This window comes from Hibiscus syriacus, unplaced genomic scaffold (assembly GCF_006381635.1).
Source record: "Hibiscus syriacus cultivar Baekdansim isolate YM2019G1 unplaced genomic scaffold, ASM638163v2 tig00111708_pilon, whole genome shotgun sequence".
NCBI classification, from domain to species: domain Eukaryota; kingdom Viridiplantae; phylum Streptophyta; class Magnoliopsida; order Malvales; family Malvaceae; genus Hibiscus; species Hibiscus syriacus.
In genome coordinates, this window is record NW_024063159.1 from 1,653,052 (window position 1) to 1,776,967 (window position 123,916).

The 123,916-nt window shown below is 33.3% G+C and overlaps 3 protein-coding genes and 2 pseudogenes across 6 annotated transcripts; 3 read left to right on the forward strand and 2 right to left on the reverse strand.

The window, feature by feature from the left end:
* Nucleotides 1–17,083: 17,083 nt before the first annotated feature.
* Nucleotides 17,084–17,983, forward strand: LOC120167929 (LOB domain-containing protein 1-like). The gene is made up of 2 exons (XM_039176821.1): nucleotides 17,084–17,360; nucleotides 17,539–17,983. The coding sequence occupies exons 1-2, from the start codon at nucleotides 17,106–17,108 to the stop codon at nucleotides 17,866–17,868; spliced, it is 585 nt and encodes a 194-aa protein (XP_039032752.1). The 5' UTR covers nucleotides 17,084–17,105; the 3' UTR covers nucleotides 17,869–17,983.
* An 8,962-nt stretch (nucleotides 17,984–26,945) lies between these two features.
* Nucleotides 26,946–42,495, forward strand: LOC120168056 (annotated as a pseudogene).
* Nucleotides 35,414–90,861, reverse strand: LOC120168014 (annotated as a pseudogene).
* LOC120168015 (general transcription factor IIH subunit 2-like) lies at nucleotides 43,600–46,897 on the reverse strand. 4 transcript variants are annotated; one of them, XM_039176883.1, is made up of 5 exons: nucleotides 46,779–46,897; nucleotides 45,926–46,230; nucleotides 44,965–45,426; nucleotides 44,201–44,576; nucleotides 43,600–44,005 (listed from the first exon to the last, which is right to left on the reverse strand). In XM_039176883.1, the coding sequence occupies exons 2-5, from the start codon at nucleotides 46,202–46,204 to the stop codon at nucleotides 43,857–43,859; spliced, it is 1,266 nt and encodes a 421-aa protein (XP_039032814.1). In that variant the 5' UTR covers nucleotides 46,205–46,230; nucleotides 46,779–46,897; the 3' UTR covers nucleotides 43,600–43,856. The 4 variants fall into 4 exon arrangements, with proteins under 4 accessions (XP_039032814.1, XP_039032813.1, XP_039032812.1 ...); XM_039176882.1 differs by having other exon boundaries at nucleotides 45,926–46,240; XM_039176881.1 differs by having other exon boundaries at nucleotides 45,926–46,271.
* On the forward strand, nucleotides 49,583–53,885 carry LOC120168016 (isovaleryl-CoA dehydrogenase, mitochondrial). Its single transcript, XM_039176884.1, has 15 exons — nucleotides 49,583–49,738; nucleotides 49,852–49,935; nucleotides 50,027–50,084; nucleotides 50,260–50,384; nucleotides 50,477–50,521; nucleotides 50,761–50,809; nucleotides 50,912–51,021; nucleotides 51,741–51,817; nucleotides 52,297–52,347; nucleotides 52,440–52,504; nucleotides 52,813–52,967; nucleotides 53,049–53,089; nucleotides 53,170–53,224; nucleotides 53,559–53,615; nucleotides 53,717–53,885. Exons 1-15 carry the CDS (start codon nucleotides 49,628–49,630, stop codon nucleotides 53,861–53,863), a joined length of 1,230 nt encoding a protein of 409 aa, XP_039032815.1. The 5' UTR covers nucleotides 49,583–49,627; the 3' UTR covers nucleotides 53,864–53,885.
* Nucleotides 90,862–123,916: the final 33,055 nt, after the last annotated feature.

Consider the following 123,916-nt stretch of genomic DNA (forward strand, 5'->3'; position numbering starts at 1 on the left):
TAAATAAATATTATTTATTATACATATATTTACATGAGTAAATAATATAATAATAATAATAATCAAATATACATATAAAATTTAAAATATAAATAAACAAGAATAAATTTAACATTAAATATAAAAGTAATAAGACTTATAATTAAATAAAGGTATTAAATGGCTAAATTTATAACATTTTAAATTAGATACCTATTTATAATAATTATTTAATATTTCAGTGACTAAACATGCATTTTTTATTATTATTTAGGGACTAAAATAAATATTATCAAATTCAGATCAAATTAATTAAATTCAAAACTGATATTCGTGATTAAAATATTAATTATTAAAAGTAGAGGACTAAATCTGATATTTTATCTTAAATATATAATTACGGTTAATGGTTAAAATGTAAATGAATAAAATTTAGAGACCAAATTCAAATATTCAAAAATATAATTTAGTGACTATTTTGTAAAGATCACAAAATTAGAGGGGCTGCAGAAAGGGTTTAACCTATGCGTGAAATTACACGGGTATCCCTCACCAAAACGGCGTCGTTTTGGTGAGGGTATTTTACCCCCTAAAACCGGCCCAAGGCCATTTATCCTCATTTTTCATTCTGGGTTTTCTCTCTAAAGACAGAATCCTCTCGCCTCTCTCTAAACTCTCTCAACGGAGAGAGAGCCGGCCGCCGACAACCACCGACAATAGTCACCGCCGGCCACCGTTTGCGGTGGCCGAAACTTGTAAAATAGCCTAAATCGAAGCTTAGCTTCCCCTAAAGCCGAAGCCAAGAGTTGTTTACCTTAAAAACCCTCTGATCGTCCTAGATATGAGGTCGTATTTTAGACAGTTCAACTCTCGAAAATTGAGATTCTGATGGTTGGGGTATGTTTGCTCTTTTGTTTCTTCTTTCCCTTTTTTCTTGTTTGTTGTTGTGGTTGTTCTTCGTGGCTGTTGGTTTTGTTATGCTCTCTATTTTCTCTTGGTTTCTGGTTGTTGTCGTCTTTCTTTTATGGTTGCTCTCGGGTTTTTTTTTTTCTTTATGGTTGCTCGTGGTCTCTCTTATTTGCAGGTGTGTTGAGGCTTTATAGCCACCCCGGTGATGGCTTTGGACCAGTCCAAAAGGGGCTCCTCGGTGAGTCATCGGACTATGGTAGTGACTCACCATATAGCTTTAACGTGGACGGGGCAGCTGGTTCTTCTGGAGCCTTTATTGGAGGCGTGGAAGCAACAGAGCGTCGGCAGCGGATGATTGGGTCACTTGGCAGTGGAGTGGCATCGGCAGCAACGTCTGGAAACTTGGAGGTAGCTGAGGCGGCGGCGGCGACGCTAGGGTTAGAAACCCTAGCAGGAATGATACAAACCCTAGAGGGTTTGGATCGTCTATTGGGCTATCCGGGTTGGGTTCTTGTAACTGGGCCAGTCGGTTTAGGCCTGTAATGTAATAATAATAATTTAATAATAATAATAATAAAACAATATAAATAATAATCAAATGGAAAAAACTAATGTCTTCAGTGCTCATCATTAGTGGTGCTCATCGCTGCTCGTTGAGTATAGAAGAATCATCCTTTTTAATATAAGGAAATGTTTTATTTTTCATTTAATTAATGCATTTTATAGATTTGAGGGTTTAATTAATTTAAATTATTGAGTGGAAAATGATGATTTAATTATTTTTTAAAAGTTTGATTGTTTGAGAGTTTCATGCTTCTGTAGCGTCTGAATATAAGAATATTTATTACTTTATAATCAGTTAGATTGATAAAAAAAATTAAAAAAATTAAAAAATATATATATAATAACATTAAAGTTTAAATGCACTAAAGGTCCCTATACTAATTTAAAATTTAATTCCTATACTATAACTTTTTTATAAAATTGAGTCAATATTATTTTTTATTTGAAAAGCTTGGTGTCATCCCTAACTAATGATCATTTTAATCATGGCTTAATATAGAAATAAGTGCCTAAACTATGCTAAAAATTAACTTTTGGTGCCTAAAGAATTTTTTGTTAAAAATAAATGTCTGAAATTTTCTCCTTTACACTTTTAGGTGACTACCGTTAAAAAAACCCGATTAAGTGATATATGTCATGTCTAGATTTTTTTTTAAAATAATATTTTATTTTTTTAAATATAAACGTGACATGTGTCAATTATTTTTTAATGGTAGGAACCTCAAAATATAACGGATAAAACTTTATGCACATATTTTTAACTAAAATTTCTTTAAGCACTAAAATATTTTTTGAGGCATTATTTAGACACTTATTTTTTTATTAAGCCTTTAATCATTAATTGTTGACTTAACAGCTATAAAAAAAAGCAAAATATTTTTTAATCTTCTGTATTTACATTTTTCTTTTATCAATTTAACCCTTTTAAAAGTAGTAAACTAGATGGTTAAACATTATATTACTCAATAAATTATTAAAAAAATAAGGGTCAAATTGATACAAATGTAAACATAGGAGATTAAATTTACTTTTTCTTTCCATTATAGTAAACTTGAATAAAAAATAATAGTAAACCATTATAGCAGAGATGTCAATAATTAATAGTAAACTTGAATAAAAATTAATGGAGGGGCCAATATTTTCAAACCCAAATTAATGGAGGGGCCAATATTTCAAACCCAAATTAATACAAGGACTCAATTTCAAAAAAAAATATATAAAAACTAAATTTTAAATTTTAGCATATCTAAACCTAACGTTAATTATGAACCAAACGAACTTAGTGGTAAAGTAATTGTTGTTAATCCTTAAGGTCTCGGGTTTGAGCACTAAGAATGTCAGGGGTGTAAACGTTCAATGTCAAATTGTTGAGAGTTATCTTTAAATAGATACCGCCTTGTACTTACCCTAGATTAATTAAAAAAAAATTAATGTTAATTACAAAAGCATCGATTTGTTTTTAATGGGGTGAATTGGTTATTTGCCGGTCCATTAGATCCCTGGTTGAATTAGAAACTAATTGACGTAGAAAGAACGATCCTTCACAATTAATGTATGATCAAAATTGATCGAAGTTTGGATTTTCAGATGTTCTGAAGAAACAATATTCACATTACATGATACAACTTCATGCTAAGCAAAGAATATGAATGAAAACAGACTATATCTCTCATCTAAAGCTTTTTGGAAACAATGGCAATTTCAATTATAGTGTCATTACAAATGCAAGAACCCCAGTTTTGTGGATTTTGAATATGTTTCTCCCATTAATCTTGTCAATATGTAGAGTTGTAAACACCATTTTGTTGTCAAAATGTAGAGTTGTAAATACTAAGGGTGAGCAAAGCTCGACTCGAAAAATCATTTTTTTTTCAATTTCATGTTATTCGAGACAACACGAATTATAAATTTGATTTTCGAGTTAAGTTGAAATTTTGAATTTTTCGAGTTACTCGAAAAATAAAAAAATTGACTAAGTATTTTGACAGTTTTACGATTTAGTCTCTGATTTCATTATTTCTTCAATTTCTCCTTCATTTTAATTCTATTTTTTTACTAAATTTGAACCACATGCTCCCAAACCATATTAGAATACAAGTGTACTTTCAATTTTATTTTTGATAACAAAATTTTTATTTTTCAATTTAGACCTTCAATTTTTCATAATTTCCTTATTTCTTCAATTCGTCATTTATTTGAAGTCAGCTTTTCATCAAATCTGAGCCACATGCTCCTAAATCATAGTAGAGTACATATGCACTTTCAATTCTTCTTTTTCATAATAAATTTTTTTATTTTTCAATTTAGTCATTCAATTTTTTATAATCTCCTTATTCGTTCAATTTGTGATTTATTTTAAGTCAATTTTTCACCAAATTTGAACCACATGCTCATATACCACAATAGAATACCTATGTAACTTCAATTATTATTTTTTACTAAAGATGTACTCTCTTTTTTTATTTAGTCCCTTAACTTTGCATTTTATTCAGTTTGGTCTTTTGACTACAATTGTTTGCAAATTCTTTCTTCTCATCAATTCATTGACTCATTTATACTCTCATAAATATTTTACCCTCAAAATACTTTCTTTAAAATATAATATTATAAACATATTTCATAATTTTAGATTATATTTGATATATTAAATAATATTATAATATGAAAGAATATATATGTATGTATATTATGGTTACTTGGTTAGATAAAGTAAAAAAATTGGAATAAATCATTGTCTTAATACTATAAATAATTATAATAAAATTAGTACAAAAACTCGAATAACTCAACTCGAATAAAACGACTCGAATTTCTTAAACTCTACTCGACTCGAAAAAAATTTCAAGTTAAGTTCGAGTTGTAAAATACGACTCGTCAACTCGACTAACTCAATTTTTTGACTTGACTCGAATCGATTTGATCGAATACTTACCCCTAGTAAATACCATTTTGATTAGAAATCATGTATTGATCACTTGCCGGACCTGTACTTTGCAGTTGCGGTAAAACTTGGCTCGCAATCCGTTGCATCTGCCGGTGTAATCGGCATGCTGATCTTATGTCAATGCAAAGGATACCAGTTAAACCAGTGGAACTTAATTACAAGAGTACCTCAAACAGTGGCGGATCGATTCATGACTCAAGGTGGGCACGTGACCATCTGAAATTCGAATTTTCTTCGATTAGTCACTTATTTTATTAATGGTATATATCCTGAAATTTTATTGTATCCACACTGAAATTTAAATTTTCTTCTATTAGTCACATATTTTATTGATGGTTCTTACCCTCAAATTTTATTTATGCTCAACCATTCATAAATTTTATATTGTTAACACATATATATCTACCCTTAAAATTATTTCTGGATCCACTACTAACCACAAAAAAGAAGAGTCTCGCCTCATTTAATAAGCAACCACCCTCCTGTTTGAGTTCATGTATTTGTTGCATCGTCATTTCAAACCATTCATCGATCCAATCGAAACAATTCTGGTGATTTTTAATGGAAAGTATTGAAAAAATAGACAGCTGTGAAACGAGACGTTAGCATTGACTGAAAAATATTAAATAAAATAAGAAAAATGGACGATAACCTTGTCGTGGTAATCCACTGCCTTAGAAGCGAATTCGCCCCGATGTGTGTAATCACTACAATGGACGAATGACCCTCGAGATTAGCACGGCTCTCCAAATTTCATATACCCGAAAAGTGAAGTAGACTTTAGTGGTACTATTCTTTTCTCGAAACTCATATTAGAACTCGGAAACATCATGAAAACACTATGAAGAAGGATAGTGTTTCAAAACAAATATTTACTTGGGACGGTCCAAAATGAGAAGACTTGGCCACTATTTATAAGCTAAATAGTGAGCCAAAAAAGACATTTCATTCAACAACATTAAAATGCTATTTAAACCAAGTTCAATAACATTAAAATGCTATTTAAACCAAGTTCAATAACATTAAAAATGCTATTAATTTTTATCATTAACAACATTCTCCCACTAATGCGAAAGAATTCTTTCAGAAAAATGAAAGCATTGAAGTTAAAACATGAGCAAAGTAATAGTGAGATTAGTTGCTTAAGCTCTAGTGAACACATATTGAACAAGTACATAGTGATGATGAGTAATATTTCTCTTAGATAAGTGAACGAATCTTGAACTTTCTATGATTAGGGTGAACTCATACCACACAACTAACCCCTTTATCCACCAAAGTCGTCAATGTGTCTACAAAGTATATATACAAATGTATGTATATAGTCATCTTTCCTTAGGATTCTAGTAAGTGTACTAGAAAAATAACCCAACGTTTCTCATAGACGGTGGCTAATCCTTCTCACTTATGTATGTTTTTTCATCAGGTTTATCTCAATATAAACCACCCGAAATAGGGCTATGAAATAATTACGAGTTCTTTACAATAGTTCAACCTCACAATAGATAAGGTGAATTTTTTCAAGTTTAACTTAAATGAATCATCCAAACTATGGGATAAGAAATCATTAAGAATAAATATTCAACCTAATTAATCGGTGAACTCAATATGTCTTCTCATAAGGATCACACAAATTCTTGGGTTTGAATTCGTTAAGAGTTTTAAGAAACTCATCCTCTCTAGCAGTAAGTTCGCTTAGTCTTTCGCGATTAGGACTACCCACTCAACACTAAATTATGAACTTATTAAGAATACATATTTAACCAAAATCGGTAAATTCATCAACCTTTTCTCACTAAGACCACCCAAAGTCTGAGCTATGAATTTATTAAGAGCAATTAAGCTTATCCTAATCATGTACATTATTCGTCATAGGGATAGAAAAATCAAAATGTACACTATGAGTCTTTCAATGACTTCGTTTGACCACATTGAACTTAGATAACTAAGTTGGATATCCACCATGAATTTCTGAACCATCCCCTCGACAAATCAAGAACCATTTCCAACTTTAACATTTGGTAAGCGGATCAACTAGGTTCCTCTCACACTTTGATCATCATTTAAGACACCCAATATTTCTAACATTTTAGGATAGAAATAAATCCATAAGTGTCTTGAATAATGTGTAAACAAATTCTCTTACACATACTCAAATTATAATAGAGTAAAATTTGTTATGAGCTTTAACCATAAAACTATGCTTTAACAAACTCAAATTTTGTTTACACATGATTATATTCTCAAAATTTTGAGAAGTTAGTAATCATTAAGATTAGTATTCATAATATCAAACGATTATGAAATTTCTTATATTCTATTTTAGTCCTCTACAACTTTATTCATTCAAAAAGAATTTTAATTTTTCCTAGTTCTTCATAAGAAATATTTAGGAAATTATGAATATTATGAGGAGTTTTCAACTTTTCCTAACAATAGGAAAATTCTCTCAAGTATCTCATAAAAAGATTTCAACACAATTCCTTAAGATAGACAACTTCTTTCATTTCCTCTATTTAAGAGTATACTCAATGGCTACAAACCATCTTTTTATTAATACTAGAGTCTATCACCTTTTCATTCATAATATTCAACATATTAGCCTTAAAGAGACCATCACATATTTTATTTATTATGAATAAATTTGGTATTTTACTCTACCAATTTAATCTCTACTCTTTTAACTTCTGCACTAAGTTTAAAGAGTTCTTATCTTGTCATGGTATTTTATAATTTTGAATAGTGAGCATAGTAATAAACATTGCACTAGGTAGGTTTCTAAGAAAGAGAAGTGGTGTACCAAGCACGCTTAAGTACCAGGTCTTCATAGAACCAATCCTAGGCATGTACTTTCATACTTATCACACTACTTTCCAATAATTATTTATGAATTTTCTCTTTTTTTAAGGTTTCTTAAAGAATTATGCTTAGTACTTTTACTAACAATAATATCTTATTAAGAATATATATTTTGGGCTCATTACTGCCTTAGCCTGAATAGTTTTTCACAATCTTAGTCATTACTAGTGGTTTATCCCATTTCATAATATTTTCACTAAGTTTAAAAGACTAACTTAAAGGCTCATTTAAACTAATTCATGTATCATTCTAAGCATGACTTAATATGCAACAAGTCTAAATAATCTAATCTCGTAGGTAGAATTATAACTTTTAAACATATTTGTTTGTTCTCGCCATGCATGCAGCTTCAGTCTTTGCATCATCATTTTTAAAAAAGGCCCAAAATCTAACATGACAGTTAGTTCATTCTAATTAACATCTCTATTGAATTTGTTAATTCTACACTTAAATGAAGATTTTACAATGTTAGTCTAAAAAATGATTTACTAACATTTATAAATAATTGACAATAATAATTTACTAACAGTAATAAATAATTTAATAACCATAAAACCACTTCAAATGTTATAATTTAATAGCGTATTTAATAATTTTTAAAAAAAAATCAAATCCCTTCCTTTATCATTAAAAAAAACCCATTGCGTCTAAAAATAAATAAATCAATTGCATTTTTATGCATTTTATAACATAAAAATGCTTTACTAATCATTTTAAAAGTTTTGATTGATTTTTTAATTTTAAAACATTTTGCATAGTCATTAAATTTTTAAACACATTCAACCTATTAAAAGCAAGCTTTCAAGAAGCAAATGCTTCATCATCTCTTATTGAAACATTTAATAGCTAATATAATAAGTGTACCGTTGAATTTATATACTTTCAATAGACATTGAAAAATTATTAAACAAATATATAGACCCTCAAGCTCTCATCTTTGAAAACCAAAGATTTATTTTGCCAAGTATTTTTATTTTAAAAAATATAATAATCAACGGTTAGCAATAAAATGAGTTTATTGAGTTTGCTGCTTTAAACCTCATAGAAATTAAAACTGAAACAATCCTTTTAATTTCTTACGTTTTGCAATTTAAAAAGAATCATTTATTTCTCACGAATCATTTCATTATCCCATTAAACATCACATAATATATTCAATGGAAAGTTTTCATTTGAAACGAATTATTCTTACCAATTATCTTCTTCCACTATCAGATTGGAACTCCAGATAGCTTAGAAAGCGTAGGGCAATTTCCAACCGCGATGGATCCAATAACGAGTATGAAGCCAATGTCCCATAGTTTTAAAGCTTGTATCACCATTGAAATTTTACTTCCAATTTTCTCGTTCCATATACAAATAACAAGTTAAGCAGCAACAAGGAAGTCGCTCTTCTAAACGGCTACAAAATGAGGTGTTAGCACTGACTGAAAAATATTAAATAAAATATGTAAAATTGACGTTAATTGTGCCGTGATAATCCATTACATTAGAAACAAATTAATCGCGATCTGTATAATCGCTACAATGGACAAATGTCCCCGTGATTAGTATGGCTCTCCAAATTTCGTACCCCGAAAAATGGATTAGACTTTGATGGTACTACTCTTCTCTCGAAACTCAAAATTAGAACTCATAAACATCATGAAAACACTACGAAGAATGATAGTGTTTCAAAGCAAATATTTACTTTAGATGATCCAAAATGATAAGACTTGCCCACTATTTATAAGCTAAATAGTAAAGGTAAAATTTGTCATTTCACTCAACAATATTAAAATACTATTTAAACCAAAATTAATAGTATTAAAAATACTATTAATTCTTAGCATTAACAACAAAATGAACCCTTTCACCCAGTGCGGAACTCCCTTAGGGCCCAAGGGGATGGCCTGTAAAATTATTTTATGTTCGATAGATTTTGATCTAATAGTTTTTTTGTTAAGACAAAATTAAGTATTTAAATTAAGAAATATAATAATTTATTAGATATTTAATCAAGTAATGGGCGAATTAAAGAATGATAATCCAATACCAACAACCAGTTGGTCTAACGGGATGATGCACTAGATCTCTTAAGCAATATAGGAGTTTGAATCTTGGCGATTGCAAATGGAGCAAACTGGGTTGGGAGGGTCGCCCTCGCCTCTGCAGTACCTGATCCGAATTAGTTGACCAATAGATTGAAAACCGATAGTTATTCAAAAAAAGGAATGATAATTCAATGTTCACAATTTTTTGATCTAATAACAATTTAAATTATTATAAATTTAATTATTGGACAAATTAGACATTGTTTTTTTGAATTGTACGTTTAAATACTTAATAAGTAATTGTATTTTTTTTTTTTAATTTAATATTCTGGCCCCTATCTAATCCTAGCTACGCACCTGCTTTCATCCTACGTTAGAGAAAAATGATGTATTGTTGCTTTTATTTTGCATATAAACAAGGCACCGGAACTTTGCTGAACTCTCTACAGTTTAAAGTGACGTCCGAAAATCGAAGTCCAACAAGTTTTACCGATAGCAAAGCTTGTTCAAGTTGATAACCAAAACCCCAGTATGGTGCATCTATTGTCACCAATTTATATGCAGTCTGTACCGGACTGCAATTCTCCTTATGTACATATGAACAACCGCGTGTAACCATCGACAAACTAAATTCGGTTGAAGATTGTACATGTAGCACAAGAAAGATGAGGTCATTTCCATCTATTTTCCTGCAAATACGACACAAAAGTTACTGTCTTATGACAATTCGATCACTCAGTGGTTAACAACTGTTATCAGTCACATAAGTTTGATGCGATACATTTGAACGGCTGAGTTGGCATCGTATGGACACATTTACAGCCTTTGACCTGCCATTTTAACTTCAACTTAAAAAATATATAAAACTTTTGTCCGTAGAAGCTGTTGTTCACACGTTAGCAACGTTTCGTTAATTTTGTCCTTTCAGTACGGTGAGATTCCTTTGCTTTCCCTTTTCTCACCTCTAAATTCGCTCTGCATTACACAATTTTCCTTTAAAAAACAGTCTTACACTATATAACATTCGTTCATTCCTCTGAAACCATATATTTTGCTTTTGGTGCATCTTTTCTATCTTTGTTTAAACAAATTAATATTAAAGTACGAGGATTAACCCAAATTTGACTAAAGGGCTAAAACCATAATTTGACCCAAAATAGAGAAAGCAGTAGGAGTAGCATAGAGAGAAGTAGTTTTGGTTATCGGCGCCTGGTCAAACGGTACCAACTCAGTTATGCTAATGTGACACATCAGATTTTTGTAACGGTAATAATGAACGTTAACTGTTAACTGGTCGATTTATTATAAAATGACAATGTTAATGATCATTTTGTTATTTTTAAAACTTTAATATTAAAATAAAAAAAATTTACATATGCTTTAGTGACCATTTATGTAGCTCTCTCTCTCTATATATTAAACACAGTCACAATTATTTAGAATATTAGGCCTCCTCAGATTTTATTTTGAAAAAATATGGCATTTATTATAGCGTACCAACATTTATTATAGTGTAACAAGGACTTGTCACATCGAAGTGACGAATTTTTTCGACAATTATTTTTAAACGGTCCCCGAGTAGTGGGCTCTACGTGAGTCATCATTTTATTGTCATTAATATGACTCATCACGCTGAGATGACGAGTCTATTTAATTTTTTAAAATTATAAAAAAATTAAAATTTATTAATTTCAGACGAGGTGACGAGTTCCTTCAAATTCAGAAAACTAATCGTTTTGTAGCCCTTGGTCAACGAGCAGACGGGCAACGGTCAGCAACGATCACTTGGAACTCGTCACCTCGAGGTGACGAGTTTGGCTGGATAAAATTAAAAAAATAATAATTTAAAAGAAATTTATCTAAATTTTCTAAGTTCTTCACGATGCTAAGGAGTTGTCGAATGATAATGGAGCAGGACTCTTCGAGTACGCCGGAGTCGTTGACCTTGATCGTCGCCGTCGTTTCGCCAAGGAGGTGCACTTAACACACTCTGAGATCCACCTTTGAAATACGTTGATGGGTTTATGGTATTTGACGTCATCATTGTCGTAACTGATTCGACTTGACGGCTACTTTGTTGACCATATATGATATGGTCCCACTCACTCGTAACTGCATGTTCGGTCGAAGATGCTTGAGTGTATTGCAGTGCTTCCTATGAACCTCTAACCCAATTCGGTCGAGTCTTGGTTGAAGTATGAAATGGAGGATATAAATCGAAACTAGTCTGAGATACATAATAGTACTCTTCAACTGCAAATGCTGAAGCAGAAGATGACGACGACGACGACGATGCTTTCTTCTTGGACTTAGACTTGGACTTGGCGCATGTGGCCTGATAATGTTGCCATTCTCCCCTCTCTTCCGATGTCGTGAGATATGGTTTCCCATTTGCTTCGTAATTTCAGAGATAGGGAGAATAATCGAAACCTAGGTCCAACGGAGTAATGTCGTGATGTGGGGAGAGCGATAGTTCACGTTGATTCCATAGGTCAATGTAGTAACCGTGCCTCACCGGCCAATTTTTTTTTGTTTCCCACGCGTATCGATTGTATGGAGCGCGTCCATAGCAACCATTTGTGTAGGAATCAACTGGTGGGACGCAAATTATCGCATCACTCTATCAACTGCGTGCCACTCAATAATCGTATAATGCAATAACGGCGCCACAACATACCATAAGTGGGTCCCCTCAAAAAATCACCCTAGCAATAACTTGTTGATCTCCTCGTCGACATACATAAGCTAAGAAAGCTGTAAATATTAAATATCAAAGTTAATATATATAAAGTTAAAAAATTCAAAATAACAATAAAATAACAAATGCATACCGTATATGGACTGGCGACATTGATGCTCATCTGTATATCTCGTGCAGTGGCACATGCCAACTTTGTCTTGAATATTTTATGACTCAATCTAAAATATTTAAAAATAGGAAATATTATAAACAAATAAAATAATTAAATTTATGAAATTCAAAAAAATGTTAAATAAATGAAGTTAAACAATTACCTTGCAACCGGCAGAAACTCGATCGAGGCTATTGTAATTGGTGTAAAAAATGGGAATCGATACCAAGCCCACGACTATAGTAGTATCAGGCAGCCTACTACATCGGCTTTTCGACCCTATTGGATAATTACAACCTTGCAAAGCTCCCGGTCCAGAAAGGCCAAAATCGTCGAGCCCCAACTAGTATTACGGCACAGGCGAAGTCTTCCAAATATTGCAGATACTGAGTGTACACCAAATTATCGGATTTATTCGGTAATAATACCCCTCCGATTAGTTGGAGAAGATATGCCTAGAACGCGAAAATAACATCTTCCTTGAAAGAGTCGATAGTCACTTGGAATTCAGACTCCAACCACGTTATTAGTACCCGATAGCCCTTGATGGCGTCAGATGGTGGTCATTTTCCCAAGACTTGGTAGACCAACGTCGCAGGGTTGTAAACGTTCTGACTCACCACGAGGGCTCCATTCACAGGAACACCGAGTTGGTAAGCGACATATTCCAAAGTAATCATCGCTTCACCACTGGGAAATCGAACGTGTATATCTCGGCCGCCAATGTTTGATCAGAGCCTCAATCAACGCTAGGTACAACTTGAAGCCACATACAAATATGGTCGGAAATAGATCGGATTGCGGTAGATATATCAACATCCGCTGATGTGGCTCTCCATATGTCATCTGATACTTATGAATATTCCATTCATCTTCCGACCCGAGTTGGATCGACGAAACATAGACGTTATCTAGGCACAACATATATTCTCAGTTTACCATTTTTTGATATTTTGACAGAACACATGATTTTTTTGGAATTTTTTGGATTTAGGGTTTGGAAAAAACCAAAACCCCAAACCCATATTTATAACATTCCTCCAACAGCTATAAACGACTAGTTTTTTCAAATTTTTGGACGAACTCGTCACCTCGAGGTGATGAGTTCCAAGTGACTGTTGCCTATGTGACTGTTGTCCATTTGCCCATTGACCAACTACTAGTTTTTTTTTTTAATTTGAAAGAACTCATCATCTCGAGGTGATGAGTTCCGTCTAATTATTTTTTGAAATTTATAGATTTTAGTTTTATTTTATAATTTTTTTTAAAAAAATAATTTTTAAATAAACTCGTCATATCAACGTAACGAGTCATATTAATGACAATAAAAATAATGACTCACGTGGGACCTACTACTCATGGACCATTTAAAAATAATATTCGAGTGAACTCGTCACTTCAACGTGACGAGTCCTAATGCATTATAGCAAATGTCGTATTTTCCAAAATAAAATATGGGGAGTTCCAATACTCTAAATAATTGACCCGCTTGGGTATCGGAAAAAAACCGAGTTTTCTGCACTTTGCTTCCAAAGTTCAACTTGGTTCACTACACACTTGGCCTATTGTGAGTTCAACGCATTTCATTGCCATCACTTAATATAAATACGACGCTACCGAAAACATATTCATGACCGTATTTTAAATTTCGATACTTTTTCAGACTTTGGGTCTTCAACTGATGTGAATTTACCGTGCTTTGCACAAACTGCTGTGGTTTCAGTCAGTGTTCCCGGTGGACAAATACTGCAAGCGGTCTGAATCATGGTTTTCAGAACCGGATCGGTTAGCGAACCGGTCATGTTATCGGTTCACTGATGATATCATAATTATTTAAAAAATTAAATAAAAATACCAAAAATATTTAATAAAAAATAATTTTTTATATCACAATTCATATTCAAAGCAAGTCATAACATATATATAAGTTAAAAATCATAAAATCAAGTAAAACAAAATGATTCAAATTAACTACAACATAATATTTAAAGTAAAACATATTAAATAATAAATATAATTATATAACTATAATTAAAAAATAAATTTGGGGCTAAAAAAAATCATAACAAAATGATATTGTTTGGTTTAATTTTTTTTAAACAATCCCACATGGCTAAGAAACATAGAAGATCATCCCAACTAACTTCTATAAATAATAGAGGTAATTTGACATTCAAAATCATGGAGCCTTTTGGTAAGCATTGAGTGAACTATTTTTTCACTTCAATCAAGCTCGAATTTTAGGCTTCAATCGAGCTTCTAATTTTTTTTTGAGTTCAAGCCTTTTCGAGTTCAAGTTTCAATATTATATTTCGAGTTCGAGTTAAACTTCATAATTTTTAGCTCGTGAGTTTGAATCGAGTTGAGCTTACTTTTAAATTTTTCAAGTTCGAGTCGAGCTCAGCAATACTCGAGTTCGACTTGGCTCGTTTAACAAACAACGTCGTTTGGTTTAATTTTTAAAAAAAAAACAAAATTGACGGTTTTTTCCGGTTTTCAGCCGGTCCAGTTTGAACGGTTCAGCGGTTCTGGCTGGTTCACTAGTAGCGGTTCAACCGATCTAAATTGAACCGGACTAGGCAACGGTTCCCGGTTGAACCGGCCGATCCAGTCCGATTTTCAAAACAATGGTCTGAATGGGTCAAATGTAACAAGTATACACTTGGAGTGACTATTTTGTAAAAGTATAAAACTTCTCGAAGATGGGTGTACTTTAAAAAAGGTAAAGTATATAAATGGTCTCCTGATTATAGGGTATTGATTTATTAAGTTCCTATATTATTACAAGTTACAAAATAATCCTTTTGACTATAGAGTGTTGCTTTGTTGAATGTCTCGACTATTAAAAGTTATAAAATGGTCACCCGACTATTCATTCTATTCCAAACTCATTTTTTTTCATTAAAAATTTGACAGTCGTCTAAACTGGACGATAACATGATGATTGAAATATAATATCGTTAATTTTTTAACGAAAAATGACGAGTTTGAAACATAATTAATAGTCGAATAACCATTTTTTAATTTTTAATAATAAAAAAATTTAATAAAATAACATTATATAATCAAATGATCATTTTATAATTTTCAATGGTAGAGGAACTCCATAAATCACATTTGTGTACTTCACCCTAGAAAAAATACGTATAAGAAGGTGAACATTCTTGGTTTGGTTCAACTTCCACTAGTATTTTGTAGGTCATTAAGACCATTTATTTGGTGGCTCAAATCTTAGGTTGATAATCATGTGTAAAGGGATAGTTGGTCAAGCCTAAAGCAATGGACTTGTTTAGCATTAATAATTACGCAAGTCTCGGGGCATCCCTCGGGAGCCACACGTAGCCAAAATTTATGGATAAGGATTGGGATTCAATTCAAGAGGCTGCTATATATACTTATACAGATATTCGATTTATTAATTGACTAATCTGAATTAAGTATTACAGAAGCAATTATGACTTTTCTAATTCAGTTTTCTCCATTTATAATCGTCAGGATTCAAACTATTAACCTTACTTAAGGGATCTAGTGTTAAAAATGGATCTAGTGTAAAAAAGCTGCTCTATTTAACTATGCATCAACGTTGTTTCAATGAAGCTCCAATGCCGTATAACATAAGTGCACTACTTAGTCACAACGAATTAATACTTCATTCCTCTCTGATTGCGATGCTTTGTTTTTTTCTTTTTCTTTTTCCTTTTTTAGCTAAGGGCTACTACTTAATGTATTTATATTTTGGGGCTGTAAAACTAGGGTATGTCCTTGTACAATTCATCAACCAAAAGTTTAATTGTTTCTCCAAATAACTATTTATAATTAAAAATGTTTTGAAATCTATTTGATTTTACTTTAATGTTGTGCGGTCATTTTATTCATTAATAATATAAGAAAACTATATATTATTAATGCGATAAACATAAATCCCTTGATTAAACAATTATTTGAATGTTTTAGATTTTTTATTTAGATTTTTTTATTGATAATCTTTTTCGTTTCTTAAAATTTTATAACTTTGTTATTTCTTAAAATTTTAGAAATTCATAAGCTTAACGTAAACTATGCATACGCTCTTGGTTAAAACGTAAAATGGAACCTTTAACAATATGCAGAAAAATAAATAGAACATTGTGCTTAGGGTTTTTTTTCCATTAATTAGCTTTGAAATTCCATTTTTTGATTTTTTTTTGTTTTAAATACTGATAAAAATGATTGAAAATCGAGTTTATTAACATAATTTGACAACGTTGTTTTGAAAATCGATGTACTTTATTTTCTTTAATAAAAACGGAAATAAACATTTTCCAACATATATGTGATTTCGAAATGACCTTTTTTTCTTCTTCTTTGTGTTTGGTTTGAAATTAATGAATGACTCCAGGAAAATAGGATAGGAACTTAGAAATTTTATTTTCTTTCTAGAAAAAAACCGTTTACTCTTGAGTTAGGCGGGTCGGTATAGAAATTTTATACCCAGAAAACAACAAAATTTTCATTAATTTTAATTTTGTGGAATACAAGGAATGAGAAATAATATTTTATATATAATTTTAAGCTATTTTTTAACGCTACATATTAATCAAAAGAAATATAATTAGTAAAGCAACAATTACATTTTGTAATTACAAGGGATTATAAATTTATATGTATATATATATATATATTATATTAGTAGCGAAAATAGGAAAGAGACAATAAATTAGTGACTAATGCTGTAATTTGCCCTTTGTTATTTAGATCTACAAAAATAAAATAAAAAAACAATATTTTTAACGAGTCTAATTAAAATACGGCAAAGCGGCCAGACAGACAGCAATCTTAAATTACGTCATGTTCCCTTTAACATGACATCATCTCTTTGCCTAATTTCCACTATAAATAATACCCTTCCTATCCGAGAATAAATCCTCCAAAAGCTCCCAATAATATTACTAGTAATTGATATCCCCCAAGTCTTTTCATTACCCAATGTTTAAGATGGAATATGAACCAAGTCCTACATCACCTCCTGGATCACTGTCTCCGGTTTCACCGTCATCATCTCCGTCGCCTCCTCCTCTTCCGCCGCAGGTTGTTATCAGCCCCTGCGCCGCTTGCAAGATTTTGAGGAGAAGGTGTGCTGATAAGTGTGTGTTGGCACCTTATTTTCCTCCCACTGAGCCAGCCAAATTCACCATTGTTCATCGTGTGTTCGGCGCTAGCAACGTTATCAAGTTATTGCAGGTACTTTCTTCGTTTCCTTTTCACATAGTGTGAAAGAGGCTATCTTTTGGTTAATGCGTGCGACAAAAGATATACCAAGTTGCATGTGGAGATGACCCTACCCTCGGAGCATAGTCAGTATAATTCATTCTGTTCAAATATGCTAAACGAACGGTCTTGGTTTCGGAAAAAATTTCAGGAAATTCCAGAGTCTCAGAGAGCCGATGCAGTAAGCAGCATGGTATACGAGGCGAACGCGAGGATCCGGGACCCGGTTTACGGTTGCGCGGGGGTGATTTGCCAACTGCAGAAGCAAATCAACGAGCTCCAAGCACAGCTAGCCAAAGCTCAGGCCCAAGTAACCAACATGCAATTGCAACAAGCAAACCTCGCCGCCATGCTCTGCATGGAGATGGCACAATCCACGTCTCCTCAACCGAGTTCCCAGCAATCGATGGACATTTTGATCAACCCCAGCCTCACTGAAGACAACAACTTTGGGTCAATATGGGAACCACTTTGGGCATGATTTGCTGCTTCAATACTAAGGTCCCGTCAAAACTCTCCCAAGGAGAAGTTGAAGGATTAATAATTTAACTTAGTATTAGGGTTAAATGAAGATATAATTATGGGGAAATTAATGTAAGTTTAGGGATCTAAATACGAAGTAGAGATAGGAGGTGACTTTATGTACTTCAATTTTATTTTTCATTATAAATTGAGAATCGTACTTTATCAATTAATTAATAAAAATTTAAATAAATCTATGCTATAATCACTCTAAATTATTAAAAATATTTATATATATTTCAATGCATTTCTTTATTGTTGTTAATTTTCAATATTTATTTTAAATGACTAAAAACAGGGATAGAAAATGTGCGAATTAAATTGATTGATTAACGTTAAATTAGGAGCAATATTAGTAATATTCTACTACCATTTTGGCCCTTCCAATACTATTATAAGACTAAAGAATGGAATTGTCGTGGTCAAGATTTCGTGTTGCTCTTCCATACTTCTAAGCACCTTTTTTTTCCCCAAATATTTGAATTGGAAATCGACCTTGGCTGCTATTAAATTATTTTATTTAATTGTAGGAATATATGATAAGTGATTATATAAATATAATAATTCATTCTCTGAATCCCTATCAATTATAAGTTAAATGAACTTATCATTCTCTAAAAAATGATATAATCTATGTATATCTTAAAAGTGAAATTTTTTTATCATTAGACCATTTTAACATGAACCAAGTGGACTCGTTGTTATTATTATGGGCATTCGGTTCGAGGACAGTTATAGGATTGTTTGAACGTTCATTGTCAAATATTTGAGAGATTCATATTAACTAATTATCCCAAACTAATAAAAACATTATAAATGAATATATATACATGAACAATGGCAACTGGATCTTATTAATAATGGAAAAAATCAAAATTACAACGCATCAGAATAAAGAGATAAATTTGGAGATAATAGTCACCAATATACTCAAACAAAAGTAAATAATAAACCTAAAAATACGAAGAAAATTAAAATCTTCCATTGAAAATGACGACCAATATCAAAACTCAATAACCTTCATACAAATTCTTTGTCTCTCTCGAATGAGAAGCTTGACAAAGTGATAAAGGAGTGAAGAGCGAACCAAACAATCTGGCAGGTTGCTTCGCTATACAATTCTAATTACATCGACAAACAACCTTTTACCAAAATAAGGGATCTGACTATACGCAACCACTGACTAACCAATCAGAAAATATATGCCGTGATGGTTTTTGTACGAGAACCAAAACGACTGCAAATGTATGCGAAAAAACGTAATGAAAAATATGAGGATCGTGCCACAAGAGCAGAGGAATCACGTGCGACAAGAGCAGAGAAAAATCATGTCACAAGGACAGAGATGCTTATTCAAAATAAAAAAGACTCAAAAAAATACATAATATAAAAAAATAAGAGAATTAATATTAACTGATGATCGGCAACCAACACTAAAGATTAGTGTCGTCGCCGGCTAAACAAAGATCAAAGAGACAAAAAAGGCGACACAAAAATATTGAAAGAAAACTAGGTTGAGAGAAAAGGGAGGGGCTAGGGTTTAGAAATATCGACTATAATGAAAATATGTGTTGGGATTTCGGAAGCTCGAATCGACAACCGGAATGGTTTGCAAAGAGGGGTCGGAACGGTTTTGTGCTTAGGGAGTAAGGAGATTGAAAGATAGAGAATTGTACAGTGATTTATAGTGGTTCGACTTTCTCAACCAAAGTCTACGTCCACTACCTTAGCTCCTCACCAAGAATTTTCCAACAAATTCACTAATTTGTTCTTTCTTTTGAGGACAAAGAGATAACCTTACAACTCCCTAGTTTTTCCGGGCTAAACTAGAACCTTTCCCTAGCTTTTACACGGGATAAGCTAGAACATTTCCTCTTTACAAAAGGATAAAATAAGTAAACAAGAAAACCTCTCTTGTGTTTACAAGAGAGAATGAAAATAAGAATGAAAAACTCTTCTCTTGTGTTTGATTGCTTGGATAGTTGTTCTCTTACTTCTTCAAGTGTCCTTAGCTTGTATTTATAGCCTGGAATGTGTTTGATGTTGTATAATAACTGTTGGGGATGTTTTGGAGCCGTTTGGGGATGATTTTTCTACTCAAAAAGGCTGCCCATAACATGGTGCATCGGTGCACTATCAAGGTGCATCGATACCCCTTCATTAAATTCAAATAAACTAGCTGTTACTAGCTGTTGCAGCCTTGGTGCATGGATGCACAGCAGGATGAATCGATGCACAGCAGGATGAATCGATGCACAGCAGGATGCATCGATGCACTAATTGCATTCGAAATGGAGTGCATGGATGCACTACATGGTGCATCGATGCACTAGTGGCAGGTGCATAGATGCACTGCAGGGGTGCATGGATTCACTTTGACACCCTTTAGCATTTTTGCTCAAATCCAAATTTAATGGACTTTGAATTATTTTTGAAACATTTTTTAAAACTTTGAATAAATTCAAGTCAAAAAACATTCTGCCTTTAAATTTGCTATATCGAAACATAATTCAACAATATGTTTTTTAAAACATAAAAGATTTAAACAAATTATTGATGTAGTACAAGAACAATTAATAGACGTTAACATGAGATTACCCTATTTAAAAGTTTTTTATTAGTATGAGATGATTACAATATAATATATAGGGATGGATGCGAGAATTTAAGTTAGGGGACAAACTTGAACTTATAAAATTTCAGGGGAGCGAACTTGAACTTATAAAATTTTAGGGGGCGAAAAATAGATTTTCAATAGAAAATACATAGAAAAAATCTAAAATATATAGTAAATTTAAATTTTTAGGGGGTGATCTGCCTAAGTCTATCTCTGATAGTATATGATTATAATATTTCGTAATCATTGAAAACATGCATACATCTTACAAAACATATGCTCAAACCCAAAACTTAAAAAAAAAACATTCCCTTAAATTACTGATATCTTTTAGTAGTTTCATATTTAAACTCTTAAGTATCTACATTAAATATGCAGCTTCAAAAACCATTCCATACAAAAGAAGTCGTTAATATTAATAGCGCGTTTTAATCATGATTCGATGTGCATTATGTTTTTAAACCATTTTTAACCTTTATAAAGGGAAAATGGACAAAGAAACACATAGCAATTCACGTGCTAATGCTTTTGATTTTGCATTGTTCTCCTATATATGTACAAAGAAATACATAACGACACACGTGCTAATGTTTTATCCTTGATTCTCTGTTTCAAAATTAATACTTGTTTTTCAAATAACACTAAAGACCTACACTTAATTTTAAATTTTAACTCAATTAAATTATACGAATAATTCTTAAAAAAGTTTATGTTCCAACTCCCTATTGTTTATATACATTTAAAATTGTCATTTTACATTTCAGATTTAACAATACAAATTCAAAGTCAATACCCTTAATTTTTTTTTGTTAAATTCAGATTCATTTACACATCATCTTTTTTTTAGGTTACATGATTATCAAGTTCATATTTTTATTTCAAAATAATAGAAGTATTCCAACAATAGTATCATTTGGGTTTAAATCTTTAAATATAAAAAGTAGAGAACCTAAATTAGCTAATGTACGAAGTAAAAGAATCTAAAACATATTTTATCCTTAATTAATGTACATTTAATGCTAAAAAGTACTTCCTTGTCAATGAAAATAAAATAAAATAACCCAAAATTTCCATTTAAAAAGGGATAGTAATTGACCCTGGCTTCCCCCCCTAAACGCGTTTTTGGAATGATAACACAAAACCAAATGATGTGGTTCCCACATGGATCGAACATTTTGTGTGCAACAAAGGGGGAAATATAGAGCTTTATTTTTCACCCCCAACATGCCATTATTTCAAGTAAGCATAAGGTGTTCCTTTTGACTAAAAATCTCCCCTTTTGTTTCAATATCTAACACTTTTCTTTTCAAACAAGATGGGGGTTTATGTCAAGGCATGACCAACAAATTCCATGACGACAACTCTTCAAGATGACAAGTCGTTTTTGTTTGTATACCAACTAATTCAACAAGATTACAAGGAGGAAAAATACAAAGGTATTTTGACCTTTTGTGCTTCTTGGACCCTTTTTACAATAAGCATGTGCTTGTGCTTCCCAATCTTTTGTTAAATGACTTGAATCCAATGCTAGATTATGGACGTATTCGATTTTTTTTAAAGAAAAATCTTACCTGCGGAGATTTATACACTTGTATTTATATTCGAAACATAATTTCGAGACGATTAATGTTTAAAGGAGAAGGTCAAATTATGGTGTAATACCTTAATCTTACTCAATTTTGGAATATAGTTCCATACTTTAATTTGACATAATACAATGACAGTGTAATAATTCTGGCTTCTTAATAAATAAATAAATAAAGAGAGAGAATAGAGTAGGGAAGCAGAGTCAATCCACAGGGACTTTGGTGTTTCTGATGAAGTGAACTTTCTGATTTAAATAAAGATGAGATAAGATAGAGTTTTGGATGAAATTAAATAGGGGTTTAAGAATTGTTTTTAAAATAAAATATTATAATAAAATAAAAGATAAAGATAAAATAAATAAATAATTAAATAAAAGATAAGGATAAAATAAAATAAAATATAAAGATAAAATAAATAAATAAATTTAAAGTAATTGAGATAGAGAGAAACTTATAGTGAAATTAACCTCAAGCTTCAGCTTTTGCCTCAAAAGCCAGTTGATCATCGGAATATATTTTTGCTTCGATTATTTGCCGGTTACAGTCTACAAGGCCCAACTACTGTAATTTGCTTTTTTCTCTTGTGAATCGATAATCCAAAATCTATTTTGGATATCAGTCCTTTACGGAGACTAACTACGACTATCGTCGTTAGCACTAACCTATTTTATAGATCTGAAAAAACCCCGCTAAGTGTGTTCACAGGAAGTCAAACTTGCTACCAACCGATTCTTCCTCTCAACTGTAAATCAGAATAACTTCCAAACCAACGTCGACTTTTTGATTAAAAAGTGTTTTGATTTTAAAAAGATAGGTCGATTACCAACCTTATTCCTCTAGAAAATTGAGAAAATAACTTGAAGTTAGTTTAGTGATTTTCAATCCTCACAATAGGAATTGAGTCATCGCTTCAGCCCTTGGCTATGAAAAAATTAGCTAAGGAGAAATTAACTAAGTATGATAATCATACTTAGCATATTTGAAAATAAAAATTAAAATAAAACAAAGAATAAATTTAAAAAAGAAAAGAAAAACTTTTATTAAAAACAAGAGAAATAAGAAGAATGATTTCTGAATGTGTTTTTAGCCTTACCCTAAGATAATATTTATAGCCTTTAAAATCCTAAAAGTAAGGAAAATATAATTCTTAAAATAAAGAGATAATTCCTAATGAAAATACTTAAAATTATTTAAATTAAAATACTAAAAACAAATATAATATAATATAATATAATATAATATAATATAATATAATATAATATAATATAATATAATATAATATAATATAATATAATATAATATAATATAATATAATATAATATAATATAATATAATATAATATAATATAATATAATATAATATAATATAATATAATATAATATCCTAAAAACACGACTTTAACTCAAATTCGAATTGCAGAAACGTGCGATTGATCCATTCGTTCTTCTAAAAGCGCTGACTGGACCTTCTTGAAGGTATTGACTCATCGTCTTGTCAGATGTGTCATGCCCAGAGTCATGCCCACTAATCCAGCATTGATTCCGAAAATAAAAAAAATGCATAATTCTATTCTTTTAGTGCAATTTCTAGAATCTATTGTCTTACACAAAAAATGAATCAAAACAAACAAATCAAAAACAAAAATCAACGATTAAGGAGCAATTTAAAAACAAAATAATAACCAAATAAAACACCTATCATACAATCCCTTTATTTATTTTTAGGATAAACTACTTTTTTTGGTCACTCACTTATTATTTAATTTTAGTTTGATTTGATTTTATCCCCATTTTTTATGGTTAATTATACTTTATCACATTTTCTGCGGTTAATTATATTTTGATAACATGGTATCGTTGTTGTAAAGACACGGTCTATGATTTGAGTATAGTAAAGGGACCAAATCCATAAATTAACTAAAGAAGAAGGCGGTGAGACAAGTTGAATCTTGTTTTTCATATATGTGATGGAATTTTGAGATTAATTATAGGATGAATGGTCTGCCGAATCTAAGGGCACTTATGCCATGTGATGGATAGCATATTATTGAGGTTGGTAATGAGTCATTAGGTTAGTTCAATGGGATAATGCCATGTGTATTTTGACAAGCTTCATATATAGTTTTATCGGCTGTTGGTGAACTACACCCGGCACCAGCACCAGCACCGGCAAAGCATATGTTTCGGCTATATAGCCGAGCCTTGCTATGTAATACGACAAAACGTAGGTTAGTTATGGGGGCGCGCAGCATGAGCACTGCTGTGCCTGCAAAAAGGACCAATTTGAATTTTTATTGGTCCTAAAGTTAATCTTTAGGCTACTTCAAAGAAACCTTTTTCTTAGAATCATATATAACTTTTGACTTTTTGAGACAACTACCCCTAGACACCAACATAAATGAAATGATCGGAGTATGTTCAAATTAAACTTTAAATTCAAATGAAAAAAAAAATTAAAATCATAATTAATCTTTAGAGTAAAGTATACAGATGGTCGCTTCACTACAGTACATTACTTTGTTGAGTTAATCGATTATTAAAATATATAAAATATTCCTTCCGACTATAAGATACTATTTTATTGAGTCTATTAATTATTAAAAGTTATGAAATAGTCACTCGACTATTTATATGTTTCAAAATCGTCATTTTCTATTAAAAAATTGGTATTCGACTAAGTTGGGCGTTAACTTCTTGACTAGAATTTGATAAAATATGATCTATTAACTATTTGAGCTATATTTAATGAGCCAATTATTCGTTTATATTATACCTCGAGTTAGAATTTGAAAGCAACGATAGTACTCGTAGACATTATTAAAATATGATTTCATCATATCTTAATCAGTAATTTAACATCCAACTCAAACGACCATCATATTTTAACAGAAGAGGACGAGCTTGAAATATATGAACAGTCAAATAGTACCACCGTATCTATAGTCGAATGACCATTTGTATATTTTACCCTAATCATTATTATATATTTGAAAAAATGAAAAATGAAAATAGGATGGACCCACACAGCGCGTTTTAGATTTTGACCTTTCAACGCGGAAAAGAAAAATGAATCATTAAATCATCTCAATCACATTTAATTAGCAAGAATTATTGGCCAAATATTATCTCTATTTTTCTTCAATGTATAAACCTTATAAGAAACTAATGAAACTATGTGGAAAGGTGAATTAAAATGGCGAATATACAATGATTTTTCTGGAAGAGATTTAATTATTTTTCAATTAGTTTGACCCTTCAACTTTCAGTCCATTATCATTTTAGTACTTGGACAAATTCTTTATTTAGAAAATGATGACACAATCCAATCAAGTTCTATCGCGTATACATTTTTAAAAAAATATTTATTAAAAAAAGTAATTGAAAAAACTAAAAGTTGAAGAATCAAACTAATTGAAAAATGGTAAAGAAGTAAAAATGAGAATTTGACTAAAGGGATAGTTTTAAGTATTAACCCAAAGTAAAATTTAAAGATTAATTTTTTAGAAAAAATTTCTGACTACAAGATATTATATGTTCATAATATTTCTTATTTATTGACAACACATATATACACTACAAATACAACTACTATTAGGAGTGAACAAAACTCGACTCGAAAAATCGATTTTTTTTTTTTCAATTTTAAGTTATTCGAGTCAATTGGAATTATAAATTTGGTTTTCGAGTTAGAGTTGAGTTGAAATTTTGAATTTTAGAATTACTCGAAAAACCAAAAATTCGGCTATATATTTTGATAATTTTACGATTTAGTCCCTGATTTCATTATTTCTTCAACTCCTCCATTTTAAGTTCATTTTTTACCAAATTTGAACCACATGTTCCTAAATCATAGTAGAATACACGTGTACTTTTAAATTCTCTTTTTGATAACAAAATTTTATTTTTCAATTTAGTCTTTCAATTTTTCGTAATCTTCTTATTTTTTCAATTCGTCATTTATTTTAAGTCCGTTTTTTACTAAATTTGAATCATATGCTCCTAAACCATAGTAGAATACATGTGTACTTTCAATACCTCTTTTTGATAACAAAATTTTTATTTTTCGATTTAGTTATTCAATTTTTCATAATCTTTTTATTTCTTCAATTTGTCATTTATTTTAAGTTATTTTTTTAACCAAATTCAAGTCACATGCTCCTCAACCATTGTAGGATACATGCGCACTGTACTTCCAATTCATCTTTTTTATAACAAATTTTGTATTTTACAATTTTGTCCTTCAATTTTTCATTATCTCCTTATTCCTTCAATTTGTTATTTATTTTAAGTCCTTTTTTTTACTAAATTTGAACCACATGCCCATATACCACAATAGAATTGCTATTTTTTTTTACTAAAGATGAACTTTCTTTTTATTTAGTCCCTTAACTTTGTATTTTATTCAATTTGGTCTTTTGACTACAATTGTTTGCAAATTCTTTCTTCTCATCAATTCCTTGACTCATTTATACACTCATAAATATTTTACCCTCAAAATAATTTATTTAAAATATAATATTATGAATATATTTCATAATTTTAGATTTTATTTGATATTAAATATCATTATAATATGAAAGAATGATTTATATATATACATTATATAATTAGATAAAGTCAAAAAATTAGAACAAATAACTGCCATAATACTATAAATAATTATAATAAAATTAGTATAGAAACTCGAATAACTCGACTCAAAAAAATTTCAATTTAAGTTCGAATTGTAAAATATGACTCGTCAACTCGAATAACTCGAAATTGTTTTACTCGACTCGATCGAATATTCACCTCTAAATGCTATTGTGGAAAGGGAAACTGAACTACCAGAGCTATGGATTATTACACCTCAGCAAGAAGCGGTAGTAGAGAATATGGAGGACCAGGAAATAGCAGCAGTAGTTATCATTTATCAAAGATCAACGCAGAAGCTCGTGAGAGAGGAAGGCCCCACACGCTTTTTGTTTGTTATTAAAGCTGGAAAGGCCATCAAAACTTTGCAGAAAAAGTGGGGTAGTCATGAGCAGCTATTGTAGTCACTTCAGGCTACTGTCGAGGAACAGAAGAAATTGAATGAGAACAACGAACGAACCCTTCAAGACGTGGTGCGACAATTGGCAGTAATTTCTTCACAATTGGGAACGACAACTACCATTTCCCATGCAGGAATAGGCGAAACTTTGGCTCATCGAGGAAAAACAAAGGTAAAAGACGAATATGAGGATATTTTTCCATTCCCCCAAACCAGTGTATGCATTTATTCATAAGTAAAGATCCAGAGGAATGGCTAGCTTCTACACAAGATTTTTTTTTTAATTTTATGGGACTGACAGCGACGAAGAAAATTGGTAAGCTGGAATCACTTGGTCGTCGTTATATGAAGAATGTTTACAGTGACAGAAATAGAATCGGTAGAAGGATAATTAACCAAATTATGCTAAACAGCAACGGTGGAGGACTACCAAACCCGTTTTAAGGATATGGCCAATCTATCTGATGGGTTCTTAACCCAATGTTTTATATCCGGGCTGCGAATGGATATAAAAAATGAGGTGTTGGCCCAACGCCCAACAATGATGAATGAGATGCTCGACCTTGCTCGATTCTATGAAGCGAGGTTTATCAAAGTCAAAAAGACGCTTAGTTGAGGAATGGGTTCTAAACTACCTCTACTACTGCCCACACCTACTATGTTTTCAAATGGACCCAAAAGATTACCCGGACGACCTCCACCATCCGATACCTCCTTGAATCAACCTATAAGGATCTCAGCTGTTGAAGCTCAGGTGTGACGAGAAAAGGGGTTGTGTTACTATTGTGACGTGGAGTTTATTTCGGGGCACAAATACAAGGACTCCCTAACTATTTCTACTCGATGATGAAGATTGTGAGGAGAAACATATACATAAGGACGGTACAAATTGGAAAATTTAGGCATAGGGGTTCAAGAGTAACCAATGGTGTCCTTCAATGCATTAGCCGATAGTTTTACACCCACTACTCTGTGGGTGAAAGGGGAGCTTCATGGACGCGCGGTGCAGATTTTGATTGATGGGGGCAGTACACAATTTCATACAAACAATGGTAGTGAAATATTTGGGTTTGAGTGTAAAAACAACACCAAAATTGAGGGTACTCATGGGTGATGAAGAGAAGTTACAGAATGGTGTGTAAAAAAGCCTTATATTAAATATTCAAGGTATTGAATTGACTATCGACTTCTTCGTTCTACCTCTCGAGAAAACCGAAATGGTTTTTGGGGTTGCATGAATAACCACTTTGGGACCATTTACCATGGATTTTTTCAAAAATGATTTTTCAATTCCAGCTTGGAGGACTCGAACATCGATGACAACGGGAAATGGAGGTTGAACCTTAACCAATATGATTCCAATCGTTGCATCGAATGAAAAAGACTAATGTAGTTACTGAATGTTACTGTTTACAAGTATAGAAGAGTTCTGAGACAACAATTGGGAATTATAATAGGGAAATGATAGAAGTGCTTGAGGAATTTGAAGACGTGTTCATGGCACCAAATGGGCTACAGCTGGAGAGAGAAACCAACCATGCCATTAACTTAGAACCATCAAGCAAGCCTGCAAATGTTAGACCATATATACACTCGAATTTCTATAAAGAAGAGACCGAACAACAAATTAAACAGATATTGGAGCATCAACTCGTACGAAAAAGTAATAGTCAATTCTCCTCTTCGGTATTGCTGGTGAAAAAAAGATGGGGCGTGGAGATTTTGTGTGGACTATCGTGCTTTGAATGCCATCACCGTTAAGGACAAGTTCTCAATACCCACCATCGACGAGCTATTTGATGAATTGGGTGATTCACAATTTTTTTTCTAAGCTTGATTTGCTAGTAGACTACTATCAAAGACAAAATGAGAACGTATCTAAGATAACATTTTGAGCTCATGAGGGGAATTACGAATTCCTTGTAATGTCGTTCGTCTTAACCAATGCACCATCTACATCACAAGCTACGATGGGCGATCTATTTCGACTATTTTACGTAAATTTATGCTTATCTTCTTGGATGAGATATTGGTCTTCAGTAAGGATTGGCCAAAACACTTGTAACACTGAGGCAAATGTTGTATCTACCGCGGACAGTGGGATTTGTAGTTAAACGAAGCAAATGCTCCTTTGGTTAAGAGGAGGTGGAGTACCTTAGTCATATAGTATCTCGGATGGGTTTAACTGTAGACCCAACAAAATTTATGTTGAAAAAAGCCAAGTTGGACACATGGCCAAAAACAACTTTCGGTGGTTTAAATTAATGCATCGATTTTTTTGTTGAAATTTGGAAAATGGTAAAATCATTTTTAGTCATTATAATTTAGGGTATTTATAAATTAGTCCTTAAGTTTCAACTATAAATACCCTAGCTCATTTAGCTTCAAAACCATCCCAAAACATTATAGCTTTCTTCCAATACTAGAGAGAATTTAGAGAGTTTCTTGAGAGTTATTTTCTCTTTTTTATCAAGAGAGAATTGTCATTGTTTTCTCCTTGGTCGATCGAGAGAAGTTGTAATTCCTATTTTCTCATAGTGAAATTCTTCTACCGTTGCCCGTGGTTTTTACCATATATTATTTAGGGGTTTTCCACGTAAATTTTGTGCCTCTTTTATCTTCATTTTTTATTTTCTCAAATTATCAGTTGTGATTTTGCTCTATCCGATAGCCGTCTTCTGCAATAATTGGTATCCGAGCCAGATTAGAGTGTGTAATATCTGCTTATTGTCTTTGTGGTTGCCACCAAAAGGTGGATCCTCCAACATAAGAAAGTAAGAAGTTATTACCCATTCTTTGAAGGTTCCAGAGAACTATTCACGATAGTGAAATAGTGGGAGCTATCCGTAAAAGAAGCTATGGCAACGAAATTTGATATTGAAAAATTCAATGGGAGAAATTTCTCATTGTGGAAATTGAAGATGAAGGCTATCCCGAGGAAAAACAGTTGTCTAGCAGCTATCAGTGAAAGGCCAGTGAATTTCATAGATGACAACAAATGGATCGAAATGAACGGGAATGCTATGGCAAACTTTCATCTAGCATTAGGAGATATGGGATCATCTCACCAAATTGTACGAGGCCACATCGCTGCACAATAAAATTTTCCTTAAGAGAAAATTGTACACTCTCCGTATGCCAGAATCTACTTCAGTGACGGAGCACTTAAATACACTGAACACTTTATTTTCTCAGCTTACATCCTTAAGCTGTAAAATAGGAGAACAAGAACGTGCTGAACTTCTACTTAAAAGTCTACCAGATACATATGATCAACTCATCATCAACTTGACAAACAGTAATGTCACTAGTCTAGTCTTCGATGACATTGCAGCTGCTGTTCTACAAGAAGAAAATAGGCACAAAAACAAGAAAGACAAACAAGTAAATCTACAACTAGCAGAAGCATTGACAACGATGACAACGATGAGAGGAAGATCAACAGAATGTGGCCAAAGCAGCAGTCACAAATATGGTAGATCGAAGTCGAGGAGCAAGAAGAATTTAAAGTGCTACAACTGTGGAAAGAAAGGTCACTTGAAGAAGGATTGTTGGAGTCTAAATAAAAACTCAAATCCACAAGGTAATACCGCAAACACTTCATATGATGGAGATGTTCTATGCTGTGAAGCGTCAACCACCGTGGAAGGTAGAAAAAGATATGCAGACATATGGCTCATTAATTCGGGAGCAACATATCACATGACCTCAAGAAGAGAATGGTTCCATCATTATGAACATGTCTCAGGAGGATCTGTGTATAGTTGCAATGATCATGCCTTAGAGATCATTGGCGTGGGAACCATCAAATTGAAGATGTATGATGGAACAATTAAAGTTGTTCGAGATGTGCGGCACGTGAAAGGCCTGAAGAAAAATTTATTATCCTACGGATTGTTGGATAATAATGCAAGCAAGATTGAAACACGTAAAGCAATCATGAAGGTGTTCCGTGAAGCGCTTGTGGTGCTGAAAGGCGAAAAGATAGCAGCAAACTTGTACATGCTGAAATGAGAGACTTTGCTAGAAGCAGAAGCCTCTGTTGCCTTATATAGTTCAGATTCTGTAATGCTATGACATCCGAAACTTGGACACATGTCAGAACAAGGAATGAAAGTCCTTGTGGAGAAAAAGCTACTTCCAGGCTTAACAAATGTAACACTTCCTTTGTGTGAGCATTGCATAACAAGTAAGCAGCACCGGTTGAAATTTAACACGTCAAATTCTAGAGACAAAAGTGTTCTAGAATTGGTTCATTCTGACGTATGGCAAGCACCAGTTACATCCCTAGGTGGAGCAAAATATTTTGTCTCATTTATTGATGACTACTCCAGGAGATGTTGGGTGTACCCTATTAAGAAGAAGTCAAATGTGTTTTCCACTTTAAAAAACTTCAAAGCGCGGGTGGAACTTGATTCTGGAAATAAGATCAAGTGTTTCAGAACAGATAATGGAGGAGAATACACAAGCGAAGAATTTGATGACTTTTGCAGGAAAGAAGGCATCAAAAGATAGTTCACAGTGGCGAACACTCCTCAACAAAATGGAGTAGCAGAGCGGATGAACAGAACCTTGTTAGAAAGAACAAGAGCAATGTTGAGGGATGCAAACCTAGAAAAATCATTCTGGGCAGAAGCAGTCAATACCGCCTGTTATTTGGTGAATCGAGCTCCATCAACTGCAATAGAGCTGAAGACACCAATGGAGATGTGGACTGGTAAACCAGCTGATTATTCAAGCCTCCATGTATTTGGAAGTATTGTATACGTGATGTACAACTCCCAAGAAATTTCAAAGCTGGATCCAAAATCCAGGAAATGCAAATTCTTGGGGTATGTTGATTGTGTAAAGGGGTATCGCTTGTGGGATCACACTGTCCGCAAAGTGATCATTAGTAGGGATGTTATCTTTGTAGAAGATAAGCTACAAAGAAAAGAAGAAGATGGTAGCGCTGAAAAGTCAGAGACTACACAGATACATGTGGAAAAGGAGTTTGAGCAAGGAGATTCTTTTGAAGCAGAACCAACACATGATGAACAAGAACCTGAGAGTTCTGAAGCTCCAACAACTCGTCAATCAGATCGTGTGAAAAGACGTCCCAATTGGCACTCAGATTATGTTATAGAAGGTAATATTGCATACTGCCTTTTAACAGATGACAGTGAGCCATCAACATACCAGGAGGCAATAAACAGCTCAGATGCTTCACTATGAATGATAACGATGCAAGAGGAAATTGAAGCCCTTCATAAAAATAATACATGAGACCTTGTGCCACTAACACAAGGAAGAAAGCCAATTGGTAACAAATGGGTCTTCAAAATCAAGCGAAATAGTGACGATCAAGTTGAGAGGTATCGTACAAGACTGGTGGTCAAAGGATATGCTCAAAAGGAATGTATTGATTTCAATGAAATATTTTCTCCTGTGGTTCGACTAACAACAGTTCGAGTAGTTTTAGCAATGTGTGCTACATTGGACTTACATCTAGAGCAGCTAGATGTTAAAACAACTTTTCTTCATGGAAATATTGAAGAAGAAATTTATATGCTCCAGCCTGAAGGTTTTGAAGAAAAAGAAAAAGAAGAACTTGGTTTGCAGGTTGAACAAATCTCTATACGGTCTAAAGCAGGCGCTGAGGTGTTGGTATAAGAGATTTGATTTCTTCATTATGTGCCTTGGATACAACAGACTTAATGCTGACCCTTGTGCTTATTTCAAGAGGTCTGGTGATAACGATTTTGTTATATTGCTGTTGTATGTGGATGATATGTTGGCTGCAGGACCCAACAAAGATCATATTGAAGAATTGAAGGCACAACTAGCTAGGGAATTTGAAATGAAGGACTTGGGATCGGCAAACAAGATTCTAGGGATGCAAATTCACCGAGACAGAAGTAATAGGAAGATTTGGCTTTCACAAAAGAATTATTTGAAGAAGATCTTGTCACGATTCAACATGCAAGATTGTAAGCCAATTTCTACCCCTCTTCCTATTAACTTCAAATTATCCTCTAGTATGAGTCCTAGCAGTGAAGAAGAGAGGATGAAGATGTCTTGAGTACCGTATGCATCAGCAGTGGGAAGTTTAATGTTCGCTATAATATGCACAAGACCAGACATTGCACAAGCAGTGAGAGTGGTTAGTCGGTACATGGCGAATCCAGGCAAAGAGCATTGGAATACAGTAAAAAGGGTCTTGAGATACATCAAAGGGACCTCAAATGTTGCATTATGTTATGGAGAATCAAATTTACTAATAAATGAGTATGTAGATTCTGACTATGCAGGGGATTTGGATAAAAGCAAATCTACTACAGAATATGTGTTTAAAGTTGCTGGTGGAGCTGTAAGCTAGGTTTCAAAATTGCAGTCAGTTGTGGCTACATCCACAACAGAAGCAGAATATGTAGCAGCTACACAAGCCAGTAAAGAAGCAATTTGGTTGAAGATGTTATTGGAGGAACTTGGGCACAATCAAGAGTATGTCTCTATATTTTGTGACAGTCAAAGCGCCTTGCATCTAGCAAGGAATCCAACATTTCATTCAAGGACAAAGCACATACGAGTTCAATACCATTTCATTCGTGAAAAGGTGGAAGAAGGGACGGCAGATATGCAGAAGATCCATACCAAAGACAACATAGTAGATTTCATGACGAAGGCGATCAACGCTGATAAATTTACCCGGTGTCGATCCTCCTGTGGGCTGTCAGAGACGTAAGCAATATGATGGTTCAAGGTAGAAAGAATGGTGTGAAGATATGATTGTTCCAATCAAATCTTCAAGTGGGAGATTGTTGAAAAAAACCAAGTTGGCCACATGGCCAAAAACAACTTTCGGTGGTTTAAATTAATGCACCGATTTTTTGGATGAAATTTGGAAAATGGTAAAATTATTTTTAGTCATTATAATTTAGGGTATTTATAAATTAGTCCTTAAGTTTCAACTATAAATACTCTAGCTCATTTAGCTTCAAAACCATCCCAAAGCATTCTAGCTTTCTTCCAATACTAGAGAGAATTTAGAGAGTTTCTTGAGAGTTGTTTTCTCTTTTTTATCAAGAGAGAATTATCATTCTTTTCTCCTTGGTCGATCGAGAGAAGTTGTAATTCCTATTTTCTCATAGTGAAATTCTTCTACCATTGCCCGTGGTTTTTACCCTATATTATTTAGGGGTTTTCCACGTAAATTTTGTATCTCTTTTATCTTCATTTTTTATTTTCTCAAATTATCAGTTGTGATTTTGCTCTATCTTATAGCCGTCTTCCGCAACAGTTTACTACCATACGAGAATGACCAATCTCTACTACAGTTAAAGAAGTAAAGGGATTCTTGGGTATCACATGATATTATCGTCGATTTATTAGAGGATTTGCAACCATAGCAGCCCATTATTGGATTTACTTTATAAAGGAGAGTTATTTGAGTGGACACCAAAGGCTCAGAGAACGTTTGAACAACTCAAATAGTGTCCTTGTTCGACACTAGTCCTGAGATTGTTCAATTTTAATAAGACTTTTTTTTGTCAAAACTGATGCATCGGGAATTAGAATAAGGGCAGTACTAATGCAGGAAAATAACTTGTTAGCATACTTTAGCCAGAAACTAAGTCCACATAAGAAGGACTCATATTGGTTAAGGGTGAATCATTATACCGAATAAAATTGAGTTGTAGTTTCTGGCTAAAGTATGTTAACAATTTGTGTCCTTTGAACCAAGATGAATCCATATAGGGAGTCGGGTCATCACAAAACATTAGAGGTAACAAAATTCGGTTCCATGTCGGGAGTCAGGTCAGAATTCTAAAAAATAAGTAACTCTCACGTTACTCACGAGACACTTTACAAAATCTAAAAGAATGTTGATGATATTCTTTTTTTTGCACAGGTCCAACCCTAACGAATAAATTACTTAGAAATACTTGTTACAGATTAAGGACTCGACATCGGAGTTCTACCTAATAAGAGTAGGGTTATAATGTAAGGGCATGTACTAACCAGACATCCTAAGATAGTCAACAATCAGTCTACTCAGAAGGATTCGACTCAACCTAAGCTCTGATACCACTAAATGTAACACCCCAGACCGATATGGGTAACTCGATTCGATCCAAGGTGTCACATTAGGACCGTTGGACCGATCCACCACAAAATTAGGAAAAATAAAATTTTCTTAAACCATTTCAAAGCATAAATAATTTATAAATAAAATAAAAATTCTAGAATCATTATGACGATAAAACATAATTCAATAATATACAATATCTAAACAAATTTCATACTCAGATATGAAAACATATTATGCCCCACATGCCCCTTAATTATACAAATATTGTACTCTACAAGCAAATACAGAAGGAACTCTAATTACTGATGTCGATAGCTGCACTAGATCGATTATTTTAACCTAAAATAGTGAATAATAAAGTGAGCTTTGGGAAAGCTACGTAATACAAAATTATCAGATGAATGCTAAAGGAAAGTAGATATGGCAAAGCAGAAAATTTCCTTATCTACAGGTTTTCGTAATGAGCCGAGGTTCTATTGATATTACTTCAGGTAACAAATAGAAAGCTTATAGTTCAGAGGAAATATTCTGATGACCATTTTTAGGAGTTTGAAACAGACGTCTAGTGTGTTCCCATAAAATAAAAAATAGTTTAAAAATAGTAGTTTATTTTAGGAAACATTTTTTTAAATCATTGTAATACCTCCACCGGTACACCATATGAAATACCCCAAAACATGCATCCATAAGGACTTACCCTAGACCCTTATGATCTAGGAGTCCAATATGGAAGATAATTCACCCATAAGAACTTAGCCTAGACCTCTAGGATCTAGGAGTCCAATATAGAAGATACAAACATCCATAAGGACTTACCCTAGACCACTAGGATCTAGGTGTCCAATATGAAAGATACATACATTCATAAGGACTTACCCTACACAAAATCTAAGAGTCCAATATGAAATATCATAACAAGCAGAAATTACCAGCTAGTTGAACCTCAAAGTCTCCAAACATCTACCCAAATAGTACCATAGTAAAACAAATCAGATAACAAACAATAATATCAGAAATCAGGAACTAGAGATCAGATATCAAAAATCATACTTTATATAAATCAGAGAAAACATTTTTGTCTATGGGAACACACTAGATGACCCAGGTATTTTTCGAAGGCACTTGGAAATTATCAGGAAGGGAAACATGAAGCTTCCGTAAATTAATTGAATTCCGGAAACAATATCCATATTAAAAGGGTTTGACTATTAACAGATCAAATCAGACATGTAGAAATTTTATACTTTAGAACCATTTATGATTTCGGGTGCATCAAAAAGGTATTCAGGAACCTTACATCGGAATTATTTCAAATTCAGATATAACATGAGTAATTCTATTATTCAGGCTTTCAGGGTATTTTGACATTCTGCTTTCCTGAAAAATTCTTAAAATTTTAACCCAATAAAGAGTAAAATGGTAATTTGTATTATTTTGAATTTATATCAAATTATCAGGTTTCCGGGTCAAATCAGGTTGAAAAGATATCAACACTGCAATACTCATTAATCTTACATACTGATATCCTTCAGAATATTCACTTTTCAATACTAATTGTACTAGATGAGCTAATCACCATTAGAACGGATCTTAAGGGGACAAACATGTATTTCAATTATATTATTTATTTATGTATTACAATCGTATTCAGAGAGACCGACGAGCTTGGTTCATGCTCTAAGACCTTTAGAGGCAGTTCATTGCTTAGGTTTATAGGTATTTTTAGGGTTTATCTAAAGTCATTCACTTATTCCAAGTCACAATGGTATTTAGGTCATTTCAATACTCGAGGTTTTTCTGGTCATTTTTACCTCTTAAGGGTATTTTTAAAAAAAATTTAACCTCGTATTTTCGAAATTAAAACTATTTAACGAGTATTATTGAAATCTAAGAATTCTTGGGTTAATTTATTTATCAAATAACCACTGAACTTGAATTATTCCTTATCAGTTTTCTAGTCAATTATTCAAGATATATATGTTTTTTTCCATACATATTAGGAACTTAAACAATTGGTTCAGGGGTTATATTAGGTCCAATAAAATTTTCCATGTCATTTCGACTATCAGAGGTAAATCATGTCATATTTGTATCTTAAGAGAATTTTTTTTATTTTACTGGGATCAGTATAGGTTAAAAATAATTAATATTTAGTCCCAACCCAATCATATTTATTTATGCATCAACCATTTACCTAACTTGTACCATATAGCATGCAATATGTAGTAAAGTATTACCTTAGTTATTGATCTATGTTGGTTAACCAATTAAACTCCATTCGATTTCTCTCACACTTGAGTTCCATGTCTCATAATATCTCAAATACATAGCAAAAGGATTTACGTCATAAACGAAACTTAATCGGGAAAACTATTCGAATAAAAAATTAAAAAGCTAAAAAATAGCTTATCGTGTTTGAATTTGGAAAAACGGACTTCAGATTCGGACACAGGACTTCGAATAACATAAAATATGACTTTTTGAAAATTTTACTTTTTGGTCAAAGTTAATCCTGGTAAAAGTCAATGGTCCAGAGGGTCAACGGTTCAGTTTGTCAGTTTGGATGAACTAACCAGTTCACTAATTCAGGAAAAACTAATTCTGGTCGGTTTGGGCTAGTCCTATTTAAACAGATCAGTTTCTAAAACTCTCCCCGGGTTGCCGAGGAGCCCCACGCGCAGGGACAACGCGTAACCGTTGACAGGGCAGGTTAAGGAAAGTCGTTTATTCCTGTTTCATTTCCACACCACAAACAACCAGTTCCAAATCAAATGAGCAATCAAAATCACAAGAAATAACCAAAAAATGTAACCGTACACTTACCCACGACGGACGACAAAAGAATCGCGATAAGGAGGCACGACCGATTGAGTTTTAGTCAGAACAACACGAGGTTTTCAAAGGTGGCAATGTGAGGCGAACGGACGGTGGACGAGGCCTGAAATCACCAAAATAACGATGATGATGGGGTTATAAAAAACTTGAAATGATTCTCCACCACAAACGGCTGGGTATCACGACGAGCTCTCAACAGGGTTTTAGTCGCGACGACAAGGTACTCTCAACGATATATGCAATGATGACCATGGTTGACGATGATTGGTGACCGGAGATGGGGTTTTTGAATGATTTTCTACGATTTTGCGATGATCGATGGGGTATTCAGAGTAGTTGGCGATCGAGGTTTGACCGGAGAATGACACTGATCATGATGGTGGCGATGGTGCACACCACTGACAGCGGAGGGGTGCTCGACAACAATCGAGGGTTAAGAGACGGTTGCTTGAAACTTGGGGAATTTAATTTAAAAGTTTGGTTCGACTGGGGAAGTAAAATTTAGGGGTGTTGGATCTCATCCAACTAAAATATAAGAGTTAAGTTTTATAAAATAAAACTCAACAATGTCTTAGCCTAAATGGTAGGGCCATTGGACATCACTGTAGCAATATGTGGATTCAAAACCTCATGGCTGAAAACTCACCAAATTACCTATTTTTTTCTTTGCAGACCATTGATGGGTAAACCTAGGGATTAGTCTTTGCATTGTTTTAAAATTAGAAAACTGGCCATAACTTTTAGAAAATTTCAATTTAACACCTAAAATATAATTAAATCAATAAATTAAAACTAGGGGTGTGACAACCATTGAAGAAAATTGGATCGTTAAAATAGTTTCAGGGTATAAAGTGTTAAAACTCTTACAAAAGTTTCAAAACTCTTTATAAAAGTTTCCACACTCGTACAAGTTTCCAAACTATGAACAATATCCATGTATAAATAGTGTCAAATAGTGAGTGAATAGTTTGCCATATTTTAGAACCTTTAAATACATTTTAAACACTTTAAACATGTTTTAATTAACTTAAAACATTTCACCTATATAAAACAATTTAGAAAAAAATATTTCAAGATATTTTGGACTTTGAATTATTTTTGAAATATTTGATTAAGTCCAAAATCAATTTTACAAATATTTGTTATATCAAAATATAAGTTCAACAATCTCTCCCTTTTTGATATAACATAACTTCTTTGAAAAATTAGTTTTTGAAAAAGGCTAAAAACCACCCTTTAGAAAAATATATTTTGATAAAGAGACTTTATTAAATATATATATATATATATATATTAAGCCCCATTTTTCTTTGATAAATTAATTTTTTCACTTACTTACCCCTTTTTGTAATATCACAAATAATTCAACAATATAGAATAAGTTAAATAAAAAAATAAAGAGTTCAAGCATATAAATCATTTAAAAAACAAAGCTTCCCTAAATAACAACATTCATGAAAAGTTATGGCACAAAAAAACAGTTATGCACTTCATAAGGATATTGAATTTCAATAAGATGAGAAAACATGTTAGTAACACATAAAATTCAATAAATCCCAATGTTTTTAAAATCGGACCGGACCTTAAACCGGTGAAGGTACTGGTTCACTGGTTCAACCGTGGTTAAACCGTGATTGAACCGGTTTATATAAAAAAAATTTACATAATATTTATTAATATATATATATATATATATATATATATATATATATATATAACACTATAGTTCATGATATTAAAAGGTATAAAAATATCACAAATCATAAATATATAAGTTAAATATCATAATATCAAGTGAAACAAAATGATTCAAATCAACTACAACATAATATTTAATGTCAATACCTAATGAAATTCATCAACAACTAAATAAAAAAGTATATAATTGATACAAGTATCAATCATCATAATATTCATTGAAATTGATTCCCTCAAATTCCAAAATATTGGGAAAAGCTTCGTCATTAGTTGAACTATCACCGCCATCACCACTTTGAACTTGAAACTCCATAACATCACTTTGAACTTGAAAGTCCACAGCATCAAGATTTTCATCACCTAGCAATATGATAAATAAATACAAAGTTAAATTTAAATTCACAAACAATACTTAACAATTAAAAGTAAAAGTGTAAAACATATTAAATAATAAATATAATTATATAACTAAAATAAACAAGCAAAGATTAACCTTCATTGTTTTTTGATTTTTTGGGGCTGAAAAAAATCATAACAAACGACGTCGTTTGATTTACTTTTAAAAAAATAGAATCGTGTGAACTGCTTGAACCGCCGGTTCCCAACCGGTTCTTTAGCGGTTCATTACAAAACTGGTTTTGGAGGCTGATTAGACCGGACAAGCAACCGGTTCCCGGTTCAACCGGTCGAATCGGCCGGGCCGGTCCGGTTTTTGATAACATTGATAAATCCAAGACTTTGTTATACTTTATGCAATAATTAAAAATGACATATTAAATCTCATATGCATAAAGCACTACACAATGTCATGCATTTAATATGGATACCAATGGTTAGAGAGATATCATTTGCAAATAATAACATATGCATGAATATCCAAAAAGACACCAATTGAAAAAGATTTTAAAACCTTATTAAATTTGGCATCATAAGCTTAAAGTGATTCCAAATGTTAAAAATATTCAATAAATTAAGGACATCACTTGTTTTGAAAATAGTTTTCAATAGAAGCACCAATTAAGGTAAAAGTATTTTAAAAGAATCGTTTAAAACATAAAAATACATTTTGACCAAAAAAAACATTATGATGAACTAAAAATTAAAAAAAAAAACATTCAATTTTAAAACCGTATCAGGTATAGCTTTGGTATATCACTTGTTGCATTGCTTATATCGTATGGGTCCTGATACGGTATAGCTTTGGTATATCACTTGTTGCATTGCTTTTATCATATAGGTCCTAATACGGTACAGCTTTGGTATATCACTTGTTGCACTGCTTTTATCGTTTTGGTCTTAATACGGTATAGCTTTGGTGTATCACTTGTTGCACTGCTTTTGTTGTATGGATCCTTATACAGTATAGCTTTGATATATCACTTGTTGCATTGCTTTTATCGTATGAGTCATGATTCGGTATAGCTTTGGTATATCACCTGTTGCATTGCTTTTATCTTATGGGTCCTGATATGGTTTAGCTTTGATATATCACTTGTTCCATTGCTCTTATCGTATGGGTCCTGAATCGGTATAGCTTTTTGATATATCACTTGTTGCATTGCTTTTTATCGTATGGGTCCTGATATGGGATTATTGTTGTGATCATGACTTCGCTTCAACTGAGTTTATTTTCAAACTGTTGCTTGTAGGCTTGTTTAATTCTCCCATTATTTTCTCCGCCTTTCCCTTTCATGATTAAATTGATTTACCTTTGACGGATGCTAAGTAATGGTAACACGTAGTTTGTATTGGCTAGACTAAATATTAACAGTGTCATCACTGGCTTTTCCATTGGGAAATGGTTGTTGCTGATAAGCAGTAGTGTTCGCGAAGTTTTGGGAATTAAGATCCAATGCCATGCATATTGCACTTATATTTTTGAATTTTATAAATCTCTAAATAGTGACGGTTTGCGCCATGAATTCCTGAATATAGATTACAGGCAGATTGCAACCGGGACAGAGCAAGATGGGGACAAAAGTCAATGAGGTTGCTCTTCTACAAAAGCGGTTTACTTATTTCCAACCATCACTTGTGGCACGTAACGATATGAAATTTGAGGTCTCACTAGCAAGAGATGCTATAGTCTCTCACATTACTTGGCCTGCAGAAAGTAGCAATGGAAAAGGTTTGAAGGAGACTTGTGTGATATGTTTTGAAGATGTCAATGCTACTCAGATGTTTTCAGTCGATGGTTGCTTTCACCGATATTGCTTTTCTTGCATGAAGCAGCATGTAGAAGTCAAATTGCTTAATGCAATGGTGGCTAGTTGCCCACATGAAGGCTGTAATTCCGAGGTGACCATTGATAGCTGTGGGAAATTCTTTGGATCCTAAATTAGTTGGAATCATGAGCAACCGCAAGAAGGAAGCTTCCATTCCTGATTCAGAGAAAGTTTATTGTGCATTTCCGAGGTGTTCCACACTAATGTCAAAAAGTGAGGTCTTACAATATACTAGTACTGTAATTCTTGGTGCTGAAAAATCTGGGGCCCGAAAATGTGTTAAATGCGATCTCGCTTTTTTTGCATCAATTGCAAGGTTCCCTGGCACTATAGTATGACTTGCTTTGATTACAAAAGACGGAACCCTTATCCTGCAACAGAAGATGCAATGTTCAACTCTCTCGCAAATAAAAAACGATGGCGCGAGTGTATAAAGTGCAAGAATGTGGTTGAACTTTCTGAAGGGTGTTATCACATCACTTGTAGGTATGTAACTTTTCTTCTTTTCCATGGAAAGATTTAGCAACACGAAACTAAACACGATTCAAGGAAAAAAGAAAAAAGAAACCATTTGTGTCCAAAATAGTATAAACTAGTTATGCCTGATATCATAAATGTCAGAAAGCAAGGGGTTGATATTTTCTTGATGGAAGCAAGATCATGTTATACATTTAATTTACCATTTCTTTCCATGCCACCAATTTCATATATCCATTTGCAAATGCGGATATGAGTTTTGCTACACCTGTGGAGCTCCGTGTTCTTTAAAAAAATTAGTTGCTGGTTTAGCTCACCAAAATTTTTACCTTTTTTTTAACAATAGGTAAAATCTATTAATACTATATAAACCTTAATATAAACATAAATTAATAAATTAAACAAAAAATTATCAAAAGAGTGTAAAAAGCAATTCAAAGTCTAAACCGTAAAGTAGCAATCATCAAATGCATTAAAATAATACTTAAGAGTTTATTTTTGGGTTTAGTAAAATAATAATTATTAATTAATAATTTAGTATTTAGTATTTTTTGTTATTTATTAGAAAATTAATCTTTTTATAGCTATTAGTAAATTAGTATGAATGAAATAATTTTTTAAGATAATTATTAAAAAGTTACTGAAAAAATTAATGAACTGCTCGTGAACTTATTAAGTCGAGTTCAACTCAACTCGTTAAGGGAGCTCGAGTCGAGTTGTTAAGGTCTCAAATTGAGCTCGAGTTCAAGTCCAATCAACTCAAGTTGTACTTTTACCTAGTTCTGATCGAGTTGAGTTCGAGTAGCTTAACTCATTAAGCACCTATATAAGACTCATAACACCTATAAGAAATTAACTTACAATTTCTATAATAATTAATGATTGGTGACTATACACCTAATTAACAAACATATGTACTTGAATGAGGAAAAAACACACAATAGCCTGATACGAAACGATTATGCTTGGTTGTATACGACGGTAATTTCTTGTTCAATAACTCTTACACGTGCACTTCCATCACTAACCCAAACCTGGTTGCCGGAAGAGGAATATTCGGATGACGGTGATCCAGAAGTGGCGGTGAAAGCCATAGTTTCCGGCTTTATCAGAGTAACATTCACTTGGAAGGGTTGGCAACATAGGGAGCTGTTTCAAAAAGGGTTGATTTCATGGGACCAAAGGAGCAAAATAAATATTAGCATTCTATTAAAAAGATGAGAAAAATACTGAATTTTCAGCAAATGAAACCATGTCCCAAAGTTCTCTATATAATATATGGTGTCACAAAATATTAAATCCAATCGTCGAAGTTGGGAAATTCCCAGAAAATGTTCCAAGAGAAAGTAGCATATGACACGGGAATGGGAGCCACAAAACTATGAATTTCCGCTGCAAAAGTAATTGCTAATCTTCATTTGCAGTGGCTGCCTTGGAATGCCTGAAGCTATCACAACCAGGGCAATTGTGCAGACTCTCGTGAATGTAAATGTCACAGTCCAGGCAGAAGTACCGTTTGCACTTCGGGCACACGACGGCGAGCCCGGCTTTGTTTACTGAGACAAAAGCCAGCAAGCATCAGCCAGGAGAACTATCGAGGAGGAAAGAAGAATGACAGATTACAATGTAACTGCATAATCCGAGTTTAGTTCAGTTGGTTCATGCAGTCAGCCTTAAAACGTAACATATTGTATCACAAGTAAATTCAATCAATATTAGCAGCACTTAATACATTCCTTATCACCACTCACCTGAATCGAGGAGGTTTTGTTGGCACCCGAAACAATTCCTTTGCTGTTTGCGGATTGGATCATTTAGACGAGATGAGGACACCTCGTCGAATGGTGCTATAGGAAAGAGATGATGATATGATCTAGCCAAATGGGGTGAAGACACGAGTGTCAACCCGCAGACACGGCATTCGGTAGGGAGTTCACATGCACGGGCTTTGCACCTGGGACAAGTGTAACCTGCACCTACCTTGGCTTCTTTATGACATGAACAAATTGATATAGAACCCTCAGCTGCTCTTTGTGGGAATCCCATCTTGATCAAATTAGCAACTGCAAATTCTGCTATGGCTGGTGGCGGCGGTGCATGCTCCAATATTAGCTCTTTAAAATGGGACTGCACAAAAACAACACATGAGGAAAAAAATCATTTTTCCACTTCATCTATGGATAAGAAACACATTACATGTCGATTGAAAATGCATAAAAAGAACCAACAACTCCATTTCCCCATGTTCCCAAAACAAAACAAAAAACAACAAATGCAAGGGGGAAAAGAAATTCTCGAGAACAACGTTCAATATATAACATCTACAGACATAGAAAGTCGGAGATCAATGACTAGTCAATGAAATTTCCTTTGGTTTTTCCAAGACAAAGGTCCATTGGATACTTCAAAAAATAGACTTTACCATTCCTTTAAAGTTAGCCTGTCAATTTCAAATCGCCTAGTTTAAGTCAGTTGAGTTTAATATGGTCAATCGTGTGTTTCCTTTTTTTCTTACCTCATCGAGTGCAACAGAGTATGTTCCTCCGGTTTCTTGGCAGAGATGTTTGCATATAAACATTTCTGCAGCGAGGCCAATAACTGAACATCTTATTTTAGATTTCCTGCATTTCTGAATGGTCTCCATTATATCTCCAGGATCACAAGTACTGAGAGCAGAATACAGTAAAAGAACTTCACGATGGCCATATGACGGAATTTGATTCAGATAGCCATCTACGAGATCCAATGCATTCTGCAAGGAGGAATCACCTGAACATTCCAACTTCTTCATCAAAGCGTTGATATGAGACTCAGGACTACCACCGAGATCTGTTAAGCAGCTAGCAACCCCATCTTTTATAGTCACAATGCCAACTTGACTAAGAGGATTCTGGTAAAAGAACTCCCGGATAAAAGCCTCAACATGTTTTGCAATGACAGCAATTCGACTTGGTCGAAAATCCATCTCCGAAGCTGCCTAAATATAGTAAAAAATAATCAGTTGTTCGTATATAGAACCAATAAATTTCAACTATTTTTAACTTCAAGATGATTGAAACAAATAACCAATTTTCAGACAAATCGCTTAACTCATGCAAGGCATATATCAACGAGAAACTTCAATGAAAATTCCACAAAAATGCTTCTTGGCCTTTTCTCTAGGCGAGCAAAGACGGATGGATAAGTTATGGGATCCAGGACTCTATTAAACACAAGCTTGTGATTGACAATATCGTAAACTAGTGTGAGTTGAGATCACTTAAAACTACAAACTGCTCATCATGATTATGAAACTCAATTCCTAGAAGTAACCAAATCAAAATCTAGATAATAATGCTAATCAAACTTGATTGTTATGCTACAAAATTTACGCACTCTAAAACAAAATTTCGATTCTCTTTATTTGAAAAACAACATATTTAGTCAAAACAAGCAAAATCTTAAACTAGAGTGACAATGAGGGTGAAAAATGGTACCTTGGAAAGATCGATAACAATGTAAAGATAACGAATGAGACCCTTTTGTATCCGAGCAGCAGTGGATGAAAGCGAACGAAGGCGCCGACGATACTGTGAATGATAAAGTGCCTGGTTGTCAATGGGGCGAAGCATCCCCGATTCATCCTCTTGCAAAGATTCCCACGATCTCTCATCGGTGTAAGTTCTCTCCCATGCATCAAGATCCCCATTCACATCATCTTCCTCATCATCCTCTTCAACTCCACCATTGATCCGTTTTCCCGCTCCGTTGTTCATTCTTCCTTAAACCAACAATGTTAACCCTTCTTACAACTTAGATTAGGTTAGGCTCTACCAATGCGTCCTAAAAATCACAAAATTTTAGCATCAAATCTTCTAATAAAATGGGCGAATTAAACAAAAAAATCTATTTAGCAAACTAAAAACGTCAACACCAATTTTTTAAAACAACTACACATACCATAAAATCAACCCCCTCTGTAATAACAATAATAATAATGTTTAAATCTTCAAAAATATTAGTTGTTTGCCGATATAATTCCAAAGGCAATATTTTTGTTTTCAATTTTGCTCCCAAAAGCAACAAAAAGGGAAATTTAAAGTTTCATGAGAGTGCAAGGGAACTGTTCGAGGAAATGAGTGAACTAACAAAAAAAAGTTTGCCAGATTTTGATTAAAGACTGGGATTTGAGACGACCCATTATATAGAATAAGCTAAAAATCAAATCAAAGGGAGAAAAATCAAATACTTTGTAAGAACAAGGTTACAATTAGAAAACAGAAACCAAAACATATAAAAGAAAGTTAAAGCTTTTCTTTTCTCTTAAAGAGAGGGAGAGTAAATAATCACCTGGAATTTCCAGAAAACCTGAAAAATAGATGCTAAACTGAATCAAAACCAGACTATTGAGTGCCAATGCTTGTGCTTGATTACTTATATCTTGAAATTTTCAGCCTTTTTTTCTATTCATTTCACTACCAAAAACGAAAAGAAAAAGGCTACGCCCGATTACTGCTTAACCTTTTGGTTCCCAAAGCTATAATTTTGGCTTATTTCTTGAAAAGTCCCTTAAACTATTGTAACTTATTTTAACAAACCCTTATAGTTTTTTTAATCTAAATAACCCCATATCCTTAAATGCATACTCTTAAAATCCATTAATTTTAATTTTTTGTTTTAAAATATATTACAAATTTATTAGATGTAAAAGATTTATATAAACGTTTAACCATACACTTCATAGCAGTATATATAAATACTTTTAATAAAATAACTAATTAATAGTTAACTAGATAATAACACATCATATTTTACAATAAGATCTTTAGTCATTGACTAAAGATAATTCATTGACTGAAGCACTCTAATCTTTCACAATTTTACCTTTTTTTTTAATTGAAACGACACTGAATTTTGTTGAAATAAAAAAAGATACAACCTTAATAATGCCCTCAATTAAAGATAGAATTTTTAGGGACTAAATCCACCAAAAAAAATTGAAACATAAATTGAAATAAAAAAGAAAATTCAAAAGTACAATATTAGTCGAAACTTTCTTTTGAATATGATGTCCATCATCTATAGCAACATGATAATCATCAATAGTGCTCCTTTATCTCTATCCAACTGCACGTTTTAGAGATCATGAAGCAGTGATGAGCGAATCAAAGTAAACTTACATGTTGTTTTGTAAACTATATTTAAATACATCACCAAACCACAACAAAAGAGAATATAACAATTAAAGGACAACCGACAATCGCAAATCAAACACGAACAACGTGAGAATCTCTACAGAATCGCATATCTACCACAAAGATATGCGAACAACTTCCTATAAATTATGGTGACATGTGATAGATGGATGAATTCAAATCTTGACCTTCTTAAGTGAGGGTTAAACGCTTAGTCCTTGAACTAAGCATAAATATTGATTTCATCGGAAATATTGATTACTTTTTTAAGGAAAAACAACGTTCCCTCTATTTATGAAAACACTTGATGAATTCATATTGTTTGAGATGAAAAAAAGAACATAATATTTATTAGAATTTATAATAAAATGAGGACCCTAAAATATTTTTTGTTAGACATTATGATTTTAGTGAGGTTTTAGGAAGAAATTATTACAATTCATTTATTGTAGATTTTTTTATAAAAAAATTATTACAATTCATTTATTAAGATAATAAAGGAGAAAACTAAAAGATTTTTTTTAATCTGATCATAAAAATTATTAAATGAATGATAGCAATTTTTTTGAGAAAATAATTTTTTATTAACAGATTTTTAAAAAATGTGAGGCCCCTACATTTCACATAATACATGTGCAAAAGAATGGGCCATGACATAATATTATATTGATTTCATCTGAAATATATATTAATTAGTCATTTTCTTAATTAATTGATAATATAAATAGAGAAAATAATTTTTTCTTTTATTTAGGAGATCATTTGATGAGTTCATATTGTTATAATTTTTGATAAATTTTAAATTTAATTCTAATCTTAAGTGGACTGAGGACTCTAGGAAAAAGAAGAGAAGTGCTCGTAGTAAATTTAAAAATCATTACCTAAAATAATATAAAATAATAAAAATAACAGTTTGACCAATAAACGAAATGTGTTTATTCTCGTATTGTTATAATTAAAAAAACATAATTAAGATGATACTATTAATAATTTAATACTAATTTAAACTTTAAATACAATTTAATGTCACAATAAAAGTAAACGTAATTTGTTGTCGTGTGGAGTCTTCCGTCCGATAAAACTTTCGAGATAATGTTCTGGAAAAAATTAATTCACGAGATAATGTACTCCCCAGATTAATTGTTCAAATAAGGTGAAATCTACAGTGTTGGCCGTAGGTCGCCATGCCTTCTGGGCAACCTACTAGGTCGCCATGTCTTCCCGGCGAGCTACAAGAGATTGTATGTGTCATGCACGTCCCAACACGCTGGGCATCCGAGGCCATCCGACCGAGCTATACGAGGCCATCCGAGGCCATCCGACCGATGCCATCCGAACGAGCTATTCGAAGGCATCTGAGGGCAGCCGAGCGAGCTATGCGAGGGAACCCAAGGACATCCGAGCAAGCTATACGAGGGCATCCGAGCGACCGAGCAAGAGTAGGTCGCCCGGAGGGCATGGCGACCTATGTGTTGGGACGTGCATGTTCTATGCAACACGTTCATTCTCTCTGTTTGAGAAAGGGTAGGTCGCCCGGAGTGCATGTCGACCTACAAGGTCGCCCGGAGTGCATGTCGACCTACAAGGTCACCCGGAAGGCATGACGACCTACGACCAACACTATGAATTTCACCCTATTTGAACAATTAATCTTGAGAGTGCATTAACTCGTGAATTAATTTCTTCCAAAACATTATCTCGAAAATTTTACCCTAATGTCCTGTATCCTAATCTACAATATAAAAAGACTTTCTTCAAATAATAATAATAATAATAATATACAGAAAGAATAAGACTAAAAGAATAAACCCACGCCTAATTATCTCCTTTCACCAATCAAAACGAACCACGTGTCTGTCACATATTCAGTCCAGCGCACTACACATATCCCCATGCTATATATATATATATATATATATAACGTTTCTTGCTTGTCATCCTCGTCTTCTTCTTCTTCCCTTAATAACAAAAATTAAAGTTTTCAAATAATAAAAAAGAACAAATATGCAGAGGATAATTGCAGCAAGTTCTTTTTGCGGCAAATTTTTGAGAAAAGAAAGACAACGTGCTTTCTTCTCTTCATCATCCTTACTCTTCGATGACACTCAATTACAGGTTATTCTCTTTTTCTAGTAAAAACGAGTGAATTTTTACTTTTAAAATATTATTGGGTTTCATTAGTTTTTCCCCCCAAGTTTCTTTGACTTTTTATGTGTTAATGATGACAGTTTAAAGAGAGTGTTAGGCAATTTGCGCTTGAAAATATTGCGCCTCATGCTTCCAAAATTGATCAATCTAATTCTTTCCCCAAGGTCCGAATTAAGTTAATCTCTCTCTTTTTAGATTTTTTTAAAAAAAATTCATTTATTTGAATATTGTTTTCCACTTCATTCATTTATGCAGGAAGTTAATTTATGGAAGCTCATGGGGGATTTTAATCTCCATGGAATAACTGCGCCAGGTAAATATTATGTTCTATTATTATCAATTCAACCTCATTTTCACCCTTTTACTTTAAGTGTGAGATTCAAATGGATTCAATGGAATTTTTGCCGATAACATGTTCATTTGATCGGTACTTCATTAATGAAGAAAAGCACTTTTTCGTTCCATTTTTTTTTCTTATTCCCTTGTAGAGGAGTATGGAGGACTTGGTCTTGGTTACTTGTATCACTGCATAGCAATGGAAGAAATCAGCCGTGCTTCTGGGTCGGTCGGTCTTTCGTACGGTGCTCATTCTAATCTGTGCATCAACCAGTTGGTAAACCAAGTTGCTGACTCTATGCTGGTGTTCAATTACAATCTGCTTCTTCTAGCAGGCTTAAGGTGATTTTCGTTTTTATGGTTTTGCAGGTGAGGAATGGAACTCCTGCCCAGAAAGAGAAATACTTACCCAAGGTTCTATTTTGATCATCCCACTTTTATTAATTCCCTATATATTGTCTTATTTCTGATAAATTCTTTCAAATGACTAGTTTTTTTTTTCTGTATCCGACATCATTGTTTTTTCATAATCATGTGATGTTTTATGGACAAGTTATACATAAATAAAAACATTGGCACTCTGCTAACTTGTATTATTTGTTATTTTGGATTCTCTCTCGCTTATGAGATAACCAGTATCTCGCTTTTTGTAGCTCATCAGTGGAGAGCATGTAGGAGCCCTTGCTATGAGTGAACCCAATGGTAACTTACAAAAACTTTTTCTTATGTCTTACATTTATTAACATTCATAAGGCTGAACAATTTTTAATTATTTGAACCAGCTTGTTTTTGCAATCTCTACAGCTGGATCAGATGTTGTTAGCATGAAGTGCAAAGCTGATCGGGTTGATGGGGGTTATCTTCTCAATGGGAACAAGATGTGGTGCACTAATGGTCCAGTTGCCCAAACATTGGTATACCTATTGAGAATTCCTTTACATTATTTGGCATGGCTATGGTTAACTTTCTGTTTCCTAGTTTTACTTATTTTTGCTACATATATATTCCTTGAGAAATGTGTGTGTCTATATCTGTTTTACTTTTAGCTTCCTTTAAGCTAAATTAAAAGGCTCTAATTGTATTCTATAGATGCAACAGAGGCTGCCCAAGTTGACTTTGTAGTAGAAACTGTTCTGTCAATGATTTTTTTTGTTGGTCTGTTCTTGATTCTTCCAAGCACCAAATATACCATTGTGCTAAAGTTTTTATTTTTCTCTGTTAAAACTTTCAAACAGTTGGAGAGGTTTCAAGTCCACCAGTTTAGGATTTAGCAAAATGTCGTTTTACTCATATGTGGTGATTGTTGAATTTCTTCGAACAATTTTTTCATGATATATCGAATACAAGGTTTTATGGTATAATGTTTTTGTGTAAAATGTTGTTTTACTTATATGTGGTTACCTGTGAATCAAGTGCTTTCTGCTCGTTTTAAGCTGCATGCAGTAGCATTCAGCAGATAAACCATTTGATTGAGTAGAAAACAGTTTCTACACAGTCCTTCGGTGGAAAATTTCTTTTCAAGAGGATCTGGTCGTAAAAGCTATGCCTGATATAGATAAAGTTATCCTTTCTGCTTCACTATACAACTTCTGCAATAATTTCTTGTTTTATACTTATTCATCGACTCTTTTAGGTTGTTTATGCAAAGACAGATGTCACAGCTGGCTCAAAAGGAATCACAGCATTTATTATTGATAAGGGGATACCTGGGTATGTGAATCACAGTTATCTAATTATTTTATATTCTAGAAGATGGGAAAGTTGAACATTTCGTATGCAGATAAAAGATATCGGGTTATAGTCGAGACATGAACTCTTTACTAGGGTCCTGCATGACAGAAATAAACAATTCTGATTACGATAACATGTATTAGGCAAGGCATTATACCTATTGCCTTTCTGGAATTCCAATGCAACTTATTTTTTCTCATATAAATATTTCTAGACATAAAAGGTATCTAGACATAAGGACCCATGTTACCCCTTTCTAAATTGCCAATAGATTGCTGGTATTAATGAACTTTAAATATATAAAATCTCTCTCGTGCTCATCCCGTCACTTTTTAGATATACCTTTCCTTGAGTATCTTTTTATTTGGTAAAATAAGACCTATATATAGAACTGTAATTTGATAGCAAAATGAGATACTGAATTTGTTCATTAATTTTTCGATTTTGCCACTATGCAGATACTCCACTGCTCAGAAATTGGACAAACTTGGGATGCGAGGAAGTGATACGTATGTTTGCATTGCTGTAAATGAAGTTGTATATTTTTTAACTCCAATTCTGCCCCTATCTTTCATACTAACAATGGTGATAATCTGAGCAGATGTGAGCTTGTCTTTGAGAATTGCTTTGTTCCAGAGGAAAATGTTCTTGGAAAAGAAGGAAAAGGTTTTGCATCTCTGAAAGTTTTTCCCTCTTCTTCATGGAATAGGAAGGAAATATTGACCAATAGTAGATAGTTTAGGATGGTGACAATATGCTGCATTCCTAATCAGATGACATCATGGACTTTTTATATTATCCATCTGCTTTAAAATCTAATAATATTTATTCAAAAACTGCAAGAGGAGTCTTAGTTTGTATTCTTAATTACGCCAGTACTATGTAAAGTAGTTGTTCATGTTTCTGATACAGTTGTGAGGAAATATTATATTTTCTTGTATTATATTATAATTGAAGGTGTTTGTTTGTTTCAGGGGTTTATGTACTAATGTCAGGACTAGATTTGGAGAGACTTGTTTTGTCTGCTGGGCCGGTTGGTATAATGCAGGCATGTCTTGATGTTGTCCTTCCTTACATACAAGAGAGGTCACAGTTTGGCCGTCCGATTGGGGAATTTCAGTTTATACAGGTTTGTAATAGAAGTTATCCTGATCATGTTTTGTGGTTGCTTGTCTTATAATATTGGATTGAATTGTTATTGCGATTACAGGGAAAAGTTGCAGACATGTATACTTCTCTGCAATCATCACGGTATAGTTTCGTGATATAAATTTCTAGTCTTTCTAAAGTCGATTCTTGTATGGCAGAAGTTGACAATGTTCGTTTTTCAGGTCCTACGTCTATTCTGTTGCAAGGGACTGTGACAACGGGAGAGTTGACCCTAAGGTTCCTTTTATTTTCCCTCCTGTTCCTGGTCCAAAAAAATTTCTCGATATTTTTCTTTCTTCTTTCGTAAAAAAACAGAAGTTTTACTTATTCTTGTATGAACATTTCCCAACCAGTTCTTTCAAATATATTGGTTGGTGAAAAAAGGGTGCTAAAGCTATGGTTTCCATGGTCTTTCAAATAGTCACAGTTATTATTATTATTATTTTTTTGATGATAAGTCAGTTATTATGAATTCTTGATAACTTTCATATGGCCTGTTTTTTTTTCCTTCTTTTTAAATACATTTTTACATGAACAAGAATATATGACTTTTGTGAATGCAAAATTTCAGGACTGTGCTGGAGTTGTACTGTCTGCTGCAGAACGAGCCACTCAAGTTGCTTTGCAGGTGAAAGATTTGTGATTCATTCACATGGATATCAAGTATATTCTGTAACTTGTGATGAATGGAAATCATGTGTATCTGTGTTTGAATTCGGGTTTTTGCAGGCTATACAATGTTTAGGAGGTAACGGATACGTAAACGAATACACAACCGGCCGTCTGCTTCGAGATGCCAAGCTCTACGAAATCGGAGCAGGGACTAGTGAGATCAGAAGAGTGGTTATTGGTCGTGAGCTTTTTAAGGAACAATAAGAGAGGCTTGGACAGTGTCGTTTGAAAAACTGAAGATTTACATGCTTGTAGTCTGTAGATACCATATACATAACAGTTCTCAGAAATAAATCATCTGTTTCTCAGAAACATGATATAGTTTTGAAAACAACCCATTTCATAATTCATTCTGGTTAAAAATCACTTATATCAAAGTGAGTCATTTCAACATTTATATGGGCTTTGAAATGACCCCATTAACACAATGAATGTACAATTTGCAAAACACCAAAAGCTTGAATCACCTTCAATCCACTTCATTTGTCCAAATACCATGATAATTATTTCACAAACCCACATTTAGCTATATGTTCCAAATTTGACAAATGACAAGTACTTGGTAGATAGAAATCTTCTTCGCAGTATTTAACTTGTACCACACATAGCAAACACATCGAGGACGACGGTTACAACAACATTAAAACAAACAAACAATCTTTGACGACTGTTGGAGAGGATGAATCCGGCTGCCCCACCGAGGAAGACTTCGATGCTTCCATTATCACTGGTGCTTGTTCCAAACAACTTTGTGTATCATCGCTACCCCTTCCTATTGTCATCTTCTCCACTTCTTCTTGGGTATATATATGGATCTTTGACACCACATCACAGAATTCACTTCACAACAAATGGAGGGAACGAAAACCGAAACACTCAATTATAGAAGAGTTACTTGAAATAAAAAACGAACATAGAGGAAAGAGATTTATAATCGCTCATGCAAGGATAGTGGAGAACAAGGAAAGTGACACTTACTGCCAAGGGTCATCTCCAACCACCATTACAACATTCTCACTAACAGTGTAAAAAAACCGCCATCCTTTATCTGGATCACTTAAAAAGCCTTCCATACCGAATAGACATTCTAGTTCAGTCACCAAGTCATCATATCCGTACAGTTTCGAGGGGTCAAGAGCTCTTCCAACCAAGCTGCCTTGCTTGTGAACCTTTCAGCCAGTGGAATGGAAGTCAGTAGGAGAGGAACAGGAAGTAAAGTTAATTCAACTACGACCCGAATATAAACTTACCTTTATACAACTCCTCTTACCAGAATTTTGGGAGCTCGGATTAGGCGACTCAACATTCAAAGAGAACCCAAAGAGTTTAAATCCAGCAACATTTCTTTGGAGTCCTGTTGGTTCCTTGAATTGTTTTCGGAGCAGGACCGGGAATATTCTCCAACAGATTATGCTCATTCAGCAAATTTGGTTTCCTGACCCCGTCCATGAGAACCCCTACCCCTGTCTTGATCGAGGAAGCATTGAATGAGACATTACCTCTCAGAAGTGGAGATGGATAAGAGCTCGCCATCGGTTCCTGGTCGGTTTTGTAAAATTCACTATAAGGAAAATACATACTTCGTAGGCATTCCGATGCTAGTGGATAGCAATCGGTTTTCAGTGATTGATGCATGTTGTAAGAAACTAAGAATTGCAGCCAAGATTGGTTTTCGCCCAAGCACCAAGGTTGAGATCAGCCTTTTGTGTCAGGGATCTCAACGGACAAATTTCTTGACCTTGCAAGACCTTCGGAAACCTATTAGATTCCGCAAAGCCTGCATAAGCAGTAGAGCTAACCCTCATATAGTCGCTAATATTACTCTTTTCGATCCCTGTTGATGCCAGGCTTTGATGATGTGCAGGAGATTGCATCTCATAATCTAGCGGGCGGTTTACAGTACCAAGTCCGTTTAAGGGTGATACGAAACCTACATTTTCTTGACCTTAGAGGATCTTAAAGATTCCTCTAAGTCTAAAAATCGACTCCCCCCTGAAGAAAGGAACATATGGAGCATACATTAACATTAATCGATTATAAATTTGCAACAGCATTGCCACCTTACAGAGACTTTTACCTGTGATGGGGGTGTCAGGTGCAGCAGCCTGCGGACCTGTTCGCATTTTCTTCAACCTTGGTGAAGACTGAATATCCAAAGGTGGGAGAGAAACAGAAGGATCGATTTCCCAAGGTGAGACTCTCTGGCGATCGATCACCGAACTTGTTGTGTCGTAACCGGTTTTTGTCCAGGCACGAATTTTTATTTGGCGGGGATAAAAATAATTTTGATTAAAAAATATTTTGGGAGTCGCCATTGACCTTTTGGGGTTAGGTAGGTCAAATACCTAAAAAAATCTTTTAAAATAGCTTTGAATAAAACATAATTTAAAAGATAAAATTGGTCTGCGTATAACAAAAAAATTTAGTAAAACATGATTCGTGGTCGATTACGTTTAGGGAATGATTAGCACCCCTATAACGCCCAAAATTGGTACTTTATTAATTATAAATTGTCTCTATTATTAGAAATTTTAAAAATTCAAAAATATATTTAATTTATAATCTTATTATTTCAAATTTATTAGTATCTTTAATAAAATCTATTAATTTATAAATAAGATATTTATTTATTAAGAAATATCAGAAAAGGATTTCTAGGTGCCTTAAGACAGCTCTTTTCTTCGATATTAAATAAATATTAATAAAAAATTAGTATATATTTTATAGAGTAAAAAAAAAATCAGAAACGGACTTTTATGTGCTTTAAGACAGTCATTTTCTTTAATATTAAATTAAAACATACTTATAATAAAAAGTATTCTATATTAAATTTATAAATAAGATTTTGAATAAATAATATATATATATATATGATTAAGTAATAATAAAAAATGATAAATAACTAAAATATAAAAGAAATTACAATTATAGAATTAAATCACAAGATATATAAAACTTATGGTCAAAATTATATAAAAATTAATTATTAAATTATAGAATATAAACAATTAATGGCCATAGTTATAAATATTATGTAGTATATACATTAAAAATGTAATTTAACCCTAAAAAATTAATACGGGACTAAAATAAATTTTAATAAAGTTTAAGGGATTAATTATAATATGTACCTAAATTACTAGTCAGGATTAAAATAAATATTATTGAAAGAGTAAGGACTAAATACATATTTTACCTTAATTATTTATATAAATATTCGGTCAGGACTAAATTATAAGAAAATAAAATTAAAGGACTAAATCACGACATATAGGAAATGATTTCAGTGACTAAAATGGAATGTTACAAAACTAAGATGGCTGCGGAAAGGGTTTGTCCATGTGTGTAAATTACGTATATACCCCTTCCTAAAACGACGTCGTTTGGGAAGGGGTATATATTTCCCCAAACGGCTGGCCCAAAGGGCCAGCATCCTCATTTCTCTCCTTCTTCTTCTCTCTCTAACTGAGAGAGTTATAAAAATCTCTCGCTTCTCTATAAAACAGAGAGACATGACACCGGCCGGCAGCCGTCTTCCGGTGTTGTCCCTGTCGCCGGCCACCGCATCCGGTGTCCGGAAAAAAAACTTTTTACACCAAAATATAGATCGGACCGTCCTAATGACGGTTCTGGTAACCGTTTCTCTTAAAAAGCTCCTGATCGGAGCAAATCTAGGAAAATACCTTCGGGTTTTCGAAGGCCTTCGGTGATGTTTGGAGGCTCATGTGAACTCTGGCGCCGGCGCGGCTTCATCGGTAAGTATCCCTCGTATTTTCCTTGCTATTTTGGTGTTTTATGGTTGCTGGGTTGTTCGTTCCTCTCTGTCTCCTTTTTTTTGTCTTTTGCAGGTAAACCGAGGCTTTATAGCCATTCTGGTACTGGCCTCAGACCGGTTAATATGGTGGTAGTTTGGTGAGGCTTTATAGAACGGCGACACGTGTGCGGCTGGCAACGTTTATGGAGCCTTTATTTGGGTGTCGTGGCAGCGGCTGAAACGGAGTGAAGTGGCGGCAAAAGCAACGACGGCCACGTGGCCCTTGGGTGATGATACCCTAGGGTTTTGTCTGGAGCCATCTGGGACGTTGGATCAAATCAGATCCAACGGTGGAAAGAGAGAGGCGGCTGGATGAAGATGTTGAAACCCTAGTTGGGTTTAGGGTTTCCATTGGGCTGTTGTAACTGGGGCGGTTATTGTTGGGTTTGTAAATGGGCCTCTGGGCCTGCAATGTATTAATTAATTATTTAATAATAATAATATAACATAATAATAATAATAATAATAATAATAATAATAATAATAATAATAATAATAATAATAATAATAATAATAATAATATAAGCAAATAAGAAAAAAACTAGTGTCTTCAGCTGCCCCTCTTTGCTCATTCTTGTGTTAACGAGAATAGAGCAAAGACAAAAAGACAATAAGTTTTTTTTTTTTATTTGTCTTCACTTAGAAATGTTGAACAAGTTTTTCTTTGGGATTAGTTCTTCTCATTATGAACTTTTCCACAGGGGATGATAATTTATCTCCTTCTTCAGATGAGTTCTTATTATGAACTTCTTCTGGAAATGTTGATATTGATCGATCTTATTCTTCATCTTCAGATGAGTTCTTCTCATTATGAACACTTCTGGAAATGTTAATCCTCAAGTAAGGTTCTTCTTTCATTTAACTCCATAGGAGATGAATCAAGGCAAGGTTGAACAAGTTCTTCCTCTTTAGATGAGTTCTTCTCATTATGAACTTCTTCTGGAAATGCTGATGCTGATATATCTCCTTCTGTGATAGAATCATACAAAAAGTTGAACAAGTTCTTCTCATTATGAACTTTTTCTTCCTCTTCAGATAAGTTCTTCTCATTATGAACCTTCTGAAAATGTTGATGCTGATCTATCTCCTTCTGTGATAGAATCGAGCAAAAGGTTGAACAAATTCTTCTCATTATGAACTTCTTCTTCATTTTCAGATAATTTCTTCTCATTATGAACTTTCTGGAAAAGTCTATCCATTAAGTGATAAATTCGAGCAAAATGTTGAACAAGTTCTTCGCATTATGAACTTCTTCTCCTTCTTCAGACGAGTTCTTCTCATTATGAACACTTCTGGAAATGTTGATGTTGATCTATCTTCTTCTGTGATAGAGTCATGCAGAAGGTTGAACAAACTCTTCTCTTCAGATGAGTTCTTCTCATTATGAACTTTCTCTGGTAATGCTGATCCATTAAATGATGAATTCAAACAAAAAGTTGAATAAATTCTTCTCATTATGAATTTCTTCTTCCTTCTTCAGATGAGTTCTTCTCATTATGAACTTTCTCTGGAAAAACTGATCCATCATGTGATGGATTTGAGCAAAAGGTTGAATAAGCTCTTCTCATTATGAACTTCTTCTTCCTTCTTCAGATGAGTTCTTCTCATTATGAACTCTTTCTGGAAATGTTGATCCATTGTGATGGATTTGAATCTTTGCTAAAATCTTTGAAATTCCTGTCAACATTTAACATGGATAAAATGAATGGAAATGCACCTATTTTTGCAAATGCCTAAATATGATGCATGAATATTAAGTTCATTTTTATTTGATTTCAAATTGGTGAACTCGGTCTTTCTTCAATTGTGTAGAAATCCAATAAATCTTTCCTCTTCGAATGGAGAATCTATCATCTTTGAAGAGTGTAGATGTAGATATGCCTGAATTTTTGCATGATGTCACAAAACCACTTGAGAATAAAACTCAATAGTATAGGCTCTTGAAAAGCCCGCACTCATGCAACATGTTGATTCTGATAACTACTTATCTGATTATGAAGTGATCTTTCAAGATGATTTCACAGATATTGATAGTTCTTCTGATACCGAGGAAATCCTGAATTCTGATTCTGATGAAGAGAGTAAACTGTTATACTTGACGAAAATGGTATACTCAAATGCTAAGTCTTCAATAGTCATAGAGATATGGTCCTGATTCATCAATTGCAGAGTTGACAGATTTTATATGTGCTACTCAAATAGTTAAGGCTGCTGACGCACTTATTCTGATAAAAGATAGGAAGTCATTATGCAATGATCCCAATTATAAGAAGAGGTGAAACTTGGGCTATGGTTTAGAAAAAGAAGAAGCAGAAGTAGCTTGAAAAGAAACTTCTTAATGAAGACGATAATGCAGTTCATCTTCCTAATCCAATGATTGGTTTTGGAGTTCCTACTGAAACAAATCAGATAACTCAAAGAACATTTCTAGAAGATGCTATTGGGCCTCCTTATTTCTACTATGATAACATAGTATTTGCTCCAGTTATATTTGGTCTGAAATGTCATGGTACTTCTACGATGTAGAGCCAGAATTTGTAAATTCGAAGCCTTTTTGTACTGATGCACGGAAAATGTGCTATATTCATAATCTGCCAATTGAGAACATATTTCCTCTTGTTCCACTTCCAAATAACTCTATGATGGTAATAATTTGTTTGCTTTTCAACAATGTTTGCAAACGTTGATAAGACTTACTTTGGATTCCATGTACTTAAAAGTATTAACATAAAGTGATATTCAGAAATCTTTAGCTTATTTCAAAATTATGTTAATCCATTTACAAAAGAGTAAATTGAATTTCAAAAAAAATAAATTAAATTTCAAAAATAATAAATTGAATTTAGAGAAAATAAACTTAGAATTTATTAATAAATAGATAGAATTATATTCAAAGTTATGGCAAGCATAGGAATGATAAAAATTCAAATGACTCAACAAATTATTAACATAAGTATTTCTAAATTAATCAAATTGATACAATTTAGAGCACTGATGTAAGCTAATGTCTGTAAGATTTCAAACGTTGCCAGAATGCTTGTAGATGTAAAGTTCCTCCCAAAATATCAACTTTTAAGAGGGTTCAATTGCCAGATGCCTAGTATCAACATGCATTTGAGCCGCCCTTCCAGGTTTTCAGCTCAAATTATTCCTTTGGTTGCAAGACGACCTTTGCGGGTTTTCATCTTGACCCTCCTTTTTATTTTTTATATTTTTTTCTTTCTTTTTTCAATTCATTTTTTTTCAAGCATAATATTTCTTGACAGAATCTGAGTTTATTGGGTTTCTCAGAACTTTTCCATCCATTTCTGCCAAGATCAACGCTCCTCCGAAAAAGGCCTTTTTTTACAACGTATGGCCCTTCCCAATTAGGCATCCATTTCCCACGAAAATCTTTATGTATAGGCAAGATCTTTTTTAGTACTAGATCACCCTCTTGGAATTCTCTTGGATGTACTTTCTTGTCATGAGACTTCATCATCCGTTTTTGATACATCTGTCCATGGCAAATAACTTTCAATCTTTTCTCCTCAATAAGGTTCAATTGATCAAATCGAGCTTGGATCCATTCAGATTCATCCAATTTTACTTCTCTCAAAATTCAAAGTGATGGAATCTCAACTTCAATCGGTAAGACTGCTTCCATCCCATAGACTAAAGAAAAAGGCGTTGCCCCAGTAGATGTTCGAACAGTAGTTCGATATGCATATAAAGCAAAAGGTAACTTCTCGTGCCAATATTTGTAAGTTTCAGTGGTCTTTGTAATGATTATCTTGATGTTCTTATTTTCCGCTTCAACTGCCCCATTCATCTTTGGACGATATGCCACTGAGTTTGCATGTTTGATCTTAAACTGTGCACAAAGTTCGGTCATCATTTTGTTGTTCAGGTTCAGAGCATTATCTGTAATGATCCTTTCTGGTAGCCCATACCGGTAAATTATTTCTTTCTTTATGAATTTGCAGACTGTAGACCTCTTAATATTGGCATATGAAGCAGCTTCAACCCACTTGGTAAAATAGTCAATTGCCACAAGGATGAAACAATGTCCATTCGATGCTTTTGGTGTGATTGCCCCAATGACGTCTATTCCCCACATAGAAAATGGCCAGGGTGCTATCATTACATGTAAATGAGATGGGGGTACATGAATCTTATCTGTATATATCTGGCATTTATGACATTTCCTTGCATAATCAATGCAATCTGTGTGCATGGTAGCCCAATAATATCCATATCTCATTATTTTCCTAGCCATGGAAAGACCATTTGCATGTGTTCCACATATTCCATTGTGTACTTCCTCAATGATGCTTCTGGATTCGCTATTATTTACACATCTCAATAGCATTTGATCATTGCTTCTTCTGTACAAAATCTCACCATCAAGAAAGTATCCAACAACCATTCTTCTCAATGTTCTTGATATATTGCAAGATATCATAATACCATGGTTTGCCATCTACCTCTTCTTCCACACTGTAGCAATGTGCAGGAATTTTATATACATGCATTTCGATTAGCATTATATCAACTTTCTTAGTTGCCTGAAACATAGCAGCTAATGTAGCCAAAGCATCTGCCATTTAATTTTCCTCTCGAGGGAGATAATTGAAGGTGACTCTCTCAAATTCTTTCACTAATTCGAGGGTAAAATTTCGGTATTCCAACAATTTTGGATCTTTTGTTTCCCATTCACCTCGTAATTGATACACCACTAACGATGAATCTCCATATATCTTGAGACATTTAATTTTTCTTTCTATGGCTGCTTTCAATCCCATGACACAAGCTTCATATTCCACCATGTTATTGGTGCAAAAGAACTCCAGTCTGCTTGTAAAGGGATAATAAATATTTTGTGGAGAAATTAACACTGCCCCGATTCCTCATCCCAAGGCGTTGGATGCTCCATCAAAGTAAAGCTTCCAAGATTCACCATTTGTTCTGACTTCTTCATTCATGGATATGCACAACAAATCTTCATCTGGAAAATTAAAACTCAAAGGCTGATAATCATCTGATACACGACTGGCCAGAAAATCAGCTATGACACTTCCTTTTATCGCTTTTTGGTTGACATATACAATATCAAACTCGGATAATAACATCTGCCATCTAGCTATTCTGCCTGTCAAAGCTGGTGATTCCATTAGGAATTTCAAAGGATCAAGTTTGGATATCAACCAAGTAGTATAATATAACATGTATTGTCTGAGTCTTCGAGTAGCCCACACCAAGGCACAACATAATTTTTGTATTGGTGGGTATCGAATTTCACAATCAGTAAATTTCTTGCTCAGATAATAAATGGTTTTTTCTTTTCTTCCAGATTCATCATGCTGTCCTAGTACACATCCCATCGAATTTTCAAAGACTGTCAAGTAGAGAATTAACGGTCTATCAGGCATTGGTGATACTAAAATAGGGGCATTGGATAAATATTTCTTAATAATATCCAAAGTTTCTTGACATTCATCATTCCAGACTTCAAGATTGTTCTTTCGAAGTAATTTGAACACTGGATCACATTTGTCAGTTAATTGAGAAATGAACCGAGATATATAATTTAATCTTCCCAAAAAGCCTCGAACTTCTTTTTTTGTATTAGGTGGTGGAAGATCTTGAATTGCTTTTACTTTATCTGGATCAATCTCGATTCCTTTTTTGTTGACCACAAATCCCAAAAGTTTCCCGAAAATTACCCCAAAAGTGCATTTAGCAGGGTTGAGCTTTAATTGATACTTCCTCAATCTCTAGAAAAGCTTTCTCAAATTTTGAATATGTTCTTCTTCGGTTCGGGATTTGGCAATCATGTCATCCACATATACTTCAATCCCTTTGTGCATCATGTCATGAAACAAAGTTACCATGGCTCTTTGATACGTTGCTCCTGCATTTTTCAATCCAAATGGCATTACTTTATAGCAGAATGTGCCCCACATGGTTACAAATGTTGTTTTTTACATGTCTTAAGGGTTCATTTTTATCTGATTATATCCTGAAAATCCATCCATGAATGAAAACCATGCATGTCCTGCAGTATTGTGCACCAATGTGTCTATGTGGGGTAAAGGAAAGCTATCTTTCGGGCTAGCTTTATTGAGATCTCTGTAATCCACACACATTCAAACTTTCCCATTTTTCTTTGGTACTGGAACAATGTTGGCTACCCATTCTGGGTATTTGGCTGTCTGTAGGAAACCTGCATTAATCTGCTTCATCACTTCCTCTTTGATCTGCAACAATATTTCTGGCCTCATTCGCCTGAGCTTTTGTTGAACCGGTTTATATTCTGGACTGATTGGAAGTTTGTGCATCACTATATTTGTACTCAAACCAGGCATATCTTGATAAGACCAGGCGAAGATATCTTGATAAGACCAGGCGAAGATATCTTTGAACTCTTGAAGGAGATTTATCAATTCTTATTTTATCTGGATTGTCAAAGTAGTACCAATTTTCACCTCTTTCATTTCTTCATCTGTTCCCAGATTTACAGTCTCAATCTCTTCTTTGTGAGGTAAAATTTGTTTATCTTATTTTTCTACCAGTCTTAATAATTCAGTAGGAACATCACATTCTAGTTCATCCTCACACTCATTGATTTCCTCCAGACATATGGGCTGCTCTAAATTTATCTCTCGATTAAATTTAGGAATAAGCATGCTATTAACATTGTGACACCTGCAAATTTAAGTCGAACATATTTTCGAAAGGATATAGTAAATTTATGAAATAAATGAATGTAAAAAATGTAAAGAATATAAAGAATGATTGACATTTGAGAATTTTAAAGAAAATTTATTATATTTGTATTAGGTGAACTTAACATAATTTCCTTTACAAGATAACAAAAAGTTTTCATATTCTTGGGCTAAACATAAAGATTAGTTCTGAATATTACTCTGTGTTAATATTAAAAACTACAGGGAGGTCTTCAGCAGTCCAATTGTTGAGTGTTTCTCCAGGAAAACAAGGGCGAATTTTAGCCAAGTATTTGCCAGTCTTGTTGTAATTCATGATCATGTTGATAAATAATCCTTCCATAGCTTCTTCAACTATGCTTTGATCTTTTGTCAACTTTTCTTCTTTAAAGACATCAACAAGCTGTTGTTCTACATTAACCGTTCCTCCTGATCTTAACGTAGTCTTTAACTACGGGAAAAACATGTGTTCTTAAGGGATTTCTTCTCCTTTCAACCTTGCCTTTCTATCTTCACATATTCTTTTCATCTCTGTGTTCTTTTGCTGAAAATTGGGTTTGAATCCCAACCCAAAACGATCTTTCTTCATCTTCATATTTACAGGAACTGAACTCCCTTGAAGATTCTTTCCCAAACCTTTCCCAGTTTTAGCTCCGGTGCCTAAAGTTTGTCGTACAGTCATCTTGGTGCAATCAGACAATCTGGGATGTGGAATTTTTCTTCCCTCTGCAATAAAGGTTGCATTGACAAATTCAAAAGCTCGGAAAGAGCATTCGAGAGCATCATCATTGGTTTCAATAAATGGAACATCACTTGTTATAGACGCAATGATTTCTTCCTCAGCTCCTACGCATATTAGTTGTCCATCAACAATGAATTTCAATTTCTGATGTAATGAAGAAGGAACAGCTCCTGCAGAATGAATCCATGGCCTCCCTAATAAACAATTATATGTAGGGTAGATATCCATCACCACAAAGTCAATATTGTACACGATTGGTCCGATCAACAACGGTATTTCCATTTTCCCAAGCACCTCTTTTTGAGTGCCATCAAAAGCTCGCACTACATTCTGATAACTTTTCATGTGCGATTTATCCACCGGTATTCTTTGAAGTGTGACTAGAGGCATCAAGTTAAGAGCGGATCCATTGTCAATCAATACTCCTGGCAAAACATGACCATGACAATGCGTGGTAATATTCAAAGCTTTTACTGACCCCATTCCACCTTCAGGTATTTCATCATCCGTGAACGTTATATAATTGTCAGTGGCTATATGTCCCACAATTCTGTCAAGCTTGTTGAGGGATATATCCTCAGGGATAAAGGTTTGATTAAGCATTTTCATCAAGGCATTTCTGTGTGCTTCTGAATTCATAAATAGATCAAGAATAGAAATCCACGCTTGCTGTTTATGTAGCTGTTCAACCACACTATATTCACTATGTTTCAGGAATTTCAAAAATTCTTGCGCTTGCTTTTCTGTTACAGGCTCATTGAATGCTAGAGGGGATTCATCATCAAATACCTTTTGGGGTATTACTATGGCTTTTCTTTTTTCTTTCACCTGTTCTGATGCATTTGATGTTTCGGGAGAGTAACATCTCCCACTTCTTGTAAAGAATCCGACTTCACTCACTGCTTCAGACGTAGAATCCACACTCTGTATTTTCTCTTATGCTTTTTCCATAGAAACAGATCCTCCTACCATTGAAACATTGGTAGTATAATTCCAAGGTACCCTGCGGGTATCCTTATATGGAAATGGTAAAGGAGTTGTGATAACCACTTTTGGCTTTGTTGGTACAGAATTCACTGTAGATGATTTCACATTAATAATCACGGGATCACTTGTTCTCTGATTAGGTTTAGAATCTTCTGATGAGCAAACATCATCTTCTCTTTTCCCTGGTTCTTCTTCAAAGAATTCTATCTCTTTGTTATTCATCAATTTTTGCACCAAATCCCTAAATTCAAGACATAGTTGAATTTCATGTCCCTTCTTTTGATGATATTCACAATAATTCTTGCCTTCATTATGCTTTGGCCTGAATTCTTGTGGAATCATACCGGATAAGGAGAGTTGTTGAAATATCCAAACAAAAGGAGATTTAATCTCAGAAACGTCAGTTTTTGCTTTCTTTCTGTTCTCTTCCTGGATTGCGTTTATGTTTTTATCTCCATGATTTGGCAGCAGATGATTTGATGTAGTTGGTGAATTGAATTCTAACTTTCCAGTGTTGATCAAATTTTGGACCACCCTTTTGAATGCCAAACAGTTTTCGATAGAATGACCTGTAATTCCTTCATGGTAAACACAGTGCGCTTTTATATCATACCATGGAGGGAATGGTGGTTGCATTGGAACCAAAGGATAGGGCCGTATGACATCTGCTTTTAACAGTGAATCATAGATTTCAACATAGGGTACTGGTAAAGGTGTAAAAGATAACCTTTCACTTTCCCTTCGAGATCCTCTAGACTCTACTCGATTAGTGTTTGTTTATTCTTTCTTAACCATTGGCTGGGTTATTGTAACACTTTTCAAAGAATCCTTGTTGTAAGAGTTTGCATTGTTTACTTCGTTCTCTTTTTTCTGGTACATAGGTCTTTTGGAACTAGACCCCTCATTTGATTTAATTTTGCCACTTTTCAAGACATTTTCAATGAGTTCTCCAGAAATGACCAAATCTGCAAAATTTTTGGTTGTATTCCCCATTAGATGACTTAAATAAGGAGCTTTTAACGTATGGACAAACATTAATGTGGCCTCTTTTTTTGATAGAGGTGGCTGAACTTAGGCTGCTGTGTCACGGCATCTCTGAGCATACTGTCTGAATGTTTCGTTATTCTTTTTCTCCAAATTTTAGAGAGTCCATCTATCAGGGACCATATCTGTCATGTGGCGGTATTGCTCTAGGAATGCCTTTGCCAGATCCTTCCAGGATCTAATGTTGGCTTTGGTCAGTTGAGTATACCATTTTAAGGCTGGTCCTATCAAACTATCTTGAAAGTAGTGAATTAACAATTTCTCGTCTTTCACATATCCTGTAATTCTACGACAAAACATAGTAATGTGGGATGAAGGGCATGTGGTACCGTCATATCTATCAAATTCGGGAACTTTGAACTTGATGGGGAGGATTAGGTCTGGAACCAAACTCAACTCGCTAGCGTCAAACCCATAGAACGACTCAGTTATTTCTACGGATTCCATTCGTTCTTCTAAGCTCCTGATCTGTCTGGTCAATTCTTCATTTACTTTTTCTTTCTCATTCAGCTCATTCAAATCTGGGATTAGATGCTCAGCATTAAAATCCCCTATTTTCACATCTGATATAAGTGGATATTTGCTTGAAGATGCAGAATCCACTTGTTGATTTTCATATGGTTTAGCCTCTTGAAGTGCTGATGTGCGGGCATGGATTTGTATAGGTGTAGTACCAGAGTGATAAATTGGTTCCGGTGGGAAACCTAGAGGATACATAGGTTCTTGATCAAAAGATACAGGATTTTCATGAATTTTCCCAATGGTAGCCTGCTTTTTAAACATGTCTTCTATTTTCTGCATCATGCTGTCTTGTGAGTTTGCAATACTGACTTCAATTTTTTCTAGCTTCATTCTCATCTCTGCTTGTTCTTTGTTATGTTGTTCCTCAATACGTTGTATTTTATCCTCCATAATTTTCTTAGTAGCTTGTCTAGTACCGTAGTGATGTTGTATTTCTCGTTTGGCCAGAATAACTGCGATTGGAAATTCTTTTGATATTATTTTTTCAAATTTTAATTAATGAATGTTATCTTAATAAAAATTATACATAAAGAAAATAATGCAATGAATAATGAATGTATGCAAAATGCATGTATGCAAAAGGTATTGATCCTAAAAAGTTAACTGTCATAGAACAACTTCCATCAGCATACAAAAGTTTCTTTATAATAGTTCATAACTACAGATACGGCGTAGCTTTCCTATTAAGCGCTATAATTTCTTTCATCAACCATGTCATCTTCTTTCCAAACTTGGAAACTGGATCAACGTGATGCTCAATAATCTTTGCTTCAACAGCTAGCTCTCCAATATATCTGGCAACTTCGCTCATTTGTACCATGGCCTCGAATACCATATTGCTTCTTTCTTCACTTCTTTCTACATAGAAATCAGTCGATTTTTGCCATTGTTCATTAGTTCCCTCGAGAGTCTGCTCTAATTCAGTGATTCTGATTTGACAACTGTGTAGAGTTTTTTCCAGATCTCGGATTCGTCTTCGTAGTGAAGCGTTCTCCTCATAACTTTCTTTAAGATCACTAGGTCCTAGACGAACCTTCTCTTGTAATAATGATTCTTCAAGTTGCAAGATATAAATATTAAACTCTGAGTTTTTTTTTTCTAGACTGATCTAGATCCTCTTAAAGCTTTGTTTGTGCTTCTTGTGTCCTTTGATTAAGCTTCTGGATTTGTACATTCTTGTTTCTGCATCGTTGCACCCAATTGTAGGTTGCCTCTTGTTCTAATTCGAGTCTGGTATTGAAATTCTTTTTCTCCAACTCCATTTTTCCTTTTCAATATCGAACTCTTCAATCTTTTGGCCCCTAACTTCAAGTTCAGCGATCATATTGTTCATTTCAAATTCAAATCCCTTGAACATGATATTTTTCTCACCTTCAAAATTCTTAAGCATGCCGTTCTTCATCTCTTCTAGTTCTTTGGCTCGATCCCTTTCTTTCTGCATTTTATTCATGATCTTGCGGCTTTCAGCTTTGTGCTTTATGATTCGATTCCTTCTGTCAACTTCAAAATCTTCCATTTTCTGCTTTCCTTTCTCAAGGCTTTTAAGCAAACAACTATTCTTTTCTTTCAAATCTTCAACTATGCCTTTCTCAATATTCAATTCTTTTGTCACATGTGATGTTGCTTTGCTTGATCCTAATGCTCTCCGGGATTTGTATAGCTCCTGGTAATTTTTCTTTAACGTTCTGAATTCACCATCAACTTTTTCTTTGTTTTCTCTCAATATTGCACATTGTGATGAATGAAAGTCAATGTCAACACCCAACATAGCTTTATCTCGTCTCATTTGCTCTAATTCTCTCGACCAACCTTCTCTTTCTGCTTCAAACTCAGCTCTCAGGATTTCAATCTCTGATGGAACCACCTTAATGCGATCTTCCATGGAGATATCCTCATTTTGGTCTGGTAGAGGGATATTTTCATTTTTCTTGACAGATCTCCATTCCTCATAATCGGGAGTTAACATTTCTTTTGCTGCTTTAGCTCAAATACAAAAAGTTGTTTTCCAAGCTGTAAAGGCCTCCATGATACTTCTTTTATAATTTTTGCTGCAGAATGCGAACTCAGACGAATATAATCCAGTAGTGACGGGAACAAATTGATGACCTTCATACTGCCTTATGACCAGAAGTGGTACATATCCGATTCCTCCCCATAATCCGAACAGCATCACCCAGTTGTAATCACCACATTTGTAAAAGATTTCCCTTTGGATTTGCCATGGGGCTCTCATCGCTTTGCGGATTTCGAAAGGCATTGATCCACATATCTTTCGTAATTTCTTTCGGCCATTCTTGCTCCAGAAATTCTTTCAATGGTGAGTAGTTTGTACTAAAGTGCCGGTATGAAACCTTTTCTATCCTCCAAAAATGGCCAGACATATAATAATTGGGCACATCCTGAGAATCTTCCACCTCCTAGCCTTCTGTAAGCATTTAAAGATCTGAAAGTCTCTGCTAGAATTGCAGAAGTAAGATTGACCCTTTTTGGTAGCTGCTCAAACAAATATACTACTGCAGCTTCAATATATCCCAATACTTTTGGGAAGATGACCATACCATATATACCCAGAGCAAAGAGATCGAATCGTACTTTATCATCTGGATGACTCTGAATAAGTTCTTTAATGTTGGTCCAAGCAATGCCTTCGCTTTCGCCCTTTTGTTTTGTACGGGATACCACCCATTCCTTTCGTACTCCGACAATCTTTGCTAATTTAACTCGGAAAGGTTGAGTTTTAACTGACCTTGAATAAATTCGATTTTCCAATGCCCCTTCTATATGTAGCAAAGTTGTGTATTCTTCAATAGTAGGAACCAAGTCCTCCTTATTGAAAGTGAAACAATTATAACCAGGATTCCAGAATTGAATCAGGGCTCGAAGCAAGTCATCATCAACTTCTACATAGAGTAAATATGGAATGTCCCCGTAAGTTTGATAAAACTGCAACTTTTTGTTTGAATCCCAACTCTCCCAAATCTTGCATATCATTTCTTTTTAGAGAAACTGGAGCATAACTGGCTAACTCAGATACATATTCATCTTGCAGACTGTCTCCCCTTTGTCTTTGTAAGTTCTCAGCCCACTGTCTTACTTCTGAGTTTGGAACTATTTGATTTGAACACTTTTTATCCATAGATGAAGGTTTTCCAATGAGACGATTAACACGAAGATCAATACCTTTAATCTTGTATGATGATATGCAAAAATAACAGAACACATAAAAAGAAATGAATTAGTTCATATAATAAAGAAGTAAAAATTAATTTAATAACATCAATCCAAATATTTCTAATTAAACATGCTTTCTTCATAGCATACTTAAAATAATTTAAATTTATATGCAATTTATTCATCAAGAAAATAAATAAATAAATTAAAAGGAAAAAGTTAGAAATTATTTCTCCTTTGTGTACACCTATTTCGGACAAAATTTCGGCATAGCTTTAGATCAGAAGGGTTTCTAAGGTTTACTATATGTAGAGTTTCAGTTCTAAGAGTAAAGGTACCCGAATTGTCTTTGTTAGTACCCCCTTGGGTTGCTAACCCTCAATCCTAGTCCATCACAGACTAAAATGGATCGAGTTCAATTCGAGGGGATACACTTCTTTATGCCTGACACGGAGAATAAATTCTCACGAAGACATAGAACATATGAACCCCGAAAGCTACTTACTAGGTCTGACACAGAGAATAAATTCTCACGAAGTCGTCGCTTTCACTCCCACTTAAAAGGGACAAGCTTAATTAAAAAAGCTTATGTTATGCAATGCATGTGTTGTGTGTGAGGAAAAATGTTCAAACCTCTGACAGAAAAAAATAAATAATGGAATAAAATAAAATGAAATATTAATACATATAAATATTATGAAAATACTTTTTTTTTGAAAAGAAATAATTAAAAATTAAAAATATAATTTTTTAATTTCTAATTTCTAATTAATAGAGACAATTTGTAATTGATTTTAAAGTTTGACCAAGGTCCCCAGTGGAGTCGCCAAGCTGTCGTAACCGATTTTTGTCCGGGCACGAATTTTTACTTGGCAGGGATAAAAATAATTTTGATTAAAAAATGTTTTGGGAGTCGCCATTGACCTTTTGGGGTTAGGTAGGTCAAATACCTAAAAAAATCTTTTAAAATAGTTTTGAATAAAACATAATTTAAAAGATAAAATTAGTCTGCGTATAACCAAAAATTTTAGTAAAACAGGATTCGTGGTCGATTACGTTTAGGGAATGATTAGCACCCCTATAACGCCCAAAATTGGTACTTTATTAATTATAAATTGCCTCTATTATTAGAAATTTTAAAAATTCAAAAATATATTTAATTTATAATCTTATTATTTCAAATTTATTAGTATCTTTAATAAAATCTATTAATTTATAAATAAGATATTTATTTATTAAGAAATATTAGAAAATGACTTCTAGGTGCCTTAAGACAACTCTTTTCTTCGATATTAAATAAATATTAATAAAAAATTAGTATATATTTTATAGAGTAAAAAAAAATCAGAAAACGGACTTCTAGGTGCTTTAAGACAGTCTTTTTCTTTAATATTAAATTAAAACATACTTACAATAAAAAGTATTCTATATTAAATTTATAAATAAGATTTTGAATAAATAATATATATAGATATATATGATTAAGTAATAATAAAAAAAATGATAAATAACTAAAATATAAAAGAAATTACAATTATAGAATTAAATCACAAGATATATAAAACTTATGGTCAAAATTATATAAAAATTAATTATTAAATTATAGAATATAAACAATTAATGGTCATAGTTATAAATATTATGTAGTATATACATTAAAAATGTAATTTAACCCTAAAAACTTAATACGGGACTAAAATAAATTTTAATAAAGTTTAAGGGATTAATTATAATATGTACCTAAATTACTAGTCAGGATTAAAATAAATATTATTGAAAGAGTAAGGACTAAATACATATTTTACCTTAATTATTTATATAAATATTCGGTCAGGACCAAATTATAAGAAAATAAAATTAAAGGACTAAATCACGACATATAGGAAATGATTTCAGTGAGTAAAATGGAATGTTACAAAACTAAGATGGCTGCGGAAAGGGTTTGTCCATACATGTAAATTACGTATATACCCCTTCCCAAAATGACGTCGTTTGGGAAGGGGTATATATTTCCCCAAACGACTGGCCCGAAGGGCCAGCATCCTCATTTCTCTCCTTCTTCTTCTCTCTCTAACTGAGAGAGTTATAAAAATCTCTCGCTTCTCTCTAAAACAAAGAGACATGACACCGGTCGGCAGCCGTCTGCCGGTGTTGTCCCTGTCGTCGGCCATCGAATCCGGTGGCCGGAAAAAAACTTTTTACACCAAAATATAGATCGGACCGTCCTAATGACGGTTCCGATGACCGTTTCTCTTAAAAAGCTCCCGATCGGAGTAAATCTAGGAAAATACCTTCGGGTTTTCGAAGGCCTTCGGTGATGTTTGGAGGCTCGTGTGAACTCTGGCGACGGCGGGGCTTCATCGGTAAGTATCCCTCGTATTTTCCTTGCTATTTTGGTGTTTTATGGTTGCTGGGTTGTTCGTTCCTCTCTGTCTCCTCTTTTTTTTTCTTTTGCAGGTAAACTGAGGCTTTATAGACATTCCGGTACTGGCCTCGGACCGGTTAATATGGTGGTAGTTTGGTGAGTCACCGAACTTGTGGTGACTCACCGAAGAACGGCGACGCGTGTGCGGCTGGCAACGTTTATGGAGCCTTCGTTCGGGTATCGTGGCAGCGGCTGAAACGGAGTGAAGTGGCGGCAAAAGTAACGACGGCCGCGTGGCCCTAGGGTGATGATACTCTAGGGTTTTGTCTGGAGCCATCTGGGCCGTTGGATCAAATTAGATCCAACGGTGGAAAGAGAGAGGCGACTGGATGAAGATGTTAAAACCCTAGTTGGGTTTAGGGTTTCTATTGGGCTGTTGTAACTGGGCCGATTTTTGTTGGGTCTGTAAATGGGCCTCTGGGCCTGCAATGTATTAATTAATTATTTAATAATAATAATATAACATAATAATAATAATAATAATATAAGCAAATAAGAAAAAAACTAGTGTCTTCATGTTGAATTTCATAACTAGGGTCTTATACTGAAGAGAGTAGAACAAGATTCATTTAATAGCTTTGAATAAAGTTATTTTCCTAGTTTTATTTAATCAATTACTTTCCATTCGAAGAATAGTTTATCAGCCTTCATCAATTTTCGGCATAAAGTATGTATATGTACAAACGTAATGTATTTTGATAAAGACCATGTATATTCACTTGCCCAGGAGTTGCGATAAAGACTAAATGAATAAAAGCTTGAATACACAAACTAAGATTCGGAGCTCACCGTTAAGCATCTCCACTTTGAACCGGGCCATTTGTAAGGATCCATGTCCCCCATTCCCGTTACTACACCACTAAACTTGCATGAAAGTAACACAGTTATTATAATCTTGAAATAAAAAACTATTAACATGTAAAACCAAAGGAATAAAATAATACTAGTCATAATCTACTATTTATCAAACGGTACCTTCTCTCAGGCGAATCATCGATTCCAAATCTCATTTTGAATCTTGTTCCGATGCACACTGAATTTTTTATGCTTTTGATATATGTAACAACCTAGACAAGTACGACACACAGCCGACCGATGTAGGATGACACACGGAACCACCAAAGTGGCTGACCAACACCTTACTCTTTTCTTGTACTATAAAACGATCATTTCAACAAATAAAACATCCATGAAATAATAAAATTTAAAACTTTATATTAGGGAGCTCCCAAAATAAATATTTACAATCAAAATATTACATACCGACTCTTAATAAAATTTAAGACTCAACTGATTTTTGTTTATAATAAGACTCAACTGATACAACAGGGTTTATAAAATATACATGCCCTTCAAAAACTACTGAGACGTGCTCTGAATATGCATTGGGTCTGGACCTTTACCTATCTACTACTGCTCGAATTCTCGATCTACTGACCTGCCCACGGAAAACAATCCGAAGGTTGAGCTAACTAGCTCAACGCCACACTAACAACTAAAACATACTAAAAGTTTGTCACTGAAATGCTCAAGCAATCAAGTCTACTATCTGATCTATTGGTCTGTTTTGTTCTGCTTTAGTGAGTATACTCGTATACTCATTCTCTATTCTATGATAGACATCATGGTACGGCTGAGGGTTCTGCATCTACGAGCTCACACACTCCCTCTAGTCTACCGAGAATATGGCCCCCATAATCTTTACATTGGACATCACACTCTTTACTAGCCCACTCTTTGGGTGTCAGACCTTGCGCCCAAACTAGTCAGCTTAAATTACCTTGCGCACTCCCTAAAGATATCCAGACTGAATCTATACTTTTGACTCTGCTATCTTTTCTAAAGGAACTCGGGTGTCCTAGTCGTTTTCCGAAGCATTCAAACAAGGTTAGTCTTATTTCACCCCACTTTATTCTCGTTTCTACGTTTGAATTAAACATAATTAATGTTCTCACTTGAAGTCTTATGTGAGGAAATACTGCAGTGTTGGGGTACATTGAGTATAATTCTATTAAAAATGACCTTTTTGCCCAAAACAGACTGAAAGTATCGATATTAGCCCAAGAGTATCGATACTCCTACAAAAGTTTCGATACTTTATATAAGTATCGATACTTTTAAACATTCTGTTCTGCCCAGTTTCAAAACTTTCTGGGAGTTTCAAAACAATAACCTAAAGTTTCGATACTCTTACCAAGAAACTCATGAATTTGCCTAAAACGAAGAACAAGTATCAATAGTATCCCTATAGTATCAATACTCTACCTGAAAAAGTCATAAAACTCATACGAAACATACTATATTTCAATCCCAAAGACCCTAGTGAAGTACCCAAACATTCTTTAAAGTCTTATGTGATTACAATGAGCATAAATAAGACTTTATATCATGTTTATAACATAAATCCTGAAATTTACCATCTTCATAATTTACTCTTAAGCTAAAACTCATTTCTAATGATCACTAGGAGTATGGAAGAGTTGATAGTGTGTTACCTGACCTCCTTGGTTGCTAAAAATCCTCTCAACTCAACTATGAGCCACCCTTCATTCAAGAAAAAACCCATTTTGAACTAATTCTAAAACTCACAAAATAGAGCTGAAAACCAAGCTTGAAAGATGGAGAGAATCATTCTCACCTTAGCTTAGAAACCCTCCACTTAGAACTCTTAATATCTCAACTTGGAAGGAATAAGAAAGAAAAGAATTATGGAAGAAAGAAGAGAAGTATTTGGTGAGGAGGTAATGAGGGTGGTTCACTTGTAAGATATAACAAGGAATGGATTTTCAGCTTTTAGTTTTAACATGTGGGCAAACTACATTATTAGTCCCCCAACTTCTAAATCATAAAACTCTTATCACTTATCCACAATTCCCTTGGGCCTCAATTCAAGCCTATTAACACTAAACTTGGTCCAACTAATTTATAAAATCTTTTGGGCACAACTTTGGGTTTCGTGTTGACCCGAACTACTAACCCAGGAGTAAAGGGTACAACAAACTCTGCATGACTGGCCCTACATTACAGCAACATGAACTAGCATACCACTCTATTCCACAATAACCAATTCATATTCCAAATGAAAAAGTGAAAATTGAACTTTCAGAATCACTTAGTAGGCATTTAAAATAGGTTTAAGAGGCATTTATAAAAGAGAAAATAACCTCAGTAACCAAAAATGCCTTATAATATACGAATTTAACCAACTTTTTTTGGATTTGCCAAAATGACCAACAAATTCGCAACACGAATTCCAATTTCGGAACCTAGTTTCCAATTTCGCAACGCGAATATGTAAATTGCATTACGATTTTCCAAATTCGCGTTGCGATTTTCCAAATTTGCGTTGCGATATTCCAAATTCTCAACGCGAAAGTCAAATTCTCAACGCGAAAGTCAAATTCGCAACGCGATAGTCAAATTCGCAACGCGAAAGTCAAATTCGCAACGCGAAAGTCAAATGTTTTTACGCGAACACAATATTAATTTCGCAACACAAATGTAAACAATATTATCACAAATCATCTCTAACCTAAAACCCTAAAGCACAACTCAGTCTCATCTTCATCTCTCATTATCTCCGACGAAATTCGTCCCCATCTCCGATGAAATCCGTCCCCATCTCCGACAAAATCCGTCTATCTCCATCTCTCATATCAACCCTCACAACCATTCACGACCAGAAATGGAAAATCAACCACCGAGGGTTAGTTTTTTTAATCTCTTATTTTTATTTTGAAATTTTTGTATTATTATTAGATTAACCATTTCACTGAGATTGCTAAATTCATTCGGTTGCTACCAATATTGCTAAACTGTTTAGTCTTTAACCCTGTGAAGTTAGTATTTGCCTTTGTTTTGTCTTTTTATTGAAGAAACCCTAAATTGCAACACCAAATTCGCAACGCGAAAATGAAACTCGCATTACGATTTTCATTTCGCGTTACGATTTTCATTTTCGCGTTGCGAATTTAAGTTTCAGAAACTTCTTTTATTCACTAAATTGAAACTTGAATGAATTGTATTACTTCAACCAAAAAACAAAGACAAATACTAACTTCACAGTGTTGCTAATTTAAGTTTCAAGAATAAACTACTACTTTTTATGTTGTCCTTGAACCTGCACTAAACCTATATGTTGTCCTTTTAAATGTTTATATAAGTGCTTACTTCTGGAATGTTATCTGATGCATTTTGTGAACTATAATGGAATAATGACTTGGGTGAATACCGTGCTAGTTTGAAACATATTTGGCTTTGTTTTCACTGTTTAATATCATGTCTGTTTGTAGTGTATAATTTGTAGTTTTTGGTATATCTAACTTGGTATGTTTATTGTTTTTGTAGAAATTTTTTTCGGCTCAATTGACCTTAAGGAATAAATTAAGCATAGCCACTAAAATTGCATCGACGCTTACACCTCTACAAAGAAAATTGTTTGAGGATACTTGATTCGGGCCATGGCTGAAAGTACAACATCTGGGTGGAGATGCTATGTTGACACATTTGTTTCTTCAGACCATGACTAACGATCTACCCGAGGGGGTACAACGTGGTGATGAAGAGATATGGTTTCATTTTCCTCCGGCACCGGCGTATACTTATTTTGGGCGGGAGGAGTTTTGCTTAATCACCGGTCTACGCTTCGGACACGATGATGTAGGTCGGTACACTAGTCATATCACCCACCCATCATGGTTATATCGGGTTTTTCCTGAGCTGGCAAAGTCGAAGCCGAGTATACATGTCGACGACTTGAAGAGATTATTTGATAAAGATGGTTTTACTCGGATGGATGACCTTGATGTTGTCCGAGTATGCCATTTACTACTTTTGCATGCCGAATTTTTAGGCAAAGAGGGCAGACAACCAATCTCTAAGGACCTAATATTATTGGTAGATGACCTAAATGCATGGAACCTGTTTCTGTGGGGTTCATATATATGGAAAGCTACCTGGAAGAAGTTGTCATCTACCTTCGAGGACCGAAAAAGTTTGAGGGGCGATGGTTCTAAATACACTTTGACAGGCTTTACTTGGACTTTTAAGGTAAGAATTTCTATATAATGTTTCCAAAACTATAATTAATTATTTAACAATTACTAATGTTTGTGTATTATATTGTTTGTAGATTTGGATATTTGAGGCTTTCCCCAGCATGCAGACATATGAGATAAAAAGATCAAATGATATTCCTAGGGCTATTACCTGGAAGAGGAAACGCATGTTGGATTGGGAAGACTTACTCCCATATACGACGAATAATGATGTAAGTTAACACACAAATACTACCATATATAAACAAGTTATTACTAGTACACGTTTAACTTTGTTTGAGCTTTTATATTATTAGGAGGCCAACTACCCATTACAGAGGCTGACACCCTCAGATGCTGAGCTTGCCACTAATTGGTGGTAAGCTAGTAAGCGGTTTTTTGATGGGACGGATGATGAGCACCCCCCACTTCGAGAGCCATCACCCTATCGGGCCGATTCTATAGCTCGACACCCGGAGCCATCACCTAGTCGAGCCTGTTCTCCACCTCCACCATCACCTATTCCATCACATCATCGAGCCTCTTCTCCACCATCACCTCATGATAGGCGACCGGCAAAGAGGCTCCGTCTATCTCCATCTCCATGTTCTACACCTCCACGGGATGAGTTAGGGGAATTATGTGATGAGGTCGGTACTTTGTGTCATGAGGTCGGTACTTTACGTGAAGATAATGGTGCATGGCATGATAAGGTTCGATCTTTACGTGGTGAGGTGGATTTTTTACACGATGACAATGGTGCGCTACGCGATGAGGTATCTACCTTACGTGATGAGGTTGCCGCTCTACGGGAGATTGTTTCATTGTTGTAGAATGAGGTTAATACTCTACGCAATGAGGTAAATTTATTTAATACTATACTAAAAATGCAAATAACTTTTTTTCGGCATTATTTATTTATTTGTTGATTTATATATTAATTTATTTTTAGCGTCCCGTTAAGGTAGATGCTTTACGTCTGATTTTTCTTGCACGATGGGGTTCACGCATCAGACGTCGTGCTCGTGTCATTACGTCTCCGTTCACGCCACTAGTGCCAAGACTCCGTAAGAATAAGCCCGATGCACCTATCATCATTCAAGAGGCGCCTCCTATCGTTCAAGAGGCCCCTATCATCATCGAAGAAGCCCCTCCCACCGTTCAAGAGGCCACTGTCATCGTTCAAGTGGTCTCGTCCACTGTTCAAGAGCCCGATTCATTTGGTGTCATATGTTGACATATTGATAAACCACCTCTCGTGCCCGATATGGTGGATACGTGTTGGCTTTCGTATGAGTTACAGACCAATACCATTCCTCTGCAGGAGATGGAAACACTACCAGACACAATTACGGATAATACCCTTTGGGCTAAGACCGCAGTTGATTTTTATCTACATGAGCGGAGGAAGGGGTGTTATTCTGACCTATGCCAAATCGACGATGCTATTCATTTGTTTCTTGATCGGTCTTAGTGGGGTATTTTATTAAGGGTTGAAGATAATGGCTACCTCGAAGGGGGGTAAGTATTATATTCTTCTTATATTGCATTTTGATTAATTTTTTTAAATTATTAATAAATTCACTAATATATTTATTTTTTTATAAAACAACATATTGATGCATTGGTGTCACGTCTTCTAATAATAAGGAAATTGAAGAAAAGAGGTATTCGATGGACTATTATGCCGACGTCTTTTCACGCAACTCACTTGAAGGATCAGAGAGATGCTTCATATAAGTTGGCTAATGGAAAAACTAAACTTTATCCTGCGTGGTGGGAGGTCGATAAGGTTAGTATTTATTTTTTGAACATTTTAAAGGTTTTCATAAATTTTATTTGATGTGCGCAATTATTTATGATTGCAGGTGTTTATCCCTATTTTGGAAAAGCGTCATTGGCTTCTCGTCGAGCTTCAGCTCCCATCCCTGAAGACAGTGGTATATGACAGCATGTTGAATTACAAACCATTGTTTGATTTGAGAGATATTATTACAAAGAGATGGAGCGATCATTTGGCTAAATTCTTGAATGCGATTGATTATTGGACAAAATCTGGAAACAAGAAGCCAAAGAAGTTCAAAATTACAATGATCAGAGACGAGACTGTGCCATAAAAAACGCAGGGGGCCAGAGGGGATTGTGGTCCTCTCGTATGCTTTTGCTTGGAACGTTTGACGACAGAAAGTATACAATATCTACCTCCCACAGATAGAGATAGAGCTACAGTAGGCTTGTGGTTTTGGCATTATATGGCCAGATCGATATATTCGAGACGCTGCCTACCTGCAATCGCATGCTTAAAGTTGTACATAAACAATTGGTAAGTTTGAGCAAGTGTTGTTAACATATATATTCTTTAATTGGTTTAAAAATATTTGGTTAAGTACCTAGAATTCAGTAATTTGTTGTTTGTTGGTTTAGATGTGTAGAAAGTGTTGTTTGAGCAAATGTTTGGTTTCTGCAGGTTAATCCTGAAGTGAGTTGCGTGAAATGTATTTGTGCATAAACAACAGTTTGGGGTATACTTTTTTCTTTGTTTAATTGAATTTTACATTGAAAGTTGATTTGTTACAATTGATGAGGAAATAAGATTTATTTTTTGATTAATTGATTTGTAAAAGTTGATTTTTTTAATTTGATTTGTAAATAAGAATTATTTTTTTGCTTGTTTAATTGATTTGTAAAAGTTGATTTGTTGTTTCTAAAAAAAACAATCTGCATTATGTTTGAAGGCAAAAAAGACCTGTTGAAGGTACAAATTCGCAACGCGATTTTCGGGTTGCGAATTTGAGTTTCGTGTTGCGAAATTGACTTTCGCTTTGCGAATTTGACTATCGCAATACTTATTTTGCGTTGCAAATTTGACTTTCGCATTGATCGCAACATACAACATCAAGGTATATACAACATCAAACACATTCCAAGCTATAAATACAAGCTAAGGACACTTGAAGAAGCAAGAGAACAACTATCCAAGCAATCAAACACGAGAAAATCCCAACATGATAACAACTGAACAAATCATATCAATGTTCAAAATCAAGTTACTAATGAATGTCTAACTGAAAATGTATGCATTCACACATAAAATACACATAATACAATGTTTGCATTTAAAAATCACCTAAGTTAATAAGTCCCAAAAGGTGAAGTCGGTTGTGATTGGGATTTTAATTTTGATTGCGATTTTGATTTCCTTTTGCTTGGCACCATATGAGCTTTAGATTTTGATGAGGATCTATTTTTTGGTAGAGGAAAAGATGATTGTGATGGCACTGGTGATCCACAGGTCAACCTTGTATAACCACTCTCCTTGCACCGACTACATGTCGATATCCTCTTCTCTTCACCCTTAGACGGTATACGATCGTGATTTTTTGGTCAGCCAGGTAGCCTGCTGTCCATGACTGGTGGCAAAACTATTTGTAAGTCATCTGGTATGTCCCACTCAGAAGGATGTGGACATGGGTAGACAATCTCGGCATAAGTCTGTCGATATACTTCTGTAGTGTAGCAATCCATAGCGTCTTGAATCATCTTGGTTTAGATGAAGAGCAACTTTTATAACATGGCCACACGAATAACCAGATGTTTTTCATTTCTTACAACTACACATCTTTGCATTTAGATCGACAAGCCCATTTAAGTTATTATTCAATACTTCAAACAAAGTGTTTGAACATGGTTCAACTCTCCAGGACGTTAACTTCACAACACGTTTTGTTATCTTTTTTTCAGTCCATGGTGTAACCTGACATTCCAATGTTCCTGTAAATTTAAATAAATAATACTTAGTAAAATATATGATAAGTTACGAATTTAAAGAAATAATATCTGCATGGTTTCTTTTCTTGTAGTACCACTGTTGAATAGAGGCTCGAAAAAACTCCATTAACATAGTAATGGGTAATTTCCGGGAATGACGACTTAGAGCGTTGATTGATTCTGCACTATTAGATGTCATGAAACCATATCTTGCTCCAAGTTGATGTACTCTTGACCATCTTTCAAACCCGACATCTTCTAGTGTTTGAGCACATTGAGGCAAAACACGTCTTAAACAATTTATATGCTTATTAAAATCCACTTCCCGATAAGCTTTTACAACCTTCTATTATGTCCATTTATGATTTTTTATACCAGCATACCTTGATTTTAGATTTCTGTATAAATGAACACCACAAAGTCCATGAAAAGCATCTGGGAAACACCTTCTAACAGCGTTGTCAATTGAGTTTGCCCTATCGGATAAGATTGTCAGATTGCTAATAGGACCTATACAATCCCTAAGATGCCCCATAAACCATGTCCATGAATCAGAGGTTTCAGATTTGCCAACCCCGTAAGCTATTGGCAGTATCCCATTGTTAGCATCAATGGCTACTGCTAATAAGTTTACTCCAAGGTATCGACCTTTCAAATGTTCTTCATCAACTATAATAACTGGGCGCATGCAAGTAATAAACGAACGAATCTACAAAATCATATACACAAGAAATATAATCAGTTAAATGTGAAATACATGCAAGTAACAAAAATGAGTCAACAATATTATAATTATTTACTAACCGCAGCACCAATGGTGATAAACAGCAACTCAAAGCGTCCATCTCTATCTATTTTGATATGAGTTACCAACCCATGATTTTTCATCTTTAAATTGTGACAATAAGCCGACAGTTGGGCAAACGATGCTTCTAGCGACCCCCTCAACAATTCCAAGGCATAACATTTGGCTCTCCAAGCTTGAGAATATGAGATACTAATCTTGAACCGAGCATTCATGTCAGTCATAATTTCATGTCCCCGATATACCATTCCATTCAAAAACATTAACTCAGCCAGAAAACCACCCAACACCTTTTTGTTTGCCTGTCTATGGTAAGGAAAAACTTGGGTTCTTGAACATGTATGTTTATCAATAAAAGTCCTAACTTGAAACATTTCGCAATCTTTTATCCTCTTAGCAATCATACGCCACGTACAGTTTTTGTCAATCATACACCTTGTTTCGAAACGATCTTTGCTTGATTTGTTAACTCTTAGTTGATAGCCATCTTCCACACATTTCGTATACAAAGATATCTTCAAGTCTTCATTTGTATCAAAACAATCATCTTTCTTGATACGAATAACTTTTGTGTAATAATCAACTGATATCTTTACCAACTCTTCTTCCGGTATCTGAAGTAATTATGGCATATTCCAGTTATACTCCCGTGGCATTTTCTTCTTTTTCCTTTCTTCGGGGACTTCTTCTTCTTCTTATTTTTCTTATTCAGGGTTATATGAATTACAAAATGGATGTTCAACATGTTCATTCACAGTCGTAACTTCCTCCTCATTATCATCAACAACATCTTCCTCGGCAGCGGCTGTTTCATCATCAAAATTCGAATTTTGACCAATATCAAAATCATTACATGCAGGGTCTATTTCTTCTTCCATCACATCATCAAAATCCGAGTATTGACCAAGATCAAAGTCCGGGTATTGACCAAGATCAAATTTCGAATACTGACTAGTACTCACAATTTTTTTCTGTTGGCTCATAATCGTCTAACTGGTCAATACGAAAATCGGAATTTGGTGCTGAAAGTTTATTGGGATTTGGATTAGGAAAAGGTTGTGGGTTTTGAGATTATGTTTGATATTGTGTTTGGTATTGGAAATGTGGTGAAACAAAATTTGCTTGGTGATGAAATTGTGGTGGAACCATTAAATTTTGGGTTGAAAAACTTAGTTGATTACTACCCGCTACTGACCCAACTTCACTACTTCTAGGTTCGAAAACATATAATGTAACATCATCTTCTTGCAAAACACTAATGTAAGCAATGAATCGTTCAACATCTTCATTGTCAGTTAACAAATAAACTTTACCTTTTCTCAAATAAGATAGGCTAAATCCACTTAGAGGCTCTAAATTCAATTTCTTTGCAACACGTAATATTAGAGTTTCATAAGTTAACTTTTTTAATGACAGTTTTAGTTGAAGATTCATGGGTAAAGGCACATATTGTAAAACACCATGAACATTCTCCCATGACCCTCCAAAACACAAATCTATCCAAACATGATCAACATTAGATGATTTCATTCTAAAAATTGTAAATTAATTTACTAAACAAACGAGCTATAAACTAGATATCATCACTAACTTAGAGAAAAACATACCTTTATTAAGTTGATAGTTGATAATTTGGGAGAGAAATCATTGAAAAATTATATAGAAATAAAATTATGTAAGAAAAATAGAGATGGGGAAGGATGTCGTTGGATATAGGAACGGATGTTGCCGGACGTTCCCGGAGAGAGTGATAGATGGAGATGGAATGAGTTGCGATTTAGGGATTTAGGTTATGAGAAGTTGCTACTGCATTGTTATATACCCAAAACATTTGTATTGCGAAACTAAAACCTGTTACGAAATTAAATTCGCGTTGGGAATTTGAAATTCAGTTGCGAATTTGAAATTCAGTTACGAATTTGACTTTCGCGTTGCGAATTTGGAATATCGCAACGCGAATTTGGAAAATCGCAATGCGATTTACATATTCGCATTGCGAAATTGGAAATTGGGTTGCGAATTTGTTGGTCATTTTGGCAAATCCAAAAAAAATTGGTTAAATTCGTATATTATAAGGCATTTTTGGTCACTGAGGTTATTTTCTCTTTATAAAATCTTGTTTTTTTATTTAAATCACAACCTAACTTATTCCTTTTTTCTTTTATTTTCTTAGTCGTATACCATTCGGTTTATTGAAGTAAGGTGAAAGAAGCTTTACCTTGGACTGTATAAGACATGAAACATGCTTTTAGTGGATAATGCATTAGCCACCGGAGAAAGAACATTTGGATACGTATTTTGTTTCGTGATAACTGATTCAGGGAGGCAATTTCTTGGTCGTACAATCTCCTAATTCCCAACCTAAGCACACGGTCATCAACGCTATGATGTTGAAGAAAATAAATAAGAGAGAACTTCAAACAACCTAGGCCATGGGAACACAAGGCAGCCTCGGAACTCTAAAAACTTTAATTATATTTTTGATTCTCAAGTAATAAAAAGGCATTTCAAGTTATCATGACAGTTCTATTACAATGATGATTCTATCATTCTCTTATATAAGTTTCCTCTTGTGAACAATTCCAAAGTATCAATGAGGAATTGAGCCATCTGCTCGAGGAAAATATATCGGATCGATTAGTCACTGTCAGAAGTACATACCTTTGAAAGAGCACTGCATTCTCAGCAACAAGATTCTTCTACTCACGAAAATACTCTAGCCTGTAGTAAGGAGATGTCGCCTCGGTTGACCTAAATACTAATAAGCATAAAGCTATATCTTGCTTTGTTTCTTTCAATATAAAATACAATCTAAACACTACTATCCAAAACGTTGAATCCGTTATGTTAATTACCCCTATATATACGTCGGAACCTCCACTCAACTCCATGCAGGTCCTTGGCAACAAGTTCTTGAGATGGCCTCTTCATTTTATAATACTGAAATCAAGGCAAACACCATTGCATATGCATGAAATTTCTAGGATCGATAGGCATCCAGATAAATGGTACATAAGTATTAAGAATATGAAATCATGCCAGTGGCGGAAAGCAGTCTTCCGCAACTCTACGAGGAATGGAAAACCCTCCGTGAGTGCTGGTGTCCAATGCAGTTAGCGTCTTACAGAACATGTGAGGGGTTAATATTTTAGGAGATCCATCATCTCCCTCATCCGCAGTTGGTTCATCCAACTGCTTGCTCTCCAAACCAAGCCCTACTAACTGCACAAAAATTCCAAAATTATATCACCAAAAATAATGGAATTTGGACTACCTCTTACAATGGAAGTGTATAAAGATGCATATAATTCATTCAAGTCACTAAAACCATAACAAGGATTGTAAAACTCCCCAAGAAAGTAATACCAGAAAGAAAAAACCTCACAATTTCACTTAGAATCATGCAACATTCAAAAATTGTAAACCAGTATAAGAATTACACATACCTCTGGTTGAGGAAGTAAAGTGTCTTGTGTATAGACCTCATCATTCTCCTTATTTTCCTTAGGAAAAAAAAGGAAACTACAATTTAAGCACCCTTTTTTTTATAAAATGGAAAGATATAACCTTTTGGGGAGGGGAACCTAATGCCTAATGCAAAGAGAATTTAGCGCTTACAAGAAGCTGGACTTTCACCACTTTGCAGAAGATTTGAGGGGAAGATCAAATGTGGAGATTTCCAATGGAGAAACAGAATCTACTTGTTCTAAATGACCTTGAGGGAAGTAAACAACAAGATTTCTTGTAACCCCTCGGACCGATGCGGGTGGCCCGATCCGATCCGGGGTGTCACCTTAGGGTCACCAGAGTGACCCCTGTAAAAATCTTGGGAAAATTAATTTTTTTTATTGAAACATGTAAAATCATAAAATCAATTTATAAATAAAAAAGTAAAATTTACTAGTATTAAGAAATAAAACAGATTTTCAGACTCGTATTTAAAACAAAATACAACCTACATGCCCCCTAATCACATGCACCGTACTCCGCAAGCAACACCAGTGAAACTCCCTTATTGATGTCCATAGCTGCATAGGTTTGACTCTTTTAACCTAAAATAGTAAGTCAAAGAGTGAGCTTTGGGAAGCTCAGTAATACAATACTACCAGTTGATGCTACATGACATGAAGATAAATGTAAAACAATAAAATTTCCTTATTAAATCAGAAGTATACAGGTTTTCGGAATAAAATGGAGTTCCACTGATAGATCATTGAATAAAATCCATTAAGATCTCAGTTCATAGAAAACATTCAGAGTACAATGTTTTCAGGAGATTGGAATACGGTGTTTAGTGTGTTCCAACCAAAACCAATGAAAAGATATAGATCTCTTTAAAACAGTGACTGTTTAAAACATGTTTTCAAAGCCTTAGTAGAACCCTCCAACCGAACACCATTATGCAGTTGCCCAAAACTACATCCATAAGGGCTTACCCTAAGCACACAACAAAGGGAGCCAACCTAAGGGAATGCCTTGGGGCCCAAGAGCTTACCCAAAGGTCACCTTAGGGCCGTAAGGATTTACCAGCTGGATCAGGGCTGGACCTTCATACTCCAGAATTCTACCCATATAAAAATCCAGTAAAAATCAATTTTAACAATAAACTGTAATATCTAGATCGCGATCCAGTAATATCACATAAACATGATAATGAAATAAATCATATAACTGATCTCCATTTGTACACCATAAGTAGTCTCATGATTAACCCAATGGAGTGCCTTGGGGCCTGAGAGCCTACCCAAGAAAGTTTCTCGGGGCTTCAAAGCCTACCCAAGGATCACCTTAGGTTCGTAAGGATTTACCAGCTTAATCAGAATTGAACCTTCAAGCTACCCAGATAATGTCCCAATAAAATAGTTCCAATAGTAACCAATGAAAACAGAAAACCATAGTTCATAAACTAGTAAATTCCATGATTCCATAAATAAGAAGAATTCATATTTTTCAGTGAAAATCATAATCAGAGAACACATACCATGTTGCCATGGTTCCTAAACCAATAAATCAATAATTTTGGTAAAACTCATTTCAAAATATATAAAACCATTACGTAGTACATGGGGAACACACTAGAGGATCCAAACTGAATAGTTATTAGGAAAACGTGAAACTTAAATACTTTGATCGGATTCTAGGATCGAAGTCTTATTGAAAGGGATCGATTACTAATGGATCTAATCAGACATTTAAAGTTGATACTTTCGAATCCCGCTATAATTCAGGTGCATCATGAAAGTGTTTAGAAACCTTTATACATAATAAATTCTAGATTCAGATTTACGGATAGTGATTCCATTACTCAAACAATCAGGGGTATTCAGGATTATGCATTGAATTAATAGGATTTTAAGCTCAATTGAACCAAATGCAGTATTCAAGATCCTTTGCATCTGAGTTACTTGTGTGTTTAGATATGGTCGAAGTGATTTGAGCTGATAAGAGAGAAACGAAGATTCAGGACATTTACAATATGTGTCGATATATCGGATTATCGAATTAACTTGAGCTAAACAACTCCCAGAACTAATGCATATCGATCGGTCAATTCGTTTCCCTTCCAGGGTATTCCCTCTTTAATACCAATAATTCTTGTCTATAGATCACCTTCAGAATCATCATTGAATATATCTTAAGGAGATGAACATATATTACATTGGTCTTTATTTCATTTCCACATTGCAACAATATCAGGAATTGTCGACGTACTTAATTCGTGGTATATAACTCATAGGGACAATACATCGTGTAAGTTCATCAGTATTTCCAGACTTATCCAAATAACTTACTTAATCTTTAATCATTTAGGTTACTTAGTTCATTTAGTAGTCAAGTATATCCCGATCAGTTCGAAGTTTTCCAAAATAATTCAGATGTTTCTGAAATTCAGATACATATGGTACTTCTGTTCAGTTCAATTTGGTCATATAATAAAGACATTTTGGTATTATAGGTTGATTTAATCATTTCAGAGCTTGAGCGTATTTTGTTATTCCATGAATTGGAGATACTTTAGGTCATTTTACTATTTAAAGGCATTTTGTTCATTGTACACTTCAGGGGCAATTTTATAATTCCAATATGGATCCGGAATTTAATTCAATGATTCCAAAGTTCAACTGGATCAAAACATAAGTTCTTAGATCGTCTCCCTTATCATAGTCATCCATTGTGCTTTTTACTCTTTAAGCGTATCATCATTATTCCACTCAATTTTATCAGTGGCATACTTTCGATAAATTAGGCTTGAATGAATTCTAGTTCCTTTAGTGTTCATGGTATTTTATTCCTTTGATCATTGGAGGTTATTATAGTAATTACGAAGCTTGAGGACATTTTATTAATTCCTTTCAATTCAATCATATGTAGCATTTCTGATAACCGGTCAAGTATGTCTTTTCTAGGTTATCTTTCACCATACTGGGAAGTCTTGGTCATTTTCCATTACAAGGGTATTTTCATAATTTTATCCCATGGTTTTCTTTTCGGTAATTTTATATCCAAAAAATCTTGATATTTAACAATTAAGAAAAATTATCCAAATTCACATATCTTAAAATCAAATCATTTATTATTGAATCACCAAACTTATTATTATTATTTCCGATTGATCTTCCAATTTCTTAAGCAAGTCATATAAGTCATATTTGGTTATCTACTTTTTATAATATTCGGTTCGAGTTTAGGAAGTGATCACTGCATACATGTGACCAATTCTACTCATCCATGCAGAAATCAATACCAATATATTCCATAACGCATGAAACAGGTAGTAATGTATTACATCGATTTCCATGCCATACCAATCGACCATTTAAACTCCATTCAATCGTCCTCGAACTTGAATTCAACATCCAATAATTCCTCAGATACACAACAACAAAAATTACATCAGAAACAGAGCTTAATTGCGAAAAATGAATCAAATCGGGTGGTTAATCAGTGAAAACAAACTTACCGGGTTCGAATTTGGCAAAACGGACTCAAGACATCGAAAAACATAAAAATAGGTGTACCCGAAAAAAGTCAACGGTCGGTCAACGGCGGTCAATGATCAATGGTTTAACAATGGGTTAACTCGGTCAAAGTCAACGAATTAACTCAGCCGAGTTGACCCAACTAAGTTGACTCAGTGACTGAGTCGGGAAGGCGGGTCAGGTCGGGTCGGATCAGACGGGTCGAGTAAAGTAAACTCGATTCTGGAAATTTACTTGGGCTAAAACAAGCCCCACGCGTGGGAGACGTCGTATACGGTGGCTAAACAGAGCAAGAAAACTGGTTGATTTCTCCTATAACTCCAAATACCCTATTTAAATCAATACATTAGGCAACATCATACCAAAATCCATCGAAAATAAAGAAAATGGTCGAAACACTTACCTACGCCGAGGACGGAGAGAAACCGACAACGATGAAGTGACTCACCAGTCGGGTTTTGAGCAAAATCGGTTGAGGAACATGATGGGAAGGGCGGTGAGACTCACCGGTGGTTGGAACGTTCTGAATTGGGGAGAAAAATAGTGACGACGGGGATGTTCGACGGGATTTACAGCGTCGATTGACGTTGATTTACGCTGCGAGGGTGCTTAGGCTAAAGTCACTGATTATTGACAGTTCAAACGGGGTAGTGGGGAGGCCGAATCATGGCTAGATGGCGAGGGCTTGGGGCCCAGTGAGGCTTCAATTGGGTGGGAGGAAATTTTTGGGGATTTTGACATGGATTTGGGGATTTTGACATGGATTTGGGGATTTTGGTTCTTACCAATATGGGGGGAATTTTTAATCGTGTATTAAAAATTTGAAAATTCATGTTCAAGTCCCTGAATTTTCCTATAACTTCCTAAAAAGGCCTATAAATTCTGAAATCTTTTATTTTGGTCCCCCAATATTTCCCTTGTTACTACATTAATTCGATACTTTAAAAATTAATAAATTTTAGCCTCTAATTTGGAGTGTGACATTTCTAATTTTGGGGAGTGAAGTGAGAGGGCCAACACAAGCATGCCAAAACTCCAAGTAAATGTAAGAGGATGAACATGGTCATGGTGGTGATGCTAAGTTTGAAGAACTTGAAGAAGAAGAAGAAAATGACAAAGAGTTCACTTGGTCACACTCTCCATCGCAAACTGCAGTCGTCTTCTCCACCTCATTCACTGAATGGTTCAGATCAATTTCCATGAACACCCCAAGCTCTTTCCTTTTTTTCCTTAAAAACAAAGGCTTTCACCTCACTGTAATTAAGCACCCATATAACCAAACAAAACACCAAAGAGTGGTCAAAGAACAAAACGCTAAAAACCAGAGGAAAATGGAAATTTAAGTGAAATTATTGCCAATAAAATCCCTTTCTAAACAAAGGAAGAAAATGATGAAGAATAAGAAAGTCATGTTGAATAAAAGGGGGGAAGGGTGGTCAAATAATAACAAGGAACTTGAAGTATGAATCCTCCCCCATTTTCAGGTGCAGAGAAAATGGAGTAACAAACATGAACAAATTGTTAAAGGAATGAACAGAGGAAAAACAAAAGGCAAAGAAAAGCCAATGCTTTGATGTGTGGTGGGCTTTTTTGGCTTTTTGGACTTTGAAGAGAGTGAAAGGGAACTGTGTTGGGTGGGGTCGGGAGGGCGGGGGACAAAGCTACGATACTACCATCACCCTCTTCCTAGGACTTAAAATTTTTATGTTTAGAGAACAAATTTGAATTTATTAAATTTTAATGAATAAATTTGAAGTTATAAAATTTTAAGAGACGAAAATATAATTTTAATAAAAATATATAATTTTTTAAATATATGATAATTTAAATTTTTAAAAGATATCAACGCACTTACTTACCCTCATTTAGATTCATCTCTACCCCTTCTCTTATCTCTCTTTTTTTCCATCATTTTTCTATCATTTGTCTTTAATATTTTATTTTTATTATTTACCTACTCCCTCTTTAAGATTAATGATGACATATAACGTACATTTAAAGTATTTATTTAATTAAATTTTATATTTGTTAATGAAAAAATTATAGTGATGACGATTGAGCTTTTTTTTCCAAAAAATCTTCCTATAAATAAAATATTACCTATCAGTCACTATTTTTGAAATATTTTTCAATCTAGCACCTGAGAGAAGGAGGCTCGTTCGCTTAAACACGCTTTAGGAGGATTGAAGGGTAAGGCGCGATTGGTGGGAAACGCCTTAGCCGAAAATCGCCTGACACCGATGACACCTTTGGAAGGCACATCCCCAAGGGCACGCCTTACCGAGGTTTTTTGACAACCCTGGAAGACGCATCCCATGGGGCTTGCCTGACTGTCTTCCCTTTCCCGCCCCCAAACTTTTGCCAAATTCTCCCACCTATTTACCCCAACCGGCTGCCTATATAAACCCCTTCCCCAACTAAAATAAATCACACCTAAATATCTCTTATTCATATCTATTTTCAATCTAATAAGGTATAATTGATTTTATAATTGATTTTTTTATTCATTAAAATTTTTATTATTTAATTAATTAATTATTTTATTATTATTTTTTATTTTTTTTGATTATTTAATTGTAAGTTTATTTTGTTAGTTAATATTTATTAATTGCAGTTCAAAAATAGAAGGCGCACTGTTGCAATTGGATGCTGGTCATATTTTGAGTCATTTTGTTGTTACAGTAAGAATATAAAACTATATTCTTTTTAAATTTATGAATATTATGAAATCGATTATATATTATTTAAATCATTAGAATTTATTTATTTGAATTTATTTAAATAATTTTGAAATAGTAGTTCAAATTTTAATGGTTAGAATTTATTTGTTAGGAAAATGATCGTATATTAGAAGTTTTTATTCACAACAAGAAGATGGAAATACCGAGGCATGTCTGACCATATTTGTCTATGCTATATTCGGTTACTTAGCAAAAAATGAAGGAGATTGTAAACTTGAACCCACCCTGATTTCTGCACTAATTGAGAGATGGAGGCCAGAGACATACAAGTTTCTTTCTAACATGTTAGGAGTGTACCATTACGCTAGAGGATGTTTCAATGCAACTGGGACTCCCAGTCAAAGAAACTACCATTTGTGGTATGGAAAATGATGATTGAGGGGGTTTATGTAGGGAGTATCTTGGAAGTTGCCCGCCCGGTGACCAAATAACATTAGGGTGGCTGAAAAGTGAATTTAAAGAGTTGCACAAAAATTGTTCAGAGGATGAGGGAAAAGCATTTTCCCAAGCATATATACTACAACTCATTTGAGGTATATTGATGCCTGAAAAATCTCAGAACCAGGTCCAATGTATGTGGTTAACGAACCTGATCGATTTTGAAGTAGCTGACACATTGAGTTGGGGGTCTGCAGTGTTAGGCGTTTTTGTTTAGAGAAATGTGTAAGGCTATGAATTATAATAAGACTACTATTGTCGATTGTCTCATGCTTCTCCAATCGTGGGCATGATACCAAATGCATTTTTTGTGCCCAATCGTGAATGAGCCATATACATTTTCGTTACTTTCAAGGTATCAATAGTAAATTTATTTTTAAATAATGTTTTCGATTATTATAGAAATACATATATATATATATTTATATTAAATAGGTGGTCAAGTAATAGGAAAAATCATCGTGATATCCTACAAGAATTATAAGATATCCGATTACTCATTGACTAGAAAGCTGGTGTAGAGGTATATTTTTTAATTTTTATTTTTATTTAATTGTATTTATGTAATTTGAATCTCATTTTAGTTTTGATAAAAACTCTATATTTTTGTTTTAGTTAAAATGGTTGCCATATTTGGACAACTTATTAAGGGTTTGTATCCCACCTAACTTGAGTGGGATATTGGATGTATGGGTGGCGGTTGTGCCCTTTATTTGTTATATTATTATTGAGTGACATTCGACTAATCACGTGTTTCGTCAGTTTGGGTTTACTCAATTTATTCCAGAAGCACCAAGGAACCTCAAAAATATGCATAACATTTATAGACGGGGAAAGAAAGAGGTGAATTGATTGGTGAAGCATAGAGAGTGGTCAACGATGTAGAAGAACCAACATTAACGCTTTCCCCGTCGATGGTATATAATAGAAATTGGTTTAATGATTTAGATGGTTATATTGAATGGTTTAATGCAAATGGGAAGTCATTCTTACTTTCAACGGAAATAAGAGGGGTGATAATTCATCGTCACCGATAAAAACATCCGAAGTCACAACATCATCGTCCCTCATTACTAGACGAAGAGCGGATGCTTTTGGATCATCCTCAACTATGCCACCAGAATCATCACACCAGCAACCAGCGACACCGGTTTACATCCATAGCCCTCCAATTCATATGGGGATACCACTTAACTTTTAGATGCCACCTTAGCCGATTCAGATGCCACATCCGCAAGTCCAAATTCCATATCTATCGGTTCAGATGTCACCGTTGTTTGGTTACCCAAAGAGCCCACAGGGTTTTATGACACCCACTGGCAGATATTTTTCGACTATGCTTATGGATCCAACATTTAGTTCATATGCGAATTATGTTACGGGTGGTCCTCCACCATAAACACCTCAAGTGCAGTATGTGTCATGACATCGATGTTATGTTTTTCATAATTTTCTCAATTCTCAACGAGTGGTGGGATCGTCAGTCATACACCTCCAGGGTTCTTATTCTATAGAGTTCATATATCGACATTCAACCCTTATCTAGACAATATTATTGAGAGTGATGAAGACAATGAGGATGAGGATGAGGACGATACGATGATGAGGATGACGAGGAGAAAAACGAGGAGCAGTACATAAGAAGAAACCCTCCTAGAAGTAGACGACCACCACCCTGTAGAACACATTCTATGAGATATCGATGAATTTGACAACCATGACAACCTTTTTATTTATTGTATGTTTTTTATGTATTTGCCTCTTATTTTTTTATTATATATTTATATGAAGTAAGATTTTTCCTCTTAACTGGTTTTTGCCTCTTATTTTGTTTCATATTCTGTATTTATATAAAGTCGGTTTTTGTATGATGTTTAATGTCTTTTTGCAAACAAGGACAAAAACTACACAATAATTTGGGTAGGCTCATTTTATAGAATCATTTCCTAAGGCCTATATATATGTGTGTGTGAGGTGAGCTCTAATTTTAATCTATTCAGGAAAATGCTTTAGTTGTTTAGCTAGGATGTCTACTAATCAGGCAAATGTTTTTTTATTGCAAATATTTAAGCATGCCTTTCAACAAAAAATTCACTTAAGGAGTTGAAGCTTAAAATAAAAATAAATGTTAAACTCGGGGGAAAAGAAGAATCTCTTTGCTATATTGTAGATTGTTAGTATCATTTAAGAGGTTTTTTCTAAGCGATGATGTTGACTTTTGTGGTATGATTGAGACATACTACTCTCATTCTGTATTCCATGTTGATTTGTTTGTAGAGTTTGAGGATGTTGATGAAGATGCTTCGAGTTTGATTACTCAATAAATTAAGAAGAATGAGTTCAGGAACATAGAGATATATGATGAACACCCGGAAGCATGGTTCAAATGCAATTGGGCATCGTAACATCATTAAGAGAAGTCTATTTTAGGTGTATGTGTATGCTTTTATTTACTATTTAAGGTTTGTGAAATATGTATGGTGTTTCTGGTTCGTTGGTTTGGTATACTTCATGTCATGTTTAATAGTTTTTTGTTTAATGTAATGTTTACTGTTTGTTGTTTTTATAGTTCACATCTATAAAAAATCTCATATTGAATTTAATTAGTCTTACTAAGAACAAAATCCATTACAGTATTACTTTCACGATTCTAGAAACAATAAAAACAACCTCTAAATGTGTCATCACATGAGCAATATATTTGCATAATCTTTTCGATGTATGAAAATGAGAAAATTTTGGCAATAGTTGAGATAGTGATTCTTCTACAGTGGAAAAGCTCTTTTTGTTTCATATTTATATGTATTGGGTTTAGAATGGACAACAATTGATATCATTCTTGCAACCTCTCTTTTATGTGAAGCAATAGTATGCCTAAAGTGTAAGTTGCTTCGATGACACCCATGGTAGAGGCTTGCTTCAAGATATGATAACCAACTTCAACATTGGCACAATATTTGAAAAAACACTCAACTATACCTTCCCTGAATAATGTATCTGGATTTTTGGAAACATAAGCCTTTTGTACGAGCAGTCATTCAGAACGATCCAAAGGTTTCAAGGCATACAGATGAAGTTGAACATTTGTAAATATGAATCTGTAATTTGATGCTAAGAAAAAGTCTCAGCAAGTTAAATGAAGGTGGAGAAAGTCCTCAATAGAATTAGAAGCAACACAATGTTCATCTAATATATCATTTGAGAGATAAGATAATGAATATTTAGCTGTCATTGAAAACAATGGAAAAGTCTATGAAAATAATAGATAACATAATCAGAAAGATACAAAGAAGGCAAAGTAATGAATACCACTTGTTTCATCTCTCATATATATATTGTGACTGACACTGGATAAGATAAAAGCTGAAGAAAAAAATGCACGTTTCAATGGAAGCGTTTTCCCCATTTTCAGAGAATATCTACCATGTCATGGTGTTTCATCCCATCCGAAATGAAAGGTGCATTCCAGGGGAAGCGTTTTCCATTATTATTTAGAGAATCTCTACCATGTCATAGTGTTCTATCCCATCCGAAATGAAAGGCACGTTCCAGGGGAAACATTTTCTATTATTATTTAGAGAATTCATGTCATGTCATAGTGTTCAATCTCATTTGAAATAAAAGGTGCGTTTCATGGGAATCATTTTTCATTATTATTGGGAGAATATTTATCTTGTCATATTGTTCAATACCATTCGAAACGAAATGCACGTTGCAAGGGAACTATTTTCCATTATTATTCATAGAATCTCTGTCATGTCATAGTGTTCCATCCCATCCGAAATGAAAAGCGCGTTTCAGGGGAAGAAATTTTCCATTATTATTCAGAGAATCTCTGTCATTTCACATAATTGACATGAATTGTTCCCCGACCCTCAATATCTTAAACTCTTCAATTCTAAAACTATGTATATTTGAAATATTAAGCTCTCAAATTTTCAAATTTTTAAACTTTAATACTCTCAAACTCTCAAACTAAGAAAATGACGCATATTTCATCTGTTGTTTACTATGATGGAGAAATTGGGAAAGATGAATACAGGGTTGGTTTCTGATCAGATCATTACTCTCAAGGTTCTTGGGTGAAATCTTGAAATAGAATTCATAACTAGAGTTGGAAGTTAAATTTGACTTGTCAATGGTCTAATTAAGAAGTTAGAAGCCATATAATTGGAATTAAAACATATTGTAAAGTTGGTTTAATTCTTGAGTTACATATGAGGAATAGAATTTTGAAGTTAAAGATGGTTTATATGGATATAAATTAATTTAAGAATGTGTATATGAGTTGAGAACATGAAAGGGGATGAAAGATGAAGCATTTGAGTTGATTTGAGTGGATTTTCGGGCTTAAAAATGAATTCTGGGCTATGTGCATCGATGCACATTCAATGTGCACCGATGCATCAAGGGTAAATTTCCAGAAATTGTTCAGTGTGTATCGATGCATCCCTTAAAATGGAAACATCGAATGCAATTAATGCATTGATGCATAAGGAGTGCATCGATGTACATGTTAAGGGATGCATCGATACACTGTAGAATGCATCGATGCACTTCAAGGGGAAATTGAAATAGATATTTCTTTTGGTCTAAGAAATTATAGATTAGAATATATCAATTAAATACTGATATGTATCAATGTATGATTATGTAGATATCGAACATGAATAAGTTCCAGAAGGATTAACAAGTTAAGATTCGATCGAGATTGAGGAAATCATAAAAGTGGATTGGAACTTAGTGAGGCCAAGGTGAGTGCATATTATTAGATTGTGCATATTATTATATGGAAATTAGACTTGTGATAAGTCTATTTCCAATATTTTATGTTTGCATGAATAGAAGCATGATTAAGTTTGTATTATGTGTATATGCTTTATTCATATTATATGTTATGAGATGTGAATTTATATGATATGGGTTATATGGGAACAAAATATGTAACTATATGTGAACCTTATGAGCTGTATGAATATGTGAAATAAGTTATAAGAGCACGAATCATGTATAATAGTAAATGTTGTATGTGATAATCATAGAAACAAAATAAGTTAAGTGATTATGAACATGTAAATATATGTTTAGATGAAGATATAATAGCAAAACATAAATTACAAGAGTCAAGTTTATGGAAACTATTATAATTTACTTATAGTATTAAATGAAAAGTGAGATAAACTAACTAGCATTGATTTATAGGACAATATGAAAATAGAATATCAATTAGGAGATTTGTACATAAATAATGATAATCATATGAGAGATAAGCTATATGAGAAAGATTGATGTGCTTAGATGAGCTATGATATAGAAATTTCATGGTAAAGATCTGTGAAGTCATAGGAAAAGGTTATAAGAGTAATGTAAACTTGAATTAAGAGAATATAAGAAATTTGTATATAAATGAATTTATGTAAGTGATATATGTTAGTATGCTACAATATATGTTATAGGATCTATGTAAGCATAAGAGAACAAAATATGAGCTAGGGGTTATGAATATAAATGATTATATGATTATGTACAATAAATTAGGAAATTATGATCTAGGTGTTTATATGTTTATAAAAAGATATAAGAACAATATATAAGCTACGAAATAGGAACTGTGGGATTTTAATACTATATAACATTATCTATGTGATTAAGTACAAATGTGATATCCATATATGACAATGATTTGGGAAATTATATGAAAATGTGATATAATCTACGAGATAATAAATCATGTGAATTATATGGAAGTGATTTGTGTATACATGTCTGATATGTCTTACATGATATGTATGATTCCACAAGAAATGACATGAGCTATGTGATTACATGATTATAAGAGATCAGACATGCGATAAAAGATAAGTGTTATGAATGTGTGAATATGAAATGACATAGATAATATTTCCCATGTTATGTGTCATGAGAGCTAGGGGTATAGTTGGCATGCCAAGAGTTGAGGGTCTACGCGGTCCTTCGGGACATATATGTATTCCTTGAAACATGTGTGATATCTTTTGAGACACATACTTGATCATTTGTATATGTATATGATTCTTAAGGAATTTTCTACGTGGTCTTTAGGGACATTTTATATGGTATTTCGGTGCAATTCTATGCGTCACTTCGGTGCAATTCTACGTGGCACTTAGGTACATTTGTACGAGCTGTGGTGACAACATTTGTGCACAACCTCTATAGACTCACATATCTATAGTTCTCATATGTGTACACGAGTTAATAAAGAAATAACAACAAACATATTACATGTGACTTGTATGTTTTTATGCTATGAATTGTATTATATGATTTATATGATTAAATGAGTAAAATGTTGGTTAAAATGCTAGGTATAAGAGAATATGTACGAAGTGAGATAAATAATAATGATATTGATAATGAAATGAGGCTAATGATGGAAATGATGAGTATATGTATGTATATATGTTCTTACATGTAATGATATATTACATATGTGTTATAGGGATTTGTTACATGAATAAGGGTATGAGTGATAGCAGTAATAGTTCATGCATGATTACAAGTTATAGTTTACATTATATATTTAATTACCTCACTAAGTCATAGACTTAGCGTATTATTGTTTCACACGTAAGTTACAGAAGTGAGAAGAAAAGTGAAGAAGAGCAAAACAGGTCAGCATCTCCCTTACAAAGATTTCAGATCAGAAAATAGATGATTAAATGTGTTTGGTTAATTTGAATATAGTTGGCATGTACTAATTGATTGAGTTTAATATGCTCTGATCGATTTTGGTTATTTTGGTCAATTTATGTAAATAAACTGCTTTTATTTTAATGAAAGTTTTAAATTTTCTTTGAATTTTGTCCAGAGTCAAAGTTTGAAAAGACAATGTGATACCTCAGACTCATATTCGGGTCAGGTACGGGTTGGGGGTGTTACATTTAATGGTATCAGAGCTACGGTTTAGTCGATTCTCGACATAAACCGGAGTCTAGAGTGTCGTATAATGTATATATGCCAACAAAATAGCGAAACTTTCTTATATGAAACTGTAAGGAATATGTTGTTTTGCTGATAGAATAAGTTTAATAGAATACAATAGAAATGTGAATATAAGAAATGACAAAGTGAATCGATAGCTGACAAATCTAATGGTGATAGCAATTCACCTGCCCTGGCCAGGCAGGATGAAGAGCAAAAATCTCAGAAAGTGTCTTATAAGATTAAAGGTTGATTTCAGAAAATTGAAATCATATCTGAATAGTGATAAAAGGTTTTCACTGTTTCGAATCGAAAAAGTGATATGGAGAAGTTTTGTTATAAGTGAATAAGATAGAATATAGTGAGCAAGCGTCACCATAAGGAAATTAAGAGATCAAATGATTGGGTTAGAATTGATAAAAAAAAAGTTCAAGCATAAGTGCATCAGTGACAAGTGTATAAGGTATATGAAGCCAGAGTTTATGAGTTTGATACAGAGGGAAATCGTAATGTGTATGGACAAGAGTATAGTTTGATGAGCAGAGTGAAAGGTTGTGAAGCTAATTTAAATGAAAATGATGCATGCAAGTGATGTGTAGAGGGCTGGTGCCTAGATTAAAAGGAGTGCTATAGGTGTTGAAATGGTTCCCTTTTTAAAAAATGGTTATTGTGTTAAGGTTCTGGAGAGAACTTAGAATGATTAAGGGAACTAGTATTTCATAAATCAGCACTATCGAAGAGAGATAAAGATTATGATTTTCAAATACAAACTTGGTTAGAATTGGTGGTATTTCAGGTTAAAAGATCAAATTGGAGGGATGTCTTCAGAGTTTTGCTAGGAATTATACAAAGTGAATAATAAGAAGTATTTTAAATGAATCTAGATACAGTTGTATATTTGGATCGTAGTAAGGTGATATAGTAAAGGAAATAAGGATTTGTATATTTGAGTAAAGTTGAGGATTAATAAGAAGAGTTTGAGAATGTATATATCGATGATCATTTTATAAGACAAAGGAAGTTATGATGTTGAGTTTGAATAACGGAAATTTCAAGATGTATGAGAATAGAGGTGAAATTGATAAGTTAAGTAAACTAATTTTGAGATAATTTCGATTGGAAAGGATGTATATGATTGGTTGACTAGGGCTTGTGCCCTAGATGGAACATATGTTGTTGATTAGTTGTCAGAGTAAAGGTGATAGAGTTATAAGATTGGAGGAAAAGATAAAGCTGAGTTTATCAATTATGATATGAATCTGAATATAGTTATATATTTTGATCTGATAGCTATGATGTAGAAAATGAAATAAGTATTTGCATGGAACCTTAAGGAAGGAAAATACAAGTATAAGAAATGATAAAGAATGAAGTTCTGTATAAGAAATGGGTTATCAAAGCTATGAGGATGCAATGAAGATTGGTACATAAAGATGAGTATAGATGATAAGACAAGAGTATGTGAATATGAAAGGAAAGATATGATTTGTGTATAAGTAATAAATAAAGGAAGAATGGAATAAAGAAATGAAAGGGAATGAGTTAAAGAATCAGACACGATAAAGGTTATATGGAAGTGTAGATGATAATTTTGATATAAAAGTAAGAAAAGTGTGCAAGGTGATGTGAAAAGATTCTTTAAAGTATATGTTGAATCATATTTAAAGAAGATTTCAGGTCGTGTTATTGGTTAAATGATGATTGAAAATGAATTTGGTTATTATTATAAGGTAGTTATAGATGGAATTATGATGTTGAGTGATGAAAATGAATGTTACTGTCTATGTAATGAGTGACATTATATGGATTTTTGAAAGGTCAAAGGAAATACATAATGGAAGGAGAAAAAAGACAGAAATAGACTAGTTACTGGTTGTTGTTTAAATGATAAGTGACATAATATGAATGTATAAAGGAAAAAGGTAATTGAAAAGTTAAAGGATTGAAAAGTAAGTTTTCTGATGATGACAAGAAAGATTAAGTAAATGAAGCAACATGAGAACATTAGAAGATATGTTTTATCAAGATGTTCAGTGAAAATTCGAGGACGAATTTTCTTTAAAGGAGGGGAGATTTGTAACATCCTCAATACCGGGTTAGTGACCAAATTGTAAAGTTTCAGAAATTTGTGATTAAAGTAGGATAATTGAATAGTTTTATGATTTATTGGAAATATGATGAAGGTTATTTAGTAATTATTGAATGAATTAAAGGGTAAAATAGTCAATTGACAAGTAAGATTTTTATATTCCTTTTACAAGATAAGGAACCACGTGAGAAATGAAAGAATTATCCAGAGTTTTCTTTCTTCTTGTTCCTCCTCCTGTATCTACAAGCTCAAAGGTGAGTTTCTTTGTTTATGGATTAATTGTTTATTTTAAGGTTGGGTTTTAATTATTAGATGATAACTAAGCTTAAGGAAAGCTTAAGTTATCTTAAAATCAAAGTATGATGGAGTTAGGAGGGATTAAAGATTTGAGTTTCTTGGGTGAAATCTTGAAATAGAATTCATAACTAGAGTTGGAAGTTAAATTTGACTTGTCAAGGGTCTAATTAAGAAGTTAGAAGCCATATAATTGGAATTAAAACATATTGTAAAGTTGGTTTAATTCTTGAGTTACATATGAGGAATAGAATTTTGAAGTTAAAGATGGTTTATATGGATATAAATTGGTTTAAGAATATGTATATGAGTTGAGAACATGAAAGGGGATGAAAGATGAAGCATTTGAGTTGATTTGAGTGGATTTTTGGGCTTAGAAATGAATTCTGGGCTATGTCCATCGATGCACATTCAATGTGCACCGATGCATCAAGGGTAAATTTCCAGAAATTGCTCAGTGTGTATCGATGCACCGGAAGTGCATCGATGCACCCCTTAAAAATGGAAATATCGAATGCAATTAATGCATCGATGCATAAGGAGTGCATCGATGCACATGTTAAGGGATGCATCGATACACTGTAGAATGCATCGATGCACTTCAAGGGGAAATTGAAATAGACATTTCTTTTGGTCTAAGAAATTATAGATTAGAGTATATCAATTAAATATTGATATGTATCAATGTATGATTATGTAGATATCGAACATGAACAAGTTCCAGAACGATTAACAAGTTAAGATTCGATCGAAATTGAGGAAATCATAAAAGTGGATTGGAACTTAGTGAGGCCAAGGTGAGTGCATATTATTAGATTGTCCATATTATTATATGGAAATTAGACTTGTGATAAGTCTGTTTCCAATATTTTATGTTTGCATGAATAGAAGCATGATTAAGTTTGTATTATGTGTATATGCTTTGTTCATATTATATGTTATGAGATGTGAATTTATATGATATGGGTTATATGGGAACAAAATATGTAACTATATGTAAACCATATGAGCTGTATGAATATGTGAAATAAGTTATAAGGGCACGAATCATGTATAATAGTAAATGTTGTATGTGATAACCATAGAAAGAAAATAAGTTAAGTGATCATGAACATGTAAATATATGTTTAGATGAAGATATAATAGCAAAACATAAATTACATGAGTCAAGTTTATGGAAACTATTATAATTTACTTATAGTATTAAATGAAAAGTGAGATAAACTAACTAGCATTGATTTATAGGACAATATGAAAATAGAATATCAATTAGGAGATTTGTACATAAATAATGATAATCATATGAGAGATAAGCTATATGAGAAAGATTGATGTGCTTAGATGAGCTATGATATAGATATTTCATGGTAAAGATCTGTGAAGTCATAGGAAAAGGTTATAAGAGTAATGTAAACTTGAATTAAGAGAATATAAGAAATTTGTATATAAATGAATTTATGTAAGTGATATATGTTAGTATGCTACAATATATGTTATAGGATCTATGTAAGCATAAGAGAACAAAATATGAGCTAGGGGTTATGAATATAAATGATTATATGATTATGTACAATAAATTAGGAAATTATGATCTAGGTGTTTATATGTTTATAAAAAGATATAAGAACAATATATAAGCTATGAAATAGGAACTGTGGGATTTTAATGCTATATAACATTATCTTTGTGATTAAGTACAAATGTGATATCCATATATGACAATGATTTGTGAAATTATATGAAATTGTGATATAATCTACGAGATAATAAATCATGTGAATTATATGAAAGTGATTTGTGTATACATGTCTGATATGTCTTACATGATATGTATGATTCCACAAGAAATGACATGAGCTATGTGATTACATGATTATAAGAGATCAGACATGCGATAAAAGATAAGTGTTATGAATGTGTGAATATGAAATGACATAGATAATAATTCCCATGTTATGTGTCATGAGAGATAGGGGTATAGTTGGCATGCCAAGATTTGAGGGTCTACGCGGTCCTTCGGGACATATATGTATTCCTTGAAACATGTGTGATGTCTTTTGAGACACATACTTGATCCTTTGTATATGTATATGATTCTTAAGGAATTTTCTACGTGGTCCTTAGGGACATTTTATATGGCATTTTGGTGCAATTCTATGCGTCACTTCGGTGCAATTCTACGTGGCACTTAGGTACATTTGTACGAGATGTGGTGACAACATTTGTGCACAACCTCTATAGACTCACATATCTATAGTTCTCATATGAGTACACGAGTTAATAAAGAAATAACAACAAACATATTACATGTGACTTGTATGTTTTTATGCTATGAATTGTATTAAATGATTTATATGATTAAATGAGTAAAATGTTGGTTAAAATGCTAGGTATAAGAGAATATGTACGAAGTGAGATAAATAATAATGATATTGATAATGAAATGAGGCTAATGATGGAAATGATGAGTATATGTGTGTATATATGTTCTTACATGTAATGATATATTGCATATGTGTTATAGGGATTTGTTACATGAATAGGGGTATGAGTGATAGCAGTAATAGTTCATGCATGATTACAAGTTATAGTTTACATTATATATTTAATTACCTCACTAAGTCATAGACTTAGCGTATTATTGTTTCACACGTAAGTTACAGAAGTGAGAAGAAAAGTGAAGAAGAGCAAAACAGGTCAACATCTCCCTTACAAAGATTTCAGATCAGAAAATAGATGATTAAATGTGTTTGGTTAATTTGAATATAGTTGGCATGTACTAATTGATTGATTTTAATATGCTCTGATCGATTTTGGTTATTTTGGTCAATTTATGTAAATAAACCGCTTTTATTTTAATGAAAGTTTTAAATTTTCTTTGAATTTTGTCCAGAGTCAAAGTTTGAAAAGACAATGTGATACCTCAAACTCATATTCGGGTCGGGTACAGGTTGGGGGTGTTACATTTAATGGTATCAGAGCTACGGTTTAGTCGATTCTCGGCATAAATCGGAGTCTAGAGTGTCGTATAATGTATATATGCCAACAAAATAGCGAAACTTTCTGATATGAAACTGTAAGGAATATGTTGTTTTGCTGATAGAATAAGTTTAATAGAATACAATAGAAATGTGAATATAAGAAATGACAAAGTGAATCGATAGCTGACAAATCTAATGGTGATAGCAATTCACCTGCCCTGGCCAGGCAGGATGAAGAGCAAAAATCTCAGAAAGTGTCTTATAAGATTAAAGGTTGATTTCAGAAAATTGAAATCATATCTGAATAGTGATAAAAGGTTTTCACTGTTTCGAATCGAAAAAGTGATATGGAGAAGTTTTGTTATAAGTGAATAAGATAGAATATAGTGAGCAAGCGTCACCATAAGGACATTAAGAGATCAAATGATTGGGTTAGAATTGATAAAAAAAAAGTTCAAGCATAAGTGCATCAGTGACAAGTGTATAGGGTATATGAAGCCAGAGTTTATGAGTTTGATACAGAGGGAAATCGTAATGTGTATGGACAAGAGTATAGTTTGATGAGCATAGTGAAAGGTTGTGAAGCTAATTTAAATGAAAATGATGCATGCAAGTGATGTGTAGAGGGCTGGTGCCTAGATTAAAAGGAGTGCTATAGGTGTTGAAATGGTTCCCTTTTTAAAAAATGGTTATTGTGTTAAGGTTCTGGAGAGAACTTAGAATGATTAAGGGAACTAGTATTTCATAAATCAGCACTATCGAAGAGAGATAACGATTATGATTTTCAAATACAAACTTGGTTAGAATTTGTGGTATTCCAGGTTAAAAGATCAAATTGGAGGGATGTCTTCAAAGTTTTGCTAGGAATTATACAAAGTGAATAATAAGAAGTATTTTAAATGGATCTAGATACAGTTGTATATTTGGATCGTAGTAAGGTGATATAGTAAAGGAAATAAGGATTTGTATATTTGAGTAAAGTTGAGGATTGATAAGAAGAGTTTGAGAATGTATATATCGATGATCATTTTATAAGACAAAGGAAGTTATGATGTTGAGTTTGAATAACGGAAATTTCAGGATGTATGAGAATAGAGGTGAAATTGATAAGTTAAGTAAACTAATTTTGAGATAATTTTGATTGGAAAGGATGTATATGATTGGTTGACTAGGGCTTGTGCCCTAGATGGAACATATGTTGTTGATTAGTTGTCAGAGTAAAGGTGATAGAGTTATAAGATTAGAGGAAAAGATAAAGCTGAGTTTATCAATTATGATATGAATCTGAATATAGTTATGTATTTTGATCCGATAGCTATGATGTAGAAAATGAAATAAGTATTTGCATGGAACCTTAAGGAAGGAAAATACAAGTATAAGAAATGATAAAGAATGAAGTTCTGTATAAGAAATGGGTTATCAAAGCTATGAGGATACAATGAAGATTGGTACATAAAGATGAGCATAGATGATAAGACAAGAGTATGTGAATATAAAAGGAAAGATATGATTTGTGTATAAGTAATAAATAAAGGAAGAATGGAATAATGAAATGAAAGGGACTGAGTTAAAGAATCAGACACGATAAAGGTTATATGGAAGTGTAGATGATAATTTTGATATAAAAGTAAGAAAAGTGTGCAAGGTGATGTGAAAAGATTCTTTAAAGTATATGTTGAATCATATTTAAAGAAGATTTCAGGTCGTGTTATTAGTTAAATGATGATGGAAAATGAATTTGGTTATTATTATAAGGTAGTTAGAGATGGAATTATGATGTGTAGTGATGAAAATGAATGTTACTGTCTATGTAATGAGTGACATTATATGGATTTTTGAAAGGTCAAAGGAAATGCATAATGGAAGGAGAAAAAAGACAGAAATAGACTAGTTACTGGTTGTTGTTTAAATGATAAGTGACATAATATGAATGTATAAAGGAAAAAGGTAATTGAAAAGTTAAAGGATTGAAAAGTTAAAGGATTGAAAAGTAAGTTTACTGATGATGACAAGAAAGATTAAGTAAATGAAGCAACATGAGAACATTAAAAGATATGTTTTATCAAGATGTTCAGTGAAAATTCGAGGACGAATTTTCTTTAAAGGAGGGGAGATTTGTAACATCCTCAATACCGGGTTAGTGACCAAATTGTAAAGTTTCAGAAATTGGTGATTAAAGTAGTATAATTGAATAGTTTTATGATTTATTGGAAATATGATGAAGGTTATTTAGTAATTATTGAATGAATTAAAGGGTAAAATGGTCAATTGACAAGTAAGATTTTTATATTCCTTTTACAAGATAAGGAACCACGTGAGAAATGAGAAAATTATCCAGAGTTTTCTTTCTTCTTCTCCCTCCTCCCGTATCTACAAGCTCAAAGGTGAGTTTCTTTGTTTATGGATTAATTGTTTATTTTAAGGTTGGGTTTTAATTATTAGATGATAACTAAGCTTAAGGAAAGCTTAAGTTATCTTAAAATCAAAGTATGATGGAGTTAGGAGGGATTAAAGATTTGAGTTTCTTGGGTGAAATCTTGAAATAGAATTCATAACTAGAGTTGGAAGTTAAATTTGACTTGTCAAGGGTCTAATTAAGAAGTTATAAGCCATAGAATTGGAATTAAAACATATTGTAAATTTGGTTTAATTCTTGAGTTACATATGAGGAATAGAATTTTGAAGTTAAAGATGGTTTATATGGATATAAATTGGTTTAAGAATATGTATATGAGTTGAGAACATGAAAGGGGATGAAAGATGAAGCATTTGAGTTGATTTGAGTGGATTTTCGGGCTTAGAAATGAATTCTGGGCTATGTGCATCGATGCACATTCAATGTGCACCGATGCATCAAGGGTAAATTTCCAGAAATTGCTCAGTGTGTATCGATGCACAGGAAGTGCATCGATGTACCCCTTAAAAATGGAAATATCGAATGCAATTAATGCATCGATGCATAAGGAGTGCATCGATGCACATGTTAAGGGATGCATCGATACACTGTAGAATGCATCGATGCACTTCAAGGGGAAATTGAAATAGACATTTCTTTTGGTCTAAGAAATTATAGATTAGAGTATATCAATTAAATACTGATATGTATCAATGTATGATTATGTAGATATCGAACATGAACAAGTTCCAGAACGATTAACAAGTTAAGATTCGATCGAAATTGAGGAAATCATAAAAGTGGATTGGAACTTAGTGAGGCCAAGGTGAGTGCATATTATTAGATTGTCCATATTATTATATGGAAATTAGACTTGTGATAAGTCTGTTTCCAATATTTTATGTTTGCATGAATAGAAGCATGATTAAGTTTGTATTATGTGTATATGCTTTGTTCATATTATATGTTATGAGATGTGAATTTATATGATATGGGTTATATGGGAACAAAATATGTAACTATATGTGAACCATATGAGCTGTATGAATATGTGAAATAAGTTATAAGGGCACGAATCATGTATAATAGTAAATGTTGTATGTGATAACCATAGAATGAAAATAAGTTAAGTGATCATGAACATGTAAATATATGTTTAGATGAAGATATAATAGCAAAACATAAATTACATGAGTCAAGTTTATGGAAACTATTATAATTTACTTATAGTATTAAATGAAAAGTGAGATAAACTAACTAGCATTGATTTATAGGACAATATGAAAATAGAATATCAATTAGGAGATTTGTACATAAATAATGATAATCATATGAGAGATAAGCTGTATGAGAAAGATTGATGTGCTTAGATGAGCTATGATATATAAATTTCATGGTAAAGATCTATGAAGTCATAGGAAAAGGTTATAAGAGTAATGTAAACTTGAATTAAGAGAATATAAGAAATTTGTATATAAATGAATTTATATAAGTGATATATGTTAGTATGCTACAATATATGTTATAGGATCTATGTAAGCATGAGAGAACAAAATATGAGCTAGGGGTTATTAATATAAATGATGATATGATTATGTACAATAAATTAGGAAATTATGATCTAGGTGTTTATATGATTATAAAAAGATATAAGAACAATATATAAGCTACGAAATAGGAACTGTGGGATTTTAATGCTATATAACATTGTCTATGTGATTAAGTACAAATGTGATATCCATATATGACAATGATTTGTGAAATTGTATGAAAATGTGATATAATCTACGAGATAATAAATCATGTGAATTATATGGAAGTGATTTGTTTGTACATGTCTGATATGTCTTACATGATATGTATGATTCCACAAGAAATGACATGAGCTATGTGATTACATGATTATAAGATATCAGACATGCGATAAGAGATAAGTGTTATGAATGTGTGAATATGAAATGACATAGATAATAATGCCCATGTTTTGTGTCATGAGAGCTAGGGTTATAGTTGGCATGCCAAGAGTCGAGGGTCTACGCAGTCCTTCAAGGCATATATGTATTCCTTGGAACATGTGTGATGTCTTTTGAGACACATACTTGATCCTTTTTATATGTATATGATTCTTAAGGAATTTTCTACGTGGTCCTTAGGGACATTTTATATGGCACTTCGGTGCAATTATACGCGTCACTTCGGTGCAATTCTACGTGGCATTTATGTGCATTTGTACAAGCTGTGGTGACAGCATTTGTGCACAACCTCTATATACTCACATATCTATAGTTCACACATGTGTACATGGGCTAATAAAGAAATAACAATAAACATATTACATGTGACTTGTATGCTTTTATTCTATGAATTGTATTATATGATTTATATGATTAAATGTGGATTGTATGATTAAATGAGTAAAATGTTGGTTAAAATGCTAGGTATAAGAGAATATGTACGAAGTGAGATAAGTAATAATGATATTGATAATGAAATGAGGCTAATGATGGAAATGATGAGTATATGTGTATATATATGTTCTTACATGTAATGATATATTGCATATGTGTTATAGGGATTTGTTACATGAATAAGGGTATGAGTGATAGCAGTAATAGTTCATGCATGATTACAAGTTATAGTTTACATTATATATTTAATTGCCTCACTAAGTCATAGACTTAGCGTGTGATTGTTTCACACGTTGGTTACAGAAGTGATAAGAAAAGTAAAGAAGAGCAAAACAGGTCAGCATTTCCCTTACAAAGATTTCAGATCAGAAAATAGATGATTAAATGTGTTTGGTTAATTTGAATATAGTTGGCATGTACTAATTGATTGAGTTTAATATGCTCTGATCGATTTTGGTTATTTTGGCCAATTTATGTAAATAAACCGCTTTTATTTTAATGAAAGTTTTAAATTTTCTTTGAATTTTGTCCAGAGTCAAAGTTTGAAAAGATAATGTGACACCTCAGACTCATATTAGGGTCGGGTACGGGTTGGGGGTGTTACACAAACTATTATGGAAGATATAAGAAGAATGATGAACGACAATTAATGATACACATGGGTATGTTACATTTTTCCTAATTTCATTTCTCACTCAATTTTATTTTTTATACTAACTACTTCATTTCACTTAGGTTACGAACTCTCACCTCAAATGTTTGAGGTTATGCTTCAAGAATTGCGAGGAAAAAATGAACATGGATACAATTACATCAGTGAAATCAACAAAAAAAAGTATACAAATGCATATGATGGCGAATACCGATATAGACACATGACAACTAACTTGGCTGAGGCAATCAATTCAACCTTAATGGGGGCTCGTCATTTACCAATAATTGCTTTGGCTAAAATGTCGTATTTTTGTTTGGGTCAACTTTTTTCCAAGCTTGGGGACAAGCTCTTACTTGGATACAAAACGGTATTGTTTATCACCCACGATTAGTAGCAGACCTGGAGCAAAAGGTTGCAGCATCAAACATAATGTCCGTAATAAACTTTTCTTGTACCCAAGAATTATTTTGGGTCAGAGAAATACCACGATCTCTGCAAGAGATTGAATCAAACTCCTTCAGAGTTAATCTATGAGGTAGATATTGTGATTGTGGGTTTTTTCAAGCTTTGAAGTATCCATGTTCCCAAGACATTGCAGTTTGCTCGTTTTATCGTCAAGACTATAATCGTTATGTGGATCCCGTATACCAACTTTCACAAGTATTCAAGGTATATGAATATGAGTTTCCCTCATAGGTAATGATAAAGACCCAAATGAGGTTCAGACTTGGCTTTCAATTATACCAGATCTAGACTTATTAAAGAATCCAAGTCGTCCAAAATCCACTCGAATTCATTATGATATGCATATTCAAGAGACATCAAGACAAAACTTAAGATGTGGCCATTGCAGAAACCCTGACCACAATAGAAGAAATTGTCCATCTCTTTCATCATCACGTAACCGTTGGCCACCACTCATGTAATCATATTTTCTAATGTTTCAACTTATGTTATTTCATTTTCTTTTAGTTTCAATTCATGTGATTTCAGCTTGTTTATTTTACAAGATGACCCTTTCGTATATCTATATATTTTTCCAATTAAATGTTTAACGTTTATTTCTTATAATCTAACATACAATCAACTTTAACCCTAAACCCTACTTTAAAACACAAACATTCTAACATATAATCAATTTTAAGTCTAAACTTTTTTAAAAACCCTAAACCACACCCTATACCCCTAAAACCAATTACAAAATCATAAAATCGCTTAAACCTAAAACCTTAAACCTAAAACTATGGAACATGTGAGGTGTGTTCCCTATGACGTGTCATTCAAGGGAGGCACGTTCTCTAGGACGCACATGAAAGGCGTGTTTCATGCGACACACCTTTTCTCCCCTCAGCTAAGGCGTGTCTCTTGTCGTACGCCTCCTTCTTTCTCCTAAAAAAAGGGTGTTAGATCTATAAATAGTTGAGAAAGGGTGTTTGATATGGAGTATTTTTTTAATAGGGTATTTTTTGGTCAAAAATCCTGATGATTGATAATTCACCTTTTTAGTTTGAATGTATAATAATAATAATTAATAATTTCAATGAGCTAAAAAAGATGATATATTAATATATGATGTGGAAGTTAGATATCAAAAAAAATTATTTAAATTTTGCATAATAATTTATATATTGATTTTTGATGTTGATATCGAATCTAATGTTATTATGATTATTCATAGACTAACAAAATAAATAATTAGAATTATTATATAATAGATTTAATTCTGAAAGATCGTATACATTTATAAATGATTTTATTGAAATATAATGATATAAAATTTCAAGAACATTAAAAAAATTAATCAGTAGAAATGAAACGAAGATACAATTTGCAAAAAAGGAAAAAGAAAAAACTTAGAAGTAAACACAACAATAAATTATAAAATTATCTTATATTTTCACTAAAATTATATTAAAATAATTTTGTGAGATAAAAATATTGATAGGACGCGTGGAAGAGGCGAGTAAGGGAGGACGATAGCTGTGATGCCATCGGATGGTCTGCGCCTTTGGCGCTGCTTCATAGCCCCACCATATACATTCCTTAGCCAAATTAACCCTCCATTCCCAGTTTATTTAATATTTTTTGGGCCATAAACTTGCTGCCTAGGACGGGCACAATAGTCGAATACGACATATTTTGATACGATTAGATTTAATAGAGTCATTTTTAAAAAAAATAGATTTAGGTCGGAGCATATCAGACTCTTTAGAGGATATATTCGGGTAGAGTTGGATTCGAGTTTATGGTGCAAAAATACTAAATTCGACTCTGTCTGAAAATTAATATAAATTTACTTTTTATATTTAGATTTAATCATAATAGTAACATTTTATATATTATTTTTTCAATTATATCCTTATTTTTATTAAATAAAATTAATATTTATTTATTAATAGTCTGATCGATTTGGGTCGACGAAGTCACCCCTAAACTCATGTCGGGTCGGGTCAGGTTTCGAATAGAGGGTGTATATTTTTAGGTTGGGCCAAGTTGATCAAAACTTATCCCTATCCTGTAGGAGTATTCAAACGGTTAATTCGGTCATCGACCGAACTAAATTTCTATTAACCGAATTAATAAAACTTCTTTCTTTAACCGTTAACCGAACCGATTTTTTTTTTTATTTTGCAAATATTAATCAAAACGAATAAAGTTTGGTTATTTTGATCGGTTAACCAAATTAAACGAAATTTTTAATAACGTTTTAATTAAATTAATTTAAATATAATTGAATTTTTTTATTTTGGTTAAAATTCAATTAAGTATTAATAATTTAATGACTTTAGTGTGGTTAAAAATGATTGGGTTTTAATTCTCAATGAGTGAGTTTAAACTATGTATTTAATATATATATATATATATAGTATTTAATATTTAATAATTTTGGTTAATTCGGTTAATTAATCGATTTCAAACCAAATTAATCATTAAACGAATATTGAAAAAATATTAATTGTTCCTCAACCGAATTAATTCAGTGCCCGACCAAATTAATTAAACTAATTCGGTTTGGTTGGTTAATTCGGTTAAAACCAGAAAATAAACACCCCTACGAACCCAACCCATGCTCATCCCTGTAGTTATATGATACATGTTTATATGGAACCTGTGATGCAATTCTACGAGGCATTTTTGAGTGCAAATATATCTACGATGCACTTTTAAGTGCATATAACACGCACACTCAACGAGACTCACGTACTTGATATTCTCGGTTAAAGTACATTGTGCTATGATTTAAATATATGAAAAATGTATGTTTATAGGGTTCGAATACAAAAAATACAAGTTATATGAATAGAAAAAAATAATAAGTGATTTGTCGAATATTTGAGTTTATTCTATATGTTTTATATATGAAATAACATTGAAGGGTTTATGCTATAAATATTTTATTATTACTTTAATAATTTTTTATATTGCGATGTTATATGATAATTTGATTATTATTTGGTTTTATTTAAAATTACCTAATGCCTCACTAAGTGAAAACTTAGCGTGTGAGTTTTCACAATCACACGTAGGTACAAGCAAGAGAGCAAAGTACGGATCGTATCAACGTCATTTCCGGGGAAATTAAGTTCGACACCAGAATCAATAAGGACATCTTGTTTTGTTGTTTTATTTGTTAGTGACATGTATATTAATAAGGTTTTAGCTAGTCTGATATATGTTAGTTATATAACGGTTTATAACATAAAATCTAGAGATGTTTTAAAATAAATAATATTAAGTACTATTAGTAATATAAATGAATAGTATCATATTAAATTATGTTTAAATATTAATTGATTTATTTTTAAATTAGATAATTTAGGTAGTTTCGTTTATGATATTGAATAGTATCAAACTGCCTAATTACTGTCTAAATTGAATCCGATTTTGACATTCAAATATTAAATTATGGTTTTTATATGATTATTAGTCTTAAAATAAAGAAATGCATTTTAAGAGTTTAAAGAAACAAAATTTTATTGGTTTTCAAATAGTAAACGTTTTATACGACTAATGTGACATATTTGACTCGTATATGAGTACGTATATGAGTTATGGGTGTTATATTTATTAGTATCAATATTGCAGGTTTAGTTGATTCTCGACCTAAATCGAAGTTAAAAAGTGTCAAAAAACTTTGTAAATGCCACTAGATGTCTGTGCTACTGATATGTGTTGGGATTTGCGGAAGCTCGAATCGACAACCGAAACGGTTTGCAAAGAGGGGTCGGAACGGTTTCTGTGTTTAGGGAGTAAGAAGATTGAAAGATAGAGAATTGCACAGCGATTTATAGTGATTCGACTTCTCAACCAAGTCTACATCCACTACCTTAGCTGCTCACCAAGGATTTTCCAACAAATTCACTAATTTGTTTTTTCTTTTTAAGGACAAAGAGATAACCTTTACAACTCCCTATTTTTTTCACAAACTAGAATCTTTCCCTAGCTTTTACATGGGCTTAGCTAGAACCTTTCCCCTTTACAAATGGATAAAAGAAGTAAACAAATAAACCTCTCAAAGGTAGGTGTTTACAAGAATTAAGCTCACAAGAACAAATATTTACAAGAGAAAGGAAAATAAGAATAAAAAGCTCTTCTCTTGTGTTTGATTGCTTGGATAGGTGTTTTCTTACTTCTTCAAGTGTCCTCAATTTGTATTTATAGCTTGGAATGTGTTTGAAGTCGTATCTAGCCGTTGGGAATGTTTTAGAGCCGTTTGGGGATGATTTTTCTATAAAAATAGGCTGCCCATAACAGGGTGTATCGGTACACTATCAAGGTGTATCGGTACCCCTTCATTAAATTCAAATAAACTAGTCGTTACTAGCCATTGCAGCCAGAGTGTATGGATACTCTGCAGGGTGCATTGATACACTAGTGTATCGGTACACTAATTGCATTCAGTGTTTGAGCAGTCACAGGTGTATGGATACACCTGCAGGGTGTATCCATACACCAATGTATGGATACACTGCAGGGTGTATGGATACCCTATGACACCCTTTAGCATTTTTGCTCAAATCCAAATTTAATGGACTTTAAATTATTTTTGAAACCTTTTTAAAACTTTGAATAAATTCAATTCATGTCGAAAAACATTTTGCCTTAAATTTGTTATATCGAAATATAATTCAACAATATGGTATAAGGAAGTTATTTGATGAACGATGTTGATTTTTACTAATATAAAATAATTTGCGGTTAAATTAGATGACGGAAGTAGAAGGATCGTCTCGAATGATCAATTTTGAGCTTCAGGATGAAGCTAAGAGAAATGATAAGAAATTAGATAATGTTAAAAAGAAGAACGAGATTGTAATCGATCCAAAAAGACCAAAGAAGACTTTAGTTTATCGGCCTAGAAAAGTTTGTGTTGTAAGAGATTTTCTTTCATTTTGTGGAGGAATGCTCCACCTCTTAATGAGGAAGAAGATGAGATGTGGTCACAACTTACTTGGTTGGAAAACAAGTATATCATTTTAGAGAATCCGGTACTATATCTCAAGAAAATCCATTTTATCGAGAAAGCGAAGACCATCCCAAGATGGAAAAGGACTTTGAGATCATTAAATTTGTTGATGATTCTAAGGTGAGGTTTCTATAGATATGTTTATATATATATAAGTTAAATATTAAGTTGATTAGAGAGAAAAATTCTATTAGAACTAATCTTTGGTGATAGAGTAAAGACTAAACCCTTTAGGCCAAAGGGCAAGGGTAAGCGGTATATAAATTGTCCGTTAAGAGTTCAAAGGGAGTTAAGTTCCTAATGAATCTGATGAAGTTATTTTATTATTCTAAGAATTAAGAATAAGTTTGAATGTAGAACAATTATTTCTTTATCAGGCAATATTAGATTATTGTATAAAGTTATTAATTCGAAAAGACTCAAAGGGTTTCAAGATCATAGTAACTGGAGAAAGAATATAGTGATGAGAAATTTTTTAAGAATAAGCACAAGTGATAAAGTAGAGACTAACCTTCAAGTTTAGAACGCGTGGGTAAGTCATATCAGTCAAGATTGTCCAATAAGGATTCAAGGAAATAAAAAGTGTAATGATAAGAATAATTGAATTGGAAAATGTTTGAATTTTTTGTTTTGGGGTTTGTTGATATTAATGGTGAAGAGGAAAGATGATTTCATGTGGTCATACATAGATTATCATCAGCTAAGTGAAGAGATAGTAAAAGATTAGTATCCTTTACAAGAGATAGAGGAACTCCTAGATGAGCTAAAAAGTACATTAGTGTTTTGTAAGATTAATCTTTAGGTTGGTTATCATCAGTAAAGGTCAAAGAGAGATATTTCTAACATGGTTTTCAAGATCCAATGTGATTAAAACGAGTTTGAAGAAATGCCCTTAGAGTAAAGCAAAGCTCTATTAATTTTTAAGTATTAAAAAATTAAAAATTAGTTTTCCAGCCATACGAAAGTCTTTGGTAATGGTATTTTCTTAATGATATCTCTGTTTAGTTAAAGAAGTATAATAGTAAAGTCTACCAAGATTATATGATCTGGAGGGTAACTTTGAAAAATAGCCATAAATTATATAGAAAATATTAGAAGGTGATTTTTACACTGTTGGATTTGTATATCTGTCTAGTTTTATGTTAGACAAACGAAAATTGATTCTGAATTGTATGTTAAAATATATGAATTTTTAACTGATGATAGGTCAGAAATTGGGACAACAAATTCTGCTCAAAGCAGATTTTGTAGTCTGGATTAGAAAATTCAATATGAATTGTGCAAGTTGAACTAGAAAGAGTACTTCATATGGTTAGACTCGTGTTTAAGTCTAGTTTTTATGAAACAAACAAAATATTTTTTAAGTGTATAGATTAATACCGAATATTATTTCTTTACAAGTAGCGCAGACAGCCAAAGTGAGAAAAGCGTGATAAGTTCTGCAATCTACAAGGATTACATGTATGATAATGGCGCATTTTATACTAGCATGAGAAGTGTATTAACACAAGAATAAAAATGACATGTTTTTTTAGAAATATTTAAATTCATATAGGAAATAATTTTGATTTATGATTGAGAGTTAGCCGTCATTGTGCTTACTTGAAGATACTAGCATGTGAATTATTAATTATGGTCTTGGAAAGGTTAACGTGGCGGCTGACACATTACGCTAAAAAACTTTTCTGCATCGAGAGTTTGTTAATGCTTGGTTATTAATGGAAGAAGATGGTGCAATAAATGCAGAAGTAAGGTTAATGTTTATTATGTAAGAGCAAAGAAGGAATAAGAGGTACATGTTAATAATAGTGCAAGGAGATAAAGGTAAAACGAAGAATTTCGGAGTCTACTCGAGATATAAGGAATTGAAGAAAGATTTTCTCTCCGGAGGGAAATTAAGACATAAAGGAATTAAAAGAGTTGGTATAAGTAATCAAGTATAACAAAGGATATAACTTAGTTGATTTTATAAGTTTGGCATGACAATAAGTTGAAGTATAAAATGTCCTTGAGAGTTACGATAATTGATTTCTATTTCTTTATGGTAATGGAAGAAAATTTGGATAGACATTGCCATAAGAAAATTTTGGAACATGTAAGACTTTCTCGAGTGAAAAGTCCTTGGTAAGTTGTACTGCTCCAACTCCAACAAAGGGTGAATAAGATCCATCTGCTATTCAGATTCGAGATCGGTTGCAACAGGGGGTGTAGGTGTGAAACAGGGACAACATACCTCTCATGTGATCAGAGGCACTCGAATCGAGAATCTAGGAGGACTGGTTATTAGATTCAGAGGTAATGTTGAGGGCAGTACCTTGAGAGGCTAAAAAACAATTAGCAGACGATGTACCTAGCATCTTATGGAGAGTTTCGAGTTGAGACTTGGTCAGGCGAACATCTAGGATAGCATCAGTAGTAGCGGAGGAAGTAATGGAGGATAACAAATTCGTCTTGTTTCCAGGATTGCCATGAAGCTCGAAACACTGTTATCTTGTGTGGCTAGCACAGTTACAGTGACTACACCATGGTTTGGTTGGCCCAAAATCACTTCCAGCTGGAGTTTTCTAGGATTGGGGACCCCTGGATATAAGAGCTGAAGTTTCAGCAGGACGGAGACCAATAGTGGTCACAGGTTTAGGTTCCTTCATGTCCCCATCATGACTCGGAGAAGATTTTCTTCTCTTCAAACTTCAGCAAATGCTTCACCGGTAGTTGGTAGAGGAGTTATGCCTAAAATACATCCACAGACTTCATCCAACTCTCGGTTCAACCTTACTAGGAACTCATAGAGTCGTTCTTATTGAGGTGTCATAAACTTGGAGTGTTCCAAGCCTTCACCCCAGTATGCCTCAAAATACATATCAAGTTCCTGCCACAAGATTTTCAAATTGTTGTAGTAATGGGTTACTTCGAGTGTCTCATGTCAAATATCCTTTAATTTGAGTTTGATCTCAAATACTTGAGAAGCGTTTCCCATATCAGAGTAGTTCTCCTTGACTACATCCCACATATCTTTTGCAGTCTTGAATAGAAGTACAACTTATATGGCTTTCCATTGAGTTAATCAGCCAAGCTATTACAATTGAGCTATTGAGTTCCCATGAAGCATAAGCCGAATATGCTATGGTTGGTCGTGGGATTTCTCCATTGACTTACTCTAGTTTGCCACGACTTCGAATCACTATAAGAACTGATTGAGACCATTGTAAAAAGTTATTTCCATCTAGACGGTGATTTGTGATTATAAGGAAGGAGCTAAAGTCACCTTGAGTGGTTACCTGATTGATATTCTGAGTTACTTGTGAAGTCTCAGATTCAGACCTAGTCTCAACGTTGTCACCCATGGGAGGAAGACAGAACATGAGAGATTTTTAAGGAAAAAAAATCAGAAATGAACGAGCAGGATTGAAAAAATCCTAGAGCTATGATGTCATGAACAAACTTATGAAGAAAAGATTATTCTATTATGTTCTGTCAATAGTTTACAGCTCTAAAAGAAATAATTAGTACAAAACAGGAAGTGATACCTAAAATCAGTAACTCCTAAAAATCAGTAACTTAAGATTAGAGTCTATTTAGAAAGTAAACTCCTAGAAATAAGGAAAATATGTTGTCTTTAATTTTAGGAATTCTAACTTTTTTGTTTTGAAATTTTGTCATAAGAACTAACCATCGACTCAGTGATAGTTAAAGATCATGTTCTAAACTTCATTTAACATTTATATGGATGAGACTGTATCATTAGATATATTAATATATTTATAATCGATGATTTTGTGACATATGCTAAATCAGGATTTTCTTCATAAAGAGTCTAGAGTTGTCCTCTACATGTTTTTAATTTTTTTTCTTTCTTGTTTCAAGGATTTATCCTGGTTAATCTAGAACGACTCGCGTTGCACACCTGATTTTGTTAGGTAAGTCTCTCAATGAAGAATTTTTGCATACACAAAGACTCGAACTCAAGATCTACTTAAACGATATCAAGATACTTACCACTTGAATCAACCCTAACTAAATACAACACATGACACAAAAGAACATCTTTTTTTTCACATTTATTTTTATTTATAAAATAACAGGTTGATAGCATTTTGTAATATAAAAAAAAAAAGTAAAATTGTCTGAATAGATATGGATTGTTTGGTTGCTGTTATGAAAACGCCAGGATTCATCATACCCTTTACCATGTGTCCATTTCACATAGGATTCGGATTCGACTAGTTTTGATTTGATTCGATCTGATCAGGTCAGGTTCAAGTTTTGGATAAAAAATACTCGATTCGACCCGGTCCGATCCAAAATATATATATATATATATATATATATATAATTTTATCTTATATTTAAGGATAATTATAATAATATCCCTCTATATATTATTTTCTTTTAATTAAATTATTATTTTATTGAATAAAATAATATTTTTAATAAATATATTATTTTAGGTCGGGTTCAGATTTTATCTCAAAAAAACTGAGTCGGATCAGAGTCAGGTTGGATTTGTATATTTTTAGAGTCGAATTTAGATCGGAGGAAGGATTTATAATTTAAAATCAAGTCGAGTGGACCAAAAATCTGATTCAACCCGACTCAATCCGACCCATACTCATCCTTAATCTTTACTCAATGTGATATATGTTATCCTTACAACGACTTTTCATTCCCATTCACTCTTTTTTGTCTCACGTAATTGCTTCTGCATACGTCAAATTTAATCACAAAACTCGGAATAATTCAAGTATTTGTTCTCGTAAGTTAATCGGGTAAATTTATTTATATTTAATTCGTTTTTTTGGGTTAAATTCTGTGGACACCAATTTTCGTCCGATTATATACATTATTATTTTATTATTATATAGTATGATACATATCTATATTATATATTATATTTTTTCTTTTCATTTACAGGCCCCACGGCCCAAAAGTCCGGTTACAAGCCTAGAGTCTTTACAAAAACCGAATAAGCAGCCCAAAACTCACGATCCGGTCTACTGAAACCATACCCGACTCGGAATAGTTAGGGTTTCTAGAACCTTAACTCTCACCCTCCTCAGCGCCACAAGCCACTGGTCAAATCGAGGACTCTTGGAGAGTCCTCACTCCTCACGCCGAGACCACCATCCTCAACATTTCCGGCAGCGTGGTTTCATGGAACAAGACAACAAACATTTTAGTTTCAATAGGGAACTCTAAAAATAGGATTTGTAAGACTATAAATATGCATGCTTGTAATCCGAAAACACACAAGAAATTACACTGAAAATACGAAGAAAGCAAAGGCAATACACAAGAGAACCGAGCATTTGTAACGTTTCGAAGAGAAATAAAATAGGGTAAAAATCCACCTTTTTTTATTTCAGTACTTGCATGTTATTTTGTTTTTCATTTTCTTCTTGATTAAAAAAACCATAAAAATGAACGAAAAGTCGATGAAAAAGGGGTGAAGGTTTCGAAAGTTCTCTCCTAGATCTAGCCTCTCCCGAGGCATTTTTGAAATAACCAAGTTGATTTTCAAAAGGAGGGGTAAAAGCTTTTTAAAAATGATTTTTTTGGGGTTTATCGTCGATGAACGACGGTCGAATGACCGCTAAAAACTGGGTTTTACGGTGGCTGTTCTTCGTGCATTAAAAACACGAAGAACAAGTTGAGAGAATTTTGAGGGGAAACTTTTGATCGGTTTGAAGGGAATGAGGTAAATGAATTGGTGTTTATGCAAATTGGGTTTTATACCCAACCCGCTGGGCGACCCACGCGCGACCCAATCCGACCCCAAGGTCTGCGCGTTTTCAAGTTAAAAAGGAGGAATTATTTTTTGGTCCCCCGTGTTTTTCAGATATTTATTTTGCCCCCTAAATTTGATTTTTACGCTAATTGTCTTCTAAATTTGGCCCCCAATTTGCTTTTATTTCAATTCAGTCCTTAATTCCTAATATAATTATGCATATATATATATTTTTTATTTATTTAATTTAGCATTAATATTTATATATATTTTTGTTTACTTTTTTTCTTTTGTTTTTCTTTTGTTTTTTTGTTCTTTATATTTTTTATTTTATTAATAATACGTTTTTATATTGTTTTTATTATTTTATTATTTTTTTGTTTCTTTTCTTTTATTCCATTACTTTTTGTCTTTTGTTTTTATTTTTGTTTTATTTAATGTTGTTTTATTAATTTTATTTTATCTTTATTTATTTTATTATTTTATTCTATTCTATTTTTATTGTTATCTTTATTTTATTTATTTTAATATTTTTCCTTTTCTTTTATTATTTTATTTTTATTCTTTAATTTATTTAGCTAGTTTTTAAGGTTTTTTATGTTTTCTATTTTACCCTTTTTCTTCATTATTGTGTTTGTTTACATTTAATTTTTTTTTATTTTAATTCGATTCTGCACTTTATTACAAATCTAACATTTCTATCTTTTTAAAGGTATTCGTTATATCGATCGGAGGTAAGTAATTAGGATCATATTTTACCTTTTAATTTAAATTACAATTTTCTTAATTAAAGACAACTAGAAATTAATTAGTACTGAAAGGGCAGTTCAAGAGTGTAAACCCTTTCTTGACTTTAACCGACTCCCGAATCCGACATATCTTTGGTAAGATGCAGATCAGGTAAGAAATCGAGGTATGCGGTCAACCTATTTGTTTTTAAAATAAATTATCGGTAGCGACTCTAACCATTTCATTTAAGTCGAAGTCCAATTCCGAGCCCAACCGAAAGATGATTCCGACAAACTCAAACTTTCATGTTTCAAGTTATTTAAAATAAACATGCAAAAAACTCAAATCACGATTTCTAAAATTTAATTTAAACTCGTATTTTTATTATATATTTTGATTTTAATTCGGTTGGATCATAAATTATTTAAAACAAAAAATATTTACCCGTTTCTTACTATGGAAAAGATGTCATTTGTTTCTTAAACTAAGGATACAAACAGCTATTGTTTTATGAATTAACGAGTACATCCACAAGTTATTCATTAAATGATACAAATTTAAATATGTTAAAAGGTTCATGTACTAATTTAATTGAATCAAATCACATTTACTAATTTCACTAATAATTCTTGCATCCACTTCTTTTTATATACATAATAAACTTTAAACCAAATTATCATAAGAAAGGGTCGTCTGGAAAACATTACCAAACGATCGCAGAACCTCATCAGATGACTGCTAAAAACAGTGCAGATCAAGGGGGTGTAATAGAAGAAAAAAATTCCATTGATTCTGTCGTAAAATTTCCCATCGGAACATAGGATAAAAGTCTTATTTCTAAATTATTTTATAAGTGGTTTTATTAAAATTTTATAATTTGTTAATGATTGGACCAAAGTATGGGACATGGACTCATAGTTCATATGGCGTTGGGAAGGTGGTGGTGTTTTTTTGACAACAGTGTTTCGGTATTCTTTTACATTTTTGGACAAAATAAACGCCATTATTTAGATAAGGTGTAACGGTATATTTAATTTTTAATTAAGGATACATGTAGATTGGACGGGTTGGATTCAGTATTTTACTTCTTTAGTTGTCATCTGATCTGATTCGGGTTTAGGGAGATTTCATCCAACCAACCTGAATCTTAATCTAATTTTTGGGTAAAAATTCACCACTTCAAAAATATATAAATACTACTACCAATAACAAGATGTATCTTGTCCTTCCTTTGCTGTTATGTCTTGCAATCTTGTTAGTATTGTCTTGGGGCTGTAATATTATATAACCAACCTATGGCATTAGCTTAGCCTTTTTTGTCCGTTCTTTGTGCAGCAAATGTGGATATCTTCCAGAAATCTCGACTTCTTC

Excerpts from the sequence above, each read along its gene's own strand:
- LOC120167929 (XM_039176821.1), top strand. The coding sequence starts at position 17,106 with ATGTTTAAGATGGAATATGAACCAAGTCCTACATCACCTCCTGGATCA. Across the intron at positions 17,361-17,538 it reads ACGTTATCAAGTTATTGCAG|GAAATTCCAGAGTCTCAGAG; the intron begins GTACTTTCTTCG and ends AAAAAATTTCAG.
- LOC120168015 (XM_039176883.1), bottom strand. The coding sequence starts at position 46,204 with ATGAACAACGGAGCGGGAAAACGGATCAATGGTGGAGTTGAAGAGGAT. Across the intron at positions 45,427-45,925 it reads TTGTTATCGATCTTTCCAAG|GCAGCTTCGGAGATGGATTT; the intron begins GTACCATTTTTC and ends TACTATATTTAG. Across the intron at positions 44,006-44,200 it reads ACAAAACCTCCTCGATTCAG|TAAACAAAGCCGGGCTCGCC; the intron begins GTGAGTGGTGAT and ends CTTTTGTCTCAG.
- LOC120168016 (XM_039176884.1), top strand. The coding sequence starts at position 49,628 with ATGCAGAGGATAATTGCAGCAAGTTCTTTTTGCGGCAAATTTTTGAGA. Across the intron at positions 50,810-50,911 it reads TGCTATGAGTGAACCCAATG|CTGGATCAGATGTTGTTAGC; the intron begins GTAACTTACAAA and ends CAATCTCTACAG. Across the intron at positions 51,022-51,740 it reads GTCCAGTTGCCCAAACATTG|GTTGTTTATGCAAAGACAGA; the intron begins GTATACCTATTG and ends CGACTCTTTTAG.